The following is a 144179-nucleotide window of genomic DNA, read 5'->3' on the forward strand; positions in this document are numbered from 1 at the left end:
TCAGGTTTGAAGTGGATTTGAAGGGTCTTCATATTAGAAATACCCCACAAAAGACCCCATTATAAAAACTGCACCCCCCAAAGTATTCAAAATGACATTCAGTCATCATTTTAACCCTTTAGGTGTTTCACAGGAATAGAAGCAAAGTGAAGGAGAAAATTCACAATCTTCATTTTTTACACTCGCATGTTCTTGTAGACCCAATTTTTGAATTTTTACAAGGGGTAAAAGGAGAAAATGTATACTTATATTTGTAGCCCGATTTCTCTCGAGTAAGGACATACCTCATATGTCTATGTAAATTGTTCGGCGGGCGCAGTAGAGGGCTCAGAAGGGAAAGAGCGAAGGGTGCGTGTTATAGGCCGGTGCGTGGTATACCCCGATAAATACGGTAATTGCTGATTTTTGGTCATTTGATATATCACAAAAAAATAATAATAAAAAGTGATCAAAAAGTCCAATCAAAACAAAAATGTTACAGATAAAAACTACAGATCCTAGCGCATAAAATTACCTTAATATATCAAAAATGTAAAAGTTATAAGGGGCATAATGGGGCAATTATAGGCATATTCATTTTGCATCTTGCAAACAGTTCTTTTTTAACGAAATACAACTAAAACTATAAAAATGTAATATTGTTGTAATTGTATTGACCTACTGAATAAAAATAACATGCCATTTCAACCATAAAGGTGCAACATTTTTTTATTTTTCATTCTTGCCCCACAAATAATTTTTGGTTTTACCATAGAATATATGGTAAAATGAATGATGTTATTACAAAGTACAATAGGTGCCACATAAAAAGAGCCCTCATATGGCCTAGTAGGTGAAACATTGAAAAAGTTATGGCTATTAGAAGGGGGGGGGGGTAATCGAAAAGCAAAAATGGGGTTTAAGCAACCTTAAGGGGTTAAGCAACCTTTAAGGGTTGGGTCACACGTGCCATATTTTGCTACATATTTTTACTACCCATTAAATTCAATGGGTAGCGAAATCTGCTGCGTATTTTCATGCCCATGCAGCAAAATACTACGTATTTGACCCTACCCAAAAGGGGAATTATAAGTGAATACAAAATGGTGTTGCTTTGTTTGTAGCTTTGCTAGATATATCTGGGTAAGATAGAAATAGCTTAATACTAGAAAAGAAATACAATCTTTCTTCACCGTCCTTGCTTTAAAATGCATGTTCTCCGTCTCCCTCATGCATTTGTGAATGGGAGAAGAACGGAGGCTTTTTCTCAGCCTTGGGTCTTTTAGCTTTGAGATAATAGGGCTTGTACAATGATATTTAGACAAAGACATTTTGTTTTGTTGATGGGTGTGTATTTGATGGAGAAAAACTAGGCCATCTTTAGATCACGAACTGATGTGGCAGTAGTGGTTCAGCAAGGTTTCCACGTGAGCCTCTATTGTGACTGGACAACAATGTAAATCTATGCTATTAAATATAGGAGAAAATCATATAAGAGCAGAATCTTTGTGTTGATAGGAATGTGTATATTACAGATAAAGACTTAGCACTGAACAGACAATGTTTTATTTTATCTTAAATATTTGGCATAGCCTTAACAATTGGATCAATGTTAGCAGGAGCGAGCGGGAGTGGAACAAACACCCTCTGAGAGCGGGCGATAATGGTCAGAAATTTATCGGGAACAGGATTTAAAAAAATAGTCCCGTGCAGGGCTCTACCCTATACAATGACCATATAGTGGTGACCCTGGTTCTACACAGATCAATATCCCCCAAAACAGTGATTATATAGTGGTGACCCCGGCTGTACACAAATCAATACCCCCCCCCCATATACTGTGACCATACAGTGGTGACCCCTGTCTCTACACAGATCAATATCTCCCCCCCCCCCCCATACAGTGACGATATAATGGTGACCCCTGTCTCTACACAGATCAATATCTCCCCCCCCCCCCCCATACAGTGACGATATAATGGTGACCCCTGGCTCTACACAGGCTCTGCAGACTATAACAGTAAGGTATAAGAACCCACAGAGTGCATCTTTGCCTTTGTAATCATTCTCTTTCCTTTTCTTCTCTGTCTTGCTCATTCTGCCATTCTTCCAACCCTGATGCAGAATCTGCCATAAAAACATGTTAGGCTAATGTCCAGCATATTTCTCAACTTTTTTTTTTTTTACTACCCTCATTGATCCAAATAATGACTCCACTGGTGCCCTGCATAGTATAAAGGAGTAAGTGAGCATGTTGGGAATGGGGTCATTTGCACGCAGACATAATTCGGCTGCTTTTTTGCAGCAGTACTACGGACAGAAATCCAGGACTGACCACCGATCTGATGACCCAAACAGCTGTCAGGATCATTGGAAATGTGGTCAGGTCAAGCCTTGTGGCAGTAATACACCAGTTGCAAAAATAAGCTGATACAGGAAAATGAAGAAAAACAGCACTACAGTAAACCGCATCATGTAATGTCATGTAACATGGTTGGAGCTTCATTTTTGTGATATAGAACTGACATTCCATTTATATCTGACTACACTCTGCTATCACTAGAGGGAGTTTGCTGCTTCCTATTCTCCAGGATTGCCCATTTATATGGATACACCTTAATAAAATGGGAATGGTTGGTGATATTAACTTCCTGTTTGTGGCACATTAGTATATGTGAGGGGGGAAACTTTTCAAGATGGGTGGTGACCATGGCAGCCATTTTGAAGTCGGCCATTTTGAATCCAACTTTTGTTTTTTCAATAGGAAGAGGGTCATGTGACACATCAAACTTATTAGGAATTTCACAAGAAAAACACTGGTGGGCTTGGTTTTAACATAACTTTATTTTTTAATGAGGAGCAGATAGAAATTGTGTTGATGTCTGGTGAACGTAGTAACCGGGTCATTGCAGCAGATTTCAATGCAAGACACCCTACGAGACCACCCGTCTCCCATGCTACAGTTATCAAACTGCTTGCTAAGTTTCGTGAAACTGGTTCAGTGTTGGATTTGCCAAAATGTGGACGCATGAAATCTGTCACTAATGAAGAAACATCAGTGGCTGTCCTAGCTTCATTAAGCAAGAGCCCACAGCGTAGCACTCGCCACATGTCACTGGAGAGTGGCATTAGTCGAACATCCCTTTGGTGGATATTAGCTACTCACAAATGGCACCCTTACAAACTCCAGCTACTGCAGCATCTCAACGAGGTTGACCCAGATCGGCGCACTGAATTTGTGGAATGGGCAAAACTAAAATTGGAACAGGACCCTCAGTTTACGCAGAAGATTTTGTTCAGTGATGAGGCAAACTTTTATGTGAATGGTGAAGTTAACAAACAAAACCACCGCTATTGGTCTGACACTAACCCACATTGGATAGATCCCTCCAAGACTGTTGGAACACAAAAATTGATGGTATGGTGTGCTATATAGGGTACAAAGATAGTGGGGCCATTTTTCATCAATGGAAACCTCAAGGCCACTGGATATGCAAAATTGCTACATGATGATGTGTTTCCCTCTTTATGCACTGAAGCTGACACGTTCCCTGAGTTTTTCCAGCAAGATGGTGCACCACCACATTATGGGTGTCAGGTCCAAGAATTATTAGATGAACACTTTCCTGGAAAGTGGATTGGTCGTCGTGGGCCAGTTGAATGGCCCCCAAGGTCTCCCGATCTGACCCCCTTAGACTTTTATCTTTGGGGTCATCTGAAGGCAATTGTCTATGCTGTGAAGATACGAGATGTGCAGCACCTGAAACTACGGATACTGGAAGCCTGTGCTAGCATTTCTCCTGCGGTGTTGCTATCAGTGTGTGAAGAGTGGGAGAAGAGGGTTGCATTGACAATCCAACACAATGGGCAGTACATTGAACACATTTTATAAGTGGTCAGAAACTTGTAAATAACTCAGGAAAGAATAAAGTTACGTTAAAACCAAGCACATCATTGTTTTTCTTGTGAAATTCCCAATAAGTTTGATGTGTCACATGACCCTCTTCCTATTGAAAAAAACAAAAGTTGGATTCAAAATGGCCGACTTCAAAATGGCCGCCATGGTCACCACCCATCTTGAAAAGTTTCCCCCCTCACATATACTAATGTGCCACAAACAAGAAGTTAATATCATCAACCATTCCCATTTTATTAAGGTGTATCCATATAAATGGCCCACCCTGTATATTGAACTCTATAATAACGTAGTATTCAGAATGCTCTTAAGCTTCCTCTAGTGGTAGCTGCAGACAGCAGACATGCTATGTTTTAAATAGTTTTTTCTTTTTTGGGATTCCACAGCAGTCACAGTGGATTTGCATTGTGGAGTCAAGGAGGCAGCATCACCAGAGCACAGACTATTTCCTTAGTATTCAGTGTGTAAAATGCTCCGGCCAGCCAGAAAACAATGCTGAATCACAGGCGTGTGGTTCTAATTTAAATTGTTTGTATTTTGAGGAGTATCACACATTTTTTTTGCAGCATATGTATTTTTCTTGGACAATTTTAAACCAAATGCTATAACAGTAGCACCAACAATATAGGAAAACATTTTTAGGCAAAAACATTGGGAGGAATTTATTATTTTGCATGTGCCACATTTTTGTCCTGTTCCATCTCATTTACCATTATTTTAGATTACTTGGGCAACCCTTTTCTGACATGTGCATACTCAAAGCTTTTGCTCCTAAAAAGGGGGCATAGCCAGGGGAATTTAGGTTTTCCTAATAAATTTACTAATAAAAAAAAAAAAAAAAGAATCACTCTCCTGGCACGATTTTTGGTGCAAGCTAAAGGTTTGAATGAATGTGCATTTTGCATCTGGACGGGATAATACATGTCACCAGACCTACATATGTAATCAAACCTGCAACAAAAACATAAATTACTCTTTGAGAGACCGCCTCCTCATCCTCAGGACAGGAAACAGGAACCAATTTGCATATAAGGATGAAACCGGCCCCTTCTTCCCAGTTCTTCAGCAAGTATCAATTAGCCAAACTAACAACTTATTGTAATCACATAATATCTCCTAATGAATTAAACTAAATAATAGCTAAACTACTAAGAAATATATATATATATATATATATATAAATATTTTTTTTTATAAATACAAGAGTGTGTATTTATGGGTTCCGTTGTGGGCTCAACAAAAAACAATTACTGGTAAGAGTAATTTATGTTTTCCCTATCGCCCACATCGGCACCCTTGGAGAGTAGATTAGGTCAGACTATATTTGGGGGGCAGGGAGGGGAGTGAACTACGGCCTGGAGAACCTTTCTACCAAAAGAAAGATCCTTATCCCTCATTAGATTATCAGGTTAAGTTTATAATGCCGAAAAAAGGTATGAGGGGAACTCAAAGTAGCTGTCTTACAAATTTGTTCTTAGGAGGCTGAAGCCCTCTCTGCCCAAGAAGTGGATACTGCCCTAGTGGAATGTGCTATAAAACCTACCGGTGGTGGAACACCTGCTTCTGAATAGGCTAAATAAGTAGCTTGTTTGATCCATCTGGCCACCGTTCTAGAAGAAGCTGCCTTCCCCTTGTTTATACCCTGAAACTGGAGGAAGAGTTGGGGAGACTTTCTCCAATTTTCAGAAGCATCAAGGTAAGACAACAGACATATTTTAACATCTAAGCAATGGAAACTTTTTTCCCTACCATTTTTAGGGTTATCACAAAACGACGGTAGTGTGACCACCCTGGACCTATGGAAATTTGACACAAGCTTGGGAAGGAAAGCAGGATCAGGAGATAACACCACTTTATCTTAAAGAATAGTAATATAGGGTTCATTAATAGAGAAACCCGTTCTCTCCCCCACTCTCCTAGCAGATGTTATAGCTAGTAAGAAGGTGAGCTTAAGAGTCAGAGTCATAATGGGCAATTCCAGAATTGGCTCAAAAGGAGATCTACAGTCATGGCTGTAAATGTTGGCATCCCTGAAATTTTTCAAGAAAGTGAAGTATTTCTCACAGAAAAGAATTGTAGTAACACATGTTTTGCTATACACACGTTTGTTCCCTTTGTGTGTATTGGAACTAAACCAAAAAAGGGAGGAAAAAAGCAAATTGGACATAATGTCACACCAAACTCCAAAAATGGTCTGGACAAAATTATTGGCACCCCTAACTTAATACTTGGTTGCACACACTTTGGAAAAAATAACTGAAATCAGTCACTTCCTATAACCATCAATAAGCTCCTTACACCTCTCAGCCGGAATGTTGGACCACTCTTCCTTTGCAAACTGCTCCAGGTCTCTCTTATTGGAAGGGCGCATTTTCCCAACAGCAATTTTAAGATCTCTCCATAAGTGTTCAATGGGATTTATATCTGGACTCATTGCTGGCCACTCCAGAACTCTCCAGTGCTTTGTTGCCATCCATTTCTGGGTGCTTTTTGACATATGTTTGGGGTCATTGTCCTGCTGGAAGCCCCAAGATCTCGGACACAAACCCAGCTTTCTGACACTGGGCTGTACAGTGTGACCCAAAATCTGTTGGTAATCCTCAGATTTCACGAGGCCTTGCACACATTCAAGGCACCCAGTGCCAGAGGCAGCAAAACAACCCCAAAACATCATTGAACCTCCACTATATTTTACTGTAGGTACTGTGTTTTTTTTCTTTGTTGGCCTCATTCCATTTTCGGTAAACAGTAGAATTATGTGCTTTACCAAAAAGCTCTATCTTGGTCTCATCTGTCCACAAGATGTTTTCTCAGAAGGATTTTAGGTTACTCAAGTTCATTTTGGCAAAATGTGATCTTGCTTTTTTATGTCTCTGTGTCAGCAGTGCGGTCCTCCTGGGTCTCCTGCCATAGCGTTTCATTTCATTTAAATGTTGACGGATAGTTTGGCTGACACTGATGCTTCCTGAGCCTGCAGGACAGCTTGAATATATTTGCAGCTTGTTTGGAGCTGCTTATCCCCCATCCGGACTATCCTGCGTTGACACCTTTCATCAATTTTTCTCTTCCGTTCACGCCCAGAGAGATTAGCTACAGTGCCATGGGTTGCAAACTTCTTGATAATGTTGCGCAATGTGGACAAAGGCAAATCTAGATCTCTGGAAATGGACTTGTAACCTTGAGATTGTTGATATTTTTCCACAATTTTGGTTCTCAAGTCCTCAGGCAGTTCTCTTCTCCTCTTTCTGTTGTCCATGCTTAGTGTGGCACACACAGTGCCAAGACTAAGTGAACTTCTCTCCTTTTTATCTGCTTTCAGGTGTGATTTTTATGTTGCCCACACCTGTTACTTGCCCCAGGTGAGTTTAAAGGAGCACCACATGCTTGAAACAATCTTATTTTTCCACAATTTTGAAAGGGTACCAATAATTTTGTCCAGACCATTTTTGGAGTTTAGTGTGAAATTATGTACAATTAGCTTTTTTTCCAATTTTTTTTTTTAGTTCCAATACACACAAAGGGAATAAACATGTGTATAGCAAAACATGTGTTACTACAATCCTTTTCTGTGAGAAATACTTCATTTTCTTGAAAAATTTCAGTGGTGCCAACATTTATGACCATGTAGTTAAACTATTCAGGACTAAATGAAGATCCCAGGGAGAAGAAGATGGTTTGACTACTGGACTTAATCTAACTGCTGCTTTAATGAATCTTTTGACCCAAAAGGTGCTCAGCCAACTTATAATCAAACAATGCAAAAATAAGTGCAGAAACCTGAACCTTAATGGTGCTAGGACAGAGCTTTTTGTCCAGGCCTCCTATAAAAAAAATCTACTACCAGAGGAATATTAGGGGCTTCCCACACATTAACCCACAAACCCCAAAAAAGCCTTCCAGGTTATAAGGTAAATCTGGGCTGTCACCTTTTTACTACAGGCCAATAGGGTCTTGAAAGCCCCCTCTGAACTAGAATGTTCCTTTCAACAGCCAAGCCGTCAGATGAAGATTGGAAATCTCTGGATGAAACACTGGGTCCTGGCTGAGAAGGTTCGGAGATTCTGGGAGGATCCAGGGAGGTACAACGGAGAGCTTCAGGAGCCATGTGAACCAGACCCTTCTTGGCCAGAAGGGAGCAATAACTATTACCACGGCCTTGTCTAGTTTTATTTTTCTAAGGACTTGAGGTAGAAGTCTGATGGGAGGAAAGGCATACAGAAGACCATCTCCCCACCTTCCTGTTTGTTCTGGAGGCAAAGAAGTCTATAAGATGTCTAGGGATTTGTCTAGATTCACTTCCAGACCCAGTTTTACCAAAATGTCCTGTACTATCTGGACCTGCTTTAACCGGAGCTCCCTTGAATCGAAAACAATCAGTAAGTTGTCCAAATAAGGAACAATGACGACATCCTGCTCCCTCACATGAGTTATCATTTCTCTCATCAGCTTCGTGAAGACCCTTGGAGCCTGGGAGAGACTGAAAGTAAGAGCCTCAAATTGCAGATGCATCAGGAATCCCCCTACCACTACGGACACCCTGAGTTATTTCTGGTGATCCTGAAAAATCGGGACATGGTAGTATGCGTCCTTTAAATCCAGGGTGACAATGTAAAAGTTCTGGCTCAGGTTCAGGATTGCCGACTAAACAGTCTCCATGCGAAACCTGTCGTATCTCAAGGAACGATTCAGCAACTTTGAATTTATTAAAGGTACAGAAAGAGTCATTTGGCTTGCTTACAGAAAACAGGGTTGAGTAAAATCCCTCTCTTCTATCTTGTACTGAAACCCGAGCCAGAACCTTCTTGTCTAGAAGGGAAAAAACTTATTTCTCGAGTACAGCCTGCTTTTCTGGATGTGAGCGATCTGAGCGAAGTCAGATCTGTAACTACAACTCTGGAAGCTGGAAGGGAAGACATGAAAAGGTAATTTTCAAACCATGCTTTATTGTGAAAAGGACCCAGTGGCTTGCAGATATCTTCTCCCACTGAGGATAGAAGTGGGGTAACCTGCCTCCCACCAGGAACCTCCAGTCATTGCTGACCTGTTTTTTTTTTCTTCTTTTTTTTTTAGCTGAGTCAGGGGTGATAAACATAAATCCTCTTCCCTTTCTCTGGCCTCTAGAATTCTTGGACTTGAAGGACCCTCTACGCACGTCCCCCCTCCCCCGAAAGGGCTTTCTATTGGGAAAAGGAAAGGAAGGGACTGAAGGGAAGCTCTTTTTCCTATCTGAGGCTCTCTCTGGGACCTGATCTAATGCTTTGTCAAATAAATAGTTTCCTTCACATGGAACACACAACTTGGATTTGGATGGGATGTCACCCTTCCACTCCTTCAGCCAAAGAGCGCTCCTGGCTGAGTTTGACAAAGCTGAAGCTCTTGCTGAAAGCCTCAATGAATCCGCTGAGGATATAAAGTCCGCTGCAGTTGCCCAGTGTAGGTATAGATGCAAAAAGTTGATCCCTAGGGGTACCAAACCTCATGTCCTCAAAAGGTAATGCAGCTTTCTTAGCGACCTTTGCTACTGGTGGGTAAATCATAGGGGACCTATCCCAATTCACACAGTCCTGCTCCAGAAAAGGATATTTCTGTTTGATAGAGGATGGAACAACCGCAAACCTTTTGTCCGGCTACTCCGGTGGAAAACTTTTTTTTTTAACCCCTTGGGGACGGAGCCCATTATAACCCTAAGGATGGGAGAATTTTTTTCAATTCTGACCACTGTCACTTTAAGCATTAATAACTCTGGGATGCTTTTACTTTTCATTCTGATTCAGAGATTGTTTTTTCGTGACATATTCTACTTTATGTTAGTGGTAAATTTATGTCGATACTTGATGAAAAAGTTGAAAATTTAGCATTTTTCTAACTTTGAAGCTCTCTGCTTGTAAGGAAAACAGACATTCCAAAAAAAATTATATATTGAATCACATATACAATATATTTTCATCATAAAGTTGAGATGTTTTTACTTTTGGAAAACATCAGAGGGCTTCAAAGTTCTGCAGCAATTTTCCGATTTTTCACAAAATTTTCTAAATCGGTATTTTTCAGGGACCAGTTCAGGTTTGAAGTGGATTTGAAGGGCCTTCATATTAGAAATACCCCATAAATGACCCATTATGAAAACTGCACCCTCAAAATATTCAAAATGACATTCAGAAAGTTTATAAATTTTTTACACTCGCATGTTTTTGTAGACCCAGTTTTAGAATTTTTTACAAGGGGTAACAGGAGTAAAAGCCACCCAAAATTTGTAACCCAATTTCTCTCGAGTAAGGAAATACCTCATATGTGTATGTCAAGTGTTCGGTGGGCACAGTAGAGGGCTCAGAAGGGAAGGAGCAACAATGGGATTTTGAAGAGTGAATTTTTCTGAAATGGTTTTTTGGTAGCATGTCACATTTAGGAAGCCCCTATGGTGCCAGAACAGCAGAAAACCCCCACATGGCATACTATTTTGGAAACTACACCCCTCAAGGCAAGTAACAAGGGGTCCAGTGAGCCCTAACACCCCACAGGTGTTTGATGACTTTTCGTTAAAGTCGGATGTGTAAATGAAAAAATATTTTTTTTCCCTAAAGTGCAGTTTTTCCCCCCAAATTTGCCATTTTTACAAAGGGTAATGGGAGAAAATGCCCCCCAAAATTGGTATGGAAATACCCCGTTAGGACCTAAAATGTTCTGCGGGCAAACTACAATGCTCAGAAGAGGAGTCACATTTGGCTTTTGGAAAGCAAATTTTGCTGAAATGGTTTTTGGGGGGGCATGTCGCATTTAGGAAGCCCCTATGGTGCCAGAACAGCACAAAAAAAAAAAACATATGGCCTACTATTTTGTAAACTGCACCCCTCAAGGAATGTAACAAGGGGTACAGTGAGCCTTAACACCCCACAGGTGATTGACGAACTTTTGTTAAAGTGTGACATGTAAATGAAAAATTAGATTTTTAACACTAAAATGCTGATGTTACCCCAAACTTTTCATTTTCACAAGGAGTAATAGGAGAAAATGCCCCACAAAATTTGTAACCCCATTTCTCTCGTGTGAGGAAATACCTCATATGTGGATGTAAAGTGATCTGCGGGTGCACTAGAGGGCTCAGAAGGGAAGGAGCAACATTGGGCTTTTGGAGAGCGAATTTTGCTAAAATGGTTTTTGGGGGCATGTCGCATTTAGGAGGCCCCCATGATGCCAGAACAGTAAAAAATAAAAAAAAATACTATTTTGGAAACTACACCCCTCACAGAATTTAATAAGGGGTGCAGTGAGTATTTACACCCCACTGGCATTTGACAGAGCTTTGGAACAGTGGGCTGTGCAAATGAAAAATTACATTTTTCATTTTATGGACGACTGTTCAAAAAATCTGTCAGACACCTGTGGGGCATAAATGCTCACTGCACCCCTTTTTACATTCTGTGAGGGGTGTAGTTTCCAAAATGGGATCACATGTGGAGGGGGTCCACTCTTCTGGCACCATGGGGGCTTTGTAAACACACATAGCCTTCAATTCCAGCCTAATTCTCTCAAAAAGCCCAATGTCGCTCCTTCTCTTCTGAGCATTGTAGTTTGCCCGCAGAGCACTTTACATCCACATATGGGGTATTTATATACTCAGAAGAAATGGGTTACAAATTTTGGGGGGGCTTTTATTCCTATTTCCCCTTGTGAAAATGAAAAATTTGGGGTAACACCAGCATTTCAGGAAAAAAAAACAAATTTTTAATTTTCATGTCCAACTTAAACGAAAATATGTCAAAGACCTGTGGGTTGTTAAGGCTCACTATACCCCTTGTTATATTCCGGGAGGGGTGTAGTTTGCAAAATGGAGTCACGTGTTTTTTTTTTTTTGCGTTCATGTCGGAACCGCTGTAGCGATCAACCACCCCTGTGCAAATCACCAATTTAGGCCTTAAATGTACATGGCGCTCTCACTCCTGAGCCATGTAGTTCGTCCACAGAGCATTTTATGTACACATATGGGGTAGTTCCGTACTCAGAAGAAATTGGGTTAGAAATTTTTGGGGTCTTTTTCTTCTTTTACCACTTGTGAAAAGGAAAAGAATGGGGCTACACCATGTCTGACACCACTCCCATAATTTGACACGATGGTTGAAGAACAATAAAGAAGTTGAAGTGTTTCCCTGGTGAGTGCAGTCTACATTTCTTTTCATGTGGATGTCGAATTTGTTCTGTTTCGGACTTAGCACCCAAGGAGGATTCCTGCTCCATTCACCTCACCTGTTGCATGCCCATTGCCGTCATACAGCAATGCCGGTAGCTTTGCCTTTTCTTTTATTAAAATATAATGTTGATGATCCCGTACGGTGAATGGCGTAAACGTAAAAAAAAAATAAAAACAAACAACAACTTCAAAATTGCTGCTTTGTCACTATATATATATATATATAAAAAAGTTTTACACACTAATTTGGTATCCATAAAAAGTACAGATCACGGAACAAAAAATTAGCCCTCATACCTCAGCTTATACGTAAAAGTGAAAGTTATAGGTTGTAAAAATAGAGGGATTTTAAACGTACTAATTTGGTTAAAAAGTTATAAATTTTTATTTTTTTTAGTGCAACAATAATAGAAAAGTATGTAATCATGGGTATCATTTTAATCCTTCAATGTAAAAGGAGAAAGAACAAAGGCTCGGGGACTCACCATTCTGCAGAAACGTATTTTATTCCACAAGGAAATCACAGATGCACATCATGCAGGGGGGAGACAGGGTACGAGGCAGGGGGGGTGCGGGTAGGACAGCGCGGTTTCCTGCCAGTCAGGCACTTCCTCAAGCTACATGCACCGTAGCGTGTAGCTTGAGGAAGTGCCTGACCGGCACGAAACCGCACTGTCCTACCCGGACAGTTATATCAACTGGCTTCAGAAAGTTAAACAGATTTGTAATTTACTTTGTAAAAATCTTAATCCTTCCAATAATTATCAGCTGCTTTTGTTCAGTTGTTCTTTTCTGTCTGGCAACATTGCCCTCTGCTGACATCTCTGCTTGTCTTGGGAACCGCACAGAGTAGAAGAGGTTTGCCATGGGGTTTTGCTTCTACTCTGGACAGTTCCCGAGGCAGGTGTAATCAGAGAACACTTAGACCGAAAAGAACAACTCAACTTCAGCAGCTCATAAGTACTGAAAGGATTAAGATTTTTTCATAGAAGAAATTTACAAATCTGTTTAACTTTCTGGAGCCAGTTGATATATAAGATAAAAAACCAACTGGTGGCAGAAGGTTATACAGCTTTGTAAATTATTTTTAATATAAAATCTTAAGCTGTTTAAGATTTTTCAATAGAAATATACAAATCTGTCTAACTTTTTGGCACTAGTTGATTTGTACAAATTTTTTTCTTCCGGAGTCTTATTTACATGGTGCAGTTTTTTACTAAACAATTTCAGTTTTTTCTCTCAAAACTGCTCTTTGTATTCAATCCTGGTTTATCTATTATGGGAAAAAAAGAAAGGCTTGTCCATTGAAAATCTTCTATTTTTTTTACCCAAAAGCATTGCATGGTTTCTCTATAAGACGCTTTCTTCTCTCTTTTGCTATTTGGAAAAACACTGTCACTGTAAACCAGCCTGGTGTTCTATGCTACAGGCCAGAGTATGAATGAATAGAATGAAACCTACGATTGCAAGCAAGGAATCATTTTATTAATTTGTCCTCGTCTGTAAAAAGACATAAGTCAAAAAAAAAAACACCATTGACATTTCATACACAAACACTTACACTCATCTTTAGAAAAATCACAAAATTGTTGTGGTGTGCATCTTTCTTTTCAAGTGCACTCCGTAAGCCACATTCAGTGCTACCACTGCAGCCAGCCCAGGTCATTCAGAGCTCACACAAGAAAATCACAGTAAAACAAACCTATTTTGGCTCATAAAATAGGACATGATGCATACGAACAAAGTGACCGGCGTGGGTGACCATTTTCATTATTTAAATGACTGATTTATTTTAATAAACAAATTCATACGCTGAATAACATTTGATTGTTCCACTAAAAACAAAATATATATACAGCCCATTTCTGTATACTGAAAAAATTTGTACATTAGACATGGGTTACTAAAGTATATATACATGTTCCCATGTGCTCTATGTTATACCTATAAAACGGCAATGTATGCAACAGGCATTTCACATTTTATTCCTCTTTAGACTTCATTTACATCATCATTTTAATGAATAACCCTTGCTATGTATCATTTCAAACAAATATTTAGGGTACACCTCGATATGCCATTCACATTCATAAATGAGAAGGGTACTACCAAACTATGTAAATAGAATACACTGCACAATAAAGTATTGTGAGCTCCCCCATAAAAAGGACAGACATCCAGTTCAAGGGGAAAACCTTAAAGGGATTGTCCAGGAGGAGAAAAATGCGGCTTCTTTTTCACAAAAACAGCACTATACTTGTCGGCAGGCTGTGTGTGGTACTGCAGCCTAATCTTTCACTTCAATGGAGCAGAGCGACACTACCATACACAACCTGTAGACAGGAGGGGTGCTGTTTTTCACAAGAAATAAGCAGCATTAGTCTAAGCCTGGACCAGTTTTAAGTAAATTACCACGCTCTCTAAACCATAAAGTACACCTCTGTCCATCATGTCGGCCATTTTTCTTTTTATCCTGTGGGGGCAGGAGAGCTCTAGTGGGAGCCATCAGCTGACCTTACCAAGCTACTGAATTTAACCCACCAACCTGCATGGACGAATTCATTACAGATCCAGTGCTTTAGGAACCAGATGATAAGACCATTCTGTAAATGGACATCACATTTATACTGCCATGGTTTGTGAAAAATAAAATAAATTTGTGCAGAAAGAAATGACTATTACACAGGCTGTTCAATAGAGGATATGTTGGTAAATTGCATAGAGGTTGCGTGCGTTCAGTAACTGTTGTAGGATTTTTTGGCACAAATTAAAAGCTAAAGATTGAATGGCAAACATTATACCCAACTAAAATGAAGTGTAAAGGCCATCAACTCAAGTTGATAACCAACATCAATACTGTACATTTTTACTTTACATTTGTCAAATACACTTTGTTTGTTACAAAAGACCATGCAGCAAAATCTCTAGATTACAGTGACACAAGCTTACCAACCCATTTCAGAAGATTTATGAACCAGATTTAACTTTTATTCCCCAATTTATGTAGGATGCAATGGGATGTGTAATACGTGTACTACCAGAGCTCATATACGTGAATAGGACAGTAGTCAGGAAACTTGGGTATGCACTCATTGTGAATTGCTTTCCATAACATGTTACAGTAAGAGCTGTACCTCATGCTTCATGATGTCAGGCGACACTACCTTTGCCAATGTAAAGTATAATAAAAAAAAATAAAAAAAAAATTTGGTTTCGTGTGTCTAATGGGATTTTAACTATTGACAAGTAAAAAGGAACCAGTTTACACAAACATCTGTGTGGTATACCATCAAAAATTATCACCTTTCTCACAAACTTCTGTAAATACGAAGCAAAAAAGATTGGTTTATATGGTGTAGCCTCTGTGTATATATTATTTACGTGGACATTCACATGTTAGGAGGACATCACAATTGCTCCATTGATAAGTGGGCACACATTCTAAATAACAGAGCAGGGCAGCTATGTTTAAACGTCCAGTGTCAACCTGCAAGAAAAAACATGTGCATGGAGATTGCTTAAAGGGGTACTCCACCCCTAGACATCTTATCCCCTATCCAAAAGGATAGGGGATAAGATGTCAGATCACCGGGGTCCCACCGCTGGGGACTCCCGCCATATAGCAAGCAGCACCCACCTGTAACTGCTTCCGGAAGCGCTGGAGGCTCTCTGGCCAATTCCTCCCGACTACGGGGACGGAAGATTGTGACGTCACGATTCGGCCCCCCCGTGTGACCTCACACCCCGCCCCCTCAATCCAAGTCTATGGGAGGGGGCGTGAGATATATATATACATATATTTATGGTTGTTCTGACACTATGGGAGTAGTTATATGAAAGGAAATGTCTAAACTGCTTGATCAATGTATGGCCTTGGTAATAAGTTTATAAAGCAGCTTAAAAACTACTAATATCCAGCAAAAGGTATGAAAAGTCAATGCATAGCATGTGAATAAAGGAAAAGCAGCAAAAGCCCTTTCAGTGTAAAAGGTAGTATCACACACCCTACAAAATGGTCCTGCTGCTCCAAAAATCACGGTGGTTCATTGATGGGATAATCCACTATAGTTTCTAGTCACAGGCCGGACATTACTGTGACAAAGGACCGAGGCTATGGCCTATATATGATTAACCAGACCTGTCATGCAAGTCATTTACAATACACAGCTCGATCTGACATGACATGAAAGTGGTTAGCACAGGAATAACAATCTGGGAAAATTATTTCACCAGCTGAGATCTGACCAATAGAATCCCACCGATCACAAGAATGAGGATCTATCACTCGCCTGGATAAAAGGAATGTCGGTGCACATGCCTCTCCATTAACTCACTACTAGTCTACAAAAGATAGCTGCTCCATTCCTTCAGGGGACAAGAGGCCCTGTTTCTCATTATTCATAGGGGGTCCTAGAACTCAGACCTTAACAAATCAGATGCTAATTACCCATCAAGGGGGTAGGTGGTAAATATAAATCTTAAGACAGTGAGGTTTGGGATGAGGGCTGTACCACTGTTGTAACCAAAGCTGTATTCAGTTTAGACTAAAGGAGTTGTCATAAGAACTGATTTTAAGTATTGCCTCAAACTACAAGATCTCATGTACATTTCTGACACAGTGAGGATGTGTGGGGTGTATGTCACTGTATATGCCAACCAACACAGACCTGCTTAAAAAAAAAAAAAAAAATATTTAAATTTGGGGTCTTAAAGAAGTAGTGCAGTGAAATATAACTTATTCGCTATCCAAAGAATAGGGGATAAGTCATAGATTGTGGAGGTCAGACCGCTGGGACTCCCGCAATTTCCTAAACAGGGCCCAGGAAGTCTGCTGGAGGTGGCCGTTCCAACCCCCACAGGAAGCTGCGGCCAACACGCCCCTTCTATATATCTCTATGGGATACATGGAGGAGGCGTGTCGGCCACCACTCCGTGCTGGGTTGGCACGCAACCTTCCAGCAAACTGCCGGGGCCACATTCAGCAGACACCCCCCCCCCCCCTCCCCCATCTATAACCTATTCCCTATCCTTTAGATAGGTGATAAGTTATATTTCACTACAGAACTCCTTTAAAAAGGCTTTGTTACGGAGCACAACAAGATCAAGAATATTTAGCCCCTGTTCCCACCCCAAGGAGCCTTGAGATTTCTTTTTGCATGTTATATAACTTGTGATGCCCTTCAATTGCACTGTTGACTGCCCCTTTACTTCATTGATGAAAGACTGTGCCCTAGTGACAGCTCTGCTTCAATTCTGGAGGTGCACCCAAACAGGGCTGCATTCTTATCTGTAAAATATTTGTAGCCCTCCAGAACACAGTCAAGAATATGGGCAGTCTAGAGATTATGGGGGGTAGAAAGAGGGGTTAACTTTAGAGAAGCAAGAAAAAGAAGCACTGAAATTATGCATGGTACAAAACATTACTCTTAAAAAGTATAAAGGCAATCATATGGCACAGGTACATTAAACTAACAGAACAATTGTGGCACCATCCTTTCTTTAACAAAAAGTAACAGCACTCAATCATTTTAATTTATAGCAGCATTTTACATAGTTTGTGTTAAAAAAGTAGAAGAAAAAAAATGTTGAGTAACAAAATGCTTAAATTACAACAATCCTTTGTGCACTCGCTGTAGATTTACTGGATTATTTACAAAAAAAATTGTTTTTTTTTACATGGAATACGGTAAAGCGTGAAGAAAACTTACAACTTATCTACAACACTTTTATACAATGAGAGACGTGTTGGGATTTCACTTACTACTAGGGAAGTGCCTTACTTCTGTATGAAGAATTTAACATTCTATAAAGGGTATATTTGCAGTGGAAAGAGAAGTCACAATAGTGTACACAAGTGGTGTCTGGTGCAGAAACAATAACCAATGATAACTTTTTAGATCTTCCAAAGTATAGAGTTTAAGGAGCCAATGACACCTACAAAATCTCACTGTGGTAGTTGAAATAAAAAGGCATTTTCCTCTCATGGAGTACTCAAGGTATGTACAACACAGATAGCCCCAGCACACAAATATGGCAGACTACGATCTAAACAAGATGCTCCTTATGGGAGATCCTGAGCAATTCACATTGACAAAGTTGCAAAAGAGTTCAGAATTGTATATACAGCTCTGTGGTATTAAACCTGAGAGAAGTTGCTCATCCTCTGTGTCTCTATGAATAGGAGGCACATTCAGATGTCCAACATCATTAACACCGCAGGCACCACTTAGGTCTAAAGGGTTCAAAGAGGTTTGGTTTTGCTACTTTAGTTGAAGTTACCATGCAATAAAAAGTAATGTGTCCCTGATTTTTAGACTACCAGTGCATTAAAAGGCCAAAATGTCAATTTCTTTGGCAGCCAAGGCTAATGCATCCATGGCTCGTAGATCTAGGTTATGAAGCAATATAGCTTTACATTTTTTCGGCTACATTCTGCCTTTACATCTTCTCATGGTGCATTGTGTTCATTGTAATATAGACAGACAAGGTAAAAATACAGACTAGGAGGATTGCAACAGAGAACAGATAGGAAAAATCATTCCAATTCCTAAGTTGGCTACAGACATGCTACTTTGTCATTGGAAATATTCATCAGTCAGCAATAAAAATGACTAATCCCTAATCTCACCCATGTGTGGGTCAACCTGAATGATACCTATGGCAATGTCATCTACAGGGAAAGAAATATAGATTGTGTAAGGTCCATTTGTGTCCTAAATACCCAAACATCAGGTGTGAGGAAAATGTGTGACACCCAATGCCAGTGAGGTTATAAGTAGAGATGAGCGAACTTACAGTAAATTCGATTTGTCACGAACTTCTCAGCTCGGCAGTTGATGACTTATCCTGCATAAATTAGTTCAGCCTTCAGGTGCTCCCGTGGGCTGGAAAAGGTGGATACATTCCTAGGAAAGAGTCTCCTAGGAATGTATCCACGTTTTCCAGCCCTCCGGAGCACCGGAAAGCTGAACTCATTTATGCAGGAAAAGTCATCAACTGCCGAGCCGAGAAGTTCGTGACGAATCGAATTTACTGTAAATTCCCTCATCTCTAGTTATAAGGACAGCTTACAATGTCAAGGTTTTACTTCTTAAAACATCACCATGAGGGTACCTGCCATTTTTTTTTTAGTTTCCCATTTTCACAGCCTCCTAGATATGGACTCCACACAACAATGCAAATGAGAGGAAAGCAATGTCTTAGGCCAGAGATGGACAAAATAGTGTAGACAACATAAGCCAGGCTTATTTTAGTGGCAAGCTAAAAAAATTCTATAAACATCTATATTAGGAAGAAACTCATTAAGTTATGCTCCAGTTGTTATTCCCTGTAAGCAATGCCTACCTGGCTCCAGAAATTTGTCAAGTCCTGTCCTAAAAACCAAGGAAATATATTCAGCCTACCACTACATATGCTCCTGGCAGATTGTGGTGTGTAGACCCCACAGTAGTATATCCAAGTTGAGGAAGGGGGGGGCAAAATACATTCTGTATGGATATATTTAGTTACTGTACCGCATTTAAAAAGGCCGACTAGGTTAGTTCTCTACCTACACCTAAATGTAGTAGGTTGATGGAGACACATCTCAATTTTACAAAAACAATATATCTAAACCTTTTTCCTTGTCATTGACCTATCACAGGAATATAGGGGGGGGACCTAATTCCCTAATTCTGCAAGTCTTGTGGAGTATGGAATAGCAAGTAATGTAATAGCAGCCCTCTTTAAAGCTAAAGAGACCAAACAGAAACTAAACTAGTACTCTGCAGGATTGCCCTCATTTGGTATTGAGCCTTTAACACTGTACAACAAAGGCCCATCTCACATCCAGCAGTAGTTAAAGCCCTTACAGAAAGCTGTATGAAAAGAATGCCAGAGTGCGACACAGAAGCCATACTGATAATCATGTGAATAAACATAAGACCAGAAAAAAAATGGCCATGTAAGGCATCTTAAAGCAAAAAAACAAACAAACATAAAAAGAACAAAAAAAAAACAAACAAAAAAAACTTCCTATGGCTTTTTATGCTGAACGCTATTTTACATGGTTAAAAGAAAAAAAAAAGTGAAAAGAAACCAAATTGGTTTTAGCACATTTTGCAAGAGAATCCAGGTCTAAACTTTAGGATGTCCGCATGAGAACACAAAAGACCATTCTTCCTAATGGATCAGCAAGTCGCCTTGTAAAGTGCAGAGTTTATCTCACTGTTGATGGTAAGCCAGAAGTCTGTGCAGAGGTTACATATAAAGAACTGTTGTCCGATAAAGGTGGGCCTACAGAATTTCCGTTAGTTGGGGAGCATCCCATTTTTAGCTTTTCCAAATATTCAGCATGAACTGGCTTGTGGCACTGCAGGACTTTCAGGGCATCTTCAACCTTAAACCACTCCCTCTTTCTCCCTAAAATGAGAAGAAGAAATAATGACAAATATTCTAGTGATGTCCTGTAATATACACTTTAATTTTGTGGAATTAAAATGTCACTTAATTACTGTTTTATTAATATCACTTGTACAGGGTGTTGCCATTAGTGTAGCGTCTGTGTAGTGTGTCACTTCAGGACACAACACCTCCACAGATACTATACGGCACAATTAAAAGGCTCCAATCTCATTCACTTTCTACATGCACGTTATGCACAGAATACAGCCTAAAGGTAGAAGACTATATATCTTAAATGACACATCAACTCTAGGGGCCCTATGACATTAGCACGGCTGCTTATGGCAACTGCATAGGTCTCTGCATGTACTATTACAGTACAGGGTAGGAAAGAAAAAATAACTTCTTCCCAAACAAAACCTATATAAAGGTCCTTCTGCGTTCTTCAAAAGTGAAGTATTTCTCCCCTTTTATTTTACTGGTATGCAGAGATATAAGGTAATTGCTTAATATTATAGGCTCAAAGGTCTAAGACTGCACCCCGTAGACATTCTGGTGAATCACCTCTTTCTGATGTTTCTAAGTGATGCCAAAGTCCCAAATCATTATCTACAACCTATACAGGACTGAATACTAGAAAATATGTATGTATCTTTATGGAAATTGATAGATTGTATCTAAATCTACACAAGGTTTCCATGACAATACTGTACTGAATGGAAATCAAAAAGGGAATACAATATCAGAATCTCAGCAATGCTCTTGTAAATATATTTCATCACTAATCTTGTATTTACATAACCTGTATTATACTCCACAGCTGTATTCACAGTTCTGATTGCTTTCACTTAAAACAGTTAATATGATTAAGATAGATGCGCCCTTTCATAATAAAAGGGGTCTCCTAACTGTATGCGGTGAGGTTATACTGCAACAATAAGCGATCACTTTCTAATCAGTGCAGGTCTGTCCTCAAGCCGCCTTATAGTGATAGTACAGAAAGGTGTTCACCTCACTGAAGGCTTGATACAGAGAGTTAAAGTTGAGACAATGTAGACACCCTTACTAAACTTATGGCTACATGACATGTATGGAATATTAAAACAAAAAAATTAATGGCTTCAGCCTAAGGGTGCGATCATGGTATGAAAAGTGGTACAATTATTCACAATTAGCAAAACTGTACTACAAAATAATATAACTTTATTAACCCCTTTGCACATCTGACCACTGTCACTTTAAGCATTAATAACTCTGGGATGCTTTTACCTTTCATTCTGATTCAGAGATTGTTTTTTCGTGACATATTCTACTTTATGTTAGTGGTAAAATTTTGTTGATACTTGCATCATTTCTTGGTGAAAAATTCCAAAATTTGATGAAAAAATTTTACATTTTGCATTTTTTTTTACTTTGAAGCTCTCTGCTTATAAGGAAACTGAATATTCAAAATAAATGATATATTGATTCACATATACAATATATCTACTTTATATTTTCATCATAAAGTTGACAACTTTTTACTTTTGGAAGACATCAGAGGGCTTCAAAGTTCACCAGCAATTTTCCAATTTTTCACAAAATGTTCAAAATCGGAATTTTTCAGGGACCAGTTCTGTTTTGAAGTGGATTTGAAGGGCCTTCATATTAGAAATACCCCACAAATGACCCCATTATAAAAACTGTACCCCTCAAAGGTGTTTCACAGGAATAGAAGAAAATTGAAGGAGAAAATTCGAAATCTTCATTTTTTACACTGGCATGTTCTTGTAGACCCAGTTATTGAATTTTTACAAGGGGTAAAAGGAGAGAAATCTTCCTAAAATGTGTAACCCAATTTCTCTCGCGTAAGGAAATACCTCATATGTGTATGTCAAGTGTTCGGCGGGCGCAGTAGAAGGCTCAGAAGGGAAGGAGCGACAGTGGGATTTTGGAGAGTACGTTTTTCTGAAATGGTTTTTGGGGGGCATGTCACATTTAGGAAGCCCCTATGGTGCCAGAACAGCAAAAAAAAAACACATGGCATACTATTTTGGAAACTACACCTGTCAAGGCACGTAACAAGGGGTACAGTGAGCCTTAACACCCCACAGGTAAAAATGACATTTTTCATTTTCACGGACCACTGTTCCCAAAATCTGTCAGACACCTGTGGGGTGTAAATGCTCACTGTACCCCTTATTACATTACGTGAGGGGTGTAGTTTCCAAAATGGGGTCACATGTGGGTATATCTTTTTGTGCGTTTATGTCAGAACCGCTGTAAAATCAGCCACCCCTGTGCAAATCACCAATTTAGGCCTCAAAAGTACATAGTGCACTCTCACTCCTGAGCCTTGTTGTGTGCCCGCCGAGCATTTTACGCCCACATATGGGGGTATTTCCGTATTCAGGAGAAATTGTGTTACAAATTTTGGGGGTCTTTTTTTCCTTTTAAAGCTTGTGAAAATAAAAAGTATGGGGCAACACCAGCGTGTTAGTGTAAAAAATTTTTTTTTAATTTTTTTTTTTTTTACACTAACAAGCCCTAAACTGTTTTCTTGAAATACGACAGGGCTCTGAAGTGAGAGCGCCATGCGCATTTGAGGACTAAATTAGGGATTGCATAGGGGTGGACATAAGGGTATTCTACGCCAGTGATTCCCAAACAGGGTGCCTCCAGCTGTTGCTAAATTCCCAGCATGCCTGGACAGTGAGTGGCTGTCCGGAAATGCTGGGAGTTGTTGTTTTGCAACAGCTGGAGGCTCCGTTTTGGAAACACTGGCCATACAATAAGTTTTTAATTTTTATTGGGGGGGGGGGGGGGGGACAGTGTAAGGGGTGTATATGTAGTGTTTTATCCTTTATTTTGTGTCAGTGTAGTGTAGTGTAGTGTAGTGTTTTTAGGGCGAGTTTCCCGCTAGGAGTTTGCGTCGCAGCCCAAACTTGAAGCAGGAAACTTACTGTAAACCTGCCCGTGTGAATGTAACCTGTACGTTCACATGGGGGGGGGGGGGGGGGGGGCTTCAAACCTCCAGCTGTTTCAAAACTACAACTCCCAGCATGTACTGAAAGACCGTGCATGCTGGGAATTGTACTTTTGCAACAGCTGGAAGCACACTGGTTGGAAAACATTCAGTTAGGTTCTGTTACCTAACTCAGTATTTTCCAACCAGTGTGCCTCCAGCTGTTGCAAAACTACAACTCCCAGCATGTACTGATCGCCGAAGGGCATGCTGGGAGATGTAGTTATGCAATAGCTGGAGGTACACAACTACAACTCCCAGCATGCCGAGACAGCCGTTTGCGCATGCTGGGATTTGCAGTTTTGCAACATCTGGAGGGCTACAGTTTTAGAGAACACTGCAAAGTGATCTCCAAACTGTGGTCCTTCAGCTGTTGCAAAACTACAAATCCCAGCATGCCCAGACAGCAAACAGCTGTTTGGGCATGCTAGGAGTTGTAGTTTTGCAAGATCTGGAGGGCTACAGTTAGAGACCACTGTATAGTGGTCTCAAACTGTACCCTCCAGATGTTGCTAGGCAACTCACCGGCTTCCGTACGTTCCAGCCGCAGGACATTGCCGCCCGCCGATCTCCGTTGCCCGCCCGGATGGGTAAGTGGATCTTCGGCGCCGGTCCCCGTCGTTTCCTCGTCCATTGTGGGTGGGCAGGACGGGGAAAACGAAAGTGTCTTAGACAACCGCGATCCCCCTTATATTCCGTCACCATAGACCCGTAATTGCGCAAATCGCAAATGTGAATTCACTTGCGATTTGCCGCGATTGCCGACATATTGGGGGGGGGGGAATGATTACAGCAGGCATCGCGGTCCGATCCCCGCCCGGCGGGGGCCGGAATTCTCCATGACGTATGCCTAAGTCATGGGTCTTAAGTACCAGGGTGTCATGACGTAGGCGTACGTCAAGGGTCCTTGAGGGGTTAAAAAGGATTCTCTTTAAATATATCTATCTGGCACTGAAATACCCTTTAAATGGTTTATCCACAATTAGAAAAAGATAGCTTTTTTTCTTTAAAAAAAAAGTGCCACATCGGTTCTCAGGCTGTATGTGTAGTGTCGTCCTTTCTGAAAGAAAGCTATGTTTTTCTAATTCATCATAACCTCTTTAATACAAAACTAGCAGTATTTTTTGTTTGTGGGAATTGTATGTTTTATTTTATTAGAAAAATTTTAAAATCTGGTTACAAAATGCAGTACTTACCTATGTTTACAGAATCTTCCCAGTCTTCGAGAACCTCTGTGACAGTTAGTACATACACATACGTCCTGTGCTTCCTATCTTGATTCTGCTTAAAAAGGAAAAGAAAAAGTCAGTGTGATAAAGTAGGTTTAACATGAATAACTAAAATACAGTAGAATAGACTGGCACCCCTTAAAATAGAGGAGTGTTGTAATAGTTGGATCAGCAAAATGGCAGTTCACAGGAACTACATAAAAACTACCGATTCAATGTTAAGTAGTCTTTATCTATCTTGTCCACAAAAGGTAACCCCTTTGCAGACAGAATACTACAAGAACAGGGCCCTATTATAAAGCTATTTAATGGGGTGGGAAACCATTTTATAAGTCAACTAGCTGAGTACTCGATGTTGCCCGGTGTTTCCTTCCTCATTCTTGTTGGTGAGGAAAATCAAGAAAGGAGGAAGCTTTTGACTTCATATCCCATCCCCATATATTGTTGTCATATCCCGACCTCCTCTCTTTGTGAGATGAGGTGTGGCTCGCAAGCCGGATTGACACATTTACCAGGAGATGCAGAGTGGAGCTTGTATACTGGAAGTCCTGTATACTTGAACGGGACTTGAAACAAAAAACAATCTTTTATGTAAGGGTGTAGGTAAGGGTTAATTTAACTATCATAACTTTATATTTGACATAAGTAATATGTGTACCAGGTATTATTGAAATATCTCCAGCCGTACGGAAGTTCTGTGGGAACATACATTTCCCATTGATTTGCATGGGACTTTAAACAAAAACCCCGAGCCTCACAAATGGGCGTAGTTAAGGGTTAAATTAACTATCCTATATTTCAAGTGGACATATAAGTAACATTTGACCAAGTATTATCGAAATATCTCCAACCGTTTGGAAGTTATGCAGTAACATATATTTCCCATAGACTTGTATGGGACTTTATACAAAAACCCCACCTCTGGCAAATGGGGGTGAGTACGGGTTAAATCACCTATCCTATGTTTGTTGTTGACATATAATTAACATGTGTGCCAAGTTTCATGTAAATATCTTCAGCCACACACATTGAGATTATATATATATATATATGTATATATATGTATATATATGTATATATATGTATATATATATATATATATAATATGTATATATATATATATATATATATATATATATAATATGTATATATATATATATATATAATATGTATATATATATATATATAATATGTATATGTATATATAATATGTATATATATATATATATAATATGTATATGTATATATAATATGTATATGTATATATAATATGTATATGTATATATAATATGTATATATATATATATATATATAATATGTATATATATATATATATATATATATATAATATGTATATATATATATATATATATATATATATATATATAATATGTATATATATATATATATAATATGTATATATATATATATATAATATGTATATGTATATATAATATGTATATATATATATATATAATATGTATATGTATATATAATATGTATATGTATATATAATATGTATATGTATATGTATATATAATATGTATATGTATATATAATATGTATATGTATATGTATATGTATATGTAATATATATATAATATATATATGTATATGTATATATGTATATGTATATATAATATATATATGTATATGTAATATATATATGTATGTAATATATATATGTATATATATATATATGTATATATTTTTATTGATTTAGACTATGTTCCATAACAATTGACCACTCACCTCAAATATTCCCAGGAGTCTACCCAACTTCCCCTTCACACCAGCCTGCATAAGCAAAACAATTCTTTAGAACACAAAGAGGAAAAAAAAAAAACAACCAAAAACAACTGTGCTTTAACCCCTTAACCCTTCCAGTACTTATCAGCTACTATATGCTCCACAGGAAGTTCTTTTCTTTTTGAATTTCCTTTCTGTCTGACCACAATGCTCTCTGCTGACACCTCTGACCCTTTTAAGAACTGTCTGGAGCAGGATAGCTTTGCTCCTACTCTGGACAGTTCCTAAAATGGACAGAGGTGTCAGCAGAAAGCACTGTGGTCAGACAAAAAAGGAAATTCAAAAAGAAAAGAACTTCCTCTGGAACATACAGCAGCTGATAAGTACTGGAAGGATTAAGCTTTTTAAATAGAAGTAATATACAAATCTGTTTAACTTTTTTGCACCAGTTGAGTTAAAAATAAAGTTTTCCAGTGGAGTACCCCTTTAAAAAGGTGTATGGTCAGCTTTATACTTCCCCTTTAGATCAACTTCAGCCAAACCAGAAGATTAAGAATAGAGCATGCAAGTAGTTTGCCTTATTGACTGCAGTCTCTAAAACATAACCCTTTTTGAAAGTTGATGTTTTACTGGAACACTGTCAAATGGAAACACAATATGCTGCTATTTCCTAAGTTAATAGACAACTGATTTATCAGCACTGGGTATACTCATATCCAATTCTAAACACTACAAGGTTAAGAAAGAATAACTTGATCAAGGTCACAATTGTTCTGGACGCAAAGTATAAAGCACTAGGACAAAAAGATCTTAATCTCTCTATTGCTGCTGCAATGTTTCTCTTCAATGATTGTGGTAGGGTCAACAAACTATCTGAGTAATGCTAACACAATGGAGCCTACTGCTTTTTCAGTGTTCCCATCTTTTACAGCCCAGGAAATGAAGCATATGAGATGAACATAAACACGTGCTGTCACAACACCCACATCAATAAAAAGGAGAGGGAAATGCTTTTCTTATACCTCTTCATACACTTCTCTCACTGCCGCTCTGCCGGGCTCCTCCTCCGGCTCCATTCCTCCACCTGGTACAATCCACTGATCCGGGTACCGACTGCTGCTCACCAAGAGGATCTGAAAGATGATAAACACATTGTAAATCTTAACTGATGCAGAGAAGCACAACCACACACAATCACCCTACTCTTTATAACAAATATTTTAACCTTTCAATGATAAGGACTTTCACCTCAAATGACCTTGCCTAAGTGCACGAAAAAACACCAGATGGCAATAGAAACTGGATATGATCTGTTGGTTATTTTTGGTCACTGCCCTGGGGTAGTCAGAGAAATCCACTATACCGAATTACAGCAGGTCACCAACAGGCATAGGTCATCATCTAATTAAAGAGCACCTGTCATCTGAGAGGCACATACAGAGGTCAGGGAGGGGAGTCCATACATACCTGAGCTTGGTCATGCACACACAAACATTGTTGAAGGTCCCAGCTGCTCCTGTCACAAGTGCCAAGGGGGTGGGATCCTCTTAGGTGCCCAAAGTTGTGTGCACTGAGCATGTTCCTGATTACTCATTTAAATGACATATGCCAGTTAGCTCAGTGGTGCACATCATACCCACAGAATGCGATCGCAGGGGTGGAACAAGCTAAAATGGTGGTGAAGGATCCCATTACCTGCGCCCCGGATCGAGTCTCCAATGTGCAGCCTGCAGAGGCAGCCTGCATCAGTAAAGTGCCGATAACACTGTACAGTACTTGGAAATGGGCATAGCATTGTACAATCTATATGATTGCAAGTAATGGTCCCCTATGGGGATTTAAAGAGTAAAATAATCCCAAATATGGGTCTGTAGATGGAAAAAAAAAAAAAAAAAAGTTATGGAGCTTAAAATGTACCTGTCATTAGCAAAAAAAATTTAAATAATATGGACACCACTATATGTATATTTGTAATATAAACTGGTTAAAAAAGTTGTATATTTTTGGGTGAAAGAATACTCTCTCTGCAGCTATTGCCTGTGTGTCTCTGTGAGAAGACAAAAGCAGGGCTCTGTGCAGGTTTCTGGCTTTTCAATCAGAGCCCCGCTTGTCCTCACGGCACAGAGCCCCGCTTGTCCTCACGGCACAGAGCCCCGCTTGTCCTCACGGCACAGAGCCCCGCTTGTCCTCACGGCACAGAGCCCCGCTTGTCCTCACGGCACAGAGCCCCGCTTGTCCTCACGGCACAGAGCCCTGCTGGTCCACCCTCACCACAACCAGCCTGGAGACAGACAAGGAGTGGTTCTTGAATTAAATTAGCTCTATTTTTCTATTCCCTGATAACCCCTTTAAAAAGGCCAGGTGGAAAAAAAAGGATAAAACACAAAAATGTAAATTGGATGTGTCCTCAAAGCCAAAATGTGCTTGGTTCTTAAGGAGTTTACATAAATTAAATTAAATAAACAAATAAAATAAATTTGAGGGCACAAATTACTATACAACAGAGTCATGAAGTCCACGAAAAGTGAACATGCGTCTCTTATATCAATCATTTACACACTACACAATTCTGAGCCTTGAACCCGATTCTCAAGCCAAATGAAGATAAGCCGGCCTATTGAGTCACTTACTTATGACAGCATGGAATGCATAAAATGTGCAAGTGCCGGCAGCTTCAGTTAATCTTTAATACAAGGGATTTTACACAATGGAAAAATAGTCATGGCAGTAAATGAACACTATTTTTCAATAGAAAAGTAAGGAATCGATATTCTATAGACACCAAAGTCAAATACTGCAGTACAGAAAAAGAAAGGGCAAACATAAAATTATAAACTATTTGATATAACAATTGTTTGCTTTTGAGCCTTTATTTCTGCTCTATGCAGCAAAAGCAAGTGGTATACAAAAGTAAATAAGAAGTCTAAGGAACGTCCGGCAATTCTGTAAACTGCTTACTTCAGCTTCACATAGATAAAGGGGCAGCACAGTGTGCGAAGCTTTACACTTCATTCCATCAATCAGTGGTGGTCTCCTTAACTGGCCATAATCCCAAACCCCTAGGGATGAAATGCACACAGGGCCAAAATGAAAAGGAAGAGTTACTACATGTCTACATGTATTGACAACAGGAAAAAAGAAATGTACCTTCATGCTGAGGTAAGAGTGCCTGGATACTCCTAGATATTATAAGAAGATTTATAAGACAACCAAGCATTATATAAAATACACAAGTCCCTTGAGGGAGTAGATGGACAGAATGATGCTTGTGATATTATAAATAGCAGACACACCAGCCGATCATCTCTAAAGGACAGGTAAAAAGCTACATTTCTGATCATCGCAAAAGAATACTTTGTGTTATAGGTTTTTCCAAATGTCCCTGGTTGGAATAACTATGCAAAAATGCAACTTTATGTTTAGTGATACAGAGGAGTGGACACATTATGCACAGCACGATGCCATGCAGGAGATCAGGCTTTATTATGCAGTCACACAAATCCATTAACATTCCTGATCCAAACAATGATTGCCCCATACATCTATACTATGTAGTGCGACTGCCTCACATTCTGAGCACAGCTACATACCTGCCTGCTTTAGGGTGACAATTGTGACAATAAATTGAACCTTCTGATTTTCCACATCTGCAATATAACAGCTACAGAAAAGCTGTTAAAGGTGCAAGCAAGTGCCTTCTGAATAACCTTTTGACAAGATGTCCAGACATGTCAAAAATTTAGATCACACCAGGTCTTAGTCCTGAAAGCCAATGCGATAGCAAGTTAAAGCCGGGTGAAGTGCACCTCGATCCCCAGCTGTCACTCAAATGTGACCCTTTCTCTGCACAAGTATATGGAGTGAAAAGGTCAGATAGAGCAGATGGGCATGGTTATAACTCGAGACTGCAGCGGGTCTCCGGTAGGGATCGCACAATATTGATTTTTTAGGGCCGATACCAACACCGATAACCTGTGAACTTTCAGGCCGATAACTTATACCGATATTCAGGTATAAGTTATCGGCTATTTCTCTCTCCCCCCCCCCAAATATCCTTGGTAAAATGTGTGTGTGCGGGTATACCCTGATAAACTGTTTCTGGCCCCGCAGAAGCCGCTGCAGATCAATGATTTTAAGCGGGCGCTTTAAATCAATGAACTGCAGCAGCTTTTGCGGGGCCAGAGACCGCCGCCGCCCGCTTCTCTCCCCCTGCCGGTCCCGAGTCCAACCACCACTGCTGCCCCATTGCCTCCTCCATCCCCGGTGTTATTATTACCTGTTCCCGGGGTCCGCGCTACTTCTGGCGGTGTCCTGAGCTGTCACTGTGCGCACTGACATTGCGTTGAGGATGTCACACGTCATTGCTCAGCGCACAGCAACAGCGCAGGATGCCGCAGGAGTCAGACGTAGAGAGGACCCCGGGAACAGGTAATTATAACCCCGGGATGGGGGAGGCAATGGGGCAGCGGTGGTCTCTAGCCAAAGGATAGGCAGGGGCGGTGGGGGACGGGGGTTGCATCGGTCGTGGTTGAACTCAGGACCGGCAGGGGGAGAGAAGCGGGTGGCGGCTGCGGTCTCTGGCCCCGCAAAAGCCGCTGCAGTTCATTGATTTAAAGCGCCCGCGTTATTGGCAAGGTAATTGCTGATACTGATAACTTCCAAAATCGTTAATATCGGCCAAACCGATAATTGGTCGATCCCTTGTCTCAGGAGGGAGACCCTATGCTATCTAAACTTCCAATATGTCAAAGTTGACTCTCTGGAAGCCACATTATGGAGTATTCACAGCAACTGCTTCTGTTCTATCAGACTTGAAGTGCTTAAAGGGGTACTCGGGCCCCAAGACATCCTTTGGATAGGGGATAAGAGGTCTGATCGCAGGGGTCCCGCCGCTGGGGACCCCCACAATCTAGCATGCAGCACCCACCTGGAAGCACTGCAGGAAGCGCTGGATGCTCTGAGTGTTATGCCTTCCGTCCACGGGGACGGAGTATCGTGACATCACGACTGCCGTCACGCCACGATACTCCGTCCCCGTGGTCGGAAGGCATAACACTGAGAGCCTCCAGCGCTTCCTGCAGCGCTTCCAGGTGGGTGCTGCATGCTAGATTGTGGGGGTCCCCAGCGGCGGGACCCCCCCGAGATCAGACATCATATCAGCTATCCTTTGGATAGGGGATAAGATGTCTTGGGGCCGGAGTACCCCTTTAAAGTATATCTGTAAGCATACATTTTTTGGACCACAAGTCCATACAGATTACAAAAAACAAAACCAGGCCTATTTTTATGATAGGTCATCAAGATCGGATTGACTGAGGTTCCTTCACCAGTCAGCATCAAACAACTGAAGTACTTACTAGTAGTAGCAGCAGTGTTGTGGAATACTGCAGTTCTGTACCATTCAATTGTAGTGACAACACTGCAGTACCTCAAAGCGCTGCTACTAACAGTACAGTGAATGCAAGTATCAGCCAAAGTAAAACACTGAAGTGGCTGCAGTATACACACGAGTGCTACAGCTCCCTCAAACAGGTGATCAGAAGTTGTGCTAAGAGTTAGCCCTCGTCAATCTAACATTAATAACCTAGTCTAAGCAAAGGCCATCAATTTCATAAGCTGGATGACTCTAAAGGGAATCTGTCATCAGTGTCACCCACACTAACCTGTTGCTACAGACTGGTAGCACTGGTGACACTGATGATAATGATACCTTCCTATCCCTGATCTTCTTTAATCCGGCTGCAGTCTTGGGGTTTGGCAGGAGCACGCTGACATCACCACTGTTGCTTCTACACTGGGCCTCGTTGCTAGCAGGCTTGGGGAAGCAGCAGCGGTGACCTCAGTGTGCTCCTATCATGCACCAGGCCTGCCACCAGATTAACGATAACAGACCTGTACAGGACCATGGATGTGGGGTAGGTAAGTATCGTTATCATCAGTGTCACCCGTACTACCTGCCTGTACCAACAGGTCAGTTCAGGTGACACTGATGACAGGTTCTTTTTAAATGAAAATGTCAAAACCGAACCAGTACATTTAAATGATGCAACCCACACCACCATCCTTCAACAAGAACTGAATCTCCTTACAAGGAACAGAGCTACACATCATTTATTTTACTGGGTGCTACATTATGTTTCATCAATACCAACACCCCAGCTGCTTCATTAATCGGGTGATTCAATCAACAATAATTGTTGACCAAAAATCAATGACTCATTTAAAAGGAATGTATCACCTATGTTTTGGATGATCTACAACCAGATCCTTAAACGTGCTGGGAAAGCTAACAAAAAAACACAAAAACTTGTCTTCGATTTCAATTCACCTGAGCTGACATGCACATATTCCATTGCATCAGTTTTCCACAGCAGAAATCTGCAAGCAGATTATGTTGCTACCCATCAACAGGTCTGCAGTAAATAAAGCCACAGTGGATTGTGTACATGTAAATGTACCCTTAGACAGTTTTTTTTATTATTTCCCCCATTGGGCCTCATTTATCAAAACTCTAAGGGGGAGATTTATTAAGACCTGTGTAAAGGAAGAGTGGTTCAGTTGCTCATAGCAACCAGATAGCTTTTCATTTTCAAAGAGGCCTGTGAAAAATGAAAAGTTATCTGATTGGTTGCTATGGGCAACAGCATCACTCAACAGAATTTCCAGCCGGAATTTCCATACCACAGGCAGCAGGCCCTGGCAGAACAAGGCATCTGCTAAAGTGCTCTATCAGAAATGTAGCAGAAAATAAAAATAATGGAAAATGGATGACATTTCAGATGACAAATTTGGACTTCTATTTAAAAAAATAAAAAAAGACTAATGATAAATGCCCCCTACATAAATTTAACCTATTGGGGACCAAGGGCATAACAGGCACTCTCTTGCATCCTGGTACTTAAGGACCAAGGGCGTACCTGTACAGCCTTGTCAGCGATCGCCGTGATTCACTGGTCATTTCTGACCAGCGAATCACAGCTTTTCCGGGCCAATCAGGTCTCTGGTGACCCGATGGTCCAGAAAATCAGGGTGATTGGTGCTGTCCGAGACAGCACTAATCACCTTGAAGGATAGGAGTGAGGTGGCTGGGGAGCCACCTCCTCCTATCCCCTGCGATCGGCTGGTCAGGACTGGCCGACCAATTGCAGGAGGGGGGGCGGGGCTTCAAAGTTCAGTTCCCCAGCTCTGCCCTCTCTTCCTAGTCAGTGCAGAGCAGGGGAACCTAGGCAGTAGCGGTGGGGACTAACCTCCCAGGGCAGCAGCGACAGATCTGTGGTGGAGGAGGTGATCTGTGGTGGCGTCGGAGACAGTTGCAGGGAGGTAAGATGTTGCAAAACTACAAATCCCAGCATGCCCAGACAGCTGTCTGGGAGTTGTAGTTTTGCAACATTTGGAGGGCCACAGTTTGGAGATCACTGCGCAGTGATCTCCAAACTGTGGCCCCCAAATTGTGCATAACTACAACGCCCAGCATGCTGGGTGTTGTAGTTTTGCAAAAGATAAAGCACACTGGTTGAGAAATACTGAGTTAGGGGCTGTTCACTAAGTCAGTGTTTCCCAACCAGTGTGCCTCCAGCTGGGAAAAATTACAACTCACAAATCACAGTGAAAAAATAAATTTGTAAATAGTGTACCATAGAAAAGAAAACACTGAAAACACTAAAACTTAACATTTAATGTAACCACTAAAAAGGATCCAAAAGGGTCCCAATGCCATCAAGCAACAAAGAACACCACATGCTGCACCTAAACCATGGTCAGAATCCACAATGCAGACTTACTAACATACGGATTAAAAATTATCCAATCTGCCAATCTAGGACAAAGATATATGTATATTTGGTAACAACACAAATATGATAGCCACCTCCTGTCTAGGGGACTGATATAGGTGAGGGAAGAGGGGGATGGTCCTACGGGAGATAAGTGTGCCAATAGATGTGAGTGGTAACCCTATTTACTCACCCTCACACTACGCCTAATCCTAGGCGGAGTGTACGCCCTGATAAGGGCGGCCACGCTCCGGAACCTAGTCCTGCACTGGTCCTATCAAGTCCCTATGATAGGGATAAACCAGTAAAGAGGTTCTCTGTCTCACTGGGATACCCTAACTAGCTGGTTGGATAGGGAGAGGTAACCCTTTTGCTATTTTTCCCCATATATATGAGGAGAGAAAGATATAGAGGCCAAGCTTTGTAGTATGCTAGTATCTCGAATAATAGGAAATATCCAGCACCAGGATAGCAGGTAAAACGGCCAATTTATTGAGGTATATGAATAAAACAGGTACACAGGAGCGTAGTCTCCTACGTGTTACGGGCTGGAGTGCCCTTAGTCATGGCATAAAACATAGTAATACAGTAACACATATATCCTATTAATAGGTCACATGGTCGTTACAGGTGTATACTAGACAAAGCTAAAAAATGTGGCACGGAATTCAGACTGGAGAGGAGTTATTTCCTGCATCCACAAATGTTGCATAAATACCTGGTTTAATCACTGATAGATTTGACCATCAAAAAAAATGCAAGAAAATTACAACATGGCTTTGAATATAACACTATTCCGAGACAGGGACCAACATAATAAGATTATACATTAATATGTTAAAATGAGTTCTCGACGTAAATTAAAGCCATTGGGTTCGCTGGTTTCTAGGATTCGTTGTTTAGGAGGAGCCTTCTCATGTCTCCCCCCAGATAGGTCGTTTAATCCCCTCTATACCCATCACTCATAATGTATTTATGTTGCCTCCATGTGGGTCTCTAAAGTGCTTGAAAAGTGCAGAAATATTGGGCTTAAACGTTAGCTGATTTTTAGCATCTGATATATGCCGGCCTATTCTGGTTTTCAGGAAAATGGCAGTTCCTAAACTTAAGGATAATCCTAATGTGATTGTCCATAATTCAGATAAAGGGGGTTCAATTGTCATCTTGGATGCAGGTTTATATGAAAAGCTCAATGTGAACATGCTCCAAGATGTCACCACTTAAAGATTGCAAGGGGACCCCACTAAAAATTGCCAAACAGCCCCGAACAGACTTTTGGAGGCAGGTATACAAATGGAGATTATTGACATTAAAATGAAAAATTCTCTCATGGTACAACATCCAGTCACCCCAGTCTTCCATTCTCTCCCCCAAGGTCCACAAAGGGGTATTTCCACCTCCCCTCTGCCCTATTGTGGAGGGTATTGGATCCTTGGGAGAGAGACTGGGTTGACAGCTATCTCCAGCCTTTAACCAGGGTTACACCCAGTTTTATAAAAGACACTAAACATGTTTTGAATGTAATGGACCATTTACATTGGGACTCCACATTTGCATGGGCTACATGCAATGTCGTTTCATTGTATCCGTACATTTTCTATACTGAAGGTCTGTCCCCATTAGCCAAACACATGGACACGTACAGTAGGTACTCCTCTGGTTTGAAGGAATTTATCTTAATGTCAACTGAATTTTTGTTAAATGTTTAATGGCCAATACTTCCTTCAAACCAGGGGAGCAAATACTCCCCATCCTTCGCAAATATGTTTATGAGTCCATGGTAGGAAAATGTTTTATTTTCTGAAAACAATCCATACCAGTCATGTATTAAATGGATGAGGAGATTTATCAATGATCTGATATTTGTTTGGAGGGGTTCAGAGCAGGACTTTTCTAATTTTGTACAGTACATCATTCACAATGATTTACATTTTTCATTCACATCTGTTCTCCAGGGAAATAATTTCCTTTCTGTAGGTGCTTTTCTTCAGATAATAATGAAATTATAGTAGCACCATTCAGAAAGGAAAATGTGGGGAACTCAATACTACAAGCTTCTTGTCACCCTCAACATGTCCTAAATAATATTCCCTATGGGGAATGGTGTAGATTGAGACACAATTGTACGAAGGACAGCACCTTCACCAGGGAATCAGATTTATTATTTGACAGACTCAGTGACAGGGGTTATGCTCCTGAAATATTGACTAATGCTAGAAATAGAGCTTCTAGTACAGACAGACGTGATCTCACTCATAACAAATTTAAATGCAAACAAATTAAACAACAGGGTAATACTAATCCTTTTTTATCACCCAATACAGCAAACAATACCATAAAATATGCAATATAATGAAGAAATACTTACCTGTACTCCAGAAAGATACTACAATAAATAACCTGTTACAAGATAAATTTAGAATGGTATCTAAAAAGGGATCCTCACTAGGCTCGATTTTATCTCCTAGTATGTTTAATAGTAATAAGAAGAAGGGACATAGGGGGAAATTTATCCAAACCTGGGCAGAGTAAAACTTGCCCAGTTGCCCATAGCAACCAATCAGCTCGCTTCTTTCCTTTTTAGGGAGGCCTGTGAAAAATGAAAGAAGTTATCTGATTGGTTGCTATGGGCAACTTTACCTCTGCGCAGGCTTTGATAAATCTCCCCCATAGTGAACAAACCTGGATAAAGCATGTAGGCAATTGGAAGTGTGGACATAGAATATGCATTACATGCACATTAAAAAGGAGTTTCAGTCATATGCCAATGGAAGGCTTTTCCTCATGGAGGGACTACATAAATTGTAACTCTAAAAATGTAGTATATTTAGCCTCTTGTGAAACTTGCCATTGTGAATATGTAGGCTGCACTTCCAACACTCTGAAAACCAGAATAGGCCGGCATATATCGGATGCTAAAAATCAGCTAACATTTAATCCCAATATTTCTGCACTTTTCAAGCACTTTAGAGACCCACATGGAGGCAACAAATACATTACGAGTGATGGGTATAGAGAGGGTTAAACGACCTATCCGGGGGGAGACCTGAGAAGGCTCCTCCTAAACAGCGAACCCAATGTTTTTAATTTACACCAAGATCTCATTTTTAACATATTAATGTATAATCTTATTATGTTGGTCCCTGTCTCAGAATAGTGTTACAGTTATGTTCAAAGACATGTTGTATTTTTTTTTTTTTTTTTGATGGTCGAATCTATCTATCAGTGTTTAACCCCTTAAGGACCGGGGGTTTTTCCGTTTTTTGCTCCTTGCCTTTAAAAAATCATAACTCTTTCAATTTTGCACCTAAAAATCCATATGATTGCTTATTTTTTGTGCCTCCAATTCTACTTTGTAATGACATCAGTCATTTTGCCCAAAAATCTACAGTGAAACGGAAAAAAAAAATCATTGTGAGACAATTGAAAAAAACACGCCGTTTTGCAATTTTGGGGGCTTCCGTTTCTACGTAGTACATTTTTCGGTAAAAATGACACCTTATCTTTATTCTGTAGGGCCATACGATTAAAATGATACTCTACTTATATAGGTTGGATTTTGTCGTACTTCTGGAAAAAATCATAACTACATGCAGGAAAATTAATACGTTTAAAATTGTCATTTCTGACCCCTATAATTTTTTTATTTTGCTTCGTATGAGCACTCATTTTTTGCGCCGTGATCTGAAGTTTTTAACGGTACCATTTTTGCATTGATGGGACTTATTGATTGCTTTTTATTCATTTTTTCATGATATAAAAAGTGACCAAAAATGCACTATTTTGGACTTTGGAATCTTTTTGCGCGTACGCCATTGACCGTGCGGTTTAATTAACGATATATTTTTATAATTCGGAAATGTCCGCACACGGCGATACCATATAGGTTTATTTTTATTTACACTTTTTTTTTATGGAAAAAGGTGGGTGATTCAAACTTTTAATAGGGGAGGGGTTAAATGATCTTTATTCACTTTTTTTTTGCAGTGTTATAGCTCCCATAGGGACCTATAACACTGCACACACTGATCTTTATCATTGATCACTGGTTTCTCATAAGAAACCAGTGATCAATGATTCTGATGCTTGACTGCTCATGTCTGGATCTCAGGCACTGAGCAGTCATTCGGTGATCGGACAGCGAGGAGGCAGGTGGGGACCCTCCTGCTGTCCTGTAAGCTGTTCGGGATGCCGCGATTTCACCGCGGCTATCCCGAACAGCCCACTGAGCTAACCGGCATACTTTCACTTTAGCCGTGGCCCCGCGTTATAGATCGGGAGCGGACACATGACGTTCCAGTACGTCATGTGTCCTCAAGGGGTTAAGATTAAACCAGGTATTTATGCTACATTTGTGGATGCAGGAAATAACTCCTCTCCAGTCTGGATTCCATGCCACATTTTTTAGCTTTGTCTAGTATACACCTGTAACGACCATGTGACCTATTAATAGGATATATGTGTTACTATGTTTTATGCCGTGACTAAGGGCACTCCAGCCTGAAATGCGTAGGCGACTACACTCTTGTTTTATTCATATACCTCAATAAATTGGAAATTTTACCTTCTAATCCTGGTGCTGGATATTTCTTATTGTTCGCATTCTGCTTTTGGAAGCGTACGCCAACCTACTGGTCAGAGCACTGGAGCAGAGGCAAGGATTTGAGCGGATACCTTTTGAAATGATGCTAGTATATCATGCAAGTGCTATAACAAGAGATAAATGAGAGGACTCATCAGGTTCAGTGGTCAGATATTAGGTTACGCAGATTACTACACTTTCAAACCTGGGCTATACAGTTCAATATTTCTCAACTATAAATATTATTACTCATAATGGATTATCCACTGTGTATATGTGTACATATTATACATCATAATAGGATGCCTTATCCCCAAGGGACATTTAGAGATGCAATATAAGGTTGTGAGTAGTGCTGGGTAGTATACCGGTTCATACCGAGTACCGGTGTTTTTTCTTTAAGATATCAATTTTTCATATACCGCAATATTGGCCCACCCCACTAGCCCACCAGGGAGCATTCGCAGATCCCTTTAGATGCCGCTGTCAGCTTTGACAGTGGCGATCTAAAGTGTTAATAGCCAGCCGCGGTGATCGCTGCATGCTGGCTATTAGCGGCGGCCCCCAGCTACTGAAAACAGCCGGGGGCTGCAGAGTATGGAGCCCGCTCCATACACCCCTCTGAGCGCCGCATGCTGGATATAAGCAGCGGTGATGCATCAGCGGCCCCCCGGCTACTGTAATCAGCACGAGTCGGGATCCCGCTCCTTACACCCAGAGCGACGCCGTGTCAGATCCGGCCCTGCTTCCATTAGCCGGAAAAATTCACCTGCCTGGCTCCACAAATGTGGAATTTGTATCTCCTGACGCCCGGGACATGCTGTTCTGGCACCATGGGGGCTTTGTAAACACACATGGCATACACTGCCAACCAAATTCTCTCTCAAAAAGCCCAATGGCGCTCCTCTTCTGAGCCCTGTAGTGCGCCCGCAGAGCACTTTACATCTACATATGGGGTATTTCCATACTCAGAAAAAATAGTGTTACAAATTTTGTAGGGCTTTTTCTCCTATTACCCCTTGTGAAAATAAAAAATTTAGGGTAACACCAGCATTTTAGTGAAAAAAAAAAAAAAAAATCAGATTTTTAATTTTCACATCCATCTTTAATGAAAATTTGTTAAACACCTGTGGGGTGTTAAGGCTCACTATATCCCTTGTTACCATCAGTGAGGGGTGAAGTTTCCAAAATGGGGTCACATGTGGTTGATTTTTTTTTTGCGTTTATGTCAGAACCGCTGTAACTATCAGCCACCCTATGCAAATCACCAATTTAGACATCAAATGTACATAGTGTACTTTCACTTCTGAGCCATGTTGTGTGCCTGCAGAGCACTTTACACCCACATATGGGGTATTTCCGTACTCAGGAGAAATTACGTGGCGTAAAAATTTTTACACTAACATGCTGGTGTAGACCCCAACTTTACCTTTTCATACAGGGTAAAAGGAGAAAAAGCCCCCCAAAATGTGTTAGGCAATTTCTACTGAGTACGGAAATACCCCATATGTGGCCCTAAATCTTGAAATACGACAGGGCTCTGAAGTGAGAGCGCACCATGCGCATTTGAGGCCTAAATTAGGGATTTGCATAGGAACAGACACGGCAGTGTTCCCCAAGCAAGGTTCCTCCACCCTGCTTGGGGAACACTGCTGTGTCCGTCCCTATGCTGTTGAAAACTCCCAGCATGCCTGAACAGTCAATGGCTGTCCGGCAATACTGGGATTTATTTTGCAACAGCTGGAGGCTCTGTTTTGAAAACACTGTCAAAATGACATTCAAAAGGTTTGTTAACCCTTTAGGTGTTTCACAGGAATAGCAGCAAATTGAAGGAGAAAAGTCAAAATCTTCATTTTTTACACTGGCATGTTCTTGTAGACCCAGTTTTTGAATTTTATAAGGGGTAATAGGAGAGAAATCTTCCTCAAATGTGTAACCTAATTTCTCTTGAGTAAGGAAATGCCTTATATGTGTATGTCAAGTGTTCGGCGGGTGCACTAGAGAGCTCAGAAGGGAAGGAGCGACAGTGGGATTTTGGAGAGCGAGTTTTTCTGAAATGGATTTTGGAGGGCATGTCACATTTAGGAAGCCCTTATGGTGCCAGAACAGCAAAAAAAAAAAAAAAAAAAAAAACACATGGCATACTATTCTGGAAACTACACCCCTCAAGGCATGTAACAAGGGGTCCAGTGAGCCTTAAAACCCCACAGGTGTTTCACGACAATGCTCAGATGAGAAGGAGCGCCATTGAGCTTTTGGGAAAAAATTTTTTTGGAGTGGAAGTCAGGGGCCATGTGCTTTTACAAAGTCCCCCGTGCTGCCAGAACAGTGGAACCCCCCCCCCCCCACATGTGACCCTATTTTGGAAACTACACCCCTCACAGAATTTTATAAGGGGTGCAGTGAGTATTTACACCCCACTGGCGTTTGACAGATCTTTGGAACAGTGGGCTGTGCAAATGAAAAATTACATTAAAGTAAATGCTCACTGTACCCCTTATTACATTACGTGAGGGGTGTAGTTTCCAAAATGGGGTCACATGTGGGGGGGGGGGTCCATTGTTCGTGCACTGGACAAATTTTCTCTTCAAAAGCCCAATGGCACTCCTCTTCTGAGCATTGTAGTTCGCCCGCAGAGCACTTTACATCCACACATGGGGTATGTTCTTACTCAGAAGAAATGGGGTTACAAATTTTGGGGGTGCTTTTTTCCTATTTTCCCTTGCGAAAATGAAAAATTTTTATGAAAAATGTTTTCCCTTTTTCATTTTTCCATCCAAATTTGAAGAATTTTCATTAAACACCTGTGGGGTGTTAAGGCTCACTATATGCCTTGTTACGTTCCATGAGGTGTGTAGTTTCCAAAATGGGGTCACATGTGGGTATTTTTTTTTTTTTGCGTTTATGTCAGAACCGCTGTAAAATCAGCCACCCCTGTGCAAATCACCAATTTAGGCCTCAAATGTACATAGTGCGCTTTCACTCCTGAGCCTTGTTGTGCGTCTGCAGAGCATTTTACGGCCACATATGGGGTATTTCCGTACTCAGGAGAAATTGTGTTACAAATTTTGAGGGTCTTTTTTTCCTTTTAACGCTTGTGAAAATAAAAAATATAGGGCAACATCAGCATGTTAGTGTAAAATTTTTTACACTAACAAGCTGGTGTAGCCCCCAACTTTTCCTTTTCATAAGGGGTGAAAGGAGAAAATGCCCCAAAAATTTGTAGTGCAATTTCTCCCGAGTAGGGAAATACCCCATATGTGGCCCTAAACTGTTTCCCTGAAATACGACAGGGCTCCGAAGTGAGAGAGCTCCATGCGCATTTGAGGATGCCTGCTGAATGATTTCAGCAGGCATCCCGGTCCGATCCCCGCCTGGCACGCGGCAGGGGCCGGAATTCTCCATGACGTACGCCTACATCATGGGTCCTTAAGTACCAGGGTGTCATGACGTACGTGTACGTCAAGGGTCCTTAAGGGGTGTAGTTTCCCCAAATAGTGTGCCATGTGTTTTTTTTTTCTGTTCTAGCACCATGGGGCTTCCTAAATGCGACATGCCCCCTAAAAACCATTTCAGCAAAATCCGCTCTCCAAAAGCCCAATGCCACTCCTTCCCTTCTGAGCCCTCTAGTGCACCCGCCGAACACTTTACATCCACATATGAAGTATTTCATATATATATATATATACACACACACACACACACACACACATATATATATACACACACACACACACATACACACTAGGGATCGACCGATTAACGGTTTGGCCGATATTATCGGCCGATTATCGCGATTTTGGACATTATCGTTATCGGCAATTACCTGGTGGTTAGACTCAGGACAGGCAGGGGGAGAGAAGCGGGCAGCGGCCGCGGTCTCTGGCACCGCAAAACCACTGCAGTTCATTGATTTAAAGAGCCCGCTTTAAATCAGCTGTATTCAAACTGACATTCAGAAAGTTTGTTAACCCTTTAGGTGTTTCACAGGAATAGCAGCAAACTAAAGGAGAAAATTCAAAATCTTCATTTTTTACACTCGCATGTTCTTGTAGACCCAGTTTTTGAATTTTTACAAGGGGTAATAGGAGAAAAAGCCCCCCAAAATTTGGAACTGAATTTCTCTCGAGTAAGGAAATACCTCATATGTGTACGTCAAGTGCTCTGCACGTGCACAAAAAGGCTCAGAAGGGAAGGAGCGACAATGGGATTTTGGAGAGTGAATTTAGCTGAAATGTCCAATTTTGGAAGCCCCTATGGTGTCAGAACAGCAAAAAAAATAAATAAAAAAATAACACCCACATGGCATACTATTGTGGAAACTACACCCCTCAAGGAACGTAACAAGGGGTATAGTGCGCCTTAACACCCCACAGGTGTTTGACAACTTATTGTTAAAGTCTGATGTATAAATGAAAAAAAACTAAATTTGTTCACTAAAATGCTGGTTTCCCCCCCCCCAATTTTACATTTTTACAAGGGGTAATAGGAGAAAATGCCCCCCAAAATGTGTAACCCCATTTCTTCTGAGTATGGAAATACCCCATGTGTGGACGTCAAGTGCTCTGCTGGTGCACTACAATGCTCAGAAGAGAAGGAGCGCCATTGAGCTTTTGTAGAGAATTTGTTTGGAATGAAAGTCAGGGGCCATGTGGGTTTACGAAGCCCCCTGTGGTGCCAAAACAGTGGACCCTCCACATGTGACCCCCTTTTGGAAACTACACCCCTCACAGAATTTAATAAGGGGTGCAGTGAGCATTTACACCCTACTAGCGTTTGACAGAACAGTGGGCTGTGCAAATGAAAAATAAAATTTTTCCTTTTCACGGACCACTGTTCCATTCCTGAGCCTTGTTGTGTGTCCGCAGAGCATTTTACACCCACATATGGGGTATTTCCGTACTCAGGAGAAATTGCATTACAAATGTTGGGGGTCTTTTTGTCCTCTTACGACTTGTGAAATAAAAAGCAAACTTTTTTTTTTTGTTTTTTTTACACTAACAGGCTGGTGTAGCCCCCAACTTTTCCATTTCATATGGGGTAAAAGGAGAAAAATCCCCCCCCAAATTTGAAGTGCAATTTCTACAGAGAACGGAAATCAGTCAGTGGCTGTCCGGAAATGCTGGGAGTTGTTGTTTTGCAACAGCTGGAGGCTCTGCTTTGGAAACACTGCCGTACGATACGTTTTTCTTTTTTTTTTTGGGGGGGGGGGGGGGACAGTGTAAGGGCGTGTATATGTAGTGTTTTACCCTTTATTATGTGTTAGTGTAGTGTTTTTAGGGTACATTCCCACTGGCGGGGTTTACGGCGAGTTTCCCGCTAGGGTGTAAAATTTGCCGCAGCTCAAACTTGAAGCAGGAGACTCACTGTAAACCCGCCCGTGTGAATGTACCCTGGGAGTTGTAGTTTTGCAACAGCTGGAGGCACGCTGGTTGGAAAACCTTCAGTTAGGTTCAGGTACCTAACTCAGTATTTTGCAACCAGTGTGCCTCCAGCTGTTGCAAAACAACAACTCCCAGTATGTACTGATCGCCGAAGGGCATGCTGGGAGATGTAGTTATGCAACAGCTGGAGGTACACAACTACAACTCCAAGCATGGCGAGGCAGCCGTTTTCTGTTCGTGCATGCTGGGATTTGCAGTTTTGCAACATCTGGAGGGCTACAGTTTAAAGACCACTGCACAGTGATCTCCAAGCTGTGGCAATCCAGAATTTGCAAAACTACAAATACCAGCATGCCAAGACAGCAAACTGCTGTGTGGGCATGCTAGGAGTTGTAGTTTTGTAAGATCTAGAGGGCCACAGTTTAGCGATCACTGCACAGTGATCTCCAAACTGTGACCCTCCAGCTGTTGCAGAACTGCATGCCCAAACGGCAAACGGCTGTCTCAGGACCCCCCTGGGCATTTGCACGAGGGTGCCTGCTGATAGATATAAGCAATCACCTCGGTCCGGACCAAAATTCCCACGGGCGTACATGTACACCCTTGGTCCTTAAGTACCAGCAAGCAAGGGCGTACCCATACGCCTGTGGTCCTTAAGGGGTTAAAACTGAACTGGTGCCTAAAAAAAATTCAGATTTAGAAATTTTCATGAAAAATTGTAGAAACCGCTGCTATACTTTGAAGCCCTCTAATGTCTTCAAAAAGTAAAAACATGTCAACTTTATGACGCTAACAAAGTAGACATATTGTATATGTCAGTGATGGCGAACCTATGGCACGCGTGCCACAGGTGGCACCCCGAGCCCCCTCTGTGGGGATGCGGCCATAGATCGCCATCAGCCCATTCGGGACAGCCCTGTGTCCCGAAAGATCTTTTCGGGACACAAGGATGCCCCGGTTACCTTTCTGCTGGGCTTGGTCCCCAAGGGGTTAAATAGTTTTAACCCATAAGTCACAGTGTGACAACGCATTTGTGTCAGAAAGCTAGTGCTGTTCAGATAGATAATCACTCCTTATGACAGAGGCTGACACACCTACATGAGGCAGATGTGCCACTCCTAGAGCCCAATAAATACAGCACTTGCTTCTGTGTTATTGCCAGTGGTAAATTCTGTACCCTTTGACCCCTTCCTTGTCTTGCATCTCATATCAACATTTATTTCTTCATTCCTCTACACGTGTAACTATTTTGCTACAAGTTTTATTAGATCCGGTTTTTATAACTTAGATAGATAAAGATGGTTTACTGACCCGCAGTACAATACCATCTTGGTTATGTTACACTCTTACGTCTATACAACATACATGACAATTTTTGGTTCTGGCACCCAGATTCATTTTAGGCAGCACCTGCTCTGTATTAACATAGTCCCTTCTCTGTTTCATTGGTCTGTCATAGATATATCTATATGTAACCCGCTGCACCTTTACCAATGCAATGGCACACACAAACGGATCATACACTTAACTATATGCTGATCACTTCATATTTGCCAAATTTTGTAAAATACATATATCTGCAAAAATAAGGTTCAAGATTTTTCAAAACCTGTGTAGAGGAGAAGTGATGCAGTTTGTTTCTTTCATTTTTCACAGGCTTTTTTTTTTAAATGAAAGGAGCAATCTGATTGGTTGCTATGGGCTACTGCACCACACTTCCTCTACAAAGGTTTTGATAAACCTCCCCAAGGACATTTGTTATATTGTCCAGTCACCAGGTGGTGTGTTGGCTATGGAAACACACAAGTTATTACAAGATTGTTAGATCAAAAGGATAGTGTGGGAATCACAAAAAAGAAATACATAAAGATCATTATTATCAGGGATGTGGAATTCCTATCGCCCGAAGCCCGGGACATGCAGTTCCGGGCAGGTGAATTTTTCCGGCCCTTAGCCCGGCTTCGGGCAAGCAGGGCCGGACCCGACAAGCGCTGCGGCACTCTGCAGTCTGTATGGGGCGGGATCCCGACTTGTGCCCGCTCCATACTCTGCAGCCCCCGGCAGTGGAAACTTGCGTCCTCTGAAGCAGAGCAGGGAGAGATGAGAGGATGTCTCTCCTCTGCTCTGCCTTCTTTCTGCCATGTAGACGTGCTAGCGGGAAATGATGCGGCGCGACTTCTTTCTCCCCGTGCAGACCTGCGTCCTTTGCCTTCGCTCCACACAGCTCTAGCTTCGGAGAGCTGAGGGAAGGAGCGGTCACACGTCTGCACGGGGCGCAAGTTTCACACCGCAGGTAATAGCTAGCATGCGGCGCTCAGCAGTATGTATAGAGTGGGCTCCGGACTCCTGCCCGCTCCATACTCTGCAGCCCCTGTTTTCAGTAGCCGGGGGCCGCCGCTAATAGCCAGATCGCCGCGGCTGGCAATTAACCTTTTAGATCGCCACTGTCAAAGCTGACAGCGGTGTCTAAAGGGACATGTGAATGCTCCCTGGTGGGCTAGTGGGGTGGAAACCACAGAATTGCAATTTTTATAATATACCAGAAAAAAAAAAAAAGTGATTAAAAAGTCAGATTAATACCAAAATGGCACAGATACAAAGAACAGATTATGGCGCAAAAATTAGCCCTCATACAGCCTGGTATGTGGAAAAAAAATAAATAAATAAAGCTACAGGGGTAAAAAAATAACAATTTAACCCCTTAACGACGCAGGACGTATATTTACGTCCTGCGCCGGCTCCCTGTGCTCATCAACGGCCGGGACCCGCGGCTAATACCACACATTGCCGATCGCGGCGATGTGCGGTATTAACCCTTTAGAAGCGGCGGTCAAAGCTGACCGCCGCTTCTAAAGTGAAAGTGACCCGGCTGCTCAGTCGGGCTGTTCGGGACCGCCGCGGTGAAATCGCGGCGTCCCGAACAGCTGACAGGACACCGGGAGGGCCCCTACCTGCCTCCTCCGTGCCTGAGATCCAGGCAGGAGCAGTCAAGCACCGATAACACTGATCACAGGCGTGTTAATACACGCCTGTGATCTGTGTAGAAGATCAGTGTGTGCAGTGTTCAGTGTTTAACCCCTTCCCTAATAAAAGTTTGAATCACCCCCCTTTTCCCATAAAATAAATTAAAAAAGTGTAAAAAAAAAACAAAAAACAAACGTGGTATCGCCGCGTGCGTAAATGTCCAAACTATAAAAATTAGGGATCGACCGATTATCGGTATGGCCGATATTATCGGCCGATAATCACGATTTTGGGCATTATCGGCAATTATCTTGCCGATAAGCCGATAATGCCCCGCCCTCCGCACCGCCCCCGCCACCCCCTCGACCCGCCGCACCCCCGACCCACCGTGATGTTAGGCGGTATACCGGTATGGATTTTTGCCCATACCGCTATACCGGTCGGGCCCCTCCCCCACCCTCCGAGTCAATAAAAAAAATTAAACTTACCCATAATGGGGGTGGTCCGGGCCATCCATCCTTCCTTCCTGTAGTGTCTTGGGGTGTTCCGGGTGAAGAGTGAACCGGTCCGGGCTGTCCTTCTCCACTCCGGGCAGGCTCCGGCCTAGCACGCTGCATAGACGCCGCTACGCTGTGACGTCAGGTGAGTCGCTGCGCACGGGCGTCACTGCGCAGCGGCGTCTATGCAGCGTACTAGGCCGGAGCCTGCCCGGAGTGGAGAAGATGACCGCCGGAGAAGAAGGACAGCCCGGACCGGACCACCCTCCACCGGAACGCCCACGGACACTACATGAACGATGGATGGATGGCCCGGACCACCCTGACAGGTAGGGGAGAGAAGCGGGTGGCGGCGGCGGCCTATGGCCCCGCAAAAGCCACTGCAGATCATTGATTTAAAGCGCCCGCTTTAAATCAATGATCTGCAGCGGTGTTGCAGGGGGTTAAATAGCGGATAACTTATACCGGAATATCGGTATAAGTTATCGGCTATCGGCCCTAACCTGCACCGATTATCGGTATCGGCCCTAAAAAAACTATATCGGTCGATCCCTAATAAAAATATATCATTAAAGCGCACGGTCAATGGCGTACGCGCCAAAAAATTCCAAAGTCCAAAAAAGCGTATTTTGGTCACTTTTTATACCATTAAAAAATGAATAAAAAGTGATCAAAAAGTCCGCTCAAAACCAAAATCATACCGATAAAAACTTCAGATCACGGCGCAAAAAATTAGTCCTCATACCGCCCTGTACGTGGAAAAATAAAAAAGTTATAGGGGTCAGAAGATGACATTTTTAAACGTATAAATTTTCCTGCATGTAGTTATGATTTTTTCCAGAAGTGCGACAAAATCAAACCTATATAAGTAGGGTATCATTTTAACCGTATGGACCTACAGAATAATGATAAGGTGTAATTTTTACCGAAATATGCACTGTGTAGAAACGGAAGCCCCCAAAAGTTACAAAATTGCGTTTTTTCTTCGATTTTGTCGCACAATGATTTTTTTTTCCGTTTTGCCGTGCATTTTTGGGTAAAATGACTAATGTCACTGCAAAGTAGAATTGGTGACGCAAAAAATAAGCCATAATATTTATTTTTAGGTGGAAAATTGAAAGGGTTATGATTTTTAAAAGGCAAGGAGGAAAAAACGAAAGTGCAAAAACAGAAAAACCCTGAGTCCTTAAGGGGTTAAAAAATTCAAAAAAGTTCAGAATTTTTTTTTAAATTTGTAAAACATGACGGAAACTATACAAATCTGGTATCGCTGTAATCAGGCAACCTAAAGTACCAAAACAAAATGTTATCTCAACCAGAAGGTAAATGACATAGAAAATAAAACCACCAAATCTGCTAAATTATCTTTTACTATTTCAATTTCACTTCCCCTAATATATTTTTTTTGGTTCAGAGAATATGTTATTGAAAAATTAAAAGGTATCATTATAGTAGGTAGTTATGGCCATTATAGGGCGAGGAGGAAAAAAAATCAGAGCCTAAAAGCGAAAATTGGCCCGGACAAATGGATCGTCATGAGGGACAAGTAGATTTTGCTCCATTTTAGTCCCGTGGACAAGTAGTTTTTTATAAAATTTCCACACCCCTGATTATTATTGGTTTTTACAGCACCCATGGTTCCTAATTGAAAGGACTGATATAAAGAAAGAGCCCTGACCGCAAGGGCTTACAATCTACAAGATGTACACATACACTGTGCCATGGAAACTTAATACTCATTCATCAAAGCCATCTACAAGCAGCCAGCAGGTGACACTATTACTAAAGCAATCCACAAGGATGTGACACCGAGTAGAACAATTAATAACTATAAATGTGTACATATCGTGGAACTATCACTAAGCACCTACCAGCCATTACTTAAAGGATTAAGTTAGCATTACATATTTTTTGGATTCCCAAAACACTACTCACTCAGACACCAGGCTAAACAAAGCCCTCCACAAATATGAGAAGGCTACCAGGAAGTTACATATGACAAGCATTACTGTAACACTCATCAGCTGTATGAATTACAACCCCAAGATATGGCTACATAAAATTACATCTATTTTTAAATTCCAATTCTACATATGGGTTCCAGAACGATAATGTTGGTATCCGTTGGCAGATGAAGAATGCCTGAAGTTATCCACTTTATAACCAAGAGTCTGCCAAAACTGGTCATTACTATTGTCTTCTAACATATGAATAGACAACACTGTGCAGCCTTTACTCCTGTGATGATCAATCTTGCAGTCCAATGCCATTCAAGGAGGCCTGTACTGACTGAATGACTTAGAAAAGCTGGGAATAGAGCTTGGACCCATTTATACGCCACCTGGAAACAAGCAGTTTTTGCAGATACTTTCTTTATTCCCTGTGACATTTAAAGATTATCCTCCTAAAGAAGCCATGTTTATTGGTCACTGGATCGTGCACTGTAACTGGAGACCTCTAGGAAGAGTATACAAGTGACTGGAGACATCAGGAAGAGTATACAAGTGACTGGAGACATCAGGAAGAGTATACAAGTGACTGGAGACATCAGGAAGAGTATACAAGTGACTGGAGACATCAGGAAGAGTATACAAGTGACTGGAGACATCAGGAAGAGTATACTAGTGACTGGAGACATCAGGAAGAGTATACTAGTGACTGGAGACATCAGGAAGAGTATACTAGTGACTGGAGACATCAGGAAGAGTATACTAGTGACTGGAGACATCAGGAAGAGTATACTAGTGACTGGAGACATCAGGAAGAGTATACTAGTGACTGGAGACATCAGGAAGAGTATACTAGTGACTGGAGACATCAGGAAGAGTATACTAGTGACTGGAGACATCAGGAAGAGTATACTAGTGACTGGAGACATCAGGAAGAGTATACTAGTGACTGGATACATCAGGAAGAGTATACAAGTGACTGGAGACATCAGGAAGAGTATACAAGTGACTGGAGACATCAGGAAGAGTATACAAGTGACTGGAGACATCAGGAAGAGTATACAAGTGACTGGAGACATCAGGAAGAGTATACAAGTGACTGGAGACATCAGGAAGAGTATACAAGTGACTGGAGACATCAGGAAGAGTATACTAGTGACTGGAGACATCTAGGAAGAGTATACAAGTGACTGGAGACATCTAGGAAGAGTATACTAGTGACTGGAGACATCTAGGAAGAGTATACAAGTGACTGGAGACATCTAGGAAGAGTATACAAGTGACTGGAGACATCTAGGAAGAGTATACAAGTGACTGGAGACATCTAGGAAGAGTATACAAGTGACTGGAGACCTCTAGGAAGAGTATACAAGTGACTGGAGACCTCTAGGAAGAGTATACAAGTGACTGGAGACCTCTAGGAAGAGTATACTAGTGACTGGAGACCTCTAGGAAGAGTATACTAGTGACTGGAGACCTCTAGGAAGAGTATACTAGTGACTGGAGACATCAGGAAGAGTATACAAGTGACTGGAGACATCTAGGAAGAGTATACAAGTGACTGGAGACATCAGGAAGAGTATACAAGTGACTGGAGACATCAGGAAGAGTATACAAGTGACTGGAGACATCTAGGAAGAGTATACAAGTGACTGGAGACATCAGGAAGAGTATACAAGTGACTGGAGACATCAGGAAGAGTATACAAGTGACTGGAGACATCAGGAAGAGTAGATCGCACAGCTGCACTGAGAATAAAAGAAAAGAAGAATAAATAAGAACTCAAAAGAAAAAGCACAGCTGCACTAGCTACCATTCACAGCCACACACAGAGGAGCACAAGCTACAGACTGCCGTAAACCAGTTTGGAGCTTACGGAGGGGCAGCCTTGAGGAGATTGCAGTTCCCACAGCTGCCCTGCCCTCAAATCACATTCACTGCAGGTATAGGAACTACTGGAGGAGGGCTCACACACACCACTCCGTAACAAAGCCCACATTTTTACAACCCTGCTGTGAACTATGGGGAAATATAACGTCTGCTTTTTTTTTTTCAGCAAAACATTCTGCAATATATTAGGTAATAAAAAGGAAGTGTTCATCTAGCATATGACACATAGAACACTGGACGTATATACAGATCTAAGAAGGTTTCAATGTCACCCACTGTCACCAATTAGATCTTTCTTTCCCTTTAACACTGTCTGGTTAAAAACTAAGCTGGAACCTGACTGGTTTCTATATGATGAGCTCTAAAATAAAAATAAAAATAAATAAAAAAGAGCTTTAAAGCCTGGAGGGGATTCAGGAACATTTGTTCTGTCCCATAAAGGGGGGGGGGGGGGGGGGGAGGAATTATTATGGAATGTGTGATGTACTTTTTATTTATTTATTTTTTACAGTTTTTTTTATATGGTGCAATTTATCAAACAGTTGCACAGCATTCATGAATTGTTTGCAGAAGCATCAGTGGAAAGACTGTGGTATATACACGTTTTACCCTGTAGTCACTCTTCGTGTGATTTTGTGGATAAATGTGATCCATTGCCCATAAATGAAGTCGTCAATGATAGAACAATGACTACTGTGACCAAAAAAAAAACTATGGTATACATAAATGCCGTGGTGTGTAAAAATTGCTCTATGTAAAAGTTACAAAATAAAGGGTGAGATTTATCAAAACCTATGTAAAGGAAAAAGTGCCGAGTTGCCCATTTTGACAAGTCAGATCACTTTTTAATTTTTCAGAGGCCTTTTAAAAAGTTAAAAAAACACATCTGACTAGTTGCTATGGGCAACTGGTCAACCATTCCTCTGCACAGGTTTTGATAAGTCTCCCCAAAGAGGAGTCCCAGTACAGCTTGCAGATACTTTTTAGAGACAATTTTACAGACATAAAAGGGTAATAGGAGCGGAGTACCCCTTTTAAAGGGGTATTCCAGGCAAAAACTTTTTTTATATATCAACTGGCTCCAGAAAGAAACAGATTTGTAAATTACTTCTATTAAAAAATCTTAATTCTTCCAATAGTTATTAGCTTCTGAAGTTTTCTGTCTAACTGCTCAATGATGATGTCACGTCCCGGGAGCTGTGCATGATGGGAGAATATCTCCATAGGAACTGCGCAGCTCACGGGACGTGAGTCATCAGAGAGCAGCTAGACAGAAAACTTCAGAAGCTAATAACTATTGGAAGTATTAAGATTTTTTAATAGAAGTAATTTACAAATCTGTTTAACTTTCCAGAGCCAGTTGATATATAAAAAAAAGTTTTGGCCTGGAATACCCCTTTAAGTTCCTGCATGCAGCATTGTAACAAATATTTATGCACATAGCAGTGCTGGCACAGGAAGACCATGAAGCTGTGTACTAGAGTCGTGGGCATTCCAAGAGCACTTAGACCAGTGCATCAAGAAAGGGAATAACTCCCAAACATGGCATCCCACAGAAGATAGCACAACTTTTTTTTCTGCTGACTCAAAGGAGTGCTGTAGCAAAAGTTACTCATCCCCTATCTACAGGGCAGCATCTCTGGGATGGGACCTCAGCTCTCACTGAGGAACACGTGTTGTCTACCGGTAGACAGCACATGCTTAATTCATTTCTATGGGAGCGCTAATGATGCCCAAGTGCTGTACCTGGGTCTTTTCTGCGCTCCCCTAGAAATAAATGGAGAGTGTGCTGTCTGCAGCATGCGCTCCTCACAAAGCATCAGGTCCCGTCCCAGAGATCGCGGTTGGCCTTAGTGGTCAGACTGCCAGCGACCAGCTACATATCCCCTATCCTGAGGATAGGTGGAGAAGTACATTTTTGCCATAGTTCACCCTTAAGTGACCTTTTATGCGCCTATGTATAAGTATAGAAGGTTGTACAGAGCCGTACTATGACCACATGCACAAGGCCTAAAGTAGTACTTTTTATATATATACTAGCTGAGTACCCGGCGTTGCCCGGTTTTTCCTTCCTAATCCTTTTTGGGGAGGAAAATTAACAAAGGAGGAAGCTTTTGACTTCATACGCAGTCCTCATATATTGTTGTCATATCCCAACCCCACATCTCGACCTCCCATCCCGTCTCGTAATATGTGTACCAGGTAATGAAATATCTCCAGCCGTAGGGAAATTATATGGGAACGTACATTTACCATTGATTTGCATGGGACTTAAAAAAATAAAAATAAAAACCCGACGAAATGGGGTAGTTAAGGATTAAATTAACTATCCTATATTTTAAGTGGACATATTAGTAACATGTGACCAAGTATTATCGAAATATCTCCAGCCGTTTGGAAGTTATACAGTAACACATTTCCCATTGACTTGCATGGGACTTTAAACAAAAACCCCGCTCCTGGCAAATGGGGGTGAGTAAGGGTTAAATTACCTATCCTATGTTTGTTGTTGACATATAAGTAACATGTGTACCAACTTTCATGTTAATATCTTTAGCCGTTTGAAAGTTTTTGTGGAACATACACACATACATATATACATGCATACACACACACGTTGAGTTTTATTATAATTAATATATATATATATATATATATATATATATATATATATATATATATATATATGTGTGTGCAGACAAGGTGAGGCTGCTCACCACTCGTGTTTGCTGCACGATCTCGTGCTACGGACACCGGTACCGCTCCCGGCTTAATAGAAGTCACACAAGAAAACGTCCGGCACTCGGGAAGATGCAGGTAAAACTTGTCAATGGCTTTATTCACACGCTTAAAGGCAGGACACAATCTGACGCATTTCGCACGCTCGGGTGCTTAGTCGTAGATGACTAAGCACCCGAGCGTGCGAAACGCGTCAGATTGTGTCCTGCCTTTAAGCGTGTGAATAAAGCCATTGACAAGTTTTACCTGCATCTTCCCAAGTGCCGGACGTTTTCTTGTGTGAGAGATATATTTTATATATTATAATATATATATATATTTTATATATTATTTTATATATATATATATATATATATATATATATATATATACATACACATATATATATATATATATATATATATATATATATACACACACACACACACACACACACAGTATTTATCGGCGTATAACACGCACTTTTTAGGCTAAAATTTTTAGCCTAAAGTCTATGTGCATGTTATACGCCGATACACCCCCAGGAAAGGCAGGGGGAGAGAGGCCGTCGCTGCCCGCTTCTCTCCCCCTGCCTTTCCTGGGGTCTAGAGCCCTGCTGCCGGCCCTTCTCTCCCCCTGGCTATCGGCGCCGGCGCCCCATTGCTCGCGCCGATAGCCAGGGGGAGAGAGGCGGCGCTGACAGCCAGGGGGAGAGAAAGGGCAGCGGCACCCATTGCCGGCGCCGCTGCCCCGTTGCCTCCCCCCATCCCCGGTGGCATAATTACCTGGGTCGGGTCCGCGCTGCTGCAGGCCTCCGGCGTGCGTCCCCGGCGTCGTTGCTATGCGCTGCATGGCACGGTGCATGAAGTCCGTGCGCCGCGCCGTGCATAATAACGACGCAGGGGACGCGCGCCGGAGGCCTGCAGCAGCGCGGACCCGACCCAGGTAATTATGCCACCGGGGATGAGGGGAGGCAACGGGGCAGCGGTGCCGGCAATGGGTGCCGCTGCCCTTTCTCTCCCCCTGGCTGTCGGCGCCGCTTCTCTCCCCCTGGCTGTCGGCGCCAGCACCGATAGTCAGGGGGACAGAACGGGCAGCGGCGCCGATAGCCAGGGGGAGAGAAGGGCCGGCAGCAGGGCTCTAGACCCCAGGAAAGGCAGGGAGAGAGAAGCGGGTAGCGACGGCCTCTCTCCCCCTGCCTTTCCTGGGGGTGTGTCGGGGTATACACGCGCACACACGCACCCTCATTTTACCATGGATATTTGGATAAAAAACTTTTTTTGCCCAAATATCCTTGGTAAAATGAGGGTGCGCGTTATAGGTCGGTGCGTGGTATACCCCGATAAATACGGTATAGGTGTGTATATATATATATATATATATATATATATATATATATATATATATAGATGCCTGTTGCATATGACAATTACTAGCATGAGACTAAACAGCCACCCTGCTTCCAGTCTCACCGCGCAGCTCAATTTCTTTGCTATTCACCCGGCCTGTGTACAGGCATGCTGCCTTGTGACTAGACGTTTCACACAGGGGCTTGTGTGTGAAGCCTAAGTCATGTTCTATAAGACTATAAGACGCTCATAGACTTGCATAGAAAAATGTACTTCCGCTTCACACTATAAAATAGCAAAGGAACAGAGCCGCGCCATGAGACGGGTGCCAGAAGACCATATTAATGCCCCTGACAGAATTTTTTTTTTTTTTTTTTTTAGCGTTTCCCTTTAAATTTTGCACCTACAAATCCATGTGATGGCTTATTTTTTGTGCCACCAATTCTACTTTGCAGTGACATCAGTCAATTTACCCAAAAATCTACTGCGAAACAGAAAAAAAAAAATAATAAAAAAAAATAAAAAATCACTGTGCGACCAAATGGAAGAAAACACCATTTTGTAACTTTTGGGGGCTTCTGTTTCTATGTAGTAAATTTTTCAGTAAAAATAACACCTTATTCTGTAGGTCCATATGATTAAAAGGATACCCTACTTATATAGCTTTGATTTTGTCGTACTTCTGGAAAATAAAAAATCACAGCTACATGCATGGAAATTTATACGTTTAAAATGGTCATATTCTGACCCCTATAAAACTTTTTTTTTATTTTTCTGCGTATGGGGCAGTATGAGGGCCCATTTTTTTGCGCCGTGATCTGAAGGGTTTAGCGGTACCATTTTTGTATTGATCGGACTTTTTGATCGCTTTTTATTCATTTTTCATGGTATAAAAAGCGACCAAAAATACGTTTTTTGGACTTTGGAATTTTTTTGTACGCCATTGACCGTGAGGTTTAATTAGTGATATATTTTTATAGGTCGGACATTTACGCACGTGGCGATACCACATATGTTTATATTTACATGGTTTTTTTATGGGAAAGGGGGGGGGGGTGATTTAACCCTTTCCTTAATAAAAGTTCAAATCACATGAACTTTTTTTTTTAACACTTTTTTTTTTGCAGTGTTATAGCTCCCATAGGGGGCTATAACATTGCATACACTGATTGCCAGCACTGTTCAATGCAAAGCCATATCTTTGCATTGATCAGTGGTCGATTGCTCAAGCCGGCATCTCAGGCTTGGAGCAATCACCAAAAGGGACACGCCGGAGGAAGGTAAGAGGACCTCCGCCCGCATCCCAGCTGATCGGGTCACCACATTTTCACTGCGGTGGTCCCGATCAGCCTCACTGAGCAGCCGGGAAGGTTTTATTTTCGTTTTAGACGCGCCGTTCAACTCTGCCGCGTGCTATTAGCCTCAGGTCCCGGCTTCAGATATATGCCGGGACCGACCCCGCGTTATATCGCGGGAGCCGGGCAGGGACATAAATATATGTCCTTGGTCGTTAAGGGGTTAAATGACAGTGTATGGTTTCACAAGCTTTATCAAATCCTAGGTTACATCGCTTGTGCTTTAAACAGTAATATACCGATTATACAATGAACAGCTGTTACCTCCATTTTGGGTAACAAAAGGGGGATCATAAACCCCCTTCTGTGATGTTCATATATAGATGTGTACCTGATGTCACTTTTATGCATCTTTCTTGACTGAGAAACGTTGTTGAAGGTTCAGGTTGCAGATTTCAAAAGCTCTTTGTGTTATGCCCCTTTCACACTGCCGGTATGACAAGTCAAATACGGCCGGCAAACCCCCTTTTTTTTTGCAGTTTGACGGGTCATAACAGGCAAAAACGGGTACCGAAGGACCCCATTATAGTCAATGGGATCCTTCAGGCGCAGTTATTTTCGGAGAGAAAAGCCGGAGAAAAAGACTCTGCAAGCACTATTTTTCTCCGGCTTTTCTCGATGCTAGAATAACGGGCTTCACACTGCCAGAGACAACCGGCAGTGTGAATGTAGCCCAAATGAGCATTTTTAGTCCCTTCTCATGGTTATTACTGATAGCTTAAGCCTTCTCCTAAATGGGATGTTAGAGCTATCAGTCATAGCTGAGGGAAGAGGCCAGGAAGCTTTCAATGCAGAGAGCTCTGGGCAACCAAGAAGCTATCACCCCCTGGGCACTTGGGACAGAAGCAAGCTGTATAACCAACATATCGGGATACCACTGTTATCCGTACTACAAACCTATACCAATAGGTTACTGTGAGTTATGCTGATGAAAGATTTCTTTTATAACCAATACCCCAAGCAAAAGGATTAGCTCAGACAAGAAAAGGCAATGTTCCAACATCTTAGAAAAAATAAAATTTCAATAAATGGGCCAACAAATAACTTACCAGATAAAGTTCTAACAAACAAATATGAAGCAGTCTGATCTAAAGGCATTGTACACATTTAAATAAAAAAGCTTGCTAAACTAACAAACATTCTAATGTGAATGGGGGCCTCCTGACTATCTCCCAATAGATTCTAACATGGGAGAGAAGGATTGGGTACGTTAGATTTCAGCTGCAGACCCTATTTTCTCTTGAGGAGATAACCCACCAGGAGTCTGGCAGTGGCTCTCTCTCCTCTCCACACTGAGGCTATGTTCACACATTAGAATTTCCATGCAGAACTGTGCATTGGAATTCTGCATGGAGATTCCACAGCAGCAGAGTCCCATTCTGCTGTGCTGTAAACACAGTGGAAATTCCGATTCCGGCATCAGCAAATAGAATGGAAGTGTGTGGACATAGCTTTAGAACACATATAGGCTCAGAAGCAGGAGAGAGCTTTCAGCTGAATGACTGATCATTACTAAAAAGGTGTATGGCCCATCAAATGTCTCCAAGGTCATCAAAATGTCTCCAATTAAGAGATAAGTGTATAGGTTTATTTATGCACACATCAAGTTGTTCCTGTGCTCTTCTGAAATAGTTATAAAACCAGTGTTTGTGCCGGAAGTTTGGAAAATGAAAACAAAACCATGTCATGACTGCAGATACACCCCATGACACTAACATTCCTCCTCCCCCATTCAAATGATTGAATTTGTGCTGATAGCTCATAACCGATTCTGGCAATAAAAACGGAAATGGTTCAAAAATTAGTTGCCCAGAGTTTACTTAGACTGGCATTGTTTATTTGGTCTAATGTAAATCCCTATAACTGTAGGATTGCTCCGTATAGCAAGAGGCACATGAATCTCCATAAATCTAGGCGCATGTGAGGTTGCCTGTGCCGTCCCCCAGAATACAGCTCGGAAAAGCCAACTGTCAATGGGACTTTGAATTGCAGGGATTAATTAACCCTGAAAATGGGGACAACAATAAATTAATTAACCCTGAAAATTCTGTGCAAAATTAACCCTCAAATCCAGGTGGATCCGCTAGTGAGGATTCAGGGAGGAAATAATTGGTGAGTTTCTGAAGGAAAGTCATTAAGGAATATCTGGAATAAATCCACAAATTACAGAAATCTGTACCGCAAACTAATTTCCGTATAGAAATCATGTGGATTTTTTCGGCAGCATGTAAACGAGATTTCTTATCTCAATCACATTGGTTGCAATATAAACGCTGGAAGTATTCGAACAAGAGCAAACATTCAAGCATTATTAGAAAAAACGGTGACTTAAATGCCTTACACAGGAGGCATATTAAGTAGAATACTTCAATAGGCATGAATTAATCTGAAATTATTTTTTTTATTTATGTATTGTACTTATGTAATGAATGATCATTTCCTTTATACACTGCTCAAAAAATTAAAGGAAACCCTAAGATAACACATCCTAGATCTGAATGAATGAACTAATCGTATGAAATACTTTCGTCTTTACATAGTTGAATGTGCTGACAACAAAATCACACAAAAATTATCAATGGAAATCAAATTTATCAACCCATGGAGGTCTGGATATGGAGTCACACTCAAAATCAAAGTGGAAAACCACACCACAGGCTGATCCAACTTTGGTGTAATGTCCTTAAAACAAGTCAAAATGAAGCTCAGTAGTGTGTGTGGCCTCCACGTGCCCGTATGACCTCCCTTCAACGCCTGGGCATGCTCCTGATGAGGTGGCGGATGGTCTCCTGAGGGATGTCCTCCTAGATCTGGACTAAAGCATCCACCAACTCCTGGACAGTCTGTGGTGCAACATGGCGTTGGTGGATGGAGCGAGACATGATGTTCCAGATGTGCTCAATCGGATTCAGGTCTGGGGAACGGGCGGGCCAGTCCATAGCATCAATGTCTTCCTCTTGCAGGAACTGCTGACACACTCCAGCCACATGAGGTCTAGCATTGTCTTGTATTAGGAGGAACCCATGGACAACCGCACCAGCATATGGTCTCACATGGGGTCTGAGGATCTCATCTTGGTACCTAATGGCAGTCAGGTTACCTCTGGCAAGCACATGGAGAGCTGTGCAGCCCCCAAAGAAATGCCACCCCCCCCCCCCCACTCCAATACGGACACACCGCCAAACTGGTTATGCTGGAGGATGTTGCAGGCAGCAGAACATTCTCCACAGCATCTCCAGACTCTGTCACATGGGCTCAGTGTGAACCTGCTTTCATCTGTGAAGATCACAGGGCGCCAGTGGCGAATTTGCCAATCTTTGTGTTCTCTGTCAAATGCCAAACGTCCTGCATGGTGTTAGGCTGTAAGCACAACCCCCAACTTTGGACGTAGGGCCCTCATAGTCTGTTTCTGACCATTTGAGTGGACATGCACATTTGTGGCCTGCTGAAGGTCATTTTGCAGGGTTCTGGCAGTGCTCCTCCTTGCACAAAGGCGGGGGTGGTGGTCCTGCTGCTGGGTTGTTGTCCTCCTACGGTCTCTTCCACATCTCCTGATGTACTTGCCTGTCTCCTGGTAGCACCTCCATGCTATGGACACTACACTGACAGAAACAGCAAACCACCTTGCTGCAGCTCGCATTGATGTGCCATCCTGGATGAGCTACACTACCTGAGCGACTTGTGGACTCCCTCTCATGCTACCACTAGAGTGAAAGCAATGCCAGCATTAAAAAGTGACCAAAACATCAGCCAGGAAGCATAGGAACGGAGAAGTGGTCTGTGGCCACTGCCTGCAGAACCACTCCTTTATTGGGGTGTCTTGCAATTTGCCTATAATTTCCACCTGTTGTCTGTTCCATTTGCACAATAGCATGGGAAATTGATTGTCAATCAGTGTTCTTCCTGAGTGGACAGTGTGATTTCACAGAAGTGTGATTGACTTGGAGTTACATTGTGTTGTTTAAGTGTTCTCTTTATTTATTTATTTTTGAGCTGTGTATTTTGGGCTAGTTCTCTATGTCAAGGGTTTTTGTGTGGTTGTAATCACTGTGGGACAGAACTCAGGGGACAGCACTGTAGATGGTATGTACTCCTTATACCCAAGTGTATTATGTTTATGCATCGACATAGGAAACAATCAGATATGTGTTGGTTTATTTACTTCTACGGCAGTTTTTTTTTCTCCACCGGAAGCTGTCCGACTGCTTCACTTCTGCATGCTGCCTGCAAGCCTCTTCTGTGCACTGGAGACGCTGGTCACTGTGCTGAATTTGTTGAAGGGGTATGCTTCTGTACAATTAACACTGGAGATTTTCTGCTTAAAAATTCCATTAGGAAAACCTGCAGCATATGTGCTACATGTAGCCGTGATCTTAAAGGGGTACTCCGGTGAAAACCTTTTTTCTTTTAAATCAACTGGTGGCAGAAAGTTAAACATATTTGTAAATTACTTCTATTAAAAAATCTTAATCCTTCCTGTACTTATTAGCTGCTGAATACTAAAGAGGAAATTATTTTCTTTTTGGAATGCTCTCTGATGACATCACGACCACAGTGCTCTTTGCTGGCGTTATTATAATAATAATAGTAACGTTTTATTTATTTATTGCTGTCCTTAGTGGGATTTGATGCCGCTATGCGTCATACTGCCCTTAGCATACATCTGCTATGCATGGTTGCTAAAATGGACAGAGATGTCAGCAGAGAGCACTGTGCTCGTGATGTCATCAGTGTTCCAAAAAGAAAGGAATTTCCTCTGTAGCATTCAGCAGCTAATAAGTACTGGAAGGATTAAGATTTTTTAGTAGAAGTAATTTACAAATATGTTTAACTTTCTGCCACCAGTTGATTTAAAAGAAAAAAGGTTTTCACCGGAGTACCCCTTTAAGGGTAGGGTAACACATAGCATATACTGAGCATATTTCAGGTGGCGCAACATCCATCGTGCAGGAGAAATACACTGCGTATTCTCTTATGAGCAACCACACAGGGCAGCCACCGGGTTTGGAGGTGGGCCTGGGTATCATAAACTTGCCAGCCCCACCTCCAAATCCTCACTGCACACACAGGGCTGCCGCTGAGTAGCACAAGGTAGAATGGTATAACACACCTTGGGGGAAATTTATCAAAACCTGTGCAGAGGAAGTTGTCCAGTTGCCAATAGCAACCAGATTGCTTCTTTCGTTTTTCACAGGCCTTCCTAAAAATGAAAGAATCAAGCTGACTGGTTGCTATGGGCAACTGGGAAAGTTTAACTCTGTACAGGTTTTGATAAATCTCCCCCTTATTCTCTAAATGTCCAAACAAACATGTCTATAGGACAAGGAGATTGTGAGGTTAAGATCCAGCAACACCTTGATGAGCGTCGGCTCCGTAGAAGGAGGAGCTGCTGAGACACCACCACATAGGACTACATAAGCAAAACCATGCCAGAACCAATAAGTCATAACACTATATTAGTAAGTTATATATCTTGGGGGTGATTGTATTTATATAAAACTATTTTATGATACTAGAATCGACATCTAAATTAAATTAGTCTGTTACAGCGTTTGCTATTTCCAGCAACCCCATAGATAATAAATGGATTGGAAGGGGACATAGAAGTGTTGCAGCATATAACTTACTAATATATGATCCTGTGAAGAGGAGCCATAGTGTGCAATCCAGGACCTCACACCTCCTCCAAATGAAGAAAAGGCTAGATTTACACATAGTATATTGGTCAGTATTTTTAGTCAAAGCCATGTGTGAAACCAAGCCAGAGCCAAACGGACCTGGAACGGGACAGAGCATAACGGCAGTGTGAACCTAGCCTTACAGGTCTATACAACACTCATCCCAAGTCTTATCAGTTTGCACCACTCATATTCTTTTACAGGATCTGTCATTACCCGTTTTGCTTTCTGTTTTAATAACTTAGGTACATTCACCTCAAACAAACTAAAATGTCTATAGGGCATTAGTTTTCTAGGGAAAATTGGGGGCGATTTATCAAAACCTGTGTAAAGGAAGAGCGGTGCAGTTGCCCATAGCAACTAGATTGCTTTTTCATTTTTCACAGGCCTCTTTAAAAATGAAAGAAGCAATCTGATTGGTTGCTATGGGCAACTGCACCGCTCTTCCTCTGCACAGGTGTTGATAAATCGCCCCCAATCAAGATTATAAAAGGAGAAAGGGCGGCAGTAAAATAAAAAGTCAGGGCTATTCACCTATCTGAACCCCCCTGTGGGCACCACTCGGTCAACAGCAGATCAGGCAGATTTCTGGTTTGCTTGCGCTCTTTCAGACAACAATACAGTACCGCCATCCATTTGTCTGTGGTGGGAGTTGAAGCTGGACCTTTCTACCATACGTTTGCAACACCCATTGATGACGTATGTGGGTGACAATGCTGATCACATTGTAACATGATGTCAGCACAGACTATCACTAGGCATTGATGTCTGTGACCATATCATGTGACAGCTGAAAATGCAATCAGCGCTGTGACATCACCAGGTACATGAACGTTGCATGCATTATTAGGGGGCTGGCTTGTCGCACAAGAAACAAAGCAGCCAAGCCCCCTTTGACCACCTGACTTCTGATGCATTGTCTCGGGCCACACAGCTAGCTGGGAAAGACCTGAGACAACATTTATTTTGTATGCTGACAAACTTGAACTTCCAGGGACAAGTCAGGAAACTAATAATAAAATTAGCCATCAGAGGTAACAAAAGTGTATTAGTAACCAGATTAATTTAGTAGACCGTCCCACAATTAGATTATAAAAAAAAAAAAAAAAACGAATAACCGATAACTTATACCAGAATATCTGTTATTGGCCTGAAAGGTCACAGATTATCGGTATCGGCCCTAAAAAAAAAAAAAAATCAATATCGGTCCATCCCTATTGTGTAGCTGATACTGTAAGTTACCAAAGGTAACTGGGTAAAACACAAGAAAGAGGGAGATCTGAGTGGCAACTAGCAACCCATAGAGATCAGATAAGTCTCTTCTTGGGAAATGACAATATGACATCAAAACCACAGAGAACACTCAGCCAGAACACTACAGGAGCCAAACTATTCTAGTGACCCCGCAATAGAAATGTAATTAACAGCATAAAATCTATACATGCCCGGTCCAAACAAAACGAGAACAAGAATCACACAGTTCATGGCAAAGTATTGGGCTCTGTTCACACTGGCAACATGACTTCTGTTATTACAGGATCCATTTGCCCCCAAAATGACTTCTAATGGGTCAGTCGTGGGTCACTGAACAGTCAAATAGCAACAGACTTAATGTCATCCAACATATACAGGTCCACACATCTGCTAGTGACACTGCTGCTCACAGATAAGGCTGGGTTCACACCACTGTTTTGTGCTGTATCCAGTTCTGTCTGATATACCAGATAAAATAGTACTTGTGTTGATGTCCATGCCATTTAAGTCAATAGGAGCTGTCTGGCGTGCATCAGACCTGCCAGTGTCCTATTAAACAGAAGGAACAACCCTAGCGTGAACCCTGCTAGAAAGACAGTACAGGCCCAGGGTATAGCAACAAGACGTCTGCCATAGGTGTGCCTAATGACAACCTATGGGCATGTCACTGTACATGTACTGCTCCCAATAATGATACGTGTGAACGGAGCCCTACCGTGTCATCAGCTCCAAACTCCCCACACACCGTCACTAACAATAACATAAAACCGCACACTCCGCCCCGAAGTACCGCGGTGTGTGACCATGACTCAGGGTGAGGACAGGAGATAACGCGGATCCGGCCCAGCAGCTGGAACACACGTGGATACCGGGGGTCTTCAGTCAGCGGTGCCCGGCTCCACACACAAAGAGCATGCTACCGGGGAGAAGCACAGCCCAGGGCAGGCCGGTGTGCAGGGGCCGCTCTCACCTCGTCCTCCCGCTCGTTCTTGAAGCACAGACAGGCCGCCCGCTTCTTAAAGCCTTCCCGGTCGTAAGTCCGAGTCTGGTTCGGCTTGAACTTCATCATAGAGGCGGCTGCTCCTCCACGCTCCCCGGATGATGCTGCTGTCACCGCGACCCTTGCCGCTCCCTATTCGCACCACACGTCCAGGCGCCCGGAGCAGGAGGAGAGCCGGCCCGGTGTTAGAGGAGGCTGCTGCTAATGGAGAAGAGAAGTGAGCCCTCGGAGCAGACGCGCCTCTCCATGGACTTGTGTCGTCTCCGGTCTGTGTCCGCTCAGCTGGTCCGGCCCCGCTGCCTGCTCTCCCCCGGCCCCCCTGTCACTCCCGCCCCTGCGCGCGCACTGCAAGCCTCCCTACGAGACACTGGCGCTTGCATTCCACGCCGCGCTCGAGAGTGGTGAGGGAAGAGCTGCGGCGCATGCGCGGGGGAGAAGGGCGGGACGTACGCTGGCCGCAGCTCTCAATGAAGAGCGAGCGTGTTGGACGTGGAGCGCGCATTCCTGTCGCCTCGGTGTCCCCGCCCAGTGGCTGAGGGGAGAAGCTGTGTACGGTGGTGCCCCCACCCCTACTCTCGCCGTTACCCAGACAACCGCCCCCCTGCGAACAGCACGTCTAGTACTAGACACTTGAGCAGTCATTGATACAAACCCTAGATATGTGTGGGGGAATACGTGTGCTAACAGCCGGGGTTTGAGATATATATATATATATATATATATATATATATATATATATATGATGCTACACGGGTGCTCCATATGGGTAGTGATAATAGGCACCATACTGATGCAGAGTACATGCCTTTACTTTCCCCTGGAGGATCATGGGAAGTTTATGCTAAAACTATGAATATCCCACAACAAGCCTAATTTCTGAGACAGAAACCTTGTTCTGAGCAATGTCTGCCACACACACATTAAAGGAGTACTCCAGTGGTGAAAAACTTATCCCCTATCCTAAGTTTCAGATCGCAGGGGGTCCGACCGCTGGGGCCCCCGACAGCCCGTGGGAAGGGAGCGTGTTGACCACCGCATGAAGCTGCGGCTGACACGCCCCCTCAATACAACTCTATGGCAGAGTCGGAGCACTGCCTTTGACAATCTCTGGCTCTGACATAGAGTTGTATTGAGGGGGCGTGTCAGCCGCCGCTTCGTGCAGTGGTCAACACGCGCTATCTGGCCAGCCAGCCTGCACCCCGTACAGAGAGATTGCGGGGGGCCTCAGCGGTCGAACCCACCTGCGATCTGAAACTTATCCCCTATCCTTAGGATAGCAGATACGTTTTTCACCACTGGACTACCCCTTTAAGCTGCGTTCACACTGCCTTATTCAAGCATATCTAAAATACAAGCCTAAATAAGATATAATTTGATTGATAATCTGTTTTCCCTTAGTCTCAGCAGCACAATATGGGGTGTTTTACGCCCCTGTGCGCCCACGGGACGTTAGGAATTTTAATAACCAAAGGAGTCCCCTCCCCACTAGCCCATACAATGGGCTTACCTTCCGCCTAATGCAGAGTAGTTATAAAATAGAAAAAATAAAATGAAAGTATAGAGGGGGAGTCTTGTGCTGCTGAGGAGACTAAAGGAAAACAGATTATCAATCATATCTTCCCTAGCGTCCCTCAGCAGCACAATCTGGGGATTTAACAAGGAAAGTACCCCATAGGGAGGGTCTCAATGCTTGACAGCATTGATAACCGAGCTAACAAAACTCAGCTGTTGAGAAAGTCTAGACTGTATTCTATAAAAACAAAAAAAAAGTTGATGGACTAGACCAGGTAGCAGCAAAACATATCTGTTCAATTGGAACAGAGCATCTCTCTGCCCAGGACGGACCTACCGACCTGGTAGAATGAGCCTCACAAAAAGAAGGAGGGTCTAGACCCTCTAAAGTATAGCAAAAGTGAAAACAGCCAGATATCCACCTGGATATAGTGGGTTTAGAGGCCTTTTTGCCCCTACTAGGACCCTGAAAAGAGATAAACAAATTCTCTTCTTTCCTAAATGGAAGAGTTCATTCAAGGTATTCCTTTAGACAACGGACAACATCTAAATTCTTTAGAAGTTGGTCCTCACTTTCTGGAAGAGTAGGTAGGGAGAAATCTCAATAGGACCTTGTCCTCGAGAAAAATTGTGTAAGGCTCCTTAGAAGAAAGAGCCAGCAACTCACCTACTCTTTTAGCTGAAGTAATAGCTAATAAAAAGGCCATCTTAAAAGAAAGAAGCTTTAGATCTATCTCTTGGATAGGTTCAAAATGATGAAGAGACAATTTCTTTAAGACTAAAGGCAAATCCCATGGAGCAACCGGTCTAATCATTCTGGGTCTGAGGCGAGACACAGCCTTAATAAAAGGTTTAAACTCTGGTATTAAAAGAAGTCTTCTGTGAAGAACCGCTGAGAGAGCTGAAATTTGAACTTTTAGTGTACTGGGCGACAGACCCTTATCAAATCCATCCTGAAGGAAATCTAAGATCTCAGGATTGGAAGGATCAGAAGGATTAATACCTTTGGATAAAGACCAGGTCTGAAAAATTGTTCTTATTCTTGCATAAGACCTGCTGGTAGGTTCACTCCTTGAGTGTGCTACATGTCCAATACTCTTCCAGAATAACCTCTGTCCCTTAGTAGGGAGCGGTCAACTTCCAGGCTGTTAGATTGTACGATCTGAGGCTGTGACAGAACCGCGTTCCTTGTATCACCAGATCTCACCTAAGAGGAAGGGTCCAATATATCCCTTGACTCATGGACATGAGTAGGGCAAACTAGGATTTCTTGGCCAAGAATGGCATTATTGCAATTACTGAGACCTGATCCATCCTGATCTTCCTCAACACCTTGGGAATCATGGGAACAGGGGGAAAGACGTAAGCTAGGTCGCAAGTCCAAGGAATGGTCATGGCGTCCACTACTAGCGGATTGTCCTTAGGATACAGGGAGCAAATACTTTTGAGCTTTGCATTGTTCTTTGTGGCCATTAAACCTCTGGCATCCCCCACATCTCGGTTATTTGAAGAAAAATTTAAGGGTTCAGTGACCATTCCCTTGGTAGCGTCCTGTCCCTGGATAGGCAGTCTGCAAATACATTGTGAGTCCCCCTGATGGGAACTTCAGATATCCGTGATACCCAATTCTCTGCCCAACACATGATCTTGCCTACTTCCCTGAGTAGGATCTTTGATCTGGTGCCCCCTTGTTTGTTGATGTAATATACCGACGCTATTTTGTTGGTTCTGATCTTTACTGGTTTGACCCTGAGGAAGGGGGCAAATTGTAGTAGGGCCAAGTAAATGGCTCTCAGTTCTCTGGCATTGGATGACATTATCCTTTCTGACTATTTCCAAGTTCCTTGAACTGTTTCGTGAAGCATATGGGCTCCCCACCTGGTACCTGAGACATCTGTGGTAATTATGATCCAGTTCGGCTCCTCTAAGCATTTGCCATCCTGTAGGTGTTTCCACCAGGTAAGGGAGCCTCGAACTGATGAGGTCAGAGTCATCTTCTTGTCTGGGCTGGAGAGTGACCTGTTCCATTGACCAAGGACTTCGGACTGTAAAGTTCACAGGTGCCAAAGCGCCCAAGGGACTGCTTCTATGGAAGATGACATTAGTCCCAGTACATTCATCAAGGTCGTTATTGATATCTAGCGAAGTCTGAGTGTATGCTTCACCACGGTCTTTAGTCGCTCCTTCCTTCTTGTGACAGACAGAGGACCATCTGACTTGTGTCGATCCTGTATCCAAGAAAGGATCCTATTGTAGGTGGGCAGAGGCAAGATTTTTCTTGGTTTACTATCCAGTCTAGATTGTCTCATTCCCTTTATATGAAGATCCGTCATCATGGCGGGAACAACTTTCATGAAAATGAAGGGAGCTTTAGAGATCCCGAAGGGGAGTACTCGAAACTGAACGTGCAACAGGGTTCCCTGAACCCATACCGCAATCCTAAAGAACTTCCGGAATGACCTGTGAATGGGGATGTGGAAATATGCATTCTTCAGGTCCAAGGATGCTGGAAAATCCCCCTGTTGAAGCATTGTCTTCACTGTGCGGATAGTCTCCATTCTGAACAATAAACTGGTTTAGATACCTGAGATCTATTATTAACCGGAATTTGCCTGATGGTTTGGGAACTAAAAAGATTGGAGAGTATACTCCCCTTCCTACTTCGGAAGGGGAAAATGGTTTGACTTCCCTTAGGGCAATAAGTTCCAGAATGGACTACTCCAGTATCTCTCTTCTTGGAGAACACAACTGGGGAGAAAAAATTGTGATAGCTTGGGGGAGTAGGGTATGGGAAGTGTACCTGTGCAGTGACTAAAGGGTGCTTGTTAACCCTTGCTATTCGTGATGCCAGGGTGAGGGCTCCTCAGTAATGCTTGCCCTACCGCCACCCTTCCCAAGAGCGATAGGGAGGTAGATAATAATGGAATGTCCACAACCAGAGATTTTCTGGAACAGTTGTAACTTTTACTGAAGATTTTATGCAAGCTTCATAACCGGAACAGTTGCTATACATGCAAGCTTTCTTTGGAGATTGAAAAAGGTTGGGACTTTAGCAATTTAGAGTCTTTAGGATAATATGCACTGTTCCACTGGATTTAGGGGATTTAGTTGCGGTCCAGTAGTCACGCTAGCTTTAGCGGGGAGTAGTTTAGAACTCACGGTTTAGTTCCGTTGAGGCCGGTAGGTTTTCAGGCCTAGCGTGTCTTTGAAAGTTGCGCAGATCCGTCCTGCTAGTCCGGCATCCACGAGAGCAGCAACCCAAGAGAGTGATAATTGGCTACAGCTCCTTATATTGGCAGGGGCTGGACTAGTGCTAATTGGTCCAATACTTGTGTCAATCACCATTACAAAGGATTATAGGCAACATGTGACCCAAGGACCTCCAAAGGTCCTCCAACATACCGTAGAGGATATTAACATAGTCACATGACCGAATGTCCTGCAACGCTAAACAAGGTAAGTACTATAGAGTTGCTGCTCTGACTGAGTCTAGCTGAAGCTGGGTCTGTATTCTAAAGTGTGGTATTATTAAGTGTTACATTTGAGAAGTTTTATAAGCAGAAGTTTAGAAAGCAGGAGTTGTAAGCAGGACCCACTGTAACTGTAAGTATTACACTCCCTTGATAAAAGTAGTTTTTCTTAATAGTTAATAACAGCTGTTTGTCACCAAGGATATGGACAGCAGGATTGGAGGTTTTCTTCAGTGCACATTGTGCCACATGTATACATCTCTGGAGCAGCAGCTTCAGGGTGCATACCGCTGTGACAAATGTGAGCATGTTGCCCACCTGGAAGCTCGTATTAGAGATCTAGAGGAGCAAAATGCAACATTGAGGGCGATTGACAATCTTACAGAGCAAGCAGTTAGTGGGGCAGAAATGGAGGTTGGAGAAACTAGCCAGGAGGCCCAAGTAGGGAGCTGGATTAATGTAGTTAGAGGGACTGGAAAGGGGGCAAGGAAAAGGAAGGTCACTTCTGCTTCTGATCTCCCAAGTAAAATTGCCAAGTTGGGCGATGATGCGAGGGCCTCAGTATCAGAGATGGCAACCCTAGTGGATACTGGTCTCCCTAACAGCCGGGGGAACAGCTCAACTAGTAGTGTGGGGGATGGTAACGCAGGTAGGCCAAGACAGTTAGTTGTAGTAGGGGACTCTATAATCAGGAAGACGGATAGAATAATTTGTCGCCAAGACCACCTCAACCGAATGGTTTGCTGTCTCCCTGGTGCCAGGGTTCGGCATGTGGTGGAAAGGGTGGACAAATTACTAGGGGGGGCTGGGGATGACCCAGCTGTCGTGGTCCATGTGGGAACCAACGACAGAATACATGGTAGGTGGAGGTCCTTGAAGAATAATTACAAGGAACTAGGTGCCAAGCTGAAGGGAAGGACCTCTAAGGTTGTGTTCTCTGGAATACTTCCTGTGCCATGCGCATCGCAGGAAAGACAGCGGGAGCTTAGGGAGTTAAATGCATGGCTTAAGTCGTGGTGTGAGGGGGAAGGGTTTGGGTTTTTAGAGCACTGGGCTGACTTTTCATTGGGGTACAAACTCTATTCTACGGATAATTTGCACCTGAATGGAAGGGGGTCTGCTGTGCTGGGGGAGAGAATCCTGGAAGGGGTGGCTGAGTATTTAAACTAGGTGAGTGGGGGGAGGATAATAAAGCAAAGAAAGCAGACAGTGGGATGGATAGGTTAGAGAGGGGTCAGGACATAATGGCGGGTGGAGAGGAGTCCTGTGGGGGGAGGTTAAGAACAGTGTATAAGGAGATTCATGCGTTACAAACCAGCTGTAAAAATAAATGTAGCCCGAAAAATTGTAATCCCAATAATTCAAAAAATTCCATTAGCCCCAATAACTCAATAACTACAATAAGCCCCATTAACTCAAAAAATACCATTAGCCCCAATAACTTAAATAACAACGTTAGACGCAATAACGCAAAAAATCCCATTAGCCCCAATAACTTAAATAATAACGTTAGACCCAATAACTCAAAAAATCCCATTAGCCCCAATAACTTAAATAGTACAATTAGCCCTTATAACTCAAAAAATGACATTAACCCCAATAACTCTGAAAATCCCATTAGTGAGACTATATGTGTAAAACTTAATGGAAATGTAAAGTGTATGTTCACAAATGCCAGAAGCCTAGCAAATAAAATGGGGGAGCTTGAGGCCTTGATACTGGAGGAACATATTGATATAGTTGGGGTCACTGAGACATGGCTGGACTCCTCGCATGACTGGGCTGTTAATCTGCAGGGGTTTACATTGTTTCGCAAGGATAGAATGAACAGAAAAGGTGGTGGAGTCTGTCTGTATGTAAGAAGTGGTATGAAAGTCAATGTGAACGATGCCATAGCGTGTGATGATTCTGAGGAGGTGGAATCACTGTGGATAGAATTACAAAAGGAGGGAAATACTGAAAAAATAATATTTGGTGTAATTTACAGACCCCCTAATATCACTGAAGAGATAGAAGGTCGGCTGTATAAACAAATAGAGAGGGCCGCCCGGGCAGGTACAGTGGTAATAATGGGAGATTTTAACTATCCAGATATAGATTGGGGCCGGGGGTTGGCTAAAACTACAAAGGGGAGAAAATTCCTAAATTTATTGCAGGATAATTTTATGGGCCAGTTTGTGGAGGACCCAACAAGAAGTGATGCCTTGTTGGATCTGATCATTTCCAACAACGCAGAGCTGGTTGGTAATGTAACTGTGCGGGAAAACCTTGGTAATAGCGACCACAATATAGTTACTTTTGACTTAAAATGTAGAAAACAAAGACAGACGGGGAAAGCAAAAACATATAACTTTAAAAAGGCAAATTTCCCTGGGCTGAGGGCTGCACTACAGGACATAGACTGGGGGGAGGTGTTCTCAAATACTGATACAGAAGGTAAATGGGACATCTTTAAATCAACTCTAAATAACTATACAGCTAAATATATACCAAAGGGGAACAAATATAAACGATTAAAACTAAATCCTACATGGCTGACAAATGAGGTTAAAAGAGCAATAAACAACAAAAAAATAGCCTTCAAAAAATACAAATCTGATGGGTCAGCTATAACATTTAAACAGTACAAGGAGCTTAATAAAATCTGTAAAAATGTAATAAAAACAGCAAAAATTCAAAATGAGAGACAGGTGGCCGAAGAAAGCAAAACTAATCCTAAATATTTTTTTAGATATATAAATACAAAAAAACCAAGGACAGAGCATGTAGGACCCCTTAATAATGATAATGGGGAGGTTGTCACGGGCGATCAAGAGAAGGCGGAGCTACTGAATGGGTTCTTTAGTTCTGTATATACTATGGAAGAAGGAGCTGACATTGGTCAGGTCAGTGCTGGTAACACATCATATAATGTATTGAACTGGCTTAATGTAGAGATGGTACAAGGTAAGTTAAGTAAAGTAAATGTAAGCAAATCTCCAGGGCCGGATGGACTACACCCAAGAGTTCTTAGAGAGGTAAGTTCAGTAATATCTGTACCCTTGTTCATGATATTTAGAGATTCTCTGGTGTCTGGTATTGTGCCAAGGGACTGGCGCAAGGCTAATGTGGTACCAATCTTCAAGAAGGGCTCTAGGTCTTCGCCAGGCAATTATAGACCGGTAAGTCTAACGTGCATTGTGGGTAAATTGTTTGAAGGACTTATAAGGGATTACATACAGGAATACATAGGGGATAATAGTATTATAAGTGATAGCCAGCATGGGTTTACTAAGGATAGAAGTTGTCAAACCAATCTAATTTGCTTTTATGAAGAGGTGAGTAGAAGCCTTGACAGAGGAATGGCTGTGGATATAGTGTTTCTGGATTTTGCCAAAGCATTTGATACTGTCCCTCACAGACATCTGACAGGTAAGTTAAGGTCCTTGGGCTTGGAAACTTTAGTTTGTAACTGGATTGAACACTGGCTCATAGATCGTACCCAGAGAGTGGTGGTAAATGATTCGTACTCTGATTGGTCCCCGGTAATTAGTGGTGTACCCCAAGGTTCAGTACTGGGCCCGCTGCTGTTTAATTTATTTATCAATGATATAGAGGATGGTATTAACAGCTCTGTTTCTATCTTTGCAGATGACACCAAGCTTTGTAGCACAGTACAGTCTATAGAGGATGTGCATAAGTTACAAGATGACTTGGATAGACTAAGTGTCTGGGCATCCACTTGGCAAATGAGGTTCAATGTGGATAAATGTAAAGTTATGCATCTGGGTACTAATAACCTGCATGCGTCGTATGTCTTAGGGGGGATTAAACTGGCAGAGTCACTGGTAGAGAAGGATCTGGGTGTACTTGTAGATCACAGACTACAAAATAGCATGCAATGTCAGGCTGCTGCTTCCAAAGCCGGCAGGATATTGTCATGTATAAAAAGAGGCATGGACTCGAGGGGCAGGGACATAATACTCCCCCTTTATAAAGCATTGGTACGGCCTCACCTGGAATATGCTGTTCAGTTTTGGTCGCCTGTTCATAAAAGGGACACTGCGGAGTTGGAAAGGGTGCAGAGACGCGCGACTAAACTAATATGGGGCATGGAACATCTTAGCTATGAGGAGCGATTAAAGGAGTTACAATTGTTTAGTCTTGAGAAGAGACGTTTAAGGGGGGATATGATAAACGTATATAAGTATATAAATGGCCCATACAAAAAATATGGAGAAAAACTGTTCCAGGTTAAACCCCCCCAAAGGACGAGGGGGCACTCCCTCCGTCTGGAGAAGAAAAGGTTTAGTCTAAAGGGGCGGCACGCCTTCTTTACCGTGAGGACTGTGAATTTATGGAACGGTCTACCTCAGGAACTGGTCACAGCAGGAACAATTAACAGCTTTAAAGCAGGGTTAGATACATTCCTGGAACAAAATAACATTAATGCTTATGCAGAATTATAAAACTACATCCCTTTCCCTTATCCCCTTACATCCTTCCCTTCAATCCCCTGGTTGGACTTGATGGACGTATGTCTTTTTTCAACCATACTAACTATGTAACTATGTAACTATGTAACTATATACATTATATGAAATATACATTATTACTAAATATGTACATGTATCAACATTATAGAATTAGAGTAGAGAAGAGGCGACTAGGGGCTGTCCCACCTGGGGGACCCTACCAGAGAGTAGTTACTCTGACTTTGGGGACCACCACACTAGGTACGGTATGCAATACGGTACTGGGACACCACAAAATCCTAATTTTTCCAGGGCACTGATGGAGAAGAGGTAAGTACCCGTCTGACACTATTGACAGGACAAAATGGTCCTGTATTAGACGTTCCCAGGCAGGAAGAAAAAAATGAAGATGGCCCCCCACAGGAAGTCGCAAAACATCAAAAATCTGACTTCTTATTTATATCCTTAGAAGACCCAGTACCTCTCTTCTGGCTTCTGTAACCTTTTCCTCTAGAAGACTGTTGCCCATGTCTGGATCTAGTAGGTAAATATCCTCTAGTGGTGATCCGGCATACAGATTTGGGAAGGGGTAAGAACTTCCCCTTGCGATCAGACATACCCTCCATGATGTCATCTAGCTGAGGCCCAAATAACTTTCCATGGGAAAAATGTAAATTACATAATTGAAATATTGAGGAGTTATCAGCTTCCCAAAGGGGTATCCACAGAGCCCTACGAGCGGCCATAGAGAGGGCCATGGTTTTAGAGGCTAGGGTGACTTTTTGTAGGGGAGAGTCTACGAGGAAGGCAGAGTCTACGAGGAAGTCCATAGCTAAGTTGACCTTTTTAAAGCTGTCTAAGATTTTGTCTCTTTTAACTCCTGAGTCGATATCATTCCGGGCCTGAGAAAGCCACCTTTTTAGAGCTCTACTAACTTCATGAGTGGCAGCAGCCACCAAGTTAGAGCCAGAAGCAGTCGAATAGGCTCTCTTTAATGTGAGCTCAATACGCCTATCCATAGTATCCTTCAGATTAGAACCATCCTCGGCAGGCAGTATGCTCCTTTTAGACAACTTAGAGACAGCAAAGTCAACCTTCGGTTGCTCTACCCAGGAAGAGGTCTCTTCTTCAGAAAAGGGGTACAAGGTACGAAATCTTTTCGCCAGGACCAGAGCCTTCTCTGGATTCTTAAATTCCCTCTTCATTAGGGATTTCTTGGTTTCATCAAAAGAGAAGACTCTAGGCCCCTTAGAAGTAGAAGAAGCCTCCTCCCCCTCAGGTAGACCCATGGTCTGGACCAACTTAATTAGCTTCTGAATCCTATCAATAGGGAACAGGCTTTGAGTTGAATATCTCTCCTCCTCCAAATCAGTGGAAAGGTACGCAATATCAACTAGCAAGCAAAGAAAAAAAGGCCTAAATGCCTCTAACAATAAAACCTAAATAAGAGGCATACATGCTACAAAGCAGCAAGAAAGTGAGAAAATGATAGAGATCACTTCACAGACTCCCAAACTCTTCGTCCTGCAGACAAGAGGGAGAGCAGGTGAAAAAGGCAGGGTTTAAATATCAGAAATTTCCCGCCAGAAATAAGCCCCGCCCCCATCAGGATCACTGATCCAGGGCAGAGAGGAGGGCAAGAAAATAAATAGATTTTTAGAAAAAGAACAATTCTTAGAAGCCTGACTAAAATAAGGCAGTAGACAGTAAAAACGTGCAAAACTTAAGAAATTAGCGCGAGAAAGAGAAGAAAAACGTGAACCGGAAGTGACACACTGTACACTTCCGGTTCACTATCACACTCTGCGCCGCTCAGTGGCGTCGCTAGGGGGGGCCAGAGGGGGCCATGGCCCCCCCTAGATCAGGCCGTGCCCCCCCTTGTGCTCCCCCAATTTAAAATAAATAGGACTGTCCCAATCAGTGGCGGATCCAGGGGGGGGGGGGGCAATGGGGCAATTGCCCCCTCCCCCGAGATTGCTGCCCCTCCCGATACTATAGTATTGATGAGCGGGAGCTGTCAGCCCTGGCTCCACTGTCCCCTCACCTGCAGCATTTGCAGCGTGTGAACCGCGTGGACACCTTCCTCTGCAGGCCCGGACACCCACCCAATGCCTCCAGACCCCCCCTGCCCACCCTGATGCTGCCCTTCATGGTAAGTAACTTTGGGGTGAGGAGGAGGGGGGGGGGGGGTCAGGAGACAGTGAGAGGTAAAGGGGGACTCTAATCAGTGTTTCCCAGCAGAGGCCTCTAACTGTAGTAAAACTACAACTCCTACACCAGCTTGTATTTGGCTTTGTGGGCATACTGGGAGTTGTAGTTTTACAACAGCTGGAGGCACCCTGGTATCTATCTCCTATCTATCTCTCATATCTATCTATCTATATATATATCTATCTCATATCTATCTATCTCATATCTATCTATCTATATAATATCTTACTATCTATATCTATCTATCTATCTATCATCTATCTCTCTCATATCTATCTATCTATCTATCTATCTCATATCTATCATCTATCTCGCTCATATCTATCTATCTATCTAACTATCTATTTCATATCTATCTATCTATCTATCTATCTATCTCATATCTATCATCTATCTCTCTCTCTCTCATATCTATCTATCTATCTATCTATCTATCTCCTATCTATCTATCTATCTATCTATCTCTCATATCTATCTATCTATCTATCTATCTAGGGAAGTAGAAAGAGCAGCACAACCTAGGTTGAAGACAGCGGGTGCAAGCAGTAGGAAGGTCCTGGGTCAGGGGTCCTATAGATATCCACACCACAAACGAAGACCGCAGCACTCCAGTAGATAAAGGTGAAAAAGGTTTATTGACCCAACATCAAGGAACAATGTTTCAACTGCCCAATTGCAGTCTTTCTCAAGCTCAAGCTATCTATCTCATATCTATTTATCTATCTACTATCTCTCATATCCATCTATCGCATATCTATCTATCATCTGTCTATCTCATATCTATCTATCTATCTATCTATCTATCTATCTATCTATCTATCTCATATCTATCTCATATCTATCTATCTATGTATCTCATATCTATCTATCTCATATCTATCTATCTATCTCATATCTATCTTTCCATCTATCCCACTGCTGCCAGCATCTATTTTTCATTTATTTACAGCCTATTTAGATGCCGAGACAGAGGATAAGTTATAGATTGTGGGGCATCCGAGCGCTAGGACCCCCTACAATCTCCTGAACAGGGCCCCTGCAGTCTGCTGTAAGGGGGTGTGAAGAACCCTGCACAGAGTGCCGGCCGACATGCCCCCTCCATGTATCCCATGTGTTGGCCGCGGCTTCCTGCAGGGGACATTGGAATGGCCACTTCCGGCAGACTGACAGGGCCCCGTTATGTGCCCCTCACTTATAATGCCCCCCTGTCTTGTACCGCTAACAAATAATGTGCTCTGATTTATAATTCCCCCTTTTATGTGCCCCTTACTTAAAATGCCCCCTGAGGGTGCAGGACAGGGGGCATTATATGTGAGGGGAACATAACGGGGCATTATAAGTCGAAGCACATTGTATGTTAGCGGCCCAAGACAGGGGGGCATTATAAGTGAGGGGTACATGACAGGGGGGCTCCGCACGTATAATGCCCCCCTGTCATGTGCCCCTCACATTTAATGCCCCCCTGTCATGTGCCCCTCACATTTAATTCCCCCTGTCATGTGCCCCTCACTTATGCCCCCTGTTATGTGCCCCTTACTTAAAATGCCCACCTGAGGGTGCAGGACAGGGGGCATTATATGTGGGGGGAACATTGCAGGGGCATTAAATGTGAGGGGCACATGACAGGGGGCAATAAATGTGAGGGGCACATGACAGGGGGGGCATTATAAGTGAGGGGCACATAACAGGGCATTCAATGTTAGGGATACATGACAGGGGGGCATTACAGGCCCTCACTTATAATGCCCCCCTGTCTTGGGCTCCTCACTTATAATGCCCCCCTGTCTTGGGCCCCTCACTTATAATGTCCCCCTGTCTTGCGCCGCTAACATATAATGTACTTCGACTTATAATGCCCTGTTATGTGCCCCTTACTTATAATGCACCCTATTATGTGCCCCTTACTTAAAATGCCCCCTGAGGGAGCAGGACGGAGGCATTATATGTGAGGGGAACATTGCAGGGGCATTATAAGTGAGAGGCACAGCACAGGGGGGAATTTTATGGTAGGGGCACAGGACAGAGGGCATTATTATTATTATGAGGGGGAACAGGACAGGTCATAGTTATATGTGCAGGCACAGGATGGGGCATTATTACTATATATGAGGGGCACAGAGTATAAGGAATTTCTGGGGTAGTACGGTTTTCATTAGCCACAATACATCACGGTATTGTATTCAGAGGGATATTTAGAGCGTACAGTGTGTAGTAGTATTATATTCTGAGGTTACAGTGTGTGGCAGTATTATATTCAGGGGTACAGTGTGTGGCAGTATTATATTCAGAGGTAAAGTGTGTGGTAGTATTATATTCAGGGGTACAGTGTGTGGCAGTATTATATTTAGGGGTACAGTGTGTGGCAGTATTATATTCATGGGTACAGTGTCTGGCAGTATTATATTCAGGGGTACCGTGTGTGGCAGTATTATATTGAGAGGGTACAGTGTGTGGCAGTATTATTCAGTGGGTACAATGTGTGGCAGTATTATATTCATTGGGTACAGTGTGTGGGCAGTATTATATTCAGTGGGTACAATGTGTGGCAGTATTATATTCATTGGGTACAGTGTGTAGGCAGTATTATATTCAGTGGGTACAGTGTGTGGCAGTATTATATTCAGTGGGTACAATGTGTGGCTGTTACGCCGAGCGCTCCGGGTCCCCGCTCCTCCCCGGAGCGCTCGCTTCTCTCTCGCTACCGCAGCGCTCCGGGCAGCTCCACTGACCCGGTGCGCTGCGATACCGTCTCCAGCCGGGATGCGATTCGCGATGCGGGTAGCGCCCGCTCGCGATGCGCACCCCGGCTCCCGTACCTGACTCGCTCTCCGTCTGTCCTGTCCCGGCGCGCGCGGCCCCGCTCCCTAGGGTGCGCGCGCGCCGGGTCTCTGCGATTTAAAGGGCCACTGCGCCGCTGATTGGCGCAGTGGTTCCAATTAGTGTGTTCACCTGTGCACTCCCTATTTATACTTCACTTCCCCTTCACTCCCTCGCCGGATCTTGTTGCCATTGTGCCAGTGAAAGCGTTTCCTTGTGTGTTCCTAGCCTGTGTTCCAGACCTCCTGCCGTTGCCCCCGACTACGATCCTTGCTGCCTGCCCCGACCTTCTGCTACGTCCGACCTTGCTTCTGTCTACTCCCTTGTACCGCGCCTATCTTCAGCAGTCAGAGAGGTTGAGCCGTTGCTAGTGGATACGACCTGGTCACTACCGCCGCAGCAAGACCATCCCGCTTTGCGGCGGGCTCTGGTGAAAACCAGTAGTGACTTAGAACCGATCCACTAGCACGGTCCACGCCAATCCCTCTCTGGCACAGAGGATCCACTACCTGCCAGCCGGCATCGTGACAGTAGATCCGGCCATGGATCCCGCTGAAGTTCCTCTGCCAGTTGTCGCCGACCTCACCACGGTGGTCGCCCAGCAGTCACAACAGATAGCGCAACAAGGCCAACAGCTGTCTCAACTGACCGTGATGCTACAGCAGCTACTACCACAGCTTCAGCAATCATCTCCTCCGCCAGCTCCTGCACCTCCTCCGCAGCGAGTGGCCGCTTCTGGTCTACGACTATCCTTGCCGGATAAATTTGATGGGGACTCTAAATTCTGCCGTGGCTTTCTTTCCCAATGTTCCCTGCACTTGGAGATGATGTCGGACCAGTTTCCTACTGAAAGGTCTAAGGTGGCTTTCGTAGTCAGCCTTCTGTCTGGAAAAGCTCTGTCATGGGCCACACCGCTCTGGGACCGCAATGACCCCGTCACTGCCTCTATACACTCCTTCTTCTCGGAAATTCGAAGTGTCTTTGAGGAACCTGCCCGAGCCTCTTCTGCTGAGACTGCCCTGTTGAACCTGGTCCAGGGTAATTCTTCCGTTGGCGAGTACGCCGTACAATTCCGTACTCTTGCTTCAGAATTATCCTGGAATAATGAGGCCCTCTGCGCGACCTTTAAAAAAGGCCTATCCAGCAACATTAAAGATGTTCTGGCCGCACGAGAAATCCCTGCTAACCTACATGAACTCATCCATCTTGCCACTCGCATTGACATGCGTTTTTCCGAAAGGCGTCAGGAGCTCCGCCAGGATATGGACTTTGTTCGCACAAGGCGTTTTTTCTCCCCGGCTCCTCTCTCCTCTGGTCCCCTGCAATCCGTTCCTGTGCCTCCCGCCGTGGAGGCTATGCAGGTCGACCGGTCTCGCCTGACACCTCAAGAGAGGACACGACGCCGCATGGAGAATCTCTGCCTGTACTGTGCCAGTACCGAACACTTCCTGAAGGATTGTCCTATCCGTCCTCCCCGCCTGGAAAGACGTACGCTGACTCCGCACAAAGGTGAGACAGTCCTTGATGTCTACTCTGCTTCTCCACGTCTTACTGTGCCTGTGCGGATATCTGCCTCTGCCTTATCCTTCTCTACTATGGCCTTCTTGGATTCCGGATCTGCAGGAAATTTTATTTTGGCCTCTCTCGTCAATAGGTTCAACATCCCAGTGACCAGTCTCGCCAGACCCCTCTACATCAATTGTGTAAACAATGAAAGATTGGACTGTACCATACGTTTCCGCACGGAGCCCCTTCTAATGTGCATCGGACCTCATCACGAGAAGATTGAATTTTTGGTCCTCCCCAATTGCACTTCCGAAATCCTCCTTGGACTACCCTGGCTTCAACTCCATTCCCCAACCCTGGATTGGTCCACTGGGGAGATCAAGAGTTGGGGGCCCTCTTGTTTCAAGGACTGCCTAAAGCCGGTTCCCAGTACCCCTTGCCGTGACTCTGTGGTTCCCCCTGTAACCGGTCTCCCTAAGGCCTATATGGACTTTGCGGATGTTTTTTGCAAAAAACAAGCTGAGACTCTACCTCCTCACAGGCCTTATGATTGTCCTATTGACCTCCTCCCGGGCACTACTCCACCCCGGGGCAGAATCTATCCTCTGTCCGCCCCAGAGACTCTTGCTATGTCGGAGTACATCCAGGAAAATTTAAAAAAAGGCTTTATCCGTAAATCCTCCTCTCCTGCCGGAGCCGGATTTTTCTTTGTGTCCAAAAAAGATGGCTCTCTACGTCCTTGCATTGACTACCGCGGTCTTAATAAAATCACGGTAAAGAACCGCTACCCCCTACCCCTCATCTCTGAACTCTTTGATCGCCTCCAAGGTGCCCACATCTTTACTAAACTGGACTTAAGAGGTGCTTATAATCTCATCCGCATCAGAGAGGGGGATGAATGGAAAACGGCATTTAACACTAGAGATGGACACTTTGAGTATCTGGTCATGCCCTTTGGCCTGTGCAACGCCCCTGCCGTCTTCCAAGACTTTGTTAACGAAATTTTTCGTGATCTCTTATACTCCTGTGTTGTTGTATATCTGGACGATATCCTGATTTTTTCTGCCAATCTAGAAGAACACCGCCAGCATGTCCGTATGGTTCTTCAGAGACTTCGTGACAATCAACTTTATGCCAAGATAGAGAAATGTCTGTTTGAATGCCAATCTCTTCCTTTCCTAGGATACTTGGTCTCTGGCCAGGGACTACAAATGGATCCAGACAAACTCTCTGCCGTCTTAGATTGGCCACGCCCCTCCGGACTCCGTGCTATCCAACGTTTTTTGGGGTTCGCCAATTATTACAGGCAATTTATTCCACATTTTTCTACCGTTGTGGCCCCTATCGTGGCTTTAACCAAAAAAAATGCCAATCCCAAGTCTTGGCCTCCTCAAGCGGAAGACGCCTTTAAACGGCTCAAGTCTGCCTTTTCTTCGGCTCCCGTGCTCTCCAGACCTGACCCTTCTAAACCCTTCCTATTGGAGGTTGATGCCTCCTCTGTAGGTTGATGCCTCCTCTGGAGGTTGATGCCTCCTTCTACAAAAAAATTCTTCCGGGCATGCTGTTACTTGTGGGTTTTTTTCTAGGACCTTCTCTCCGGCGGAGAGAAACTACTCCATCGGGGATCGAGAGCTTCTAGCCATTAAATTAGCACTTGAGGAATGGAGGCATCTGCTGGAGGGATCAAGATTTCCAGTTATTATTTACACCGATCACAAGAACCTCTCCTATCTCCAGTCTGCCCAACGGCTGAATCCTCGCCAGGCCAGGTGGTGTCTGTTCTTTGCCCGATTTAATTTTGAAATTCACTTTCGGCCTGCCGATAAGAACATTAGGGCCGATGCTCTCTCTCGTTCCTCGGATGCCTCGGAAGTTGAACTCTCTCCGCAACACATCATTCCTCCTGACTGCCTGATTTCCACTTCTCCAGTCTCCATCAGGCAAACTCCTCCAGGAAAGACCTTCGTCTCTCCACGCCAACGCCTCGGAATCCTCAAATGGGGTCACTCCTCCCATCTCGCAGGTCATGTAGGCATCAAGAAATCTGTGCAACTCATCTCTCGCTTCTATTGGTGGCCGACTCTGGAGACGGATGTCGTGGACTTTGTGCGAGCCTGCACTGTCTGTGCCCGGGATAAGACTCCTCGCCAGAAGCCCGCTGGTTTTCTTCATCCTCTGCCTGTCCCCGAACAGCCTTGGTCTCTGATTGGTATGGATTTTATTACAGACCTACCCCCATCCCGTGGCAACACTGTTGTTTGGGTGGTCGTTGATCGATTCTCCAAGATGGCACATTTCATCCCTCTTCCTGGTCTTCCTTCAGCGCCTCAGTTGGCTAAACAATTTTTTGTACATATTTTTCGTCTTCACGGGTTGCCCACACAGATAGTCTCGGATAGAGGCGTCCAATTCGTGTCAAAATTCTGGAGGGCTCTCTGTAAACAACTCAAGATTAAATTAAACTTTTCTTCTGCATATCATCCTCAATCCAATGGACAAGTGGAAAGAATTAACCAGGTCTTGGGTGACTATTTACGACATTTTGTTTCCTCCCGCCAGGATGATTGGGCAGATCTTCTACCATGGGCCGAATTCTCGTATAACTTTAGAGTCTCTGAATCTTCCTCCAAATCCCCATTTTTCGTGGTGTACGGCCGTCACCCTCTTCCCCCCCTCCCTACTCCCTTGCCCTCTGGTTTGCCCGCTGTAGATGAAGTGACTCGTGATCTTTCCATCATATGGAAAGAGAACCAAGATTCTCTTTTACAGGCTTCATCTCGCATGAAAAAGTTTGCCGATAAGAAAAGAAGAGCTCCCCCCATTTTTGCTCCCGGAGACAAGGTATGGCTCTCCGCTAAATATGTCCGCTTTCGTGTCCCCAGTTACAAACTGGGTCCACGCTATCTTGGTCCTTTCAAAGTCTTGTGCCAAATTAATCCTGTCTCTTACAAACTTCTTCTTCCTCCTTCTCTCCGTATTCCTAATGCCTTTCATGTCTCTCTTCTTAAACCACTCATCATCAACCGTTTCTCTCCCAAGTTAGTTTCTCCCACTCCTGTCTCCGGTTCTTCTGACGTCTTCTCGGTGAAAGAGATACTGGCCTCCAAGACGATCAGAGGAAAAAAGTTCTTTTTGGTGGATTGGGAGGGCTGTGGACCTGAAGAGAGATCCTGGGAACCTGAGGACAACATCCTAGACAAAAGTCTGCTCCTCAGGTTCTCAGGCTCTAAGAAGAGGGGGAGACCCAAGGGGGGGGGTACTGTTACGCCGAGCGCTCCGGGTCCCCGCTCCTCCCCGGAGCGCTCGCTTCTCTCTCGCTACCGCAGCGCTCCGGGCAGCTCCACTGACCCGGTGCGCTGCGATACCGTCTCCAGCCGGGATGCGATGCGCACCCCGGCTCCCGTACCTGACTCGCTCTCCGTCTGTCCTGTCCCGGCGCGCGCGGCCCCGCTCCCTAGGGCGCGCGCGCGCCGGGTCTCTGCGATTTAAAGGGCCACTGCGCCGCTGATTGGCGCAGTGGTTCCAATTAGTGTGTTCACCTGTGCACTCCCTATTTATACTTCACTTCCCCTTCACTCCCTCGCCGGATCTTGTTGCCATTGTGCCAGTGAAAGCGTTTCCTTGTGTGTTCCTAGCCTGTGTTCCAGACCTCCTGCCGTTGCCCCCGACTACGATCCTTGCTGCCTGCCCCGACCTTCTGCTACGTCCGACCTTGCTTCTGTCTACTCCCTTGTACCGCGCCTATCTTCAGCAGTCAGAGAGGTTGAGCCGTTGCTAGTGGATACGACCTGGTCACTACCGCCGCAGCAAGACCATCCCGCTTTGCGGCGGGCTCTGGTGAAAACCAGTAGTGACTTAGAACCGATCCACTAGCACGGTCCACGCCAATCCCTCTCTGGCACAGAGGATCCACTACCTGCCAGCCGGCATCGTGACAGTGGCAGTATTATTCAGTAGGTACAATGTGTGGCAGTATTATATTCATTGGGTACAGTGTGTGGGCAGTATTATATTCAGTGGGTACAGTGTGTGGCAGTATTATATTCAGTGGGTACAATGTGTGGCAGTATTATTCAGTAGGTACAATGTGTGGCAGTATTATATTCATTGGGTACAGTGTGTGGGCAGTATTATATTCAGTGGATACAGTGTGTGGCAGTATTATATTCAGTGGGTACAATGTGTGGCAGTATTCAGTGGGTACAATGTGTGGCAGTATTGTATTCAGTGGGTACAGTGTTAACCTAGCCTAAGCATTGCGAAAAAGAATGTGATGAGAGACATTTCTTGGCCTCTGCCTCAGATTTGCTTTGTATATAGGGACATTAAATCGGCAAACCATAACTCCACCACTTAAAGTATGCACTTTTTCCTATTTGACTCACACCCCTTAATACTACTTTAGTCCAGTGCATAATTATTAAAAGAAAAGACAAGACACCTTAAAATAAAGGCTTATGATTTTTTTTTACCCAGACAGGTGTACGGTATGTACAGCAGATGGTCAAACCAAGGGAGGTTACTAAACTAACATGTTGGAAAATTCCTCACAAAAACATGTAGTTTTCAAATAAATTCAGCCAAGTGACTACTGCTGGTCAGAAACTGTAAAATGGCAACATGTAGACTAATGTAAAATATTAATGGTAAATCGTATGATGAAAACTGCCCAAGTTGGATGAAAAAGACAATGACATGTATCTTGTATTTAGTCACCATAAATGGAGTTGTCTCTTTACAAAAGATATATATCTTATCCATGCCTTATTGGGGGAATATTGTATTGTATATATGTATAATGTATAAAGCTCTGTTTTTATAGGATCCCCTACAAATATTACAGATCCACATCATGGATCTATTTTTCCTCATTAACTTGCTGTTATGACCATCAAAGAGGAAAGGAAACATCATAAAAAAGGACTAGCACAAGTGTTCATACTGCAGAATCTCCGCTCGCAGAGTTCCGTGAGCGGAGATTCCGCCAGGCGGCCGCCACCGGGGTTACTTCCACGCTAGGGCCACGGGGCACTGAGACGTCACCATTGACAGCTATGCAGTGCTCGCGGAATCCGCCCAAAGAATGAACATGTTCTTTCTTTGCGCTGAACAATTTCAGTGGCGGAGTTGTCCGCCGCTGAAATTCCGCAGTGTGGACGGGTCTCGCGGAGACCCATTCACACTTATGTTAAGTTCACACCACGGAATTCCGTCTGCGGAGTTCCGCTAGTGGAATTCCGTGGGAATTCCGTAGTGTGAACGCACCCTTAAGGTGCCCATACACTCTAGTCAATAGTCGGTCAAGCCCGCTAACTTTGGCAGGTTTGGCCGACTCTCTAATGTGTATTGGCCTCTGCCATATTTCCTTCAACAGCTGATGTTGGAATTTAAGGTCTCAAACATTGTGCTGCCTCCAGTGCCGTCTAGCAGTAGCTTAAAGGGGTACTCTGGTGGAAAACATTTTTTTTTTTTTCAAATCAACTGGTGCCAGAAAGTTAAACAGATTTGTAAATTACTTCTATGTAAAAATCTTAATCCTTCCAGTACTTATCAGCTGCTGTATAGTACAGAGGAAGTTCTTTTCTTTTTGAATTTATTTTCTGTATGACCACAGTGCTCCCTGCTGATACCTCTGTCCATATCAGGAACTGTCCAGGGCATGAGCAAATCCCCATAGCAAACCTCTCCTGCTCTGGACAGTTCCTGACATGGACAGAGGTGTCAGCAGAAAGCACTGTGGTCACACATCAAAGAAATTCAAAAAGAAAAGAACTTCCTCTGGAGCATACAGCAGCTGATAAGTACTGGAAGGATTAAGATTTTTTAATAGAAGTAATTTACAAATCTGTTTAACTTTCTGGCATCAGTTGATAAAAATAAAAAAATAAAAACATTTCCACCGAGTACCCCTTTAACCCTCCTATTTCCCTTTACAACAAATGAACGTTTGGTCATGCCAGACACTCATGGGCATGTTCAGATTGGGAGAGATAACTGTTGAAGGTGTGGGCAACGTAAGAGGAAGTTAATGGACTCTATGAGATGCAAAGTTAATCCTTAGCCAGTCATAATAGATTGAATCATTCAATAAGAGACAAGAGTTTATGTCCTTTTATTGTAGTTATAAGACCCACAATTGCACAGGTCAGTAAAGGTTATCCTCCTAATTTGTCCTGAATTTTATTAACATCTATATAGCCTTATTCTTATCATATTGTTAATAATTATCAGCTTGATTTCATTTTCAAAGCATTAAAAAGGTACTCCACTGGAAAACATTTTTTTTAAATCAACTGGTGCCAGAAAGTTATTCAGATTTGTAAATCACTTCTACTTAAAAATCTCAATCCTTCCAGTACTTATCAGCTGTTGTATACTACAGAGAAAGTTTTTATTTTCTGTCTGACCACAGTGCTCTCTGCTGACACCTCTGTCCATGTCATGGACTGTCCAGAGCAGGATAGGTTTGCTATGGGGATTTGCTTCTACTCTGGACAGTTTCTGACATGGACAGAGGTGTCAGCAGAGAGCACTGTGGTCAGACAGAAAGGAAATTCAAAAAGAAAAGAACTTCATGTGGACCATACAGCATACAGGATTACATTTGTTTTTTGAATAGAAGTAATTTACAAATTTGTTTAACTTTCTGGCACCAGTTGATAAAAAAAAAAAAAGGTTTTCCAGTGGAGTACCCCTTTAAACTATATCAATGTCTCAACAGTTTTTGTTTTCACCAGGACAAAAGGCAAACACAAGGGTCATTTGTAAGCAAATATTTCACAGAAATCTGATTTGTTTTACCTTAGTGGTTCTAGAGCCAAGTTTTAGTGATATTGTGACATCCCTAGTGTTGTTAGAGTCCAATAATTTCAGTAGCTTCCAATACTAAGGAATGAAAGGTTGCTCTCAAGTCTCTGGGGTACACATGTTTATCGGAGAAAAATCTACATTCTGACCAATAAAGATAATTCACTGCTCTTATAAATGATATAAGACCCATTAAAATTCATGGTGATTTAGCTGTAATCCCAATTTTTTTTTTTCCTTTCAGAAATTGTTTTTCATAATGTAAAAAACATTAGATGTAAATAAGATATTCCACAGTATCTACTTCAGGAACCACAACTTTGTTGTATGCTACAAAAACAAAAAAGCTGTTGCTTAAAAATAGTTGCCAATGTCAAGAAGAACATGTGTAATAGCAGTAATAGTTAACATTATTAATCAGTGCTAACACATTAGTCACCAAATAACCTCACTTTCCTCCATAGTTTTCTCGCTTTTACCCTATAACTGTGTATACTGGGAAAACTGTCAATCAGCCACTCAGGAATAGAGCCAGAGCTGCACCTTATACACTGTGATTTTACTGAAAACTACTGGGTATTAAAAGGTGACATACAATCCTATAATAGGAATATCTGATCAGGCAGGGAGCAAATTTTCAATGAGCACATATATAGGTGAAACTTCATATAATTTATATAACATATACATACATACATACATATAAAATGTGTATGTATTTTGTTTATTATTCAATGGCCCAGATTTACTAAACTGAACTTATGTAGTTTTTTTTTTGCCTTTTTAGCATGTTTTGAGCTTTTTCAACAGATTAATCAAGTGTTTCTGTCAACTGGGACTGACATTGTACTGAGACTGACATAGCAGCTTAGAAACACTAAATGGTAGCGTTTCCTTAGTTTTTGGGCACAAATTGCCTCATAATGGTGCAATGGAATCACAGTGTTTGGAATTATCTGTCCAACTTTAAATTGCTCTGTTTTCACGTTGGTAACATGATTGACGCCAAGTGGCACACGACACATGCAACACAAAAACCCATACAACATCTACTTAGAAAAGCCATTGTAAATGAGGCCCATTGTTACATAAAAAAATCTGCTGCTTTTGTATATCTATTTTACTACCATTTTAGCTTCATTTTACACTATTTGAACCCAGATTTAAAGTGTATCTACTTTGAGGATGAAGATCACATCCTCTGCCTGAAACAGAAAAGTTATAGCTGTAAGGCTAAGTTTCCAAGTTTTTGGAAAACTGCCAGTGCATTTTTTGAGCCAAAGCCAGAAGTGTATTCAAAAGGAATAGGACATATAAAGGAAGGACTCATACTTCTCCTCCCTTATGGATCCACTTCTGACTTTGGCTCAAAAACTGCAGTGGCAGTATTCCAAAAACTGCCAGAAAAAAAACCAAGTGGAATCCTAGCCTAATAGTTATCTTGGCTGCATGCCCTCCTGTCCTGTATATTAAAACATACATTTTAGATAAATACATACATAAGAAAAAAAACCTGCAGAGGTCTATGGGAGGAAAAAATGGCGGTAAAAAATGTTTTATGTGTTTTTTTCATAAATTACCAGTGACCAATGACCAAAAGAAAACAACCCAAATGAGGAAAAGCCCCAAAAAAGATTTACACAATTCAGATTTATGGGAAAAAATGCTACCCAATTGTTATTTTAGTGGAAATACAGGTATTTACTAAAAAAAAAGATCAGGAGAGGTTACAGGTCCTCCTTAATGTGGCACTGCAGTAATAATTTAGTCCTAACTTAGATGTTTGTAGATATAATTCTCATTTAGATATATATCCATTTCAATAACATAAAACAGTTCACTGGTTTTCTAGGGCAGGTTTCAGATACAGTCAGATTAAATGTCTTAACATTGGCCGCAACTTAAACAAATAACTCAGCATGATATGCTATCTTTCATGATTAAAAAGTAAAACATTTTACAAAGACAGCAACAAATAACAGCATGCACTCTACAAATAAGAATATTGACTCAGACTTGCCGTAAAGTAAACTGTTGATTGGAAGAAAGCGCAGAGACCTTTTCATCTTGGGATATTTACAAGCCTCGATGGCCTATTGTAGAACATACAATATCTTCTTGTTCAGAGACTGGCCTATTTATCAGAGACATGATTTGCAATATAAAATCACACTGTTCAATGTTGCTGCCAAATTTGTCTTTTTTCAGCTTTATCTTTTTATACACTGTACTGTAATTCTGTGTTTCTAAACCCTTTAAATCTAAGTACCCCCTAGTCTTAAAAAGTTCCAAACCGAGTAGACTTTGCTGTTACTGCGGTTAATGGTTGTTTAGAGTCATTTTTGTCAATTTCTTTGGATTTGATGGGAAACAATAATGAAGCATGTAGCACAATTCTTCCTGTCAAAATGATAAACATCACACTAGATCATAGTGGACCCTGTTATAAGTTAGTGGGATCCATCAAGCGGCATTGGTGTCTGTTTTGTTATGTACTTGCACTGACTTCTGCTCCGAAAAAGGAATAGTGCCACCTTTATGCCTCACCTATTTATACAGGCTGCACATCCAACTGATAATGGAAATTGAATCACAAATTGTACATTAGAAGACCCTAAAATGGTTACACCACCAGACCTCAGATATAGACCCCAGGCCAGATCCCTCTTTTATACCCCCAACCACCCTTGTACCCAACATAGTAGTAAGGTCCCCCTTTGGACCCTTAAAAAGGCCAATATCTTTCCATACAGACTATAGAGTGGCAGTTACAAGTTCTTTATAGGCTCTGAAGACAGTGATTATGGTACAGTTACATCAAGTGACTCACAGGTGAAATCCTATCTGATCAGAGTTGTTAACTTTTCCCTATTTTCCATCTGGCCTGGACCACCATGAAAACATCTTCAAGCCATGAATTGTTTTATCTTAGGCTTCTAAATTTTTCCAGCAAAATCAACTAACTTCTCAATGGCAATGACTTTGTTCCATCGTACTTTCCAACTATGTATGCGTTCTTAGAATGCACACACATAAAGTTGACAGCAGCATTTGCTGTAAGATATGTACCCCCTGTCACGATGCCGGCTGGCAGGTAGTGGATCCTCTGTGCCAGAGAGGGATTGGCGTGGACCGTGCTAGTGGATCGGTTCTAAGTCACTACTGGTTTTCACCAGAGCCCGCCGCAAAGCGGGATGGTCTTGCTGCGGCGGTAGTGACCAGGTCGTATCCACTAGCAACGGCTCAACCTCTCTGGCTGCTGAAGAAAGGCGCGGTACAAGGGAGTAGACAGAAGCAAGGTCGGACGTAGCAGAAGGTCGGGGCAGGCAGCAAGGATCGTAGTCAGGGGCAACGGCAGGAGGTCTGGAACACAGGCTAGGAACACACAAGGAAACGCTTTCACTGGCACGATGGCAACAAGATCCGGCAAGGAAGTGCAGGGGAAGTGAGGTGATATAGGGAAGTGCACAGGGGATAACACTAATTGGAACCACTGCGCCAATCAGCGGCGCAGTGGCCCTTTAAATCGCAAAGACCCGGCGCGCGCGCGCCCTAGGGAGCGGGGCCGCGCGCGCCGGGACAGGACTGACGGAGAGCGAGTCAGGTACGGGAGCCGGGGTGCGCATCGCGAGCGGGCGCTACCCGCATCGCGAATCGCATCCCGGCTGAAGGCGGTATCGCAGCGCCCCGGGTCAGTGGATCTGACCGGAGCGCTGCAGTGAGGAGAGTGTAGCGAGCGCTCCGGGGAGGAGCGGGGACCCGGAGCGCTCGGCGTAACACCCCCGGACAGTCGACCCTAAAGCCATGTTCACACATCGGAATTTCCGTGTCGGTTTCCGCATTGGAATTCAGCACGGAGATTCCGCTGCAGCAGAGTCCCGTTGAATTCAACCAGATTCTGCTGCGCTGTGCACGTGGCGGAATTTCTGTTCCTGATGTTTTCCGGGAACTGAAATCCCGGAAAACGTGTTCTGTGCAGACATTTCTTAGTGTGAACATAGCCTTAGAGTACATTACCGCAGGTTGAGAACCACTTCTTTAATACATATTACATGCTCTAATGTGACAAGAATTCAGGATTCGGTGGGAGAAGCTACAATATAAGGTCACTTTCAGTCAGATGTAATACAGGTGTTCTTTTGATCTTATATTATGGACATTCATAATTCTACTGCACCACAAGTCCCATAAGTGTGATTGCACTAAGGAGCCCATAAAAAGCTATAACTCTACAACACAAAGCAATTTAAGCAAAGCATTGTGCAGTGGTCTGGGCTGACCTGCTATAGTGTTTCCAGTGATTCTGCTGCACTACAAATCTCAGCAGTGTGGTTGCATAAAGGAGCCCATAGAAAGCTATAACACTACAACACAAAGCAATTTACGCAAAGCATTGTGCAGTGGTCTGGGTTGACCTGCTATAGTGTGTCCAATGATTCTGCTGCACAACAAATCCCAGCAGTGTGACTACACTAAACCATTTTACCTATGTTTTCTGTGTTTAAGCAAAACACAGAGCATTTCTCACTTGGTTTAATGAAAAGAAGAATTTCTAGCTGTGAGAGAGAAATTCAACTGTTTCTCCACCACTTGACTAGTTGGTGAGGGACCAAAACCCAAAAACGAAAAAAAGGCACCTTGAAATCTTAAAGAAAAAAAAAATTACGGTAAAGCAATTGTTTGACGACAATGGGGTAGAGGAAAGAGTACCCCTGCCATGTCCTTTACCAGTAAGCATGTTGCTGGCAGTACCAGCACTGTGGGCACCACCCACATGCCCAGGCCCAGTACAGGTAGCAGCAGGTAGGAGCTGGGTGCTAGTAGTAGCAAGATCATCAGCAAACAAAAGTTGTCCACTTCTTCCAAGGGTTGTGTTTTTTTGGAGGATAATACGGCCCATGTGAATGTGGCCTTTCTAGACGGTCTGTTCCATCATCTCTCTGTTTGCTATAACAGAAGTATGGCATTAGACATGAGGAGGAGTTGTGTGAGGAGGATAGTCAGCCTTTGGAGTGTGTAGCAGAAGGGGTAGAGATGAAAGAAGTGGGCGAATATAGCACTAGCTGGACTAGTGCTGGTGGGCGTGGTATTGATATTGTAAGGCATCATGACGGACATGCTGAGGGTGAGCACTGAGCCCATGATCGGACAGAATTTCATGGTGAGAGGAGAGGCGGAGAAGATGAGGAAGAGTTTGATTATGATGTAGTTTTGGAGAGGAAGTGGGAACCAGGTAAGGAAGTTGTGACGTGTTCAGAACAAGAAGGAAGTTGTACTGTCAGCGATGAAGAGCGGAGCAGGGCCAGAACATCTGTCAAATGTACCAGATGTTGTCCTGCTAGTATGATCAGTTCAGGAGCAGGTGGCGGCGATGCTGCTGCATCTGTAGGCTGCTGTCCACCGCCCATGCTGTCCACAGGCTACAACAGGCACTAGTCTACCAGCCCTGCTGTCCGCTGGCTACTACAGTTACCACCAGTCCACCACTTCCTGCTGTCCGCTGGATACAGTTAAAGGGGTTATCCACCATAAGGAGATTTTAGTATGTACCTGGCAGACATTAATGGACATGCTTAGGAAGGATCTGCGCTTGTCTTGTGGCTAAATGGCTATGTTGTGAGATTACCATAGCACTGTGGCTAGCTTTTTGTGAACTTGTATTTCCTGCTTGATTTTTCTTTTTTTTTTACTACAAATCCCATAATTCCATTTATTTCCCTCCCACACATCAGCCACCCCACCCATTGAAACATAAATGAGCTGCATCCATTCAAAAGACCTGTGGACTTCAATCAGGGTGCCTACAACTGTTGCATTAGTTGCAGATTGATCTCTCTCCCACCAAGCGATCACTCCACCCATTGAAGCAGACAGGCTGGGAAAAATCTGAGACAACAGTCGTTTTGTATGCTGCTAAAAATAAATATTGTGGTGAAAATCACATAAGAATTGTGAGAAAACCATCACACACAGGTACAGATACTATATTATGAACTACACTAACTTTACAGCCCCTGTAGCATAGGCAAATAAAAAAAAAACTGGAATACCCCTTTAAAACTAGTTCACCACTGCCTGTTGTCCATTGACTCCAGCTACCACTAGCTCACCATTCCCTGCTATCTGCTGGCTACTACAGATACCACTACTTCACCACTGCCTGCTGTCTTCTGGCTACTACAACTACTGTCAGTCCACTACTCTTGCTGCTGCTACTACCAGCCAAGTCTATACATACACAATCCACCATGATTTATAAAAAAAAAAAAAAAAAAAAGGATAATTATTTAAGTCTTTTATACAAAAGCTATTTATTTTTTACTATTTAAGACACTATCACCAATCTTGTTTTGTTTGCAACTCTTAAAAAGGGAGAGTTTTTAATAATCTTTTCAACATTTCACTGTTTACAAAATCTATTTCTTCTGGGTTGACCTGCAACTATCAAAAAGGGAGAATTTTTTTTTTTACTTTTCAATGTTTACAAAGCTTTTTTTTCTTGAGCATTTTGGGACATCAATTCTGTTGCATCTACAAAAAGGGAAATTTTTTGGAACAATTGAAAACAGCCATTGCATCTTTCGATACCTCTGTGTGCATTTGAACACTAGCAGGCATCTGACAACAAAAAGACATACTTTATGCATGTTTATTTTAATATTAAGTCCACTAGTGCAGTGTATCCTAGCAGTGTTTTACTGTGCATTAAAGCTCTTAGACAGTGTTATACACAAATTTTAAGGGTTATTGCATTGTGGGTTTAACTGGTTAACGATCAAGGATGTGTATACACGTCCTTGTGCCATTAATGGGGTATGGCGTGGGCTCCCGACTTGATCCCGTGTCATACCGGCCGGCCCTCAGCTGATTCTTGTAGCTGAGAGGCGGTGTTAATAGCCGACATGCAGCGACGGCTATTATCCCTTTAGATCGCCACTGTCAAAGCTGACAGCGGCGTCTAAAGAACCCTGTAAATGCTCCCTGTTGGTCCAGTGGGGTGGATCGCCCCCTCGCAGCATGATGGCGGGGGGCGATCCACTTCTAAGGTAGCCGGAGGGCTTACCTCTCCTTCTGGGTTGGCTGCTGTGCTGGCAGGACCAGGCTTTATCAGTCAAGCGCGGAGCACACAGATCAATGTGGTTCTATGGAACCACATTGATCTGCATGAGGAATCAAATGATTCCTCCTAAAAGTCCCCTAAGGGGACTAAAAGTGTACAAAAAAAAAGTGTAAAAAAAGTTTAAAAACACACACATTAAAGCGCAACTGTCATGAAATTTTGGTGCAATAACCTGCACACAGCCTTTGTACTGTGTACAGGTGGTGGGTATAGCAAAATTTTTACCTGAAATTTGGCGGCTTTCATGACTGCAAAAAAGGCTTTTATTCAAAGCCACTGACGGTCGGATAGGCGTGGTGCGAGGTACGCGATGCCCCACCGCCACCACGCCCACCCCCAAGCTTACCCCGTATGTCCGCGCTGGGACCTCTGTGTGATTGACACACAGGTCCCAGCGCATGCGCCCTTCAACTAATCTAACCTGCGCGCCGCTGTATGTCATCCAGCAAGCGCTTGCTCCCACTGCCGTCTTCCTCCTCCGTGCGCCTCCTCCGTAAAGGGGTACTTCGGTGGAATTTTTTTTTTTAATCAACTTGTGCCAGAAAGTTAAACAGATTTGTAAGTGAATTCTATTAAAAAATCTTTACCCTTCCAGTACTTTTTAGCAGCTGTATGCTACAGAGGAAATTATTTTCTTTTTTAATTTCTTTTTCGTCTTGTCCACAGTGCTTTCTGCTGACACCGGAACTGTCCAGAGCAGGAAAAAATCCCCATTGCAAACCTATGCTGCTCTGGACAATTCCGACATGGACAGAGGTGTCAGCAGAGAACACTGGGGACAAGATAAAAAAGAAATTAAAAAAGAAAAGAACTTCCTCTGTAGCATATAGCTTCTAAAAAGTACTGGAAGGGTAAAGATTTTTTAATAGAAGTCATTTACAAATCTGTTTAACCTTCTGGCACAAGTTGATTAAAATAAAAAGTTTTTCACCAGAGTACCCCTTTAACAGCCAATCTGGACTAAAATCAGATGATCATTTGTCCAAGGGTTGTTCAATCATCAACCTTCCTTTGTCTAATGTGTATTGCCACCTTTAATCTGATTGCCTGGGGTAAGTGTGGTAGACATAAATGAGAGAGGAGATATTAGGAGGTAGGTGTAGCAACGGAAATAATTTTGTGTGTAACGGTGATAAGCAAACCTCCTTAAAAGCATTTTTTTAATTCTTGCTATGTATGTAACAAACAAAAAGACTTTCTGTAGTTTGATGTGTGAACTGTATTTTCTCTCTTCATTTGTACACAGCTCCTGTAATTCTCCCCAGAAAACCACCTTTTCTCTCTGTCTACAGCCTATGTAAGCTGCCCTCAAGTGATTGTCTACCTCCTCTCTGCAATCTGAGATGGCATGTAACTTGGTCCCCTTTCTTGGTGTTATCTTTTAAGCCTGAGAGAGCAGATTAAAGAATATTTGGAAGGCTGCTTAATTTTGCATTCAGGAAATAAAAAATTCAGTGCATAACTTTAAGGGCATCTCCACAGAATATGCCATAAATGTCTGATAGATGGTATTCTATCTCTTGTTACGGAGGCTAACGTAGACCAGTAGAAGGCTTGGCCAATTGTGCATATATTCTAAATAGGAAGAGGGGAGAAAGCTGCTGCCAAACAATTCTGTGGAGGTTTTTCCCTCTGGGAACAACAGGGTTGGGCATACTGAAATCCACTACACCCAACTGTTTCCTTTCCTGACATCTATCTTTAGTAGAAAGTCAGGAGGCCCCTATGCACACTAGACGGTTGCCAAATCCACCAAATTTGAGTTTGGTTGACATAAATGTGTATGGCCAGATGAATACATTTTGTTTAACTTAGCGAAGAGATGGCACCATCTGGATAAAATCCTATAATTTGCTTTTTGATATTAACTAGCAGCTAAGGATTTGGGTGTACATTTAATTATTCTGTTTATCTGTGCAGGAAGGATAAGAGTCCTAAATCTCTTTCCTACTTAATCAGCAAACATGGATTAAAGTCAGGGTTCAGGAAAGTCAGCAGAGAGAAAAAGTCTAAGAGGGTGTGGCGTAGGCATCTAGAGCCACTAAAGGTCTTTACACACAGTTATTCAGATTTAAATGAACTGGTGCCAGAAATGTAAACAGATTTGTAAATTACTTCTACCGTATTTAAAAATCTTATTCCTTACAGTATTTATCAGCTGTTGTATGCTCCACAGGAAGTTATTTTCTTTTTGAATTTCTTTTCAGTCTGACCACAGTGCTCTCTGCTGACACCTCTGTCCATGTCAGGAACTATCCAGAGCAGGAGCAAATCCCCATAGCAAACCTATCCTGCTCTGGACAGCTCCTGAAATGGACAGATGTGTCAGCAGAAAGCATTGTGGTCAGACAAAAAATTAAATTCAAAAAGAAAAGAACCTCCTATGTAGCATACTACAGCTGATAAGTACTGGAAGGATTAAGATTTTTTAGTAGAAGTCATTTACAAATCTGTTTAACTTTCTGGCACCAGTTGATTTTAAAAAAAATAAAAAAAGAAAGAATTTTCCACTGGAGTACCTTTTTAACCCCTTAAGGACCAGGCCATTTTACACCTTAAGGACCAGAGCGTTTTTTGCAAATCTGACCACTGTCACTTTAAACATTAATAACTCTGGAATGCTTTTAGTTATCATTCTGATTCCGAGATTGTTTTTTCGTGACATATTCTACTTTAACTTAGTGGTAAAATTTTATGGTAACTTGCATCCTTTCTTGGTGAAAAATCCCCAAATTTGATGAAAAAAATTAAAATTTTGCATTTTTCATACTTTGAAGCTCTCTGCTTGTAAGGAAAATGGATATTCAAAATAAAAAATTTTTTGGTTCACATATACAATATGTCTACTTTATGTTTGCATCATAAAATTTATGAGTTTTTACTTTTGAAAGACACCAGAGGGCTTCAAAGTTCAGCAGCAATTTTGAAATTTTTCACAAAATTTTCAAACTCACTATTTTTCAGGGACCAGTTCAGTTTTGAAGTGGATTTGAAGGGTCTTCATATTAGAAATACCCCATAAAAGACCCCATTATGAAAACTACACCCCCCAAAGTATTCAAAATGACATTCAGTAAGTGTTTTAACCCTTTAGGTGTTTCACAGGAATAGCAGCAAAGTGAAGGAGAAAATTCTAAATCTTCATTTTTTACACTCGCATGTTCTTGTAGACCCAATTTTTGAATTTTTGCAAGGGGTAAAAAGAGAAAATTTTTACTTGTATTTGAAACCCAATTTCTCTCGAGTAAGCACATACCTCATATGTCTATGTAAATTGTTCAGCGGGTGAAGTAGAGGGCTCAGAAGGGAAGGAGCGACAAATGGTTTTTGGGGGGCATGTCACCTTTAGGAAGCCCCTATGGTGCCAGGACAGCAAAAAAAAAAAAACACATGGCATACCATAACATACCCAAAATTTTACATTTAAAAAAAAAAGGGTAATAGCAGAAAATACCCCCCAAAATTTGAAGCCCAATTTCTCCTGATTCAGAAAACACCCCATATGGGGGTGTAAAGTGCTCTGCTGGCGCACTACAGGTCTCAGAAGAGAAGGAGTCACATTTGGCTTTTTGAAAGCAAATTTTGCTCTGGGGGCATGCCGCATTTAGGAAGCCCCTGTGGTACCAGAACAGCAAAAAAAAAAAAACACATGGCATACCATTTTGGAAACTAGACCCCTCTGGGAATGTAACAAGGGGTAATGTGAACCTTAATACCCTACAGGTGTTTCACGACTTTTGCATATGTAAAAAAAAAAATTTTTTTTTACCTAAAATGCTTGTTTTCCCAAAAATTTAACATTTTTAAAAAGGGTAATAGCAGAAAACAGCTCCCAAAATTTGTAACACAATTTCTCCCGAGTACGGCAATACCCCATATGTGGCCCAAAACTGTTGCCTTGAAACACGACAGGGCTCCAAAATGAGAGCGCCATGCGCATTTGAGGCCTGAATTAGGGGCTTGCATAGGGGTGGACATAGGGGTATTCTACGCCAGTGATTCCCAAACAGGGTGCCTCCAGCTGTTGTAAAACTCCCAGCATGCCTAGACAGTCAGTGGCTATCTGGCAATACTGGGAGTAGTTGTTTTGCAACAGCTGGAGGCTCCGTTTTGGAAACAGTGGCATACCAGACGTTTTTCATTTTTATTGGGGAGGGGAGGGGGCTGTGTAGGGGTATGTGTATATGTAGTGTTTTTTACTTTTTATATTATTTTGTGTTAGTGTAGTGTAGTGTTTTTAGGGTACAGTCGCACGGGCGGGGGTTCACAGTAGTTTCTCGCTGGCAGTTTGAGCTGCGGCAGAAAATTTGCCACAGCTCAAACTTGCAGCCGGATACTTACTGTAAACCTCCGCCCATGTGAGTGTACCCTGTACATTCACATTGGGGGAGAGAAACATCCAGCTGTTGCAAAACTACAACTCCCAGCATGTACGGTCTATCAGTGCATGCTGGGAGTTGTAGTTTTGCAACAGCTGGAGGCACACTGGTTGTGAAACACCGAGTTTGGTAACAAACTCAGTGTTTTGCAACCAGTGTGCCTTCAGCTGTTGCAAAAGCTACAACCCCCAGCATGTACGGGCAGCGGAAGGGCATGCTGGGTCTTGTAGTTATGCAACAGCTGGAGGCATACTACTTTGGCTGGGGATGCTGGGGATTGTAGTTATGATCAAACTCAAAAAACACCCCAAAGGGGGGAATGAGGGGTCCTAAGACACAATAACTACAAACCCCAGGGCTGAAGCCCAGGAGTTACTAACTCCCCTCTTAATAAATCCCCTAAAATATAACTTTTATTGGTATGATAAAATATTCCCACTCAATTGGTTAAAAATAAATGTCAGAGTGTTGCTTGAACAATGAAAAATGACCAGTGGGGGACCCCCTATCTGATAATGTAACTGTTTTAGCTGCGCTGCAGCCTACCGCAATGGCAACACTGTGACGTGCAACTTAAAATATAAGCACAGCCACCCCCGACATGTTTCGCTGTTGAGACAGCGTTATCAAGAGGTAATGTGGCTACAATGTGACCCAAACACCGGCGGGGCTATTTATAAGCTGGTGTCACTCATCATCATTAGTGGACCGGTCTCCTAATCCAATCGGGAGACCTGTAACAGACCCTTAATGCCCCAGCCAATGCTAGAAGCCGAACCGGAACCCTTCCGGGTCAAGACTCTACCTGCGCACCTATCCTATTACCTGATGTTTATGACGTAGGACCAAGGTGGAAGTCTCTCAACATACCGTCATCACTGCATGACCGGATCTCGCCTCGCGCGAGAGTTCGCCGCGCTTGCGTGGTTAGCAGCGCTGGATACTAGTCCATTGCGCGTGCGCCAAGCTCGGCGCCGTACTGCGCATGTTTCCGGACTTAGACTCAGACCGCTGAATGACAGCACCATTTGTGTACATATCACCCGACTCAATCTATGGTCCATTCAACCACATTGTTACCACTACGGCCATAGATACCATGAATGAGCATATGTGTGGCTAAGGTATATTAAATTGAAAGCAGAAGTATTAAAAATGTATGTTATAATGTACTGGCCTGTAAGTATAATATAAAGTAGTGGTCTATCTATTATGACGATAATCATCAGATTATACTTCTTGTGAAAGTGGTATATCTATCAGGACGATAATCGTCAGGTATATGCTTCTTGTGAAAAAAATTAACTAAGGTGAGTATAGATACATAAGGTATATTGAGGTCATTAAGGTAAATATAGGTACTAAAGGTACGTGTTCGTGTTATTTATATTGACTGACAATTGTGTCAGTTGTGGTCACATAGTATATAATAGTTAGTGGTGGGATACAAAGAATGTAAGATAATGCAATAATAGAGACACCAGGCAGCTGAGTGTTTGTTATTATCACATGATGATATTTTATAAGAAGGCTGCAAACAAGAACCCTTCATTAAGGCCCAACGGTGCCTTACTTTTAAGAAAAAAAATCCATTTTGCTTCTTCACGGAGGAAGTTGTTGCCCTTGCGTGGACCTAATTTTAAATGACACAGTCCATAAAAATGAAGATCCTGTATTCGTCCCTGATGTATGGTCTGGACATGTCTGGCAAGTGGGGTATCAACCATAGTCCGTATGTTACTTAGATGCTGAGACATGCGTCTGCGTAATTCTTGCGTGGTTTTACCCACATATAGCTTCGGACAGCTGCATCTGGCTACATATACCACGTTCCGCGTACCGCAGTTGATAAACTGTCGTATATCATACTCTCTCTGATCAACTGGATTTACCAGCTTCTTAGTTCTTGGGATCAGGTCACAGAACTTACAATGGCCACAGGGATAAGAACCCACTGTCCTATTCTGGAGCCAAGTGGAAGGACCCTCCTCCGTCTGAAGATGACTATGCACTAACTGATCGCGAAGGCTAGGGCCCCGTCTGTATGTCAGACTTGGTCGCATCCCCACTACCGGGGCTATGTCTTGATCCCTGGATAGCAGATGCCAGTGACGGCGTAAAATGGCCATTACCTGGTTGGTGTACCCATCAGAGGTACCAATGCATCTCACCTTCTTCTGAGTCTCTCCTTGTTTGGATGGACCCAGAAGAGTATCCCTATCCTGTACAGCCGCCCTCCTATATGCTCGTTTAAGATGTTTTCGAGGGTAGCCCCGCTGTCGGAACCGTAGATACAAGTTGTTGCTTTCCCTTTGGAAGCTAGCCTCTTCAGAACAATTCCTCCTTGCCCTGAGCTACTGGCCCACGGGAATACTCCTCTTGAGAGGATCCGGGTGCCAGCTGTCCCAGTGCAATAGGGAGTTCGTGGAGGTCGGCTTTCTGAATATATCCGTTTGGATATGATTGTCGCTGTCCACATAGATTGTCAAATCTAGAAGGTTGCCTTCGCGATCAGTTAGTGCATAGTCATCTTCAGACGGAGGAGGGTCCTTCCACTTGGCTCCAGAATAGGACAGTGGGTTCTTATCCTTGTGGCCATTGTAAGTTCTGTGACCTGATCCCAAGAACTAAGAAGCTGGTAAATCCAGTTGATCAGAGAGAGTATGATATACGACAGTTTATCAACTGCGGAAGCTATATGTGGGTAAAACCACGCAAGAATTACGCAGACGCATGTCTCAGCATCTAAGTAACATACGGACTATGGTTGATATCCCACTTGCCAGACATGTCCAGACCATACATCAGGGACGAATACAGGATCTTCATTTTTATGGACTGTGTCATTTAAAATTAGGTCCACGCAAGGGCAACATTGATGTTCGCCTCCTCCGTGAAGAAGCAAAATGGATTTTTCTTCTTAAAAGTAAGGCACCGTTGGGCCTTAATGAAGGGTTCTCGTTTGCAGCCTTCTTATAAAATATCATCATGTGATAATAACAAACACTCAGCTGCCTGGTGTCTCTATTATTGCATTATCTTACATTCTTTGTATCCCACCACTAACTATTATATACTATGTGACCACAACTGACACAATTGTCAGTCAATATAAATAACACGAACACGTACCTTTAGTACCTATATTTACCTTAATGACCTCAATATACCTTATGTATCTATACTCACCTTAGTTAATTTTTTTCACAATAAGCATATACCTGACGATTATCGTCCTGATAGATGTACCACTTTCACAAGAAGTATAATCTGATGATTATCGTCATAATAGATAGACCACTACTTTATATTATACTTACAGGCCAGTACATTATAACATACATTTTTAATACTTCTGCTTTCAATTTAATATACCTTAGCCACACATATGCTCATTCATGGTATCTATGGCCGTAGTGGTAACAATGTGGTTGAATGGACCACAGATTGAGTCGGGTAATATGTACACAAATGGCGCTGTCATTCAGCGGTCTGAGTCTAAGTCCGGAAACATGCGCAGTACGGCGCCGATCTCGGCGCACGCGCAATGGACTAGTATGCAGCGCTGCTAACCACGCAAGCGCGGCGAACTCTCGCGCGAGACGAGATCCGGTCACGCAGTGATGACGGTATGTTGAGAGACTTCCACCTTGGTCCTACGTCATAAACATCATGTAATAGGATAGGTGCGCAGGTAGAGTCTTGACCCGGAAGGGTTCCGGTTCGGCTTCTAGCATTGGCTGGGGCATTAAGGGTCCGTTACAGGTCTCTCGATTGGATTAGGAGACCGGTCCACTAATGATGATGAATGACACCAGCTTATAAATAGCCCCGCCGGTGTTTGGGTCACATTGTAGCCACATTACCTCTTGATAACGCTGACTCAACAGCGAAACATGTCGGGGGTGGCTGTGCTTATATTTTAAGTTGCACGTCACAGTGTTGCCATTGCGGCAGGCTGCAGCGCCGCTAAAACAGTTACATTATCAGATAGGGGGTCCCCCACTGGTCATTTTTCATTGTTCAAGCAACACTCTGACATTTATTTTTAACCAATTGAGTGGGAATATTTTATCATACCAATAAAAGTTATATTTTAGGGGATTTATTAAGAGGGGAGTTAGTAACTCCTGTGCTTCAGCCCTGGGGTTTGTAGTTATTGTGGGATTGTAGTTATGCAACAGCTGGAGACACACTGGTTTGCTACTTAACTCAGTGGGCCTTCAGCTGTTGCAAAACTACAACTCTCAGCAGTCACCGACAGCCAACGGGCATGCTGGGAGTTGTAGTTATGCAACCAGCAGATGCACCACTACAACTCCCAGCATGCACTTTAGCTGGTTGAGCTGATTGTGCAAGCTGGGAGTTGTAGTTATACAACAGCTGAAGGTACACTTTTCCATAGAAAAAATGTGCCTCCAGCTGTTGCAAAACTACAGCTCCCAGCATGCCCTTTTTGCATGCTGGGAGCTGTTGCTAAGCAACAGCAGGAGGCTGTCACTCACCTCCTGCTGCTGCTCCGGGACACAGGTCAGTCTCTCGCCGCCGCTGCTCCTGGGGCCCGATCCCAACATTGACGCCGGGGATCGGGGTCCCCAGCTCCTGGGGTCTTCTTCCCACACCAGTGCCACCTCACCCCTGCTGGCTATGGCTGTTTGGGGCCGTCTCTGACGGCCCCGATCAGCCAGTAATTCCGGGTCACCGGGTCACTGGAGACCCGATTGACCCGGAATTGCCGCAGATCGCTGGATTGAATTGTCCAGCGATCTGCGGCCATCGCCGACATGGGGGGGGCATAATGACCCCCCTGGGCGATATGCCGCGATGCCTGCTGAACAATTTCAGCAGGCATCGGGCACCAGCTCCCCTCCGGCTAGCGGCGGAGGGCCGGGAATGGACAGGACGTACTCCTATGTCCTCGGTCCTTAAGGACTCGGAAACGGGGGCGTAGGAGTACGTCCATTGTCCTTAAGGGGTTAAAGATTTGTTAAAGCCCTCAAAGGATAGCAAGAAGTCTAAAAAATGTTGGATGGAATTATTTAAAATAAAACATTGCAGAGGTATTCTGTACAAGTAAGAATTCCCTGTGTTAGCTCTTAGCTATATAAACATACTAAAGTAATTTAACAGGGATAATGTAGGTTAGCATTCCAAGGAGCCGAGTGCTTTCATGTGACAACAATTTAACCATTGACCGGTGATAATTCTTGTTTTATATTCATGTGCTTTTAGTTTTTGTTGTGTGATAACGTCTGACCAAATAAAGGCAAAACACTTTAATTTGCATAAAAGAGAGTATTGAAGCTTTAAAGTCTAATGATACATATTATTCCTACCAAACAGACAAACATAACAGAACAATGGGGAGATTTAGACTGCACAAATCCAACTCTATCAAAATAATTAAGACACTTTATTGGTTGGTTAGTATGTATATATAGGAGTATATGAGCTCATGTGTGGATCTTGCATACTAGATTAAATGTAAAAAGCCCTTTTAGTATTTTTAATCTTACTACTGTGCTAAGAACACTTAAAATTACAGTGGCAAGTTGTCATGGGGACTGTTTGGTTTCACACATGGGGGGATATTTATCAAAGTTGTCTATGTCCCGCATCAATATAGACCAAACTACAGAGGGTTAATCTGGTCTATTGTGCACCTAATTTATTAAATGGCGCACAGCTCTTGATAAATTCTGTGCACAGACTGCATGATCTATGCTTTAGTCTATATTTAAACCTGCTCCAACATGGTCTGACATTTCGGCGTACTTTCAGCCTATGCGACTTGTCGCACAAAAGTCGCACTTGATAAATTCAGCACCAATGCATTTTTCAATGCATTTCAGTCTAAAATAGACTTGCATGCATCATGTTCTAAAAATCCTCTAGAGCAAAAGTCGCAGAAAAGTCGCACATATTTAGACTGCGACTTTCTGTGCGACAAATTTAGACAAGAAAAAACAGTCTAAATCCTTTGATAAATCTCCCCCATGGACACACATATACAGTTTGCTGTCACACTTCAATACGGGCAAGAGGTAGATAATGTTGGATTTGATCATTTAAAGGGGAACTCAGGTGGAAAAAAGTAGAAAAGAAATGTTTTCAAATCAACTGGTGCCTGAAAGTTAAACAGATTTGTAAATTACTTCTATTAAAAAATCTAAATCCTTCCAGTACTTAGTAGCTGCTGTAAAAACAGAGACATTTGTGAATTTCTTTTCTGTCTGACAACAGTGTTCTCTGCTGACACCTCTGTCCGTGTCAGGGACTGTCCAGATTAAAATCATATCCCCATAGAAAACCTCTCCTGCTCTGGACAGTTCCTGACACGGACAGAGGTGTCAGCAGGGAGCACTGCTCTCAGGCTGGAAAGAACTTCCCACATTTCTCTGTAGAATATCTGTAGTGTACAGCAGCTGATAAGTACTAGAAGGGTTAAGATTTTTAAATAGAAGTGATTTACAAATCTGTTTTAACTTTCTTGCACCAGTAGATTTGAATTTTTCCACCAGAGTTCCCCTTTAAATCCACACGTAATTTAATTGTACTTTTTAATTATTTACAGGTAGGTCTCCTTTAAATGTTTAGAAGTTTGATAGTGTTAATGGCTTATTCTCTGTTTAAGGTTTAACTCATTCTAAGTACATAAGTGGTGTATACACTTGAACACAACATAGGCTATTATTGGGGTCGACCTCTAGAGAACCTTAGGTGTCCATACACTGTATAGAAGGTAGCAGGTATCCACTGCAGAACCTCTTTAAGATCCAGCTGCACAAAATTACAATTATTCAGACCTGAATTACGTAGTGTAAATTTACAAAACATATGATATGATGAAACATATTATAAAAATATTTATATTGTTTATTGTTGAAAATAATCGTTGACAAAAATGTTTACCATTTTCAATAGCACATTCACCCGTTTTGTCATTCTGCTGTATAGGTGTGAACAGAATAATATCACTGTATGGTGATTTTTTTTAGGTAAACGGGTTTCTAAAGCTGATTATACATGCAATATTTCTAGTTATAAGCCCTTGTGTTTATTTTTATTGCTTCCATTGGGCTCACACAATTTGATAACTTCATTTGAAACCTATTGGGTCAGTTGGTATCCCTCGTTGTGCATATTAGAAAATGTGTGAGACCCACACTAGCTAATAATTCTGTTGGAAACTCACAGATCCCTATACAATTTGCCACGTAACAGTTCGGTTAAAAGAGCAGTGACAGGCACACAAACACAAGACTTTGTGGATGCGCCTTACCCCTGCTGTGTTGGAGAGCAGACTAGACGTCTACTGTTTGGCCACCAACGCAGTAGATCTTCAGTAGATCCAGAAGTATACAAATAAGCTCTCCTCCAGAAGAAAGAAAACATGTCATATTGGCCAAACCAATGTCTTCTTTAAAGGATTTGACACCCTTCTGTAGACAGCTATTCCTGGGAGGAATTTGGCTAAGTTTTTACCCCTTAAGGACTCAGCCTGTTTTGGCCTTAAAGGGGTACTTTGCACCCCTAGACATCTTATCTCCTATCCAAAGGATAGGGGATAAGATGTCAGATCTGTGTGGGCCCCCAGGATCTCGGCTGCTGCACCCACCTGTACGGCTGCCACCTCACACCGGGAATGCTGGAGGCTTCGGAGACCAATCACAATGGCGGACGAGCGTGACGTCATGACTCCGCCTCGTGTGACGGACCTCCCATAGACTCGCCCCATGTGACATCATGCCCCGCCCCCTCAATGCAAGTCTATGGGAGGTCCGTCACACGAGGCGGAGTCATGTCTTCACGCTCGTCCGCCATTGGGGTCGGTCTCCGAAGCCTCCAGCGTTCCCGGTGTGAGGTGGCAGCCGTACAGGTGGGTGCAGCAGCCGAGATCCCAGGGGCCCACAGCAGCGGGACCCCAGCGATCTGACATCTTATCCCCTATCCTTTGGATAAGGGATAAGATGTCTAGGGTAGCAAAGTATCCCTTTAAGGCCAAAACAGGCTGCGTCCTTAAGGGGTAAAAACTTAGTATTTTTACGTTTTCGTTTTTTCCTCCTCGCCTTCAAAAAATCCTAACTCTGTTATATTTTCATCCACAGACTAGTATGAAGGCTTGTTTTTTGCGCAACCAGTTGTCCATTGTAATACCATCCCTCACTTTACCATAAAATGTATGGCGCAACCAAAAAAATACTATTTGTGTGGAAAAATTTAAAAGAAAACCGCAATTTAGCAAATTTTGGAAGGTTTCGTTTTCACGCCGTACAATTTACAGTAAAAATGACATGTGTTCTTTTTTCTTTGGGTCAATATGATTAAAATGATACCCATGATTATATACTTTTCTATTGCTGTTGCACTTAAAAAAAATCGCAAACTTCTTCACCAAATTAGTATGTTTAAAATCCCTCTATTTTGCTGACCTATAACTTTTTCATTTTTCCATATAAGCGGCGGTATGAGGCCTAATTTTTTGCGCCGTTATCCGTTCTTTTTATTGATACCATATTTGCATATATAAAACTTTTAATACATTTTTTATACTTTTTTTTTTTACGTTCACGCCATTCACCACATGGTATAATTAATTATTATTATAATAGTTTGGATATTTACGCATGCGGTGATACCAAATATGTTTATAAAATTATTTATTTATTTTTTTACACTTTTTGGAGTGAAATGGGGAAAATGGGACAATTTACATTTTTATTGGGGAGGGGAGTTTTGAAAATTCTTTTCCTTTTTTTTTTCCTTTTTTAACTTTTATTTTTACACTTTAATAGTCCCCATAGGGGACTATTTATAGCAATCATTCAATTGCTAATACTGTTCAGTGCTATGCATAGGGCATAGCACTGATCAGTGTTATCGGTCATCTTCTTCTCTGGTCTGCTCGATCTCAGACCAGAGCAGAAAACCCTTGGAAGGCAGGTAAGTGGACCTCCATCTGCCGTTCTGGATGATCGGATCACCGCGGCAGATGTCATGATCTGTGTTGATCACGGCATCTGAGGGGTTAATGGCGGACATCCACAAGATATTTTTGCATTTTCGTTTTTTCCTCCTTGCCTTCTAAAGATCATAACTCTTTAATATTTTCATCAACAGACCAATATGAGGGCTTTTTTTTTTTTGGGCACGACCAGTTGTCCTTTGTAATGACATCGCTCATTTTACCATAAAATGTATGGCGCAACCAAAAAATATATTATTTGTGTGGGGAAATTGAAAGGAAAACAGCAATTTAGCAAATTTTGGAAGGTTTCGTTTTCACGCTGTACATTTTATGGTAAAAATGACATGTGTTCTTTATTCTGTGGATCAATATGATTAAAATGATATCCATGATTACATACTTTTCTATTATTGTACCGCTTGATAAAAATCTCAAACTTTGTAACCAAATTAGCATGTTTAAAATCCCAAATTAGTATGTTTAAAATTTTGACAACCTATAACTTTCTAATTTTTCTGGATATGTGGCTGTATAAGGGCTCATTTTTTGTGCCATGATCTATACTTTTTATCGATACCACATTTGCGCATATGAAACTTTTAGAGACAAAAAAGCAGCATGTTTACGCCGTTCACCGTATGAGATCATTAACATTATAATTTCATAGTTCAGACATTCATGCACGCGATGTTACCAAATATGTTTATTAATTATTTTTTTACGCGTTTTGGGGAGTAAAATGGGTAAAAGGGACAATTCACATTTTTATTGGGGAGGGGATTTTTTCAAATTTTTCTTACCTTTTTTAAAATATTTTTCAAACTTTTAGTTTTTTACACTTTTTATGTCCTCATAGGGGACTGTTTATTGCAATAGTTTGATAACTAATACTGTTCAGTGCTATGCATATGCATTGCACTGATCAGGGTTATCCGTGGTCTTCTGCTATGGTCTGCTCGATTTCAGACCAAAGCAGAAGACCCCGGAAGACGGAGGCAGGTGAGGGGGCCTCCGTCTGCCATTCTGGATGATCAAATCCCAGCGGCATCCAATATAATGCCCGCATTGTCGCAGATGCCGTGATCTGTATTGATCACGGCATCTGAGGGGTTATTGGCGGACATCAGCTCGATCGCTGATGTCCGCCATTACCGGCGGGTCCCTGGCTGCTGATAGCAGCCGGGACCTGCCATGTATGATGCGAGCACCGATGCAGTACTCGCGTCATGAACAGGATGTCAATGTACGTCCTGGTTTGTTAAGTACCAGTGCACCAGGATGTCGTTAAGGGGTTAAAAGAAGGGAAGAAAGTGGTGATCAGGAAAAAGCTAATCCATTACACATATTTCACTCCACTGTATTCACATAGGAAAAAAAAATGCCAGCCAAAATGCCAGATAAGGTCAAATCTCCCCTCTATGTCACCTGTCTAACCTAGGAAGGTTGCAGCATAAAAAAATGAAAAGTAAATAGATAAATCACCAGTTCCAGATGGCATTCACCCCACCCCTGTGTTCTGAGGGAAAAGAGTATGTTGATTGTGACAGACCCTTATTTTGAATACCGTATTTATCGGCGTATAACACGCACTTTTTAGGCAAAAATTTTTAGCCTAAAGTCTTTGTGCGTGTTATATGCCGATACACCCCCAGGAAAGGCAGGGGGAGAGAGGCCGTCGCTGCCCGCTTCTCTCCCCCTGCCTTTCCTGGGGTCTAGAGCGCTGCTGCCGGCCCTTCTCTCCCCCTGGCGCCGCTGCCCGTTCTGTCCCCCTGGCTATCGGCGCCGGCGCACCCGTAAGTAGTCCCCTGGGCGGTGAGGTCCTCTCACCTAGTCCTGTGTCTTCAGCCAGCAGCAACGCCCCCTCGGTTTGATTGATGGGCCGCATCATAGCTCTACTCACTGTACATACGGAGCAGAGCAATGATGCGATCAAGCGGAGGGGGCGTCGCTGCTGGCCGAAGATTGGGACTAGGTGAGAAGAGCTCCCCGCCCAGTGGACTACTTACGGCCGCGGCAGTCACCAGTTTATAAGTTCATATCCTCACCATCCCTGAGGGCAGGAGCATCCCCCAGGGATGATGAGGATAAAGATTTTACCCTATATAAGGCCTTTCCAAGCATTATATAGGGTAAATTCTGATGATTGGTTCCCCTTAAGGACTCTATAGTGACAGGTTCTGCTCCCCAGGACTGGTGCATAGCAAATGTGGTGCCACTATTGTATGTAAATTGTTTGAGGGTTTTCTAAGAGAAGCTGTATTCAAGTATCTCCATATCAGCATGGGTTTATGAGGGATCAGGTCAAACTAACCTGTTCAGCTTCCATGAGGAGGCAAGCTCAAGACTGGACCAGGCAAACCACTGGATATCATATATTTCGATTTTCCCTAAACATTTGTTACTGTGCTACATAAAAGGTTGTTACATAAAATGAAAATGCTTGAACTGGGGGAAAATATGTGTAAGTGGGTAAGTAACTGGCTCAGTGGGTGGTTATTAAAGGGGTACTCCGGTGCTTACACATCTTATCCCCTATCCAAAGGATAGGGGATAAGATGCCTGATCACGGGAGTCCCGCAGTTGGGGACGCCTGCAATCATGCACGCGGCACCCCGTTTGTAATCAGTCCCCGGAGCGTGTTCGCTCCGGGTCTGATTACGCTCGACCGCAGAGTTGGCGGCGTGTGACGTCACCCTCCGGCCCTCAATGCAAGCCTACGGGAGGGGGCGTGATACGTATTACGCCCCTTCCGTAGGCTTGCATTGAGGGCCGGAGCGTGACGTCACACGGGGGCGTGACGTCACACGCCGCCGACTCTGCGGTCGAGCGTAATCAGACCCGGAACGAACACGGTCCGGGGAGTGATTACTAACGGGGTGCCGCGTGCATGATCGCGGGCGTCCCCAGCTGCGGGGCTCCCGCGATCAGGCATCTTATCCCTTATCCTTTGGATAGGGGATAAGATGTGTAAGCACCGGAGTACCCCTTTAATGGTCCATTCTCTGTTACTATTGGTGTACCACTGGGGTCAGCCTTTGGGCCCTATTCTCTTTTATAGATTTAGAAATGGCCTTGTAGAGAGATTACACAGTAAAGTATCAATCTTTGCAAGAACAGACATAATCGAATAGGAGTCAAAGTTTAGCATCACACTCCAGTGAACCAGTAAAATAAAAATAAAAACTAGATTTTTTGTTATAATCTAAAGACACGACCGCATCCATGTGTTTTCACAGCATGATATTTTCCACAAACACAAATGCATTTTTAAAAAACAGGGAGTGACTCGGACACTTGAGACCTCACCTCCTTAATTCCCAACATCATCACTGTCACGATGCCGGCTGGCAGGTAGTGGACCCTCTGTGCCAGAGAGGGATTGGCGTGGACCGTGCTAGTGGACCGGTTCTAAGCCACTACTGGTTTTCACCAGAGCCCGCCGCAAAGCGGGATGGTCTTGCTGCGGCGGTAGTGACCAGGTCGTATCCACTAGCAACGGCTCACCTCTCTGGCTGCTGAAGATAGGCGCGGTACAAGGGAGTAGGCAGAAGCAAGGTCGGACGTAGCAGAAGGTCGAGGCAGGCAGCAAGGATCGTAGTCAGGGGCAACGGCAGAAGGTCTGGAAACACTGGCAAGGGACACACAAGGAACGCTTTCACTGGCACTAAGGCAACAAGATCCGGCAAGGGAGTGCAAGGGAAGTGAGGTAATATAGGGAGTGCACAGGTGATAACCCTAATTGGAACCACTGCGCCAATCAGCGGCGCAGTGGCCCTTTAAATCGCAGAGACCCGGCGCGCGCGCGCCCTAGGGAGCGGGGCCGCGCGCGCCGGGACAGAACAGACGGGGAGCGAGTCAGGTAGGGGAGCCGGGGTGCGCATCGCGAGCGGGCGCTACCCGCATCGCGAATCGCATCCCGGCTAGCAGCAGGATCGCAGCGCCCCGGGTCAGAGGACGTGACCGGAGCGCTGCAGCGGAGGAGGTGAAGCGAGCGCTCCGGGGAGGAGCGGGAACCCGGAGCGCTCGGCGTAACAGTACCCCCCCCCTTGGGTCTCCCCCTCTTCTTGGAGCCTGAGAACCTGAGGAGCAGACTTTTGTCAAGGATGTTGTCCTCAGGTTCCCAGGATCTCTCTTCAGGACCACAACCCTCCCAGTCTACTAAAAAAAAATTTTTCCCTCTGACCTTTTTGGCAGCCAAAATCTCCTTGACCGAGAAGACGTCCGAGGAGCCGGAAACAGGAGTGGGAGGAACAGATTTGGGAGAAAAACGGTTGAGGATGAGTGGTTTGAGAAGAGAGACGTGAAAGGCATTAGGGATACGAAGAGAAGGAGGAAGAAGAAGTTTATAAGAGACAGGATTAATTTGACACAAAATTTTGAAAGGACCAAGATAGCGTGGTCCCAACTTGTAGCTAGGGACACGGAAGCGGACATATTTAGCGGAGAGCCATACCTTGTCTCCAGGGGAAAAAACGGGGGGAGCTCTTCTTTTCTTATCCGCGAAGCTCTTCATGCGTGAAGAAGCCTGTAAGAGAGAATTTTGGGTCTCTCTCCATATAATGGAAAGGTCACGAGAAATTTCATCCACAGCGGGCAGACCAGAGGGCAAGGGGGTAGGGAGGGGGGGAAGAGGGTGACGGCCGTACACCACGAAAAATGGGGATTTGGAGGAAGATTCAGAGACCCTGAAGTTATACGAGAATTCGGCCCATGGAAGGAGATCTGCCCAGTCATCCTGGCGGGAGGAAACAAAATGTCGCAAATAATCACCCAGGATCTGGTTAATTCTTTCTACTTGTCCATTGGACTGGGGATGATATGCAGAGGAAAAATTTAATTTAATCTTGAGTTGTTTACAGAGAGCTCTCCAGAATTTAGACACGAATTGGACCCCTCTATCCGAGACAATCTGCGTAGGCAACCCGTGAAGACGAAAAATGTGTACAAAAAATTGTTTAGCCAACTGAGGCGCAGAAGGAAGACCAGGAAGAGGAATGAAATGTGCCATTTTGGAGAATCGATCAACGACCACCCAAATAACGGTGTTGCCACGGGAAGGGGGTAAATCAGTAATAAAATCCATACCAATCAGAGACCAAGGCTGTTCGGGGACAGGCAGAGGATGAAGAAAACCAGCGGGCTTCTGGCGAGGAGTCTTATCCCGGGCACAGATAGTGCAGGCTCGCACAAAGTCCCCAACATCCGTCTCCAGAGTCGGCCACCAATAGAAGCGGGAGATGAGTTGCACAGATTTCTTGATGCCCGCATGACCTGCGAGATGGGAGGAGTGACCCCATTTGAGGATTCCGAGGCGTTGGCGTGGAGAAACAAAGGTCTTTCCTGGAGGAGTCTGCCTGATGGAGGCAGGAGAAGTGGAGATCAGGCAGTCAGGTGGAATGATGTGTTGCGGAGGGAGATCAACTTCTGAGGCATCCGAGGAACGAGAGAGAGCATCGGCTCTAATGTTCTTATCGGCAGGACGAAAGTGAATCTCAAAATTAAATCGGGCAAAAAACAGAGACCACCGGGCCTGGCGAGGATTCAGCCGTTGGGCCGACTGGAGGTAGGAGAGGTTCTTGTGGTCGGTGTAGATAATAACAGGAAATCTTGATCCCTCCAGCAGATGCCTCCATTCCTCAAGTGCTAATTTAATGGCTAGAAGCTCTCGATCCCCGATGGAGTAGTTCCTCTCCGCTGGAGAGAAGGTCCTAGAGAAAAAACCACAAGTGACAGCATGCCCGGAATGATTTTTTTGTAGAAGAACAGCTCCAGCTCCTACTGAGGAGGCATCAACCTCCAATAGGAAGGGTTTGGAAGGGTCAGGTCTGGAGAGCACGGGAGCCGAAGAAAAGGCAGACTTGAGTTGTTTAAAGGAGTCTTCTGCTTGAGGAGGCCAGGACTTGGGATCAGCATTTTTCTTGGTTAAAGCCACGATAGGAGCCACAATGGTAGAAAAATGTGGAATAAATTGCCTGTAATAATTGGCGAACCCCAAAAAGCGTTGGATAGCACGGAGTCCGGAGGGGCGTGGCCAATTTAAGACGGCAGAGAGTTTGTCTGGATCCATCTGTAGTCCCTGGCCAGAGACCAAATATCCTAGAAAAGGAAGAGATTGGCATTCAAACAGACATTTCTCAATTTTGGCATAGAGTTGGTTGTCACGAAGTCTCTGAAGAACCATACGGACATGCTGGCGGTGTTCTTCTAGATTGGCAGAAAAAATTAGGATATCGTCCAGATATACCACAACACAGGAGTATAATAGATCACGAAAAATTTCATTGACAAAGTCTTGGAAGACGGCAGGGGCATTGCACAGTCCAAAGGGCATGACCAGATACTCAAAGTGTCCATCTCTGGTGTTAAATGCCGTTTTCCACTCGTCCCCCTCTCTGATGCGGATGAGGTTATAGGCGCCTCTTAAGTCCAATTTAGTGAAGATGTGGGCACCTTGGAGGCGATCAAAGAGTTCAGAGATGAGGGGTAAGGGGTAGCGGTTCTTAACCGTGATTTTATTAAGACCGCGGTAGTCAATGCAAGGACGTAGGGAGCCATCTTTTTTGGAGACAAAGAAAAATCCGGCTCCGGCAGGAGAGGAGGATTTACGGATAAAGCCCTTTTTTAGATTCTCCTGGACGTATTCGGACATGGCAAGAGTCTCTGGGGCAGAGAGAGGATAAATTCTGCCCCGGGGTGGAGTAGTACCCGGGAGGAGGTCGATAGGGCAATCATAAGGCCTGTGAGGAGGTAGAGTCTCAGCTTGTTTTTTGCAGAAAACATCCGCGAAGTCCATATAGGCCTTAGGGAGACCGGTTACTGGAGGAACCACAGAGTTACGGCAAGGGTTACTGGGAACCGGTTTTAGACAGTTCTTGGAACAAGAGGACCCCCAACTCTTGATCTCCCCAGTGGACCAATCCAGGGTTGGGGAATGAAGTTGAAGCCAAGGAAGTCCAAGGAGAATCTCCGAGGTGCAATTGGGGAGGACCAAAAGTTCAATCCTCTCATGATGAGATCCGATGCTCATAAGAAGGGGCTCCGTGCGGAAACGTATGGTACAGTCCAATCTTTCATTATTTACACAATTGATGTAGAGGGGTCTGGCGAGACTGGTCACTGGGATGTTGAACCTGTTGACGAGAGAGGCCAAAATAAAATTTCCTGCAGAACCAGAGTCCAAGAAGGCCACTGTAGAGAAGGAGAAGGCAGAAGCAGACATCCGCACAGGCACAGTAAGACGTGGAGAAGCAGAGTAGACATCAAGGACTGTCTCACCTTTGTGCGGAATCAGCGTACGTCTTTCCAGGCGGGGAGGACGGATAGGACAATCCCTCAGGAAGTGTTCGGTACTAGCACAGTACAGGCAGAGGTTCTCCATACGGCGTCGTGTCCTCTCTTGAGGTGTCAGGCGAGACCGGTCGACCTGCATAGCCTCCACGGCGGGAGGCACAGGAACAGATTGCAGGGGACCAGAGGAGAGAGGAGCCGAGGAGACGAAACGCCTCGTGCGAACAGAGTCCATATCTTGGCGGAGTTCCTGACGCCTTTCAGAAAAACGCATGTCAATGCGAGTGGCTAGGTGAATAAGTTCATGTAGATTAGCAGGAATTTCTCGTGCGGCCAGAACATCTTTAATGTTGCTGGATAGGCCTTTTTTGAAGGTCGCGCAGAGGGCCTCATTATTCCAGGACAATTCTGAAGCAAGTGTACGGAATTGTACGGCATACTCGCCAACGGAAGAATTACCCTGGACCAGGTTCAACAGGGCAGTCTCAGCAGAAGAGGCTCGGGCAGGTTCCTCAAAGACACTTCGGATTTCCGAGAAGAAGGAGTGTACAGAGGCAGTGACGGGGTCATTGCGGTCCCAGAGCGGTGTGGCCCATGACAGGGCTTTTCCGGACAGAAGACTGACTACGAAAGCCACCTTAGACCTTTCAGTGGGAAACAGGTCCGACATCATCTCCAGATGCAGGGAACATTGGGAAAGGAAGCCACGGCAAACCTTAGAGTCCCCATCAAATTTATCCGGCAAGGATAAGCGTATCCCAGGAGCGGCCACTCGCTGCGGAGGAGGTGCAGGAGCTGGCGGAGGAGATGACTGCTGAAGCTGTGGTAGCAACTGTTGTAGCATAACGGTCAGTTGAGACAGCTGTTGGCCTTGTTGCGCAATCTGTTGTGACTGCTGGGCGACCACCGTGGTGAGGTCAGCGACAACTGGCAGAGGAACTTCAGCGGGATCCATGGCCGGATCTACTGTCACGATGCCGGCTGGCAGGTAGTGGACCCTCTGTGCCAGAGAGGGATTGGCGTGGACCGTGCTAGTGGACCGGTTCTAAGCCACTACTGGTTTTCACCAGAGCCCGCCGCAAAGCGGGATGGTCTTGCTGCGGCGGTAGTGACCAGGTCGTATCCACTAGCAACGGCTCACCTCTCTGGCTGCTGAAGATAGGCGCGGTACAAGGGAGTAGGCAGAAGCAAGGTCGGACGTAGCAGAAGGTCGAGGCAGGCAGCAAGGATCGTAGTCAGGGGCAACGGCAGAAGGTCTGGAAACACTGGCAAGGGACACACAAGGAACGCTTTCACTGGCACTAAGGCAACAAGATCCGGCAAGGGAGTGCAAGGGAAGTGAGGTAATATAGGGAGTGCACAGGTGATAACCCTAATTGGAACCACTGCGCCAATCAGCGGCGCAGTGGCCCTTTAAATCGCAGAGACCCGGCGCGCGCGCGCCCTAGGGAGCGGGGCCGCGCGCGCCGGGACAGAACAGACGGGGAGCGAGTCAGGTAGGGGAGCCGGGGTGCGCATCGCGAGCGGGCGCTACCCGCATCGCGAATCGCATCCCGGCTAGCAGCAGGATCGCAGCGCCCCGGGTCAGAGGACGTGACCGGAGCGCTGCAGCGGAGGAGGTGAAGCGAGCGCTCCGGGGAGGAGCGGGAACCCGGAGCGCTCGGCGTAACAATCACACAGATGGATGGGTGTGGGTTCATTGAAAAAAGAGCTTATGCTCGAAACGTGTCGTACGGATGAGGTTTTTTTACATTGTCATGTCTTGAGATGAAATAAAGATCAAGTGAGCTTTATTTCACTGGAATGCAACTGCGATTACATCTGTTTTTGGATAGTTTACAGCCGTCAGTGTTATAGAAGGGCAGAAAGAAAGAGAACTTTTTAGATGCTAAGGGGGAGATTTATCAATACGTGTGAAAAGGAAATGTTGCCCAGTTGCCCATAGCAATCAATCAGATTGCTTCTTTCATTTTGCAGAGGTCTTGTTAAAAATGAAAGAAGCGATCTGATTGGTTGCTATGTGCAACTGGGCAACTTTTCCTCTGGACAGGTTTTGATAAATCTTCCCCTCACTATTTTGGTCTTTATGTGTGCTCCTAAATTTGTTATGCTAAACATGTAATACCTTCTGTGTAATAACATATTTTTTATCTCATGTTTTCTGAAAACACCTGGGCACTGTTATAATTGGAAATGTCATTCCCTGAGACATGATTCAAACATGCTGCTCACACAAGTAACTGACATGGTGGATGAATGCTTTGACAAACTAGTACTTATGTTTGGTGAGAGCAATGTGAATACCAGCCAACAGCTATATTACTACTGGTGGAAAACAAATGTTTTCAAATCAGCTATGTGGCAGCTTGGGGGTGTAGGGTGTAGGTGGTGTAGCTGTGCAGTGATGAAAGGGTGTTGGATTAACCCTTAACTGTCGTGACGCCAGGGTGCGGGTTCTTCCTCAGTATATATATATCCTACTGCCACCCGTCCCAGGAACAATAGGGAGGAATAAAGGCTTGTCCGCAACCGGAGGTTTAGTAAACTGTAGATAACTTTACTGCAACTTTTATGCAGGTTGATAACGGCAAATAGTCTATACAGAAGAGTAGTCTGTAAGTTTCTCACAGTTGATTGGGACCTTGTAGTATATAAGCAGGGCAGGCTTAGAGCTTATTGGTTCCCACCAGCTGTCAGTCCTTTCACAAAGCATTATGGTACATCATGTGACCACATCACGTGCCCAGGAAAGTCCGTAAGCTTAACTTAACCTTAGACTTAGTAGTCATGTGACCTAAGGTCCTGGAAGTACTATACACATCAAACATAATAAAATTAAAGAAGGAAGAGGTGACTAGGGCTTATCCCACCAAGAGGATCCTACCGGTACATAGGAACTCTGACTTTGGGGACTTAGCACACAAGGTATGGTACAAGGTACGGTACTGGGACATCACAAACCCCCTAACTTGAGATAAGTCGACCTCGATGACCGTCCCCTAAGGTAAAGGGACAAAGTACTTAAAGTTCTGCAACAGTCCTGGGCATAATTTCAAAATGTCTTTTTATCAGGCTGTATTAATACACAATAAGAGAGTCTTTGCGCATGAAAAATGTCCTTGCAAGCTCTGAATAAACGTATTATTTTTTTCCTATTTTGATATCAACAAGATTACTTAACTTTAATGTACATAGATGAATACTGATAAACTCACGAACAAGAAATGTATTGTCCATGAATTTAGGAACAGGAGGACATTATTATGCAAGAAATACATCCTAGTATCTATTTAGGTAATTTTTTTTCTTTTTCTTTTTCTGACTTACTATAACTGTTATAAGTATGTGTGATAAATTGAGAGTTACTACATACTAAGACATCTCACATTACATTTTTTTCATTTATACCACATGAGTTACCTGTTATGTACACTGATAATGTACTGGTTTGCCTGAGGCTGTCTAACCAATACTTGGCTACTAGGGTCCATTGGCTACACGCACTTATCCCTAGAACTCTTTTTAGATAAACCTTACCTAGGTTACCTTTATTGAATACATGTGTACACTTAGGCTTACAGGAGCGCCTTCTGGCCAGGAAGAGCATCCTGAACACGTAGAGACAGCAGAGAACAAATTGGTGTACAAACAGTGGTATGGACTGGGTAATGATATTGTAACAGTCCCTAAAGTTTTTTTTTTTAAAGCTGTTTAGAGTGTGAGATATTGGTTTTGTGTGCAATAATGAACATGAGGTAGGTACACTAAATAAGTGAAGATATGTATTATGTGTACATGAAATTATTTGAAAGTCAGTCTTGATATCTGAGGGGTAGATTACTCTGAGTAGGTGTTAGCGATGAGTGACATTAAAGCTACTCTCAGCAGGCCCGTCGCTACAGGACATGCAAACCAAGCAATTGCTTGGGGCCCCGAGCTGGCTGGGGGGCCCCGAGCACAGCCAGTGCTTGCCAGTCCTGTAGCGACAGGGCAATTCCCCCCATCACCAGGGCCAGATTAACAATTGTGCTCTTGGAGTTTGAGCTCCGGGCCCCAGAGCTTTGGAGTTCTTCTCACCTCACCACAATCACGCTCCCCCCACCCCCGCTGCACTTGGTATCTTCCCTCAGCCCCGGACTCTTCTCTCAGCCTTCAGTCGTCTGAGTAGGAGGAGGGGGAGGGGGGAGGAGAGAGCACAGAGCTGTGAGGAAAAGAGACTGCAGAGGCTGTACAACATGGGGCCTGACTATAGTAGGTTTCCCTGCCTGTATATATATATGTGTAAATATGTGTGTGTGTGTGTGTGGATATATATATGTGTGTACATATGTGTATGTCTATGTACTGTGCCTGTGTTTGTTACTACTGTGGATGACTATATGTAAAGTGCATGTGTGTATCTATACCAGTGTTTCCCAACCAGGGTTGCCTCCAGTTGTTCCAAAACTACAACTCCCAGCATGCCCGCACAGCCAAAGGCTGTCTGGACATGATGGGAGTTGTAGTTTTGCAACCTCTGTAGGCTCACTGGTTGGGAAACACTGATCTATTCTAGCTGTGTGTGTATGATGCATGTATAGTATGTAATGTGTGCAGTATGTGCATATGAAGCATGCATGTACAGTATGTAATGTGTACAGTGTGTTGTGTGTGTATGAAGCATGTACAGTATGTAATGTGTACAGTGTGTTGTGTGTGTATGATGCATGTACAGTATGTAATGTGTACAGTATGTGTGTGTATGATGCATGTACAGTATGTTGTGTGTGTATGATGCATGTACAGTATGTAATGTGTACAGTGTGTTGTGTGTGTATAATGCATATACAGTATGTAATGTGTACAGTATGTGTGTGTATATGATGCATGTACAGTATGTAATGTGTACAGTGTGTTGTGTGTGTATGAAGCATGTACAGTATGTAATGTGTACAGTATGTGTGTGTATATGATGCATGTACAGTATGTAATGTGTACAGTGTGTGTATATGATGCATGTACATTATGTAATGTGTACAGTATGTGTGTGTATATGATGCATGTACAGTATGTAATGTGTACAGTGTGTTGTGTGTATATGAAGCATGTACAGTATGTAATGTGTACAGTATGTTGTGTGTATGAAGCATGCATGTACAGTATGTAATGTGTACAGTATGTTGTGTGTGTATATAATGCATGTACATTTTGTAATGTGTACAGTATGTTGTGTGTGTATGATGCATGTACAGTATGTAATGTGTACAGTGTGTGTGTATATAACGCATGTACAGTATGTAATGTGTACAGTGTGTTGTGTGTATGATGCATGTACAGTATGTAATGTGTACAGTGTGTTGTGTGTATGATGCATGTACAGTATGTAATGTGTACAGTATGTGTGTGTATGAAGCATGCATGTACAGTATGTAATGTGTACAGTGTGTTGTGTGTGTATGAAGCATGTACAGTATGTAATGTGTACAGTATGTGTGTGTATATGATGCATGTACAGTATGTAATGTGTACAGTGTGTTGTGTGTGTATATGATGCATGTACAGTATGTAATGTGAACAGTATGTGTGTGTATATGATGCATGTACAGTATGTAATGTGTACAGTGTGTTGTGTGTATGAAGCATGTACAGTATGTAATGTGTACAGTATGTTGTGTGTATGAAGCATGCATGTACAGTATGTAATGTGTACAGTATGTTGTGTGTGTATGAAGCATGCATGTACAGTATGTAATGTGTACCGTATGTTGTGTGTGTATGAAGCATGCATGTACAGTATGTAATGTGTACAGTATGTTGTGTGTGTATGAAGCATGCATGTACAGTAAGTAATGTGTACAGTATGTGTATATAATGCATGCAGTGGCAGATCCAGGGGGGGAAATGGGGCAATTGCCCCGTCCCGTGCGTGCGCCCATTGGAAAGCAACGAGGAGGAGCGGAGCAGCATACAGGACATGCGCTGGCCAGCATGGTAAGTGACCAGCGGCACATCAGCTTCAGTGCTCCGACCACAGCTCCTCCAGTCCCGGGACCTACTGCTATGGTGGCCGGACCAGAGGAGCAGTGGTCGGAGCACTGAAGTAGGGCAGTAAACAGGCATACAGCCTCCAGCCATACACTGTATGGCTGGAGGCTGTATGTCTGTGGGGGAACATACTACACCTAATGTGGGGGGACTATACTGCACCTAATGTGGGGGAACTATAGCCTAATGGGGGAGAACTATACTGCACCTAATGTGGGGAAACTATACTGCACCTAATGTGGGGGAACTATACTGCACCTAATGTGGGGGGACTATACTGCACCTAATGTGGGGGAACTATACTGCACCTAATGTGGGGGAACTATACTGCACCTAATGTGGGGGAACTATACTGCACCTAATGTGGGGGAACTATACTGCACCTAACGTGGGGGAACTATACTGCACCTAATGTGGGGGGACTATACTGCACCTAATGTGGGGGAACTATACTGCACCTAATGTGGGGGGACTATACTGCACCTAATGTGGGGGAACTATAGCCTAATGTGGGGAGAACTATACTGCACCTAATGTGGGGGACTATACTGCACCTAATGTGGGGTAAACTATACTGCCAACCTAATGTGGAGAACTATACTGCACCTAATGTGGAGAACTATACTGCACCTAATGTGGGGGACTATACTGCCAACCTAAGGTGGAGAAATATACTGCACCTAATGTGGAGAACTATACTGCACCTAATGTGGGGAACTATACTGCACATAATGTGGGGAGAACTATACTGCACCTAATGTGGAGAACTATACTGCACCTAATGTGGGGAACTATACTGCACCTAATGTGGGGGAACTAAAGGCCTAATGTAGGGGAACTGTACAGCACCTAATGTGGGGAACTATACTGCCTAATGTGGGGGAACTATACTGCACCTAATGTGGGGGACTATACTGCACCTAATTTGGGGAGCTATACTGCACCTAATGTGGGGAGCTATACTGCACATAATGTGGGGGACTATACTGCACCTAATGTGGGTGAACTATACTGCACCTAATGTGGGGGAACACTGCTAGCCTAATGTGGGGAGAACTCTGCTGCACCTAATGTGGGGGGAACTCTGCTGCACCTAATGTGGGAGGAACTGTGCCGCACCTAACGTGGGGGGAACTGTGCCACACCTAACGTGGGGGAAACTGTGCCACACCTAACGTGGGGGGAACTGTGCCGCACCTAACGTGGGGGGAACTGTGCTGAACCTAATGTGTGGGCCTCGTATCGACGTTCGCTCACGTCGCGCTCCCAGCATTCAAGGGCCGGCGATACTACGTCCTGACGCCGGCCCTAGAGCGTGACGTGCGTAAACATCAAGGGGGGGGGGGGGGGCTCCATGTCCATTTTGCTTGGGGCCCCCAAATTCCTTCAAACGGCCCTGGATACAACTACTACAACACCCTTGATATTTTGTGTACATGTGTACAGAGGTTGGGTTTCCTGTACAATAACCATTTACATTGGTTTAACCTTTGGACTTTTTTATTAATGAGTACAACAATTTCCAGGTGCATTCACCTGATAGAAGTGCAAATTGGAAAATAATATATTACTTTTGTGTTATGTACAAGTAAACAGACGCACAAGGATCGACAGTTCACCTGTGCTAGGAGTCCAACAAAACACGGGTACCACATTTAGCTGGGCACACACTTACAAATCTCCTAATAACCAGGAGTCTCTTGGCCAAGGGCCAGGTACAAGCTTGATGGTTGCAGAATTAACTGGAACTGTCTTAGCATAGTCCTGCTAGGTGCTTCCTTAACCATTGCAGTCTATTGAGGTAAAGTTGGACAACAACAAAATGAGAGAAAAAAACATAATCAAGGCAGGCTTCACATAAACCCCCTCCTGATATGCCCTCCCCGATTGGTGACACTCTTGCGCCTCTGGGAGTCAGGATGAGCTGAAGACCCCTTTACGGGGCTAATGGTGGTGTCCCACGCAACATTAGACAGAGTGGACTGGGACACCATGGGGTTTACATTCACCATGAAATGGACGGCTGCTGTTCCCGTTGGTGCCGGTTGGTCCAGCCAAACCTCCTCAGTAGGAGTAGGTCGTGGCACTGTGGTTGGTACCCGCAGTTTAGGCCAAACCTCCTCAAGAGGAGTAGGCCTGGGTACATTACAAGGCATGAAGTCATCCGGGTGCTGTAGGAAGAAATCTTTCTTGTTGGAGGCAAGAGGGATGGACCTCTTCGGCCTCAGTCCATGTGGATTCGCCTCCCAGTCATCGGAGGGGAAATACTTGAAGGGGATCTGTGTGGGGTTCTTTGGCCTCGTGATGGTTGCAGCCCACTCACCCCTTAAACTCTGGACCGGTGTATATTCGACGATCTCTCCAACTTCCAGGGAGTGGTATTTCTTTTGGAGATACTCCCTTTGGATGGCCCTTTTGTTTACCAGGATGGTACTCCCCGTCCTGCAATCAAGAAGAGTACCGTATCCCCTGGCCTTGTCATAGAAGTCTATGGAAGTGAAAAAACGCCAAGAAAAATGCCATGTGGGTTTTAACTTTGGCGTTTTTTCAGGCGTTTTTTATTCTCTTTTGGACTTTAGCGATCCAAAAAGTGATGGAGATAGAATTTTTTTTAGAAAATTTCGTAGTGTACCATTAAAAAAATAATAAAAAACATAGAGTAGTGATTGAAAAGATTGTATGTAACAAAATTTATCTTTTTTATAACAAAATTTTTATTAATTTTTAAACAAGGATCAATTTATGGCGGCGGGCAGGGCACTAAACATATAGCCGACAATAATAAAAATGTAGTGTGTGTGTGTGTGTTTTTCACTTTTTTTCACAGTTTTTTTTCTTTTTTTTAGGTGGTACTTCTACTCCCAGCATGGAACACACTGTTCCCTGATGGGAGTAGTAGTTCCTGTACTAATTGACAGATCTCCCGCGTTCCCTTGCGATCCTTCTGTATAATTTACAGATGCGGCCGGGCACTCTTCTATGGTCCCCTGCACTGACGTATATATATACACCTATTCATATTTCCCGCAGAGAGATGTGATTGGCCAGATGGTTCCAGCCAATCACAACTCTCTGTGGGAAATCTGAATAGGTGTATATATACGTCAGTGCAGGGGACCATAGAAGAGCGGCCGCATCTATACATTATACAGTAGGATCGCAACGGGTGTCAGGAGTGACATTCACTGTGATCTTTCCTTAAATGCAGGTACTACGGCTCCCAACATGGAGCACATGGAAAATGTGAATAAGTAATGTTCTATTCACATCACTGACCGTGCCGAGATGAGAGCGCTGTATAGAGAAGCTCTGCGTCTCTGCTATATTATGGACGTTTGCATTGGGTGTAAGGACTGACACCTGGGGCGATATGTCTATTAGTACAGGTGCTACTACTCCCATCATGGAACAGTCTGTTCCATGCTGGGAGTAGTAGTACTACCTAAAACCATGTAAAAAAAAATAGTGAAAAAAAAAGTGAAATAAACGCTGGGAAAAAAAAAACAAGTGGAATCCTAGCCTTAAACTAGAACTTCTCACTATGAAACACATTGAGGAAATATCTGCAATGCAGAATACTCCAAACAAGGTAAACTATTAGAAAGATTACAAATACTATGTTAAGTCCACAATTTATGTCAATATGGAATGAGGCTCTTTCAGATTGTTCCCTGAAATTAATTAATCTGGTTATTGAGAAGGAGGAAACCAAATTACAAGAATTGTAAAAAAGAATTAAGGAATTGGATAATCCATCGGTTTCCTTTGAAGATATACAACAATTTTACCTAATTCACTTTAAAATTAGAGACAACATTACCAGCTGTAAACAAAACAGGACCAATACCAAAGAAACAAATAGACAAATAGGATTATGCCTAGGATCTAGAAAATAAATAGAAAACGGAAATGTATCCTATAATACAAATCACAAGAAGGATCCAACAAAAATCTGCCTTTAATAGTGAGCAAAGTCAGCATTTCATTTACTGACCTCATAACCACAGACATGTTTAAGAATGGATTTGTGGATTCTGATAGCTCTGTTCAGACGGAGCCATCTAAGCTTTCAGAAAACGCAGGGGAGACAAAAGGTGAACAAGGTGTAAAGCACAAATAACCTCAAACCAGACGAACCTGGTAAATAATGAATTGAACAATATCTTTGTTCTTCTTGCTATCACTAAGCATAGTAACCATATAACAAATAGAAATTTGGTCTAAAGGGTTACATTTTCCTCCTACCCAAAATGTTGATTTATTTAGGAAATACTGGATCTGAATTAATTTGCACGTCTATTTACGTCAAAAAAGATTTTTTTTACATGTCTGAAAGAAACGCAGATGATTATGACAGTGATTTAACTCTGTATAATACAATCTTTGATTTTAGGCAACAACAAGCTATGCTGGAGTTGGGGAGTTGGAACTTGAGAGCACCAAAATGGACAACGTACAATACAATATGACCTTTTTCTTAACATCTAATCAATTTTTTTACCCCTCAAATCTAGGATTCCAGTTTTAGATCTTTATTAACTTTAATGGAGAAGGAATAAAAAGCACTAGGTGACCGCACTTTCAACTTTAACATTAATAACAGCCTTAATTTGAATCAACTCAAGGCTTTGTCAGCTCTACATGATATTGCCAATATAATTGTAAAGACCGAGGTGGATCAGTAGTAGTGTTAGACTATAGGGTTATTTGAAACAAAATGAGAATGCTTAAGATTTTTTTTTTATTATTTTAGTTACACTTTTTAAGCCCCCACAGGGATTTTTACATGCAATCTTCATTTTGCTGAAGGGACTAATGCTATTGTATAGCATTACCTAGTGTTATCGGCGGTCTTCTGATTGTGGTGGTTCCAATGAGTTAGGGGGACTGACATTGTGGCAAATAAAGGGACAATCCAGGGAACTGACCACTGGGACCTCCCCTGATTACCTGTATGGGGCCCTAGCTACAGATGTATCTGATGGCCCGCTCAGCCAGTCACCAGCTGAGGAGGAACATGGCCACAGCTGGTGATTGGCTGAGCGAGTGGTCACTTGCGTCCATCCAGGAAGATGGGGGCCAGAGAGCCAAGGAAATGTATGTAGCCGGGGTCCCATAAAGGAAATCGTGAGGATTCCCAACAGTCGGACCCCCTGCAATTAGACACTTATACTCTATCCTGTGTCTAAAATGTTCAGTTCCTGGACTACCCCTTTAGCTCCTTTAATGACAATTTAATGATGGGGAAACAGCAAGATCGCCATTCTTCATCATTGACTGTAAGTACACAGCTGATGATAGAGCAGCCATCACAGTCTATGAAGCAAGCGCAGACAGCCTGCCTCTCAGGATGTAAATGTACCAGGGCTCAAGGACGTACAATTACGTCCGTTGTCCTTAAGAGTTTAACATTATATAATAATTTGTAAAAGGGGGTGATTTAATTTTAATCGGGGAGGGGCAATCTGTTAAAGTAGTTCTGTAGTGAAATATAACTTATCCCCTACCTCAGCAGTCGAACGACCCCCACAATCTCCTGAACAGGGCCCCTGCAGTCTGCTGGAAGGGGGCGTGTCCCATGTATCCCATAGAGATACATGGAGGTGGGCATGTCGGCCGTGGCTTCCTGCAGATATCAGAATGGCTGCTTTTGGCAGACTGTCGGGCCCCATTCAGGAGATCGCGGGGGGTCCCAACGGTCAGATCCCCCCTGTGATCTATAACTTATCCACTATCCTTTGGATAGGGGATAAGTTATATTTCATGGCACTTCTCCTTTAATTGCCATTACTGTTCAGAACGCAGACCATACAAGAAGATTCCCAGAGTGGCCCTGGAGCAGGTGACCAGAGCTCTTGCCACCATCTTGACTCATCAGTTGTTTGGGGCAGTTGTTTGACTGGCTTTTCAGTATGACAATTACAAAACCTATTGGTTTTACATGCCTTACAACATATCAAGAGTCTTTGTATCTGACAGGGTTCATTTAAGTATGTGAGCATAGGCTTTTGTATTTTGCATTACAATGTAAACATTTTTGTCCTGATTTACAGATAACATATTGGTGCATTTTTAAACATTGTCCAAAAATTTTGAAAGGATAAAACTAGACCAGACAGTCAGAAATCTTACCAAATTTATAACAGGAATACTTAGGAATACATACTGTGTGATAACTTTGGACATGTTAGGCAATTTTCTCTTTTTTTACCCGCCCTCGTTGCTGGCTTACTTTACACCATTATTATATAAAAAAATAGAGCACAACATTAATAAATGTGACACATTTTATGACTCTTTATGACTTTTTCTAGACACTTTTGAAAATGTTGTAATGAGATGCATGAAGTATCTACAACACATAATAAATGTGAAGCACAGGATATATTACACCTTCTTGGTACAATACAGATGCATAAAAAGTATAAAAATATGGATATACTATAATCTTATAATCTATGCCTCATAGCCCAGTATAATAAATTAACAGCATAAATACTATATGAACTCTTACAGTGATCGTTATTTTGTCTCATTGTTACTTTTCATTGGTGATAGTAGATAGCTCGAGAATCCGGATAAAACCTGACTGTTTTGTCAGTCATACTTAAATTTAACACAGTAGACAGATTCACATACCACCCTGCAAGGCAAGAACAGGTGTTAACAAGCTTGTTCACCCTGCATTAGCCAAGAAAATAATATGCGGCCAGATAACCCTTTTTAACTCAAGTAACAGCTATCTGTGCTGGATCTATGTAGTACTATAAGACTGTCTTTTACGTCGTCACCTTTCAGAAACACTCTTGTGCAGAAGTTCACACATGATATGAGCTGACAGTCATAAAAATCCCAAAGTCCTTGAGATGTCATTTATGATCTTATAGTAATAGTGCATTGCAGGGCTTGGATAACATCTGCTAATTATTAGATATTTGTGGCTCTGGTTTATACACATAAGAAAGACCTCTGTCCAACAGGATATCATTTTACAGCAGACTCGTATCTATTATTAAATGCTTTTATCTATTCATTTTCTGGTATTTAAAGGGCTACTCTGCCCCTAGACATCTTATCCCCTATCCAAAGGATAAGGTATAAGGTGTTAGGCCGCTGGGACCCTCAGTGATCTCGGGGCCGGCACCGCGGCATTCTGAACACGGAAGCTTGGGGATTTTGAGTTTGTGATGTTGAACCACGCCCCCTCCATTCATGTCTATGGGAGGGGGCGTTATGGCTGTGTACTAGCTGTCATGCCCCCTCCGATACACATGAATGGAGGCAGCATGGCGTGATGTCATGAACATGGAAGCCCCAAGCTTCCGTGTTCAGAATGCCGCGGTGCCAGCCCCGAGATCGTGGGGGTCCCAATGGCATGACACCATTTCTCCTCTCCTTTGGATAGGGGATAAGATGTCTAGGGACAGAGTGCCCCTTTAAATTACATAAAATTACTAGATAAAGACATTTAATAATTATACCCAATTTCTCCTGCGTCAATAATGTTTTGGATGCCTTATAGAACCTAAATTGAATACACTGAGTAATAATGACTGCCATAACAAACTACATCACTGAGCAATTCACTCATCTAAAGTCTCAAGCCCATAATCTTTAATAACAATGGCAGAAAGGGTTTTTTAATTATACCTATAGTTTTGACTTCTTTTTCTTTCCAGGAGCCTGTAGTTCCCTATTCCTTTCCTCTTTAGTCACCAAAATAAACCAACAAAGTAAACAATGAATGCTAGATTGTGAGAAGGTAGATGCAGTGCTTAAATAAATCAGTATGGTGGGGGGAGCAACATGGGCAGTCATCTTATTGTCTTAAAGCACAGCTCGATTTGTCTACATATGTTGGTTACTCCCAGTATGCCAAAAACAGATAGATAAATGTTGCTACTTTTATTGTGTGTATGTGTTTTAGATACACTTATTTACACCAAGTAATATATGTACGAGTGTCCAGGAACCCAGTTCTTAATCTGTAGTGGTTTTCTGGTAGAATATACAGAAACATCTACAGATTGCGGATTGACACGTTCATAATTCAGACATGCCTAGTGAGTACAGGATTTAACTTTGCCTTACTATTTTGTTTACAAGAGCGCTTCCTGTTCATCAGTTAACACCAATAGGGTGCTATTTTTGGGCAGTTTACTGGGAAAGTGCGTACCTATATGCAGAAAGTAGGGATAAATAGTAGGATATGTTAGAAACTCCATCAACCACTGTTAATGTGGATTTGAATTTAAAGGGGTACTCTGACCCTAAGACATTTTATCCCCTGTCTGATCGCGGGGGTCCCTCCGCTGGGGACCCCCGCTATCTCGCATGCAGCACCCACCACTGGGAGCTGCAAGCAGCGCTGCAGCCCCGGAGTCTGCCGGGTTACAACTACGGGGCTGGAGTATCATGACGTCACGCCACCTCCCATAGACTTGCATTGCAAGGGCGGGACGTGATATCACACGTGGGGCGGAATTGTGATGTCACGATACTCCGGCCCCGTAGTCGTGACCTGGTAGACTCCAAGGCTGCAGCGCTGCGTGCAGTTCCCAGAGGTGGGTGCTGCATGTGAGATAGCGGGGGTCCCCAGTGGCGGGACCCCCACGATCAGACATCATACTCCCTATCCAAAGGATAAGATGTCTTAGGGCTGGAGTACCCATTTAAACGTTTTTCGTTACACTGAATGTAATAGAATGTTTTTGGGATGTTTTCTTACAAAAAAGCCAAAACAGTATGTGTGAAGAAAGCCTAAGGGTTCAAATCTAATGCCTAATATGTGTGCATGCCAGCACACTAAAAAAAGATGTTAACATTTTCAACCATACCACATAGAATTTACTTTAAATAGATAACATTTAAATCTTGTCTTTTAAGATAGCTATGAGGAAGCAGACTTAATATTTAATGCTTAAACTACTATACTATTGTAATAATTAAATGACATTTGCCAGCTCAAAACCACTGGAACTTATCCAAGCTGTTCAAAAGGAAAACAACAGGACTTTAATGTTCCTAGAACTTCCAGGTAGATATAAACAAAAACATTACAGATATATGTATATATATATATATATATATATATATATATATATATATATTTATATATATATTACAGAAAATGCTGTCTATTCATCAACTTATTGATCACCTACATTAGACATAAAGCTTAAAGGGGTACTCTGGTGGAAACCATTTTTTTTAAACTAAGGACGCAGCCCATTTGGGCCTTAAGGACGCAATTAAATTTGAACATTTTCGTTTTTTTCCTCCTCGCCTTCAAAAAATCATAACTCTTTTATATTTTCATCCACAGACTAGTATTAGGGCTTGTTTTTTGCGCGACCAGTTGTCCGTTGTAATTCCATCACTCACTTTATCATTAAATGTATGGTGCAACCCAAAAAATACTATTTGTGTGGTGAAATTAAAAAGAAAACCGCAATTTTGCAAATTTTGGAAGGTTTTGTTTTCACGCCGTACAATTTATGGTAAAAATTACATGTGTTCTTCATTCTTTGGGTCAATACGATTAAAATGATACCCATGATAGCAGGGGCGGACACAGACAGCAGAGGGCCCCTGTGCAAAGAATGTGCCTGGGCCCCCCCCCAGCACTGTGCCCCCTCATGTACCTAGACCCCACCGGAGGGCCTCCACTTACCCCGCGCGTGTAGTGTCGCCACTTGCCTTGTCCACCACAGGTGGATGGAACGGCTCCTGAGGTGGGCTCCGGGTGGCCCCTGTCCCTCTCAGTGTGCGGCCCAGTGAGTACTCCCCCAGGTCAGCCTGACCCGTATCTAGCTGGGAGGCAGAGGGCAGTGCTCCCCTTTACATTCGCACCCCTGGACTTAGCACGACACCCCTTGGCACCCCCTGGTTCCTTGGCTTCTTATCCTTAATGATAGAAGTGACTTACAGGCAGGGCCAGACTGAGACCAAAAATAGGCCCATTCATTTTAAAATAAACAGCCCATTTTTATGGTGGGGGTCTGACTCATGGGACCCCACCAATCACCTTGGTTCAAGTGGCTCCCGAGATGGAAAGCTGCAACTCCCATCATGTCTGAAGTGACTACAGCTGATGGGACAGTCAGGAGACTACACAATGATATCAGTGACTAAAGCTCTGATGGGACAGTTAGGAAAATACACAATGATATCACTGACCTGAGTGACGTCTTCTCTGTTGTCTTTACTTTTCTTCTTCATCTGGTCCAGACACCAGGATTTCTTCCATCTTCTCTGCAGAGTCTGACACCTGGACATCATTGGTTGCTTAATTTGTCAGTTGATCCTCCTCTGTATGATGACAATAATCATTATAACCTTGCCAAATACTGTACCCCCTGAATATAATACTGCCAACCACTGTACCCCCTGAATACTGCCAACCACTGTACCCCTGAATATAATACTGCCAACCACTGTACTCCATGAATATAATACTGCCAACCACTGTACCCCCTGAATATAATACTGCCAACCACTGTACCCCTGAATATAATACTGCCAACCACTGCACCCCTGAATATAATACTGCCAACCACTGTACCCCCTGAATACTGCCAACCACTGTACCCCTGAATATAATACTGCCAACCACTGTACTCCCTAAATACTGCCAACCACTGTACCCCTGAATATAATACTGCCAAATACTGTACCCCTGAATATAATACTGCCAACCACTGTACCCCTGAATATAATACTGCCAACCACTATACTCTATCAATATAATACTGCCAACCACGATACACCACTGAATCACCCCATACACTCCATCCTCAGTCTCCTCATCACCCCATACACCCCACGCACCCCATCCTCAGTCTCATCCCCCCATACACCCCACACAACCCATTCTCAGTCTAATCATCACCCCACGCACCCCATCCTCAGTCTCATCACCCCATACACCCCACACAACCCATCCTCGGTCTCCTCATCACCCCATACACCCCATCCTCAGTCTCCTCATCACCCCATACACCCCACACACCCCATCTTCAGTCTCCTCATCACCCCATACACCCCACGCACCCCATCCTCAGTCTCCTCATCACCCCATGCACTCCATCCTCAGTCTCCTCATCACCCCATACACCCCACGCACTCCATCCTCAGTCTCCTCATCACCCCACGCACTCCATCCTCAGTCTCCTCATCACCCCATTCACCCCACGCACCCCATCCTCAGTCTCCTCATCACCCCATGCACTCCATCCTCAGTCTCCTCATCACCCCACGCACTCCATCCTCAGTCTCCTCATCACCCCACGCACTCCATCCTCAGTCTCCTCATCACCCCATGCACTCCATCCTCAGTCTCCTCATCACCCCATCCTCAGTCTCCTCATCACCCCATACACCCCACGCACCCCATCCTCAGTCTCCTCATCACCCCATACACCCCACGCACTCCATCCTCAGTCTCCTCATCACCCCATGCACTCCATCTTCAGTCTCCTCATCACCCCATGCACCCCATCCTCAGTCTCCTCATCACCCCATGCACTCCATCCTCAGTCTCCTCATCATCCCATATACCTTAAGCACCTCATCAGTATTACACAGCTGACACCCCCCCCTCCGATCCTTCTCATCAACATTAAACCCCCTAATCATTACCCCCCTGACCCCCCCTCTGGTCCTCCTTATCAACACTACGCTCTCCCAGACCCCCCCAATCTTTCTTATCATTACACCACCAACCTCTTCAACACCCCTCCTGTCCCCTTTATCATCATTACAATCCCCTCCCCCCACCCGACCGTCGCTCTCCTCACCTCATCTGCTCAGCGATGCGGCCGTGTGAGGCGGGAGGGTTTGCTGCTCCTGTCGCTTCTGCCGGGGTCAGAGGCCATGACACGTGACGTCAGGGGCTTGGAACAGACGTGCGTGCCTGCGCGGGGCACATCTGTTCCCATCAGCCCCTGGCCTGTCCTCTCGCCCGGCCGAGGTAAATTACTGCTGTCAGCGGCAGGTCCGGGACCTGTTGCTGCAGCATTTAGTATGAAGTACTGGCAGGGGGCCCTGCAGGGGCCCAGACTGTGAGGCCCAGGCTGTGACCTGGGCTACTAGGTGGGCCCCCTAACACGATGGGCCCCTGTGCAGCCGAACCGGCTGAACAAGTGATATGTCCGCCCCTGCATGATAGCACACTTTTCTATTACTGTTATGCTTAAAAAAAATCGCAAACTTTTTAACCAAATTAGTACGTTTAAAATCCCCCTATTTTGAAGACCTATAACTTTTTCACTTTTCTGTATAAGCGGCGGTATGAGGGCTTATTTTTTGCTCCGTGATCTGTACTTTTTATTGATACCATATTTGCTTATATAGAACTTTTAATCCATTTTTTTAAACATTTTTGGGGAATAAAATGTTATAAAAAAGCATCTATTTTGGACTTTTTTTTTATTTTTACGTTCACCGTATATCATTAGCATTTTATTTTAATAGTTCAGATATTGTCCTGATACAGACAGAGGTGTCAGCAGAGAGCACTGTGATCAGACAGAAAAGGACTACAGAAAGAAATACAACTTCCTCTGTAGTATACAGCAGCTAATAAGTGCTGGACGGATTAATATTTTTATATTGAAGTAATTCACAAACCTGTTTAACTTTCTGGCTAGTTGATTTGAAAAAAGTTGTTTTCCACTGGAGTACCTCTTTAATGAAATGCTGTGGACATATTAATGAGATGTAAATCTTGTAAATCTTAAAGGGTACTCCGCTGCTCAGTGTTTGGAACAAACTGTTCCAAATGCTGGAGCCAGCGTCGGGAGCTCATTATTTCATATCCCCGCCCCCTCATGACATCACGCCCTGCCCCCTCAATGCAAGTCTATGGGAGGGGGCATGGCAGCCATCAGGCCCCCTCCCATAAACTTGCATTGAGGGGGCGGGGTATGACATCATGAGGGGGCGGGACAATGATGTCACGAGCTCCCAGCCCCCAGCTCCAGAATCCGGAAAACTTTGTTCCAAATGCTGAGCAGCGGAGTACCCCTTTAAATTGGTGCCAGCATACAATGTGCACACTTAAAGGGGTACTACAGTGGAGAAAAATATATATTTTTTAAATCGACTGGTGCAAAAAGGTTAAACAGATTTGTGAATTACTTCTATTTAAAAATCTTAATCCTTCCAGTACATATGAACTGCTGTATGCTACAGAGGAAGTTGTATAGTTCTTTTCTGTCTGACCACAGTGCTCTCTGCTGACACCTCTGTCCATGTCAGGAACTGTCCAGAGCAGGAGCAAATCCCCATGGTAAACCTCTCCTGCTCTGGACAGTTCCTGACATGGACAGAGGTGTCAGCAGAGAGCACTGTGGTCAGACAGAAAATAACTGTAAAACTTCCTCTGTAGTATACACCAGCTGATAAGCACTGGAAGGATTAAGATTTTTATATAGAAGCAATTTACAAAATCTGTTTCACTTTTCTTTCTGGCACCAGTTGATTAGAAATTTTTTTTTTCCATCGGAGTACCCTGAGGACCTGTGGTCAGTAGAAAAAGTTAAGTAATGTCACATTGTAGCCTCCGGTGCTCTGATAACTATTGCATTTTATGTTCTTGCTACCCCCGGTCTGCAGAATATAGGGGTTTTATTATTTCATTGGCTATCAGTACTTCTCACTGAATTGTCAAATGGACAGAAACTTCATTGTAAAATGGGGTGTAAATACTAGGCTCAGGGTGATGTTAATAGGAGTTTTATATTTACTCCCCCTAAACCTAGCATTCACACCTAATTTTGCAATTAAGTGAAAATTTACAAATAGTCAACAAAATAAAAATGTCTCTATATCTCAGGAACTGGGAAATGTAGCAAAAAAATAAAATCATTGTTGGAATCAAAGAATCCAAGGCTACAAGTTGCTTCAAAAAAACTCACATGTAACCACACATAACTAAAAAACATTGAGGTAAATGTGTCAAACATTTGCAGTTTAGTAGTAAATAGTGCACTAAGTAGTTCTTGCCAGTATACAAGTACAGCACATAACCTGTAATGCAAATCAATTTTTGTTAATAATTTGCAGAGCAGAACCCAAGTAAGTAAATACTAGATCCATATTCCTATAGGCAGTATATACTACAGTGTAAATTCTAGTGGTTGCTATATAAACTACATGACAATAAGCTTTGCTACTAAAGTCACGAGAACTTGACTGGTGAACAGAAAGAAGGTGACCCTATTGTCACTGGGCCAGGTTTTCACAGTGCAGTTTTTATGATCTCAGCAATAGCCAAACACATATATACAGAAAAGAGATGTCATTCCCTTATATTACTACTATTACTTAATTTACTATCTATGGCTTAGGAAAAAAAAAAAAAAAACTTTACTGTGAAAATAATCCATTTGGGAAGAGTATCTGAATTAGGTATTTCTTTGAACAGCGTAAAAGTGTAAAAAAAATACTTTTATATTTTTTCAGTCCACTCATGATTCAAATTATAAAATGATGGCAGATATAAAATGTAAAATGATGATAGGAAAAGCAGTCCTTTTTGGCAGACATTGACCTTCTCTTTGCCTTTTCCCCTAAAGCTTTATGTTTCAAAGTACCCAAGTGCCCATCATTTATGATATCTCAGAAATGAAATTTGTGACTCCTTTTGAGCAATCATAGGTCTCCCAATAATCTCCTTTCATAGTACTCTCCTTGGCCTGGCTTGAGTTTGTCAGATCACTCTGCTTTAGGCAGATATACAGCTGTGCTATACTCTTTTTATGTTATAACAATTGACTTAACCGTCCTTCAGGAAATATTAAGCAACCTAGGTTATTCCAACATTAAAGTTATCACCAATCCACTGAATAGGGATAAGTATGTTTTTGGTGGAAGTCCAATCACTGGGACCCCCACCAATTACTACAACAGAGGCCCTTTGTCCGCCAGATGAATAGAGCAGCATACATGCTCAACCACTGCTTTATTCAATGGCAAAGAACGGATTACATGGAGTCCAGAAGAAATGGGACTACTTAAAACATGCATTATTGAAGGCAACCGAAAGTTGCATTAGACTTGTCAGTAAAAGCAGAAAAAGGAAGAGACCACTGTGGTACTCAGCAGAAGTGGCCATAAAATAATAATAATAATAATAAAAAAGCTAGCATTTAGTAATTATATATACATGTATATATATATATATATATATATATATATAACAGAGCAATGAAAATAGGGAAATCTACAAGATAAGGCAGAAAGAGGCCAAGCAAGTTATAAGAACTTCTAAAGCGCAGGCTGAAGAAAAACTAGCTCAGTCTGCGAAAAAAAGGGGATAAGACAATCTTCAGAAATATAAATGAAAAAAGGAAGTGAAAACAAGGAATAACCAAATTAAAAACAAAGGAAGGTATGTAAAAGAGAATAAAGGGATAGCCAATTGCCTTAACGAAAAAGAAGGAAAAGGACCTCAATTAGGGAATAAAACTAATGAATTGTTTGATGCATGTGTCTTTACAGAGGAAGAGGTTCTACATTTGCTGTCTAAAGTAAAGATAAATAAGTCACAGGGGCCTGATGGAATGCACCCAGAATTATTAAAAGAGATTAGCGGTGAACTAGCAAAACCGTTAACAGATTTATTTAACCAATCACTGGTAACAGGAGTCTTCCCAGAAGATTGGAAATGAGCAAATATCCTGCCCATTCACAAGAAAGGTAGTAGGGAGGAATCAAGCAACTATAGGCCAGTTGGTCTGACATCAACAGTGGGGAAATTAATGGAAACCCTACTAAAGGATAGGATTGTGGAACATCTAAAATCTCATGGATTGCAAGATGAAAAACAACCTGGGTTTACTTCAGGGTGGTCATGTCAAACAAATCTTATTGATTTTTTTGATTGGGTAACTAAAATAATAGATGGCGGAGGGGCAGTTGACAACGCATATCTAGATTTTAGTAAGGCTTTTGACACTGTCCCACATAGAAGACTTATCAATAAACTGCTGTCTTTGAGCTTGGACTCCCATATTGTTGAATGGATTAGGCAGTGGCTGAGTGACAGACAACAGAGGGTTGTAGTCAATGGACTATATGCAGAGCAAGGTCTTGTTACCAGTGGGGTACCTCAGGGATCTGTACTGGGACCAATTTTGTTTAATATCTTCATTAGTGATATTACAGAAGTTATCAGTGGTAAGGTATGTCTTTTTTGCTGATTACACAAAGATTTGTAACAGGGTTGATGTTCCTGGAGGGATCTGCCAAATGGAAAAGGATTTAGGCAAACTAGAAGAATGGTCAGATCTCTGGCAACTGAAATTTAATGTGGATAAGTGCAAGATAATGCACCTGGGGTGTAAAAACCCTCGGGCAGAAAATAGTTTATGTGATACAGTCCTGACCTCAGTATCTGAGGAAAGGGACTTAGGAGTAATTATTTCAGAAGACTTAAAGGTAGGCAGACAGTGTCATAGAGCAGCAGGAAATGCTAGCAGAATGCTTGGGTGTATAGGGAGAGGTATAAGCAGTAGAAAGAGAGAGGTGCTCATGCCGCTGTGCAGAACACTGGTGAGACCTCACTTGGAGTATTGTGCGCAGTACTGGAGGCCGTATCTCTAAAAGGATATAGATACTCTAGAGAGAATTCAGAGAAGAGCTACTAAACTAGTACATGGATTGCAGGATAAAACTTACCAGGAAAGATTAAAGGATCTTAACATGTATAGCTTGGAAGAAAGAAGAAACAGAGGGGATATGATAGAGACTTTTAACTCCTTGGGGACGGAGAGCGTAACTATACGCCCTCAGCCTGCTCCCTGTCTATAACATGTTAGAATGGCCAGGACCCGTGGCTAATAGCGCGTGGCATTGATCGAGGTGCTGCGTGCTATTAACCCTTTAGACGTGGCGTTGAACGCCGCGTCTAAAGTGAAAGTGAAACAGTGCCGGTTAGCTCAGGGTGCTGATTGAGATCGCCGCAGTGAAATTGCGGCATTCCCGAACAGCTGTAAAGACAACAGGAGGGTACCTACCTGCCTCCTCGCTGTCCGATAGCTGAATGACTGCTCAGTGCCTGAGATCCAGGCATGAGCAGTCAAGCGGCAGAATCATTGATCAATGGTTTCCTATGAGATACCAATGATCAATGTAAAAGATCAGTGTGTGCAGTGTTATAGCCCCATATGGGAGCTATAACATTGCAAAAAAAAGTGAATAAAGATCATTTAACCCCTTCCCTAATAAAAGTTTGAATCACCCCCTTTTCCCAATAAAAAAAACCTGTGTAAATAAAAATAAAAATAAACATATGTGGTATTGCCTTGTGCAGAAATATCCGAAATATAAAAATATATCGTTAATTAAACAGCATGGTCAATGGCGTACGTGCAAAAAAATTCCAAAGTCCAAAATGGCGTATTTTTGGGAACTTTTTATATAATAAAAAAATGAATAAAAAGTGATCAAAAAGTCAGATCCATACATAAATGGTACTGCAAAAAACTTCAGATCACGGCGCAAAAAATTAGCCCACATACCACCCCATACGCAGAAAAATAAAAAAGTTATAGGGGTCAGGAGATGACAATTTTAAACGTATACATTTTCCTGTATGTAGTTATGCTTTTTTCCAGAAGTAAGACAAAATCAAACCTATATAAGTAGGGTATCATTTTAATCGTATGGACCTACAGAATAAAGATAAGAAACCTACATAATGACACCAAAGAGCCACATATAACAAAAATAACAACTTTATTGAATATAACATACACATAAGATCACTTAAAATGGCAGCAAACAGTCAGACTGCACAAATAGACTCACAGGGACAGTCCCATAATATTATGTATATGGCAACAGGAAATGTTTTATATATATATATATATATATATATATATACATATATCTCACTTGTGGGCAGTGTATTGCACATCTGTATCCATCAAGCCATGAAATATGGCATATGTGAACCAAATCAATGTGACCACAGTGCTCACCAGAGATAGTAACATAGGATACCTTGCCAAAAAAACATATCTGAACAACAAGGAAAGGGAAAAGAGAAAGGACAAATGGTGCAGGTGACCAAGAGAAATGGAGAGAGGATGACGGACTAATTAGGGGGGAGCAGGGCACCGAACACAAAAGGAGGGGAGCTACCACCCACACACTGTGTAAGCACTGAACCCCTCTCTGCTGCATGAGCAAAAAATTTTGCCGTCACCAAATCTCCATCAATGTCAACACACACCAATATCCTTACCCACTGAACCTGGAGTCACCCCAACACCGTTTCGCTGATCATGCTTCCTCACTCCCTGAGGAAGCTTGATTAGCGAAGAGTGTCAACTTGCGCATGTAGGCCACAGCTCTCCTAGTGCATGGAACAATCTTCCCTCTGTCGACCACCGTACAAAGCTGTGGTCAACACGTCCACTCCGTACATCTCTATAGGACCACCAGAGATACACGAGCACTGTATCTCTAGCTCTCCTGTAGAGATGCATGGAGTTGGCTTGTCAACCATGGCCACTCTGAGCGGTGTGTTGATTACAAATGTTCAGAACACCCCACGATCAGACACTTGTCCCCTATCCTAGGGGAAAAGATGTTATGGACTGGAGTTCCCCTTTAAAGGGTCTCAAATCTTTTTGGATGCACTGTAATTCATAAATAAATAACAAAGAAAATGACTGACACTGTCCAATTTTATTTTCTATACAGGGAGCATTCTAAAATTATTTGTACAAAAACATACATAAACAGCAGGAAAGAAGACACCACAAATCTTATGTAAGCCATAAATTCTTCGTAACCATGGTTTTAATGATGAAAATATAAGTTCACTATGAGTGAATGAAAAATCAATACAAAATTGTAGAAAAGAGCGGAAGACAAGACATTAATACCCTCCACGTACGGTCTAATGCAGGGTTCACTAATTTGTCATCTTGTCCGTAGAGCTAAGTGATTCCTTCTCTGCATAAAGGCTTTTAAAGTCAGCAGTGTTTAATGGTGCCTGAAATGTTTGTGGTCTCTATCCGAAGCTGCACATTTATGTCCATAAATAGTAGTCACGTAGTAATACTTTAAGGTGTTATGGAAGATGAAATCTAAAACAGGACTGCAGTTGATTTATAAGGCCAATGGATTAGCCAAGATATATTAGAGAATAATCTGGACGCAAAATGTACATAACATGTGAAGAAAAGTTATATTGTTACGCCGAGCGCTCCGGGTCCCCGCTCCTCCCCGGAGCGCTCGCTACACTCTCGTTACTGCAGCGCCCCGGTCAGATCCGCTGACCGGGTGCGCTGCGATACCGCCTCCAGCCGGGATGCGATTCGCGATGCGGGTGGCGCCCGCTCGCGATGCGCACCCCGGCTCCAGTACCTGACTCACTCTCCGTCGGTCCTGTCCCGGCGCGCGCGGCCCCGCTCCCTAGGGCGCGCGCGCGCCGGGTCTCTGCGATTTAAAGGGCCACTGCGCCGCTGATTGGCGCAGTGGTTCTAATTAGTGTGTTCACCTGTGCACTCCCTATGTATACCTCACTTCCCCTGCACTCCCTCGCCGGATCTTGTTGCCCTTGTGCCTAGTGAAAGCGTTCCCTTGTGTGTTCCTAGCCTGTGTTTCTGAACCCCTGCCGTTGCCCCTGACTACGATCCTTGCTGCCTGCCCCGACCTTCTGCTACGTCCGACCTTGCTTCTGTCTACTCCCTTGTACCGCGCCTATCTTCAGCAGTCAGAGAGGTTGAGCCGTTGCTAGTGGATACGACCTGGTCACTACCGCCGCAGCAAGACCATCCCGCTTTGCGGCGGGCTCTGGTGAATACCAGTAGTGACTTAGAACCGGTCCACTAGCACGGTCCACGCCAATCCCTCTCTGGCACAGAGGATCCACCTCCTGCCAGCCGGCATCGTGACAGTAGATCTGGCCATGGATCCCGCTGAAGTACCTCTGCCAGTTGTCGCTGACCTCACCACGGTGGTCGCCCAGCAGTCACAACAGATAGCGCAACAAGGCCACCAGCTGTCTCAACTGACCGTGATGCTACAGCAGCTACTACCACAGCTTCAGCAATCATCTCCTCCGCCAGCTCCTGCACCTCCTCCGCAGCGAGTGGCCGCTTCAGGCCTACGACTATCCTTGCCGGATAAATTTGATGGGGACTCTAAGTTTTGCTGTGGCTTTCTTTCACAATGTTCCCTGCACTTGGAGATGATGTCGGACCAGTTTCCTACTGAAAGGTCTAAGGTGGCTTTCGTAGTCAGCCTTCTGTCTGGAAAAGCTCTGTCATGGGCCACACCGCTCTGGGACCGCAATGACCCCGTCACTGCCTCTGTACACTCCTTCTTCTCGGAAATTCGTAGTGTCTTTGAGGAACCTGCCCGAGCCTCCTCTGCTGAGACTGCCCTGCTGAACCTGGTCCAGGGTAATTCTTCCGTTGGCGAGTACGCCATACAATTCCGTACTCTTGCTTCTGAACTATCCTGGAATAATGAGGCCCTCTGCGCGACCTTTAAAAAAGGCCTATCCAGCAACATTAAAGATGTTCTGGCCGCACGAGAAATTCCTGCTAATCTACATGAACTCATTCATCTTGCCACTCGCATTGACATGCGTTTTTCCGAAAGGCGTCAGGAGCTCCGCCAGGATATGGACTTTGTTCGCACGAGGCATTTTTTCTCCCCGGCTCCTCTCTCCTCTGGTCCTCTGCAATCCGTTCCTGTGCCTTCCGCCGTGGAGGCTATGCAAGTTGACCGGTCTCGCCTGACACCTCAAGAGAGGACACGACGCCGCATGGAGAATCTCTGCCTGTACTGTGCCGGTACCGAACACTTCCTGAAGGATTGTCCTATCCGTCCTCCCCGCCTGGAAAGACGCACGCAGACTCCGCACAAAAGTGAGACAGTCCTTAATGTCAACTCTGCTTCTCCACGTCTTACTGTGCCTGTGCGGATATCTGCATCTACCTTCTCCTTCCCTACTATGGCCTTCTTGGATTCCGGATCTGCAGGAAACTTTATTTTGGCCTCTCTCATCAACAGGTTCAACATCCCGGTAACCAGTCTCGCCAGGCCCCTCTACATCAATTGTGTTAACAATGAAAGATTGGACTGTACCATACGTTACCGCACTGAGCCCCTTCTAATGTGCATCGGACCTCATCAAGAAAAAATTGAGTTCTTGGTCCTCCCCAATTGCACTTCCGAAATTCTCCTTGGACTACCGTGGCTCCAACGCCATTCCCCAACCCTGGATTGGTCCACGGGGGAGATCAAGAGCTGGGGTATCTCTTGTTTCAAGGACTGCCTTAAACCGGTTCCCAGTACTCCCTGCTGTGACCCTGTGGTTCCCCCTGTAACCGGTCTCCCTAAGGCCTATATGGACTTTGCTGATGTGTTTTGCAAAAAACAAGCTGAGACTCTACCTCCTCACAGGCCTTATGACTGTCCTATTGACCTCCTCCCGGGCACTACTCCACCCCGGGGCAGAATTTATCCTCTGTCCGCCCCAGAGACTCTTGCTATGTCTGAGTACATCCAGGAAAATTTAAAAAAGGGGTTTATCCGCAAATCCTCCTCTCCTGCCGGAGCTGGATTTTTCTTTGTGTCCAAAAAAGATGGCTCCCTACGTCCTTGCATTGACTACCGAGGTCTTAATAAAATCACGGTAAAGAACCGCTACCTTCTACCTCTTATCTCTGAACTCTTTGATCGCCTCCAAGGTGCCCACATCTTTACCAAACTGGACTTAAGAGGTGCTTATAATCTCATCCGCATCAGGGAGGGGGATGAATGGAAAACGGCATTTAACACTAGAGATGGACACTTTGAGTATCTGGTCATGCCCTTTGGCCTGTTGTTACGCCTAGCGCTCCGGGTCCCCGCTCCTCCCCGGAGCGCTCACGGCGTCTTTCTCCCTGCAGCTCCCCGGTCGGTCCCGCTGACCGGGAGCGCTGCACTGTAATGGCCGTTTGGAATGCGATTCGCACAGCGGGACGCGCCCGCTCGCGAATCACATCCCAGGTCACTTACCCGTTCCCGTCCCCTGCTGTCATGTGCTGGCGCGCGCGGCTCCGCTCTCTAGGGCGCGCGCGCGCCAGCTCCCTGAGACTTAAAGGGCCAGTGCACCAATGATTGGTGCCTGGCCCAATTAGCTTAATTGGCTTCCACCTGGTCCCTGACTATATCTGACCTCCTCCCATGCACTCCCTTGCCGGATCTTGTTGCCCTTGTGCCTAGTGAAAGCGTTTTGTGTGTCTAAAGTCTGTGTACCAGAACTTCTGCTATCCACCCTGACTACGAACCTTGCCGCCTGCCCCCGACCTTCTGCTACGTCCGACCTTGCTTCTGTCTACTCCCTTGTACCTCGCCTATCATCAGCAGTCAGAGAGGTGAGCCGTTGCTAGTGGATACGACCTGGTCACTACCGCCGCAGCAAGACCATCCCGCTTTGCGGCGGGCTCTGGTGAAAACCAGTAGTGACTTAGAACCGGTCCACTAGCGCGGTCCTCGCCAATCCCTCTCTGGCACAGAGGATCCACTACCTGCCAGCCGGCATCGTGACAGTAGATCCGGCCATGGATCCCGCTGAGGTCCCTCTGCCTTATATCTCTGATATCACCACGGTGGTCGCCCAGCAATCCCGACAGATCGCCCATCTAACCCACCAGCTGTCGGAAATGTCCACCATTGTGCACCAACTTCAGTCGCAACTTCAGCAGCAATCATCTCCTCCGCCAGCTCCTGCACCCCTTCCGCAGCGAGTGGCCACTCCTAGCCTCCGCCTGTCCT

At 43.4% G+C, this 144179-nt stretch overlaps 1 protein-coding gene across 6 annotated transcripts; it reads right to left on the bottom strand.

Annotated features, from left to right (window-relative positions):
• Window positions 1–19068: 19068 nt before the first annotated feature.
• Window positions 19069–65292, bottom strand: NUDT4 (nudix hydrolase 4). 6 transcript variants are annotated; one of them, XM_056574348.1, is made up of 5 exons: window positions 64807–65292; window positions 27467–27577; window positions 26448–26492; window positions 24663–24750; window positions 19069–20480 (listed from the first exon to the last, which is right to left on the bottom strand). In XM_056574348.1, the coding sequence occupies exons 1-5, from the start codon at window positions 64903–64905 to the stop codon at window positions 20278–20280; spliced, it is 546 nt and encodes a 181-aa protein (XP_056430323.1). In that variant the 5' UTR covers window positions 64906–65292; the 3' UTR covers window positions 19069–20277. The 6 variants fall into 6 exon arrangements, with proteins under 6 accessions (XP_056430323.1, XP_056430324.1, XP_056430325.1 ...); XM_056574349.1 differs by having other exon boundaries at window positions 24663–24747; window positions 64807–65284; XM_056574350.1 differs by lacking the exon at window positions 64807–65292 and adding an exon at window positions 63117–63326.
• Between the last annotated feature and the right edge of the window lie 78887 nt (window positions 65293–144179).

The sequence above is a fragment of the Hyla sarda genome, chromosome 4, assembly GCF_029499605.1.
Source record: "Hyla sarda isolate aHylSar1 chromosome 4, aHylSar1.hap1, whole genome shotgun sequence".
Classification (NCBI taxonomy): domain Eukaryota; kingdom Metazoa; phylum Chordata; class Amphibia; order Anura; family Hylidae; genus Hyla; species Hyla sarda.

Coding starts and splice junctions, on each gene's coding strand:
- NUDT4 (XM_056574346.1), bottom strand. CDS start 28,022: ATGCTCAGTGCACACAACTTTGGGCACCTAAGAGGATCCCACCCCCTT. Junction 27,578..27,911: donor GTGTGCATGACCAAGCTCAG/GTATGTATGGAC, acceptor ATCATCTTTCAG/ATCCTCTTGGTGAGCAGCAG. Junction 24,751..26,447: donor GACTCCTGGGAATATTTGAG/GTGAGTGGTCAA, acceptor TTCCTTTTTAAG/CAGAATCAAGATAGGAAGCA.